The 121896-nt window shown below is 45.4% G+C and overlaps 1 protein-coding gene across 1 annotated transcript; it reads left to right on the forward strand.

Moving 5' to 3' along the window:
* Positions 1–54573: 54573 nt before the first annotated feature.
* MAP2 (microtubule associated protein 2) lies at positions 54574–121683 on the forward strand (the record flags this gene model as incomplete). The annotated part of the gene is made up of 12 exons (XM_080632070.1): positions 54574–54835; positions 73880–73993; positions 76236–76313; positions 88216–91983; positions 92228–92434; positions 92844–92978; positions 96952–97013; positions 102060–102210; positions 104431–104774; positions 120078–120159; positions 120681–120793; positions 121468–121683. The coding sequence occupies 12 exons, from the start codon at positions 54574–54576 to the stop codon at positions 121681–121683; spliced, it is 5532 nt and encodes a 1843-aa protein (XP_080488196.1).
* Between the last annotated feature and the right edge of the window lie 213 nt (positions 121684–121896).

Below are 121896 nucleotides of genomic sequence, written 5' to 3' on the forward strand. Positions count from 1 at the left end.
ACATCCTCTCCGAGTGTCAGGAAGACTGGTAGGGTTTTATTGGCATTTCGGTGCTGAGAATTTCCAGGCTAAGACGTCAATAGAATTGAAGTGTCACAGGGTTGGAAGCCTCTCTTGCCACCGTAGACTTCTCCAAATTCCCCTGCTGTTTTTCTAACCATTTGTGACTGAGATACTGTGGAGAAAGGGCAGGAGTGGAAAACGTGGGGTTGTAAGGGTCTGGAGATGGATCAAGTTCTGCCTTTGGGCACTAGCACTGGAAACCAGGCTGCCCTGTCCAGGACTCACCACTGCTGAGTCTTTGGTCCCTGAGCACACACAGGAATCTCTCACTGACAGCTCCAGTTTGCTTTTGTTTCTATCTGGAAGCAAAGGCATCAAAATGCTGTCTGCAGTCACAGCCCACCTGAAGTGGTCAGAGAAGGAACAAACCCAGTAACATTTAATGATTTAGGGCAGAACTACCTTCTTTAGGATTTCTATAGTCTCAGCAGTTTAACTGAAATCTGTGGTAAGGGTGGATTTGCTTTGTATACATCTAAACCCCTTCGCAGCACTTCTTCCTGTGGTTGTGGTGGCCTGGCTGATGGTTAGCATTAGGGTCCTCCATAACGACTTAATGCAGTATAAACCATGTTTATAATGATTCGGGATGGCTGATACCTGCATTGAGAACTTGATGTTAAGTCAGGGCTTTGTTACTGCTGCAGTTTCACTGTGTGCCAGCAAGTCTGTGTTGCAAGGTCTCATCTGATGCTACAGCAGGGTGTAATCCTGGCCAGCCATGGAGGTGTTCTGCCTGCTCCTGACCAAGCTGGGTGTAGTCTGACTGCAGACCCACGTGTCTCCCTAAAGTTCATAGGACATTTGAAACACACGTGCTTCATTTATAAGTGAAACAAAGTGCAGCTGAATGTGCTGTGCAGTGAGCTCCTCACTCATGTGCTCTGCTAGAGCCAGCGTGTGGCTCCTACACTGTATGCTCCGAATCTCTAAAGGACAAGACAACAGCTGAGCAATATTTTCTTGGGTTTAGCAACATGATGATAAAGCTCAAGGAACATTAGGTGCCAAAGGATGAGTCAGGATTGCACTGGTAATTGTTTCTTTTTCAGTCATGGTAAGATAGAAGCTCAAGCAACAAATTGGGATGCTCAGTAATGTGCTGAGTGCCCACAGGGAAGACAAAAATCAGGGATATAAAACTCTGTGATTTGCCCCTCACCCTGTAATCATATATATATATGATGTACATATATATATACACATATATATACATATATATATGTATATACATATATATATGTATATACACATATATATATATATATACACACACACACACATACCAAAGGGGCCTCTGCCTCTTTTCAAAACCCACTGGCATCCTCAGAGGCTTGTGCTCTCAGCTCCTGGTGCTGTGGGCTTGCTGTACTCAGAGCTGTGGTTAACATCCCCCTGAGCTTGGCTTCTCCTTGGATGGATGTGCAGTACCTAGGAGAATTGAATCTTCCTTGGAAAGTTGCCACTGGAGTACAACTCAGTATATTAATAATCATCAGAATAAGTATTGGGGCTATTTGTAGTGGTGGTATGTAATGCTAGTAAGAACAGCAGGGTTTGTAATGGCAGCCCTGAGACATGGACAGAATTGCTCACTGCAGCAACCTTTCTTGCTGGATACGCAAAATGCCCTTGAGTATTGCAGTGAATGTGATTATTCTTAGGTTTGTTGTATTTAGTGCCCATTAGTGAAAATGTCTTTCAGCAAACACTTGTGGAAGTAATTATGAACAGGTAAATTGAAGACAGATGTATACAACTACTAAAAGTACTTTTTCGATTGTCGAACTAGCCAGCGTATGTGAAAACTTTAAATACCAACGTGTGTGTTACTCAGAAGCAGGAAACCTCAGCACTTAAGTGATTAACTACAGAACAGAAGGGATGGAAACCATGCTCCATCATACAAGTAATGCATTCATGTGACTTATGGTTTGCAAACCAAGAATAATTCCCTGAAAGAGCTCACTAAAGAACAATGGAATTAAAATAGCCTCCAAACTCTGTAGCTTTATCATAGACAAAAGGAAACTAAGAGACTGCCGTTGTGAACTGTTGTACTACTCAGCTGGTCCTCGTTCTGTCTGCTGTGTGCCCTTCGTGTTGTGTTTGCTGAGGAGGGCGTAAGGGCAGGGTAGTCAGAGATGACCCAGCTTGGAGCACTGTGTACAGTTCTGCTGTGCCCCACATAAGAAACACATGGAGCTGTTGGAGCAAGCCCAGAGGAGGCCACGAGGATGATCAGGGGCTGGAGCACCTCCTGTATGAAGACAGGCTGAGAAAGTTGGGGCTGTTCAGCCTGGAGAAGAGAAGCTGCGTGGAGATCTCAGAGCAGCCTTCCAGTATCTGAAGGGGGCCTACAAGGATGCTGGGGAGGGACTCTTCATCAGGGACTGTAGTGACAGGACAAGGGGTAACGGGTTCAAACTGAAACAGGGGAAGTTTAGATTGGATCTAAGCAAGAAATTCTTTACTGAGAGGGTGCTGAGGCACTGGAATGGGTTGCCCAGAGAAGCTGTGGCTGCCCCATCCCTGGCAGTGTTCAAGGCCAGGTTGGACACAGGGGCTTGGAGCAAGCTGCTCTAGTGGAAGGTGTCCCTGCCCGTGGCAGGGGTTGGAGCTGGATGAGCTTTAAGGTCCCTTGCACCACAGGCGAGTCTGGGATCCTTTCTTGCAGTATCCAAATGGGCAGGAGAGATAACAAAATAAATGTTTCTTCCTAATATCAATGAAGAAGTGCTGGAGTTAAAAGTATTTTGGGGAGGTCTGTTGGAATAAAGTACTGTGGACAAAGAAATTACTGGAACAGATCAGCTTCTCTCTGTAACCAGATATGAATTTGGCTTTTGTATATATATATGTGTGTGTAATCATAATAGAATGCAAAAATGTAGACTTTAAGTCCATAATATTGGGGGGGAGTGGGGAAGGATTCACTCAGCCAGAATTTCACTCAGTTTATGAAGAAACAGTGGGGTTTTCTTTTAGCTTTCTACCTCTTGCCAAAGGGGAGGTACTTATTTCTGTCTTGTCTGGCAAAAAAGATTATTTGAGTGTTTTTAAATACTGTTACTGAATTAAAATTGATAAAAAATCATTTTAAAAAGTACCTTTACTGGGCCTATCTAACATCTATGGAGTTGACTGTTGACTTGAAAAGCCTTAGCCTAGGCTCATAGTGAAGGGTAGTCCCAGATGTGAGCATCTCCTTTCCACCTGCATTCTGTTTGTATGGTTCACTAGTGTGATAAGGGGCCCAAACTGCTCATAAGCATCCTGCCAAAAAGATGTTATCACCTTTGGATTCAATTTGTGTTACAGTGCTAATACACCTCCTTGCCATTATGTACCCTTTCTTTTAAGACCGGGGGAAGAAAGAGTTGTATAATAAACAGTGTCATGGGAAAGAAAGTCATATGTTATGATAGAGCTTAAAAAGGCTTTTGAGGATTTACAGCTGGGAGTGTTTATGAGAACTGAACCCAGAGCATTTTCATTTCCCAGCAATGCTGCTCGCAGAGATCATCGGAAGATGGACCTATGCAAAGATGAAGTAGTGCAGGATGTCAGTCAAGTGGCAAGCAGGGCACTCGGCCCCCCCTGCAAGAAGCCATAGCTGCTCTGGCCATGCTTGAAACACTGACTGGCCAGGCTGGGGCAGCAGGCAGACAGTGGCACTCTGTCTTGTGCAGGTTGGCTGTAGGAAGGTTAAGCCTATGGATGGAGGTAATCCTTACAATCTTAGCAGCCCCAGTTGTGCAGTGTCTGGGGGGGAAGGGCCCATCTGACTTGACAGAAACTGGCTCAGATGGTCTTTCTCACCAGCTGCCTGATGCCTCTCCTGTGGCTTTTCCACTTGTCTTTAGCAGCTGGTTTCTCAGGCTCATCAGCACCTTTGCTTCTGCTAAAATGCTCCCTATAGCAGAAACCGGCCCTGGATCTGAGGCCCTTGGCTCTTAGTGCCATTAAATCATTCACTGATCCACGCCATTCAAAATTCACTGCAGCCTGCCCAACCTGGCCACCCTGGCTGACACTGTCAGCTTTCTGTTCCCTTTTCTCTGCCTGTCACTGATTCTGTCACTGAACATCGGACTGGGCATGGCCTGCACCTCTGAAGTGGTACGGGCATCACTTTTGCAGCCCTCTGCCATCCATGGCAGCTTGTCTCTGCTGAGGCTCAGAAACCTCATGAAACACTGGGCTTGCCCGGCTGAGCGCTGCATTCCCAATGCAGTGCTGCTGTGCCGCTTTGTCCTGGGCTCTGGAGCAAGGCACAGAGGCGTAGCTTATCGCTGTTGGGCAGGAGCATCTGTCCTGGGCTCTGCTTTTTTTGTGCTCGATGGAGAGAATGGGCAGATTTGTAAATGAGAGCGTGGAAGGAAAAACCGTGACCCCTGTGCCTGTTTGAGGTTAGAAGGCTCCATGCGATCAAAGCCCATCTTTGAATTAGCACATGTGGAGAGCTGGGGTGGGCGTAGGGAGGCTACTTATCTGTTTAAATAGACTTGATGGCTATTGTGTGCCTGCCATCTGTCCTCTTTCACACAGGATAACTTGGCTTGATTATTGTCTTTAAGCATATCACGCTAGGTCTCTAAACTGCTGGTCAGTCTGCATTCAGTGTTGGATAAAGGAGCTGCCACTTTGCTTAACAGAGAATAATCTTACTACAATAGTGGTAAATGAGCCTTTCTCCTCCTTTTTTAGCACGAGTACCTTTCTGCGCAAGAAATGTGATTGATAACAGGGGCCTTTCTACAGCATTTATCATCTTGATCAGTCCCTGCTTTAAACAGAAGACAGTAGCCATATAAACACTGGCTGGAGTATTAAGCATTGAAAGCCAAAATACATTTTATGATTTAATACATTAGGAGGGAAATAAATGCAAGTCTTAGAGAAGAACAAGCGTTGGACATGGAAGATGCTTCAGGGAACTCTGTGAAGATCTTGCTAGGAAGAGCTGAAATGTTTGGAGTTTTAACGTGGGCTAACATTAATAAAAACATCATGGCAAATGTGTAACGTGTTGCAGACCCTGTTTGCTGTGCCAGTTCATGCCCAAATTAGTCTGCTCACCTGCTGTCAGGAGGTGGTACCGATGCATCCGCCAGTGGTGGTTCTGCTGCCTGTGCAGCAAGGTTGAGCAGACTGAAGGTCTTTGCATCTCTGGACCGAGTCCAAACCCGGTTATGTGCAGCATCTGCAGAAGGTCTGCAGCACTGCATGCGACTGGGAATAGGAATCAGTCTGCAGTTCATGTTTTATTGATCTGTTCTACCCAGGTGTTCTCGGTATCAGCAATGAAGACCTCTTCAAAGGGCTGCAAGCATTGACATGCCCAAGTGAAGTTCTTCCCTTTGACAAACTGTCCACGTCCTGAGGCTTTTAGGAAGAGCAAGAAAGCAGGAGTATTCTGGAAGATATCTGAAGGTGTTTATGATCCTGGCCCCTGAGCTGCAGGGTAGCCCCATGGTTTTACAGAGGCTGAGGACTATTGAGCTGTCGTTGGGTGCTTAACAAAGCCTGTTGCTTGGCAGTACACGTCCTTGAATGAAAAATTAGCTCACTCCATAGCAAAATCATGTACAGCTTCCCGTGCTGACAGGCTTTTGGGAAGGGGTGACTCCTCCAGCATGTGAAATGCAACGACACTCTCAAGACCTTCCTTCCTTTGCCGGATGTGAAAGTTGGGAAGTGGTTGATGCGTGACTGGGTTAATAAACAGCTAAATTTTGAGGTCTTTGCTGTTATGTGTTGGTCCTTTTTTGGCAGTTTTCAGTCCTTGGCTCATAGATACCTGTTGAACTTCTACAGAAGGCTTGAAGCACCCCAGTAAGCGCCACATAAATCCGTTCTTAATCCATCCTAAAGGGTATGTTGTTACAGAGTGCTGTGCCTGTGCTGTTGAGTCAGAACAAGTTGAATAGGGTGGCCAGGAAATGATTTCCTTCTGATTCTCCTGATCATAGCTACAGCGTGTCAGGGGTCCCTTGCAAGAATGGGACTGCTGAAGGGTTGCTTGCCAAGGTTGGGCCTAGATCTTGCAGAAGGCTTGCAGTCCTCCCAGGAGGTTTGCGGGTTGAAGGCATTGCTGTGAGAATGTGGTTGATGTGTGTTGATGGGGGGAGTGCAAAGCGCTAAGTGACAGCGCCTTGATTTTTGCAGCAAGCAAGCACTGCAGTCTGTAGCATGGGAGGGCAGTAGCCCAGCAATCGCTTGTATAAGCACAAATGGCAAATGCTTTTCCTGTGATCTTTAAAAAACCAGAAATGAACATTTTGACTGCCTAAAAACCACTGTATGTAAAGGTTGCTATTAGGGCCAAAGGTGTATTGCGCAGCGTATGTTATATGAAACTCCTGTAGGCACTCTGGGTCTTGAAACTGCCCGGAGAACTACTTCAAGCGTGAATCCTATTGGATTGTGTCAAGGCAGAGCTCTCAAAGAGCCTGCGTTTAGTTGTTTCCTGGCCTAAGAAAAACGCAGTTGTTGATACTGAAGGCCAGAAACAAGATAAATGCTCGTGGACTCAAAGCAAAGAACTCCATACTGTGTTTTTCTGCACTCCCTCGGAGAGTTGGGATCTGACATTAGCAGTTTAACATGCAGGTTCACCTTCCTGGTGATCGTCCTCTTTCTTGAATCATCTCACTGTGCCATGGCATGGGGTGAGTTTGTGTGTGTGTGCAGTCAGTTCTTGTAGGCTTATCTGCATGCAAAACCTCTACTGTTTGAGCCAGACATGCATTAAGGGGCTATGGGTAATTAAAGAAACGTGCATTTTCTTTGCTTCTAGGGTCCAAGAAACTCTGAAGTTTCTTTCATCGTGGGGCCATGTCCCTCGTCTTCTTTTCAGTCCATCTGGATCTTAGATCTGGAGAGATTCTGATGTTCTGTGAGATGTTGTTTTGGGGTTGTGTCACTGGGGTACAATGGTCTGTGTGGTTTCAGCCTTGATATGCGAGTTCCCATTTGGGAGAGAGCTCTGTCCCTGGGAGAGGGTTAGGGACTGGAGGTGATGTCTACAGGGGCAAATACTCAGCTCCTGTAAATAGTCTCTCTGCATATCTACATCCAAGAGGGAAGCACATTTGCTTCCTCCGAGGACATAACCCACATGGGTCTCTTCAGCTGGTAGCTGTCAGCGCACTGCGCACCACGGCTATGAAATCAGCTCGTGATGGATTCCCGAAATCATCTCTTAGGACCTAAGTACTGCGGGTGTAACAGAATGATCCTTTTGACCACTCTTTCCTGAAGGTCAGGAGAACACAGGATTAGGTTAAAACAGATTCTCTCCCTCTTCTCCTTATGTATCTTGTGCGAAGGGTATGATGGTATCAACAGAACTTGGTTCAGAGCCTACTGAAACCCAGGTAAAAACTGATCAGCTTCAGTGGGTTTTGGATTTGGCCCCTAAGGAGCTGCTTTCATCAGTGAAGAGAGCACACTCGGCCAGTTTAGATAATGGCATGAGGAGGGCTGCTCTTGCTAGTGGGGGCTTTTTTTGGTGAGGTCCATAGGATGAAATTAGTGGTTCTTTGGGTTGCATTCTGCTGCCAAGGGAAGTAGAGTCATCTCAGCCCAGCAGCTGGGCAGGAAGGCATGTCAGATGATGGCTTGCACAACGTGCAGAGTGTTGTACAAACTGGAGTTGAGGAGATGTGACCTATGTGACTTAGAAGAGCACTTCCACTGCAGTCAGCCTTGTTCTGAGAGAAGATGGAGTGAACATGCATTTTTTAACAGGTGACCTGTGAGATAAAGATGAGGAAAGTTAATTGGAATTGTCACCGCAGAGCCTCTTGCCAGAGGCTGTCATTATGCTGAAAAGTGACGTTAGTGATGTCGGCAGGGTGGGACAATTTATTATTTCCTATTAACTACTAAAACTCACCTTCGAGTTATTCACTCATGTTGAAGTGGTTGAGCTTTGGCTTCCTTTGGTTCCCGGATTGCCATTTCCTTGAAAATGCTCATGGCACACTTGTAATACAACTCTTCCATCTAAAAAACTCCAAACATCTGCTTTTTGCTGGTGGTGTCTATTTCGTGGTTGAACATCTTCAGTAAAGTGGTGTAATGACAGACACCCCATACATTGCTGGTGAAGGTGTAGTTGTGGTGGTGTAAATGCGGGGGTGTTCAGGTATATGCTATGCTATGCTTACACAGGCGAAGATGTTTTAATTCACGTATCTATATAGTTACAATGAACACCTAGGCAGCAATTGTTGTGGGCTTAGCTGAATGTTTACAGGTCAGAATGATGGGGGGAAATACCAAAAAGGTTGCTTAGAATAAGCTCTATATCTTCCAAGTGGTTTAATAGCAACACACGTATCTGTGTGGGCTCAACCTTAAAACTGAAACTTGCATTGAAATGCTTTGATTCCCATATTCAAGCAGATTAGTGTGGTTTTATTGATAGGTTGCAAACAGTACATTAAAGCATATGCTGTCAAAATTAGGGCACTGTTTCCTGCAGTGTAGTTCCTTTCTGTGTATTATTTACTCTTTCCATCTACAGAAATCCCCATGGCAGAAGTCCCTGCATATGTTCTCCATAAACCCACCAAGGACGTGTGTGTGTGTGTGTTACAAAGAATGGGGCTCATTAACAGTGTGAAGATAGTGCCGACTTTTGAGGTGGCTTTTAGCTTTCTTGTACATGTTTCCGGGTTTCAGAACATGTTAGAAATGACTGGTTTCCATTTGAGCACCTTCTTAGCTGTTGGAGATCACTGAAAGTTGGACGTGAGCTTTGAACTCATGGCATTCATAGGGCAGGCCACAGTGAATATATCCCCCCTTTTGCTCCCTTGTGACTTCCTTTGACTGTTGCCAGTTGATGCTGGCTTCCTGTTAAACTACCTCACTCCTGGAAGGTTTTTTCCATCAGTTGGCTCTGTTAATCAGTAGTAAACAGCAATATTATGGAAGGAACTCCTAGCAGGATGTCCTTTTGGCTCAGTTATACTCAATAAGTTCTTTGCAACTGGTGTGACACTGTTGCATGTGTATTGTGCTTGTATTGCAAGCAGCTTGGGAGGCACGTGGAGGTGCATCTTTGTGCTGGTGTGCTTTCACCTGTGGGTAGCAGGAGGGGAATGGGGACTTCCCTGTCCTCTGATACGTGTGTAGGGAGGCAGGTCTGATTCTCAGAGGGGTCCATGAAGCCATAGTTACCCTCTATGAAGGCAGTCGTGTGTAGAACAAAAGAAGCCTTTTATGCCCTTGTGGCTCTCAGTTTCTTATACCTGGAAACAAGTCACTCACTAGTCCTCACCATGCAAGGGATTGCTTCATGGCCAGTGTAGTTCAGTCATTATTTCCTATGATAAAATACCTTTTGCAAGATTTTTTCTGCGGGCAGTAAGATTGAGGTAAATCGTTTGTTTCTTTTAACAAGTTAATTTATTTTTCTTGGGAATAATACGGTTGGAACAAGTAATTCACAGCATGAAATGTATCCAGAGAATAAGTCCCTCTTCCAACCTCTTGAGGCGTATAAGCACCTGTTAGACTGTTAGCATTAAACCAGCCAGGTGGACATGGAGTAGCGTTAGGCTGGTTCTTCATTGATTGTTAATCAACAGTGGAAAATCACTGAAGCAAACTGATTACAAGTGCACACATAAATACGGGAAATAGTTTTGCAGGAGTGTTTTCTTGCTTTAAACAGTTACCTTCGTACCAAGCGAATGCTCCTCGTTGTTTCAGCGTTTCTTTGTTTTGCTTTCCTTGGAGTTTGTGCTGGTTGATTAAATCCTCTTCACCTGTTCAAGCTGTTACTTGTGAAGCTGGGACTAAGGGATGCTCTTTCCTATAGCCATTGAATTGAAAATACCATGGCTAACTTTGCTGAGTGAGCCACTGAGGTGTGAGAATACAGAAGAATGATTTTATCCAGTAATCACTGATTAGGAGGTGGTTGGGTTTCTGTAGCTGTGCAGTTGCCAAGTAGAGGTTGGTGACAGCAGGAGGATGTAGCTTGATTAAGGCAAATTGATTTATCTTGTGACAGTGAGCACGTGTACTGGGTTACAGAAGATTCATTCTGTCTTCTGCTTCCCAGACTTCGTGATCCCACTGTCACACATGTTCAAGATGAGTTGTGTCTGTATTTACTTCTGGTGGAGCCTGTTACTGGGACACACTGTATGTCTCTGGAGTTCAGACATGCATTCTTGGCACTGTTATTTTGGTGGCAGCTTCTCCTGCCTCATGCCCTTGCTTTTCCTGAGTGAAGAGCACCATGTTGTAGTTCTGCCTTTGTAAGTCAGACTGGACTTAGTTGTTGGCAGGAGGCCTTTGAACTTCCTTGTCTCAGCTTTAAGAATTAAGGTCTCCACTATCCTCATCATCAAGCCGCCATGCAGCCCAGCCTGCAGCACTCACCTATGGGCTCTTTTGCCACAGGAGGGAAGACTGTAGTTACCTTCAGGTAATTTGGGGCTAATGCCCCCACGACTGGCATATAGCAAGGGCATGAAAGACCATGACAGTCAGTAAGGAAAGCAAGCTACATCTTCTTGAAAATATGCTTAGCCAAATGGCAATTCATTTTGAAAACCATTTTAATTGGTTTGGAGTAATTTGGGGTGAGCTACTTCCCATGGCATATGTTTTCAGGGAAATGGGCCAGCTCTGTAATAAGCCACCAGAAAACTGGCACTAGATACGTGGATGCAAGGGGCTCGGAGGATGAAGCCTTAATAAAGGCTGATACTACCTGAATAACCTCACAGAGGCTCAGTGTGGGTGCCTTGTAGTTTCCAGGAGTGCTGGCAGTTCTGCTGCCATGACCAGGTATTGTACTGGTGAACAAACTTAGAGGTCCACCGAAACTAGCTTCTGCTCTGAGGCTGGTACAACCTAGAGTTGTGCCATTTAGGTCACTGTGGCTGGTTTGACTCGGGTCAGGTAACAGTATACCTCTTGAGGCAGAGATATAGTTCTGGCCAGGTAGGCATTGAGAAGTATAGATGTGATTAAGTTAGATGCAATTGTATTGCTAAGGTGCAGTTGGATATCTGATCATGTGGGGCCAGACAAAGCTCCCTGCTCATTTCCTGCTCTCATGTATTCCCCCAATTCCTGCAAAACCCAGCGAAGACTGTTTCTTAATGCTTGAGAACAAGCAGCAGTAAAGCAGTGGGATTTTGAAGGTGGCATTCAAAATGCCATGCCTTCTAATCATCTCAGAGCAACAGACATGAAAGCTCCTTGCAGAGGGATGTCACAAAAGGTCACACATTTTCCTTTGAATAATGAGCAGTGCTTTGAAAGGAGCTTAAGATAAACTTCAGGCCTGTAGCTCATATGATCAGTTTACTGCAGCCCTTAGCTAAGCAGAAGCAGTGATTCTGTTGTTACAGCCCAGATTGAAACTGAGACAATCTTGTGTGCACTTCCCTGTTGTGCTGTAGAGCCTGTGCGTGTTTCCAGGCAAGGCATTTTATCTTCCTTGGCCTCAATTCATAGCTTAGAAATAAAAATGACTATAATTATAATAACAATAATAATGTAACACAGTTCTTAAAACTGTTTTCCTTCAAAATGAATCCAACGATAATCCTCAAAAATCAGAGGTAATAGAGCAACAGCTGGGGAATAGGGGACAGGTTATGGAAGATCAACTCACCTTGCGTATGCTTTACTAGTGCAGAAGCTTGCCCTCAGTAGGACTCATAGGCTGGGAGGTGCTCAACCAAGAGCAATCCCTGAACTTTGGACCAAGGACTGCCAGTGTCACTACGTCCTCTTGCATGTGATGGGGTGGGCAGAACATGATTCTGGAGTTGAAAGCAAGGCCTTTGCTTGTGGCATCATGTTATATCCCTAAGCAGTGCGGTTCATCCTCTTCTTTTAAGGAGATTCAGAATCTCTTCACATTTATGGAAATAGTTTCTGAGCTAGAGGGTGGTTTTAAAAATTGTAATATCCCCCAAATAGAAAGCATGAATTCTGTTAGCAAATGCATCAGTGCAGAAATTGAGGTTCTCCTTATTGCTCGTTGCTCTCCGCGAGTGTTTTCAAACAGCTTCCCGTTGCTCCGTAATGTTGTCTCCAGATCTGTGAATCCGTATTCAAACGTGTGAATTGAAAGCGGATTGGGAACGTAAAGAAAAGTGTCTGTTGGGGGGCAGAAGTGCTGGTCTCTGCGTAATTGAATTTTCTTTAGGACTTCCCATACTGTGTGTGACTCATTTGGCGTGAGGTCTAAATTGTGCTGAAGTACCTGAAAGCCTCTGTTCTAGAAGCCCCTGTGGTCAGATGGGTCAGTAACCTTTGGGTTTCAGTCACCTTAAAGGTATTTACGTTACACAGCATAGTGTTGTAAGGAAGCTATTGTGCACTTCTGAGTCATGAGCTGCTGTTTTGAAAGTCGCCCAAGTTTCACATGCGAGCTCTACAAAAGAAGCGAGTTTGCTGGGTAAATTAGGTAATAAAATAGCTGGTTTTAAAATTGTTCCAACAGAAGTTTAGCGTTAATGGCTTTGCTATGACTCATAAAGTCCATAAGCGTAAGGTCAAAACGCTATTTTTGTCTTCATGAAAGTATGGCAATCAGTGTTGTCTTTTGTTGGAGAAGGCACGGTGCTGTGAAGAACCGGGGCAGCCTGGCACTTAGGTAGTCTCCAGCAAGTGAAGTACAGCTTTCAGCCTGTAAATCATTTCCTGAGATTGGTCAGCTTAGGAACAGCATTATTCCTTGACTGCATTTTGATACATTCAGGAGCAGGTGGTGCTGAGAGAGAATAATAGTTTTCTTTACAGGGATTTAGTTTCAAGAGGGTAGAAATCTGTATTCGCCCTGCTTTTCTAGTTGGCTTGCCACTTGCTAAGTGTTTTCAGATGCGCCATACAGTTCTTTTTGAGGGGACAAATAAGCCACCTAATGCTTTCTACTGTGTTGCGCCCTGGTTTCTCATCTCCTTGGCACTGCTTGCTTGCTTAATCATAAGCCAATTAAAGTGTAATAACGGAACACTCTTTCGAACCCCTCATAAATAAAGGGAATTAATTATCAGAGGAAGGAGGAACTGTGGGCATTGTGGCCAGCGGTATAATCTGTGCCTCCTGCAGCGGTAGTAACGTTCTTGGTGGGTTTGTCTCATTTTGTGTGGTCACCCACACCGGGAGGGAAAGGCATGGATACACCGGGACCCTTTGAACTTCCTCCAGTTTGTGTTTCACTGCTCTGTTTTGCACTAGTCGCATATCACAATGTTGTTAGCTGTCAATCAGTTGTTGGGAAACATCCCTATCAAACAGGATCTGAGACCCCTGCCTGCCCTGTGGCAGCGAGTGAAGCCTATGGTGAGGTGCAGGGCATCACCCTGGAAGCAGTGAAGCCTCCATGGATGAATGCTGACCAGCCCATCCCAAACTGGCTGCTGGAACCAAGGCCTTTCCTGTTAACCTGATCTCAGCTGATGCTCAGAACCTCCGTAATTTGCAGCTAAGGGCAGTCACAACCTCAGGCTCATGTTAGCAGAGCAGATGTCTGTAACAGAGGAGGCAGTACTGATGTCTGTAGGATTTCTAGCCCATCCATGGGAAGTCTCCCCAAAGTTCAGGAGCCTCCACACAGCTTCTGACTTCTAACAAAAGGTTTTAGCATTATTGCTTAATTATGTGGACAGAAAGGTGCAGCAGTTCCTTGTGAGCAGGCAGTACAGTGGCCTCCCGCCGCCGGCAGCTTCTATTAGGTTAGATGCTGTGAATGCTGTGGGGTATTTTATTGAAGGAAACAAAGTTATCTGAGATGAGTGCTCTAAAAGGAAAACACTCCTGGGTTTATGAAGCCCCTCGACGTTAATAAGGACACACAAGTGTGTATTCTTTATAGGCTTGCTGGCCTCAGGGTGACCTCAGCTAACCATCTGGATCCCTATTTCTTAATAACATATCGCCTGCTGAATTTGGCTTTTATGACTTATAGCTTAAGCTATTAAATACAGAACATTTGGTTTCACAGGAACTACATGGTTTTCAAATAAACAAGTGCTTGGAAGATCTATGTTACAGGAAAGAGTCCTCATAGCCAACTCCTCTCCCAGATGAGAGCAGGTCTGGTTTCCCCGTCTTATCTTTGGGGAAAGTAACGGAGGGCTCGTTTCCCACAGTTAGGTTTGGAGCTGATGTTGAAGGTAGCAGCGAGTTGAGCTCAAGGGATTTTTTTCTAATCAAATCCCATTTTTTAATCAGAAAAAAGCTGTTCATAAAATGAAAACGGTTCTTGGGAAAGGATTAGTTTCAAAAACTTCCCATTCCTGAGAAAGATTCCTCCCCCTTAATTCTGATTTTAGAATGCCTTTTTTAGGCATGCTGAAAATGGGAGAAAAAGGTCATTCTGTTTGGAATAGCTCAAATTTCTGAGGGAAAACTTTAAAACCAAGTGAAACCCAGCTGAAACATTTGAGTTGACCAAGTCGGAAATATGCAGTGATGGGGGCCTTTTAGTATCTTGAGCTTGGATTGAGAAGACATTTCAAGATCTCTGTCAGCTCTGGCCATTGATGGTCAGTGCAGCACCGCACCAAGCACTGCTGATCTACCCCCAGGAATTCCCACCTGGTTCAGTGCAGCTCGGTAAGGAAACACTCACTCCCACTTCAAAGCATGGCGGCTTTGCCCAGCGCCTCAGCCCAGCTGGGAATGTTCCTGTTTGAGCAAGGCTCATTGGCTCAGGGCACTGGGTACTGAATCAGCCCAAGGGTACGTGGAGTGTGAGGGGACCACTCCAATAGCTGCCCATTTGCCAGATGTGGGGAATGCCAGGCAGTGGTTTCTTTCAAAGCTAAAGAATCAGCAAATTGAAATTAGAATAGAAGGAAAATGAAAGGGAAAGGAAAGGTAAAAAGGAAAGGGAAGAAAAGGAAAAGTAAAAGGGAAGGGAAAAGTAAAAGGGAAAGGAAAAGGGAAAGGGAAGAAAAGGAAAAGGGAAAGGGAAGAAAAGGAAAAGGGAAAGGGAAGAAAAGGAAAAGTAAAAGGGAAGGGAAAAGTAAAAGGGAAAGGAAAAGGGAAAGGGAAGAAAAGGAAAAGGGAAAGGGAAGAAAAGGAAAAGGGAAAGGGAAGAAAAGGAAAGGAAAAGTAAAAGGGAAAGGGAAGAAAAGGGAAAGGAAAGGAAAAGGGAAAGGAAAAGGGAAAGGGAAGAAAAGGGAAAGGGAAGAAAAGGAAAAGCGAAAGGAAAGGAAAAGGGAGAGGGAGGAAAAGGGAAAGGGAAGAAAAGGAAAAGGGAAAGGGAAGAAAATGGAAAGGGAAGAAAAGGAAAGGGAAAGGGAAGAAAAGGAAAAAGAAAGGAAAAGTAAAAGGGAAAGGGAAGGAAAGGGAAAATAAAAGAAGGAAAAGGAAAGGGAAAATGTATTGGTCAAATGGGTAGCAGCAAGACTTTTGTCACTAGCTTTGTGTGTGGGCACATTATTTCATTCCAGACCTGCTGTCTGTGTCCTGAGCAGAAAGAGCCCTGAAAATGAAGTGGGATTTCTCTCCAGAGCAGACAGGCAGAGTGGATTAATGACAGGATGCAAGTGCTCAGGAACCCAAACACAGCTGGGGATTGCGATGGCTGCTCCCCGCTGAGGCTGGCCCTTTGTGCCTGCTTGTTGTGATGCTGCTGAGCACTGAGCCTGGCTGGGGCTGCAGTGTGGGACTGCATCCCCTAGAGCCTGTGCAGGGTCAATGAGCTGGGCAGTGGGTGTCTGGGCCCCAGGGGAATGGGCTCAGAGGTTTCTGCTGCGAGTGGGGCTCCGGAGGATTTATGGAGTGTGTAGATGGAAGGTGACACACTGGCTGGGTGAAATGATATGAATTCTGCGGCTGGAAATGGTTTACACATCTGTTCTGGAGGGAAGATTGGAGCCTGATCCTGGCAGCCTCTCGGGAAGCACCCACCGGCTGTTCTGGAACCTCTGCTCCAGCTTGAAATTCTGCTTTATGACAGCTCTCTGCCCAGTCTCAAAACTGTGTTTACAGGTTTTACCTGCATAGAATCATAGAATAGTCAGGGTTGGAAAGGACCTTGAGATCATCCAGTTCCAACCCCCCTGCCATGGGCAGGGACACCTCACACTAGACCATGTCACCCAAGGCCTCATCCAACCTGGCAATGAACACCACCAGGGATGGAGCATTCACAACCTCCCTGGGCAACCCATTCCAGTGCCTCACCACCCTCTCAGTAAAGAATTTCTTCCTTAGATCCAATCTAAACTTCCCCTGTTTAAGTTTGAACCCGTTACCCCTTGTCCTATCACTACAGTCCCTAAGGAATAGTCCCTCCCCAGCATCCTTATAAGCCTCCTTCATGCACTGAGACAACTCCGTGTCTGGATTCTTATCACTGAACTGGCCTGTGCTCCACTGCAAACAGTCAAAGGCTTTCATGTATCCAGGAGAACTGAAGAGGCTTTGTCATTGATTTTAAGATTTCTTTATTAGAGACAAAAGGAGCAGCTTTTGGGTTTATGGAATCCAGGGACTGAGGCTTTTAAGGACTAGAGAACTATTGTGCTTCAGTCTCTTCAGACAACTTTCCTACTGTGGTACCTCTGAGGACCAAGCGACTGTGGCGCTTGTGGGACCCATGTCCCATATGCATCACTGATCTTTTCATGGAATTGGCTTTTCTTACCAAATGCCTGATGTTTGGAAAACCTCATTTGAGTTTGCTGCTCTGAAGAGTTTAACAAAGAGGAGGGAAAAGATAGGTGGACAGCGGAACGACAGGAAAACAGGGGGCAAGGCTGGATATGGGTGTGCTGGTGCCAGCCAGCCTGTGTTCTGGGGCTGAAAATGCGACTGCTGGCGAGTCCTGTTTCACAGTGGAAAACATATTTTCCTGGCTGGGTCTGGTATCAGAGTCTCTCTGGCATGGAGCACTGCTCATTTACTTTATTCATCACCAGGTTGCTGCTTCTTCCCCAAAGCAGGAAGCAAATGCATGCTAAGAGGAATTTTATGGCACGTGTGGTTGCTTCAGCAGTCCCCAGCCTAGGAGAGACAGTCCACTTCAGGAGCATTGACATTGGCCAAGCAGAGAACGAAGTGATGCAGCTGTATTTCAGGTTTGGGGATAGATGTAGTTGAAGTGAGAAGCTGAGATTTTTAAAAGATGAATTACAGCAAGGCATGCACATATGCAAGTTTCTGTCTGCTGCCACTGTAAGTGGCATCATGGAGTGTGCACTCCCTGGTGGTTACGTCTGGCTGTTTGTGCAGTGCTTCTCCCATGCCCAGTCTTCATCCCCAATAGATAAAACCCGTTAGCAGTCACTGTCATGAGTTTAGATGTTCCTCACACGATGTCTTCACCCGTTTCTCTGTGGTGGTCGCCCCCTTGAAAGGGCAGTGAGACAGACAATGTCACAGGGCTGCAGAGGACTCAGGTCACAGCTCAGCGTGTGAAGTGACCCAGTGACATGGTGAGGGTGAGCTGAGATTCAAGAGGAATGACAAAGTTGACCAGCCAAGGCATGTGCAGCTATTTCCCCCATCACTCTGGCTACCAGGCAGGGCACCTCCTGCACCAGTCAAGGACTTGCCCTGGGACAACTGTATCTTAACCATAGATAAGATGCTATCTATCTTTCCTTGGTGAGACTGTGTCTATCCAGAGCTTGGGGGCGGTGCTGATCCTGTCCTCAAGGGCTGCTCTCATGCCCTGTCCCCTTCTAAGCCATCTCTCGCTTTGGGTTCTTGCTGCAGGCCCTTGTGAGGTCTTGGCTGTGGTCTTTGGCAAGCTCTACCTGGCATAGAAGACAGGCTGATGCTTGCCAGGGAAGAAGTCCACTCTGTAGGTATCTTTTGGTGAAAGCACCTGAGAGGCTTCCCCAGAACCTCTGCAGCTGCACAAGGGAGGTGTTTTGTGGGCTGTGTGCTGTGGTCTCATTCGGCTGAGAACACTTTGTAGATACTGTTCCTGGGGTGCCTGGCTGGGGTGTGCAGGGGGTGTGATGGAGGGCCTTTCCCAGGGCTCCAGAGGGGCAGATGTGGAGGCAATGGCAGCAGCAGTGGGTGTCTGGAAAATCCCCAGCAAAGCAAGCAAAAAGCTTCAATTTGTGAACTACTGAAGGACTTTGGTTTACTTAATTCCCCTTCAGCCTGTGGCAGGTGACTTGTGCATTCCAGATTGCTAATGGAGATAAGCAGTTTAGAGGTGGTTTAAAAGATAAAAGGTTTAAAGCCTCTGGAGCTTTTGCTCTGCAGTTGTGTTGTGCATGGGAAGTGCATGTGTTACTGGAGCGTGTGTGAAACGGGTCTGTAGTGTGATCATGAGCACAGCAATGTGGCTTGTACCAAAACAGTGCCAGTAAAACTTCCATAAGGCGCCGTGGGATGTGGTCAGTCCCCCCCCCTCCACTGCTTGGCTGGGATGCTGTACACTAGGGAGAAGAAAGGAGCAGAAACGCAAAGTATGGTACTAATATCTCTGCAGAAATAGGCTGGGAATGCCTGCTGACCTATGCTGCATCCCCTGCCACGTTTGGTCCCAGGTCTTCAGGCAATGGTTTTATGCCATTTGTATTTGTCTTGAGCATCTCTGGTAGCACGTATGCCGCAATATCGGAGCTGTGCCTTGGAAGATGTGATCTAGCCAATGTCTTCTGTGCCCCTTCCTTATTTAATCCAGTGCTTTAAGCCTTATTATCTCAAATATATCCATCTCAGTATAAAACTGCAGCTTAAACTGTTACTATGGGTACCACACAACTGCTCTCTGCTCCTCAAAGTTAGCTTTGGAGCCTTTAGAATTAGAGCTAATGTACAGCCAGCTGGTCACAGAAACCTGTGCACTAGTTGTAGGCTAACGTGCCTTCCCCATGCAATCCCAGAGCAGCCTTGAATCCTGAACTGTTGCTCTTCTCCTGGCATCGTGTAATTTGTGTTAGAAGGCACGTTGGGAAGAGGCTGCACTTGGTTACTGCGGGGTTGTGGAGTTACACATGGTGTTGAATCAGAGGCAATGCTGGGAATACATGTTTGACCTTATTACTAGAGGCAAGAGCTGGTTTTCTGCCTATCTCGGGCAGTAACCCACTCTTACCCACAGTAAGTTTCAGTCTACAAACCTGTAAAATGGGATTTTATTACTTTTTCATCAGAATCATCTAAAGTTTGACACTTACAATAATATCACACTGACAAAAAACCCAACAAAAACCCCCAAACAACCCAAGCAAAATAAGTGACGTTTTAATTGTGTCGTGCTTGCGTTTCCATCACACCTGAAATACCAAATTGGCTCTTGGGTATAGGAGGTACTGAGGGAATTTTCTGTCTGCCTAGTACATCACAGGAGAATCTGCAGGATCAGGAGAACTGGTGTGTTAGAAAAGGATCTTAGAATCACAGAATGGTGCGGGTTGGAAGGGACCTTAGAGATGATCTAGTTCAAACCCCATCCAAGCAAGATCCTCAGGCAGGAGGATGGAGCCAAGCCAACGCAGCGGCTCATGCTTTTTAACCCCTTCTCTTACATCCTTAATTTCTCTGCTGCAGAAAGCCCCCTTCCTGCCCCTTAAGACCACCAGTAATGGTGAAAGACTCCTGTGCTGTCCTGTGGAAGGCAGTTGTTGCAGCTGCCTTGTGTGTCCGCCTCCGTCCACCCCACACATGGGCTATACCTGTTTTACAGCCCTGGATGATGCAGGGAAAAGAACCCCACCTTTAACTTCACATAAGAGAGCATAGAGCTTAGCATGGAGTGATGTGCTGCTGCTTTCCCTCTGGGGTGAACCTTCTGCCAGGACAGGACTCAACACCAGCAGCTGAGAAGATGCCCTCATTGCTGCGGGGTTGGAGTGGCCCCTGGAGCAGCAGTGGCGACAGTGTGGACCCATGGCTGGTCTGTGCTGTGTGCTCACGCCAGGCTCATCCAGATGTGCAGGCTCCTGTCTGGGTAGTGCATCTCCAGCTTCCCTAAATCCATGCTTAGCAAAGCTGAAATGGCTCTGCCCAGCCGTGACTCTTTGTCCCAGTGCTTTGTCCCAGCTCCTCAGGCCCTTTTCTTCCTTCCTGCCTTCCTCTCCTTTTCCTCCCTCCAAATTAACGTGCTGTCTAAGGGAAAGACTCCTATGCTGCCAGTGTGCAGCAGCTTGGCTCTCAAGGCTTTTGTACAGAGATGAAAGGCAATGGCTGATTTTCTCTGTTGATGGTGTCTGCCGTTCATGACTGAGACAGAAAGCCCTCTGCAGTCTTGGCACATCATGGCTTTATTTGCTTGGGAACAGTCTCGTTTCAACACACGCTTTTGGTTTTGCATCCATGAGCTTACTGAAGGCTGTGGCTTGTTTTAGAAAGTATTGTTAGTCCAAAACCAGATTAAATGCAGTGTTTAATGCGATGCATGTAGTACAGTACCCTTATTCTGAAGCAGGGTTGGGTTCCCCCCCCCCGCCCCCCCGTTCATTTAGTGTTTGGCAAGGTCTTGGCTCTGAGAGGTAGCGGGAACGCAAAGTAATGTCCCACATGGATAAGTCTCCAGCTCCCTATGGGAGCTCTGTGTGTGTGGTGCTAGACTGAAGTGCGGAAACATGTCTTGTGCTGTGTGATACTGAGATGAGGACAGCGTGCCCCTCATCGGTGGAAGATTTCACAGTCCCAGGTCTTAACTAAGGACTTTCTCCTGGCTACCAATGGGCTGGGTTGCTGGTTTCTCTTTCGCTGAATGACTGTAGCACACAGTCCTTGTCCAGAAAGGACTCTTGAGTGAGCTTTTCCTCTTCAGCATGTGAAGATACAGCTTGTGCCCGTATAGCGGTTTGATGGGTATCTGAAAGAGATGAGACCTAAAGCAATGGCAAAAGCTATCATTGCTATGGCAGCAGTGAGAGCCTTACAATGACCCTTCTCCTGGAGGCCAGATTCTTCTGTGGATGAAGCCAGCCAGAGCTGCAGCCAAAGGGGATGTCTGGAGGAGCTCAAAGTGACCTGAGCCGGTCCTGCTTTGCTGATGAACTGAGAAACAACTAGGCCAGCAATTCATTTTGCAAGTCTCATAAGCTATCATAAGGATTTATAGGCACTCATTATACAATAAATTATAGATATAAAATAGCAGGTGGCGCGTCTTTCAAGCAGCATGCATTAAAATTCATCTTGACAAGACCAGGGAAACAGCCCCCAGACCTATCTTCCCTGAGCAACTACAAAGGAAATAAGTTGTGAAGAGAAATGGAGTGTTAATGACAGGACTGCGCCAGTAGTCGCGGCAAAATGCCCCGGCAGTAATTGTCATCAGAGCCATTTCTTTCCCTGCTATTTATAAAATCAGATACACTATTAGAGACACCATTTGTAAAGCCCAGACACCATGTATTTTCATCAAACGTACCAATTGTCTCCATCTCTGGGGTTCCTGAAACAAACCCCTTAGGGTCCTAGCTGGGCTGCTCTATGCAAGCTGTGAAAATGTTGATGTGCTCATTTTATCCTTTGCTTTCCTCCTCCTTTTCTGTTTCCTTTCTTTATTCCTTACTTACTGGCAGCCACTAATGTAGCCAAGTTACTTCTGTGTCAAGACAGTGAGGAAACTGTTTCCTCCCAAGCCAACTATGCTGACACTGCTTACCTCGGCTTCCATAAATGATTGAGCAGTGTCTCCTGTCTGCAGAGTATTTCAGGCTCCAGTTACCAAGTTTCTTGGATGCTGAGAGAGCTTTTCATCTTCCCCGTCTCCTCCTCAGGGTCATACCCAGCCTGCCTCTTGTCTCCTCTGCCTTCATGGCTGTGAGCTGCTCAGACTAGCAGTTAGCATCCCCAAGATGCTTTTCCCCATGAATAGATTTTCTCAACTTGTGGAGCTTTCTTTTAAACTCCTGAAACCTTTGAAGTGGATATGACAGTGAGAGGAGATTGCTGTAGTCACTGAATGAGCAGTGGGAATGCTCATCCAGTGAGCTGGCATCAATGCTGAGAGTGGCACTGGACTCTTGATTCTCAAGTTAAGGCAGCATCCTCCTGCAGTCCTTCCTCAGTTTCTGGGCCGTGTCTGCAGACAGGGTAAGGTGCTGACTTCTGCTCCTGGTCAGCAATTTACACCAACAGAACCTGGCCTCTGGATCACCTCCTTTAGCTGCAGTGCTTGGAAGAGATTTGCTCTCCACATCACCACCAGCTGGGAAAGCATGGCGGGGGCATAGAAAGTAGGAAGGAGGAGGAGAGTGTACTCTAAAAGGAAAAGCTGTGTGGAAAGCTTTGGTGCTAATGGATCAGATCCATTTGCAGCCTTAGTGTTTGCAGACTAATGTGTGTAAAATACATTGTTGAGCAAAACACTAAATGCTTAAAAGTAATTTGTGGCAATTTAGGTTTTTACTGTTGCTTCCGCACTGCTCTGAGGGAATATGTAGCAAAAAACAGGCTCCCACATGGAAGAGTTTCTACTCTCAACTGTGCAGTTGGGCAGGAGCTTGGTGAAGCCAATGGAACAGTACAAGGCAGGGTCAGGGCCTCAGGTGGATGGGCTGGCCCCTCAGGATAACAGCACAGCTCTTTCCTGAGGGGAAGAAGTGGAACAGCTTAGGAAGAGTATGGACTTGGTCCTTACTATTTTCATCACAGGTAACTGTGCAGAATGGGTGTGTTGCTGGATGGGTGATCCAGGAGTGTTTGAAGAAGTCCCCCAAAAGGAAAGAAAGGGAAACAGCTCCTGTAAAATACAGATATATTCTTTTAATTGAATGAAATGTATACATCTATCAAGCCAGGGTGGTTTTTAAAGTTTAGTAAGAGGAGAAGCAGGAGTAGGTGTATGTTAGTGAAGAATAGTTACAAATACCGTGTGCATAAAAGCAAGACTTAGTCCTCTGTTGTGTGTGTATGTATATGCACTTTGGGGTTTTTTTCCTATCGGTTTTTATAGGTAGATGTCAAAGTGTTTAACAAAAAGAAGGAAATGTAATCCCTAATATACACAACAGGGGAAGTAGGATGCAGTCAGTGACATACTCTGTCTACCCACAGGGTGAATGGAAGGGGCCGAGTAAACAGGTACCTGTATCCATTTGATGCTAGGTCACAGTGCATCCAGCCTACAGCTGTGTAGACCTGCATAAGTCTGCATCAGCAGAAACCTGTACATGTTCTTCAGTGGAAGGAAATGCATGCTGAGTGCACTTAGCATTCTGAGTCTGTGAGTGAGACTTCAGCAAGGTTTCTGCATTGTGATAAGCTTGCATGGTCTTGAGAAAGGTTTCCATATCCAAGATTGAAGAGTCTCCTGATGGCAGCTTCCCATTAGGAGTGACCATCAGCTTGTGTGTGCCCTGTTCCTGGGAAGGGCAACACTTAGAGCAACCCAGCCGCTGTCCTGGCTCCGGCACATCAGCAAACCAGCATTTTCCTTCATCAAAGCATGAAGCTTTTATAAGGACTGTGCCACTTTCAGTGACTTTTTTACTGGGATAGGTTCTTCGGGGGGTTCTGTCTGAAGCAAGAGGGTTGGGGACTAAAACAGACAAAAAGAAACCCTTCCTAACACGTTCTGTACTGTGGTTATTAGAAGATGCTCATAGGAAGTCAAAAACCCCATTCATGCCTGTGGTGCCAGGTTCTGACCAGGCGCTTGAATGTTAACTTCTTGCTTCCTAGACAACTGCCCCAAGCACGGAGCTGTTGGCTCCTCTCTAATCTGTTTGCTAGGGGAGGAATCTTTGAACCATCTCATTTTCTTCCCGATCAGCAAGAGGTGGAAATGCTGATTACAGCCTGTCCCCAGCAAATTCCTGGGGCAGCAGAGCTGCCTCCTGCTTCTGGCATCTCTATTTTGATTGTCTGGGATTTTTGGTATTCTGTTGCTGGCTAAAGTCACATTTATTGCAGTAGACCTTTAGCAGAGGGAGTATTAGAGTGCATGTTTGAGGTCCTTTCCAACACAAACCATTCTATGGTTCTATGTTCAATGGTGGTAGACAGCGCAAAAGCGCAAAGCAGGATTTTTGATGTCGAAATGCCCTCTGCTCATCGGGCACACCTGCTGCAGGTGCGTCTATCTTTCTGTTAATGTTCCTGTCTCCTGCTATTACCTCTGCCAAGAGGCAAGCATCCGCCTCCCCTGCTTCTGGCTCCATGGCATTGCTTTGCACCAGTGACACATCAGAGGGCTGTTGGGATGCCGAGTGCTCAGCGCTCAGCTGTTGAGAACATTGATCTTTTTGCTGAGCCACAGCAAATTTAATTAGCTTATTTTAGCATTCCTCTTCCTCCTGCGGGGGGTAGGATTGATGCTGGCTGGAGCCTCATCTCCGCATAGCTCACTTAGTGTAACTAATTATTGCCTGTATGTGAACGGTGCACTCTGATGACAGCCTCTGCAGTAAGGTGGAGCAGCCACTGCCCGTTTATTTGCTGTCAGAACCATCTGAAACCTTCCTCCTTCAAGGTAACAAAATCTTTCCATTCCTGCTGGTTGTTAACTGGGCAAACTGGTGGAAAGCTGTAGTTAGCACAGCCCCGTGCCAGTGACATGGTGTAGGCCAGGAGAGTAACTCAGTGTTGAAGGATGAGAGTCCAAGCTTGGAAATCGGAAAGGCGTGAACTCCAGCTTAAGGTTGCTCCCCTTTGTGTATATGCATTATGATTCTCTTTAATTCTATACTTGTATCTTATTCTTCCTCACTGCCTTAATCCTATCCTTGTTTTTAACTTGGTTTTAGTCATGTATTCCTCACCAATCTGGTTCTTGGAAATGCCTGGCTTGTTCTTGCTGAACCTTTAAAGAAACTACTCCCAAAGAGAAGCATTAGCTTGAGTCAGGTATCATATACGGGGGATTAAGTTCTGCACAGTTAAAAGCTGCACAGTTACAAGCGTCTGAGAGGGTACTTAGGGGATACTCAAAGACACATATGGTAAAAAGGCCCTCTGCTATACAAGCGAGGCAAGAGAAACAGGTTTAAGAAGGAAATGGAGGCATTCCCTGCATTGATATTTTTGGGTGCTGGGAAGTCAGTGGGGGGCTCCTGATCTTCTTCCATTACTTTCTGGGCATCTTGGCAGGCACTTTCCTCGTTGCTGCCTGAGATGCTCCTGCAGCAGAAGCTGTGCATGCAGCAGCCTGCCAGGTCTCCCAGTGGAGGGAGGCTGGCTTGGGGGTGCTCCATTCGCCTTCCCTGAATCCAGGGAAGGTGGCGTTTTGAAGCCGTTGCCAGCTTTTCTTCGGGCAAGCCTAAGGATTTAGCAGCTCCTTGGTGGTCCCGAAGCGGGCTGGACATAACAGGGATCTGAATTAATGCGTCTCTAGTGAGCCTTGGGAAACAAAGCTGAGAGGAAAAGGCTGGACCGTAAGTGTACACATTTACAGCATCTTGTAGTCCTCGTAGTGTTGAGTTTGTGCGAAATTCACTGAACAGAGACTAAATAGAGCATGTTTTTCTCTATTTCTTTATAGGAACAGAGAGTTTCCCTTGTTTAAGAACCATACACAGCATCCTATCATCTGCTTAACCAGGTATGACCTTTTCACTTTAAGGAGGCTGCTTCAACAGACCAAGGAGGCTTGAGAAAAGAGCAAAAAGAAAACTCCTCTGGCTCCTGGAGCACTTTATTCTTCTGGGGTTGGTTCCTGCTTTTGTAGCCACTGTACCCATTGTCAAAGCAGCTGTCTTCTTGCTTTTGGCCTAGCAAGAGCTTGCTTACAGCTCTGGGTGGAAAAGGGCCTAAGATGGTGTTGACGCAAAGACAGAGCAGCTGAGATTGGTGACGATGTCGCTGCACACTGCTGTGGTGTGTCTTGTCCTGCCACTGCAGTGAGTTGCACCATAGAAAAGATAAGAACAGTGGCAGAGTAAAGGCAAGCACAACACTGCCTCAGCTCCAGAATTGGAATTGGTTGGATTAGATCAAAGAAATGCGCTTTTTCTTTGCTCTGGAAGAGAGAAAACTTTCAGGATACCCGTGTCTCAGCAGGCTGAAAACAAGTGTTAGAGAGCACATGTGCTGCCTGTGTCATTTGTTTTGCCAGTGTTTCTGTATGCACGTGTGTTCATTTCAGTTTGATTTACAAGTGAACGTAGCTTCTGTTCTCACAAGCATGAGTTCGAAATGCTAAAGGCAGAATACTGAACTTCAGCAAATGGGAATGGAGTCTTATTGGCAGACAATATGTGAAGCGTAAGGAAGAAATGCAGGAGGGCAGTGTAAGTAAGGTGGCAAAGTGCCCGAGTTTCTGCTGTTGTAACTTTGCTTGGGCAGGGTAGGGTGAAATACTGCCCTTCTTTTGGGGTGAAATGTGTTTGCTCTGGCCTTACAACACAGTGAGCTCAGGAGATGCCTGTAGAAGCTCATGGAGAGTGACATGTAGGGCATAATGGGATGGTGGTCCCCTTCCCAGGATCTCCTCTCAGCTCAGCAAGCTAGAGGAGGTTCAGACCCTTCATGAACACCATGAACACTCACACAATTAATTATTCAAGTAGTCTGTGCCATGCTTCTGAGGCTGCTGGGATGCTTCATGAGGAAGGAATGGAAAGATGAAGCACAGCCATAAAGGAAGGCAAGGTGGTACTGCAGAATGAAACCAACATAATAGTGTGTGATCTGGGATCTGTGTGTACATGCGTGGATGCCCTCGTGTGTGTCTGTATTGGGTACAAGGCTGGTTTTGTACTTCCTGAGCTTTTATAAGCCCATAAATCTGTTTCCTGACCAGCTCCTAGTTTACTTCTGCGCGCGGTCTCTCCTGGCTCTGTGAATCTGAAGGAAATGGAGATCAAGAATCAGATTTGGCCCTCTAAGTTTTTAGGCTGTATAAAGCACACACACAAGTACACTTTTCACCTGTGAACTCTCTCTCACAAGCCATGGCCTGCCATGGCTGTGGAGTCGGATGAACGCTGTGTGTGCAAGCCTGCCCCGTCCCTGAGACACGTGCTGCTGGCACTCCTGAGGTTTAAGGTGCCTTTTGTTGTGGCAGAGTTTCAGTGCTGCTCCTTCTCTTTGGGAAGCATAGCACAAGCAGCCCAGAAGTGTGGGAAGGAGCATAGGAGGGCAGGAGCTGCCCTAGAGGCAGCCGTCCCATTGAGCACCATCGCAGTGTGCCCACAGGCTGGCTCCCTGCAGTGATCCTGCACACTTCAGGATTTTTGCCATGGCCCCAGAAAACCCTTGTACTAAATGGAGGATTAAATTAGCCTGTAAGACTGCAAGTAACGGGCAGTTTTATTGCAGTCCCCTCTTCTCCACTGATAATATTCCACTGGCAATAAAGGAAATTCTCAGGCATCCACTGTGCAAAGCTTAAATTGTCTCTGCAGGTCCCATCTTTAACTGACATTGCTCTTGAAATAAAAGAGTTTATCTGTGGAGTGCCCCGTAAGCACTTGGTGCTGCTGGGATGCCACAGGCAGTTAAAGTGGCAAGTCTGAAATGAAAACAGCCAGCATGGCTTCACTAAGGGGAGATCCTGCCTGACCAATTTGGTGGCCTTCTATGATGGGGCTGCAGAACTGACAGACAGGGGTAGAGCAGTTGATGTCATCTACCTGGAGTTGTGCAAAGCGTTCGACACTGTCCCACACGACATCCTTGTCTCTAAACTGGAGAGACATCAATTTGATGGGTGGACCACTCGGTGGATAAAGAACTGGCTGGATGGCCGCATGCAAAGAGTTGTGGTCAATGGCTCGATGTCTGGCTGGAGACCGGTAACGAGTGGTGTCCCTCAGGGATCGGTGCTGGGACCGGTCTTGTTCAACATCTTTGTCGGTGACATGGACAGTGGGATTGAGTGCGCCCTCAGCAAGTTTGCCGATGACACCAATCTGTGTGGTTCGGTTGATACGCCAGAGGGAAGGGATGCCATCCAGAGGGACCTCGACACGCTTGTGAGGTGGGCTGATGCCAACCTGATGAAGTTTAACCATGACAAGTGCAAGGTTCTACACCTGGGTCAGAGCAATCCCAGGCACAGCTACAGGTTGGGCAGAGAAGAGATTCAGAGCAGCCCTGCAGGGAAGGACTTGGGGGTGTTGGTCGATGAGAAAATGAACATGAGCCGGCTGCAGTGTGCGCTCGCAGCCCAGAAAGCCAACCGTATCCTGGGCTGCATCAAGAGGAGCGTGACCAGCAGGTCGAAGGAGGTGATCCTGCCCCTCTGCTCTGCTCTCGTGAGACCTCACTTGGAGCATTGTGTGCAGTTCTGGTGTCCTCAACATAAAAAGGACATGGAACTGTTGGAACAAGTCCAGAGGAGGCCATGAGGATGATCAGGGACTGGAGCACCTCCTGTATGGAGATAGGCTGAGAAAGTTGGGGCTGTTCAGCCTGGAGAAGAGAAGGCTGCGTGGAGACCTCATAGCAGCCTTCCAGTATCTGAAGGGGGCCTACAAGGATGCTGGGGATGGACTCTTCATTAGGGACTGTAGTGACAGGACAAGGGGTAACGGGTTCAAACTGAAACAGGGGAAGTTTAGATTGGATCTAAGGAAGAAATTCTTTACTGTGAGGGTGCTGAGGCACTGGAATGGGTTGCCCAGGGAGGTTGTGAATGCTCCATCCTTGGTGGTGTTCAATGCCAGGTTGGATGAGGCCTTGGGTGGCATGGTTTAGTGTGAGGTGTCCCTGCCCATGGCAGGGGGGTTGGAACCAGATGATCTTAAGGTCCTTTCCAACCCTGACTATTCTATGATTCTATGAAAATAGGGAAACCATAAATCAGAACTGGCATTTTCTACACAGTCGCTTCATCAGTGGCTAGGAGATAAAACAGGTTACAATATCTCATGAGCATTGCTGTCTGTTCCGTGTCCCATTGTCTCTGTAGTGACTAAAAGTAACAGTGGAAACTAGCAGTGGAAATAACGCACTGCAGGTGAGCGATGGGAAAGTTGTAATAAATGAGGTAGGGACTCAGGAAAAGGAGGATGTCATGTTGCGTTGCCTCCTGTGTAGGAGCATCCCCCAAGGCTGGGCTGTTGCATGTGGAGGAGGAGTACCAGAACCAGCAAGGTGGCACAGAGGGCTCCCATCCCTTTGCACTGGGGTGCTAGTACAGCCTGTTTGGAGCTGAGGGCTCGGCTTTGGAAGTGTTATGGCGTTCTCTGATGGTGTGGTTTTAGTTCCAGTGCTTCTGGAGCTGATGCAGTGACTCTTCATGCTGGTCACTGAGCCCCGTGATTCCCTGCACACTGTGAACAAAAGCACTATCTCCTTCTGACACGACCTTTTCCCTGGGCTGGTTTTATTAAGGCCCTCCACAAAGGGAAGGTACCAAGGCAGTTTGCTCACCTGGGCACTGCCTAGGCCTAGCGTGAGCTGTTTTCTGCACAGCAGGGGGACTTGCCCTCTGAAAGCTCTGTCACATTGAGATTCCTAATAATGTTGAGTAACACATAAGCATTACGCTGCTTTTTCTACTGTCAACCTAGGGATGCTCAAGAGGAGAGCACCTAGATGGGGTTGGTGCTTGGCAGCAGCCATCCTGAGCACAGGCTTGAGGACAGCACGAAGCCAAGGAGGACATGCAGTGTACTCAGGGAGAACATGGGTGCATCAGTATTTCATTCAGTTAGGTTGGAACCTCTTCACTAGAAGCACATCTTGTATGAGTTCTGAGGAGAGGTGAGTGTACTTTAAGTGACTACAGTTTAAATACACTTTAGCTTGTATTTCAGACTTAAGAGATTTCCCTCACCGTTGGTTGGAAGTTAACATTGTACAGAAAGGTGTCAGTGAGCAATGGTTAGAACAGTTTTTAGGAGAAGGGATGTGAATTCATACTTGCTAGAAGGATTTCTTGCAGTACCTGCAGGTGAAATGTTGCCTTGATTTCTGGAGAGTCAAAAGCTCATTGATTTATAATCAACCTGTCTCTTTACTCCTTTCTTGTGATTATCTTAATAGCCATTATCTGCACCTTCTTCCGTTTGAAAACACCTGTTTTGAACGTAAGCTGTAAAGGCAAAGCACTGTGTTACTTGTTTTTATCAACCATCAAAGGTAGTATTTACTGCATGTTGAAAGGACTCAGGCAGGGTTGTCAAGCAGTGGAAAGGAAGGAGAATGTCCTGTCACTAGTAAATCATGATGATGGTAGTGGTGGTGTTACTAATAAGCCTACCTAGCAGGCTGAGTCACTAGTAGATGCTTGACACTTGTTTACAGCCAAGAAGGAAGACTGTTCAGGCAGGAATTGACAGGCAGATGGTATATGACATGCTGCAGCTTTTAAGTAAGCATCTCTCCAACCCCTTGGGCGCAAGAGGTGGGCTAGAGGGAAATGTCATCCTTCCTGTCCCTTCTGCAGTAATGAGCAAAGGAGCTTAGGTTTTGAGGAAGAGATTGGTAAGTAAGGGGAACCAGACTGTTCTGTGTGTTGCAGGTAGTGCTTGATGCCTTTGTCAGGCTCAACAGCCAACCCCAATGCTGAGCTTTTCCATTCCTGGGTGGTGTTTAAGTGTCTTTATAGAAGGACAAAATTAAGCAAGATGAAGGTGAACCTGCTCAAAAAGCCTCCTCCGGTGACCTGCCCTGCCAGGCACCCCATTTATCTCCACAGCAAGCCCTGCTGCTGCCTGAAGCCACCTTTGTCTTTCTACTACTGAGTTCTGCTGAACTTCCCTTGGAAACGTGGTTCTGGCTGGTGTCAGGACTCGGATGCAGCACACAAGGATGTGCTGTCCTGTCAGCACTGAGAGTGCTGCATGGCAAAGCCCTTGTGAATAAAAGGAACCCGTTCTCGCTTGATGACTGTAAATGGCTTTGTAGTGCAAGTCACCAAATGCCTAAGCATGTGCTAGGAGACTGAGGCTCAGACTTCAGCCTGAGTTCTGTGTGCTTAAGCAGTTGTGTTAGCAAACAGGCTTTTGAAAGAGATAGTGGGAGTAATGGGAGTGCTCTGAGCATCCTCCAAGGGGGGGAGTTTGGGAGAGGCGCACATTCGTTTGTCTTGAGGAGTGAGGCTTATGGGAAGAACAGATGTTTGAATCATAATGTTCTTTCCAGCATAGTTGATGAAAGAAAACTCTTCATAATCGTGACCAGAAAGTACTCCAGTTGTCATCCTTAAAATGAGTCATTTTTTCCCCTCATTTCTAAACCCGCTGAGACTTCGGCCCCTTCCGAAGCAGGAAGTTATAATTCAGCCTGCTCTCTGGCCATGACACATTGGCAGCTGCAGTAATTTTGCAGGGAGAGGGATATCATGGGCTGTGCAATTCACGTACAGGTGAGGTCTTCACATGAGAAGGGAGATCCTGATGTTACAACTTGTTCTCCATTGTTCTCCAAATCATCCTCGAGTTCTAAATCAAGAGGTTTCAGGGTGTTTTTGTAGTAAAATGGTAAGATTGCCTGTTGTTCTGGCTGTTGCCATGTCTGTGTGCGATATCTGGGGTAGGTTGCAAGGCGCTGGTCCTTTCCCAGCAATTAATTCATGATGTTACCTGTACCTAAATTCATTAATGTTACCTGTACCTACAGCTGTAAGATTTTTCTACAGCATGCTCTTAATAACAGCTCCCTGGTACCCTTATTTTAGTTACAACTTCTTTTGTGCAAAACCATTTCATTTGCTTGCTTTCACAATTATTCTTCCTTCAGTGTTGCTGCTAAAATTCCTAAGAACACAGGCGAATTCTATTTCGTTCTATGAGTTTAATGAAAACAGAATTAGACACAAGAGGGTCAAGTCTGGGGTTAATGGCAGCATGCCTGGCAACTACTACTGTCTGCAACAGCTTTTGCTGTGATTCTTGCTAATGCTCCGTGATTCATTGCTGTAGCTACCATAATAGTAGTAACTAGGTGTCCAAGTCTGGGTTAGATCACTGTTGTGTTAGATTTTACATGCTGAAACAGCAGGGTTGTTCCAGACCCCTAGGATCTTACAGTTGAGTCTACAAAGAGGCATGGAGGTGTAAGCAGCCACCATGCTGGTGAGATGCTCTTTGTCAGTGTAATTAGTAGCTTAGAGACTGTGTAGTTCATGCTGGGAAATTGTAGATGGAAAACCATACTCACGTGATGCAGTTCACCTGGGACACATCAGCGTGGAAGCACATTCATTATGCAGCTAACAAGGGATCTAATCCTATTTTACTGGGGGTTTTTTTTGGACTGAAGATCCAATGTACTGTGAGTTGTAAAATACACGAGGCCAGCTTCATCTCTAGTCTGTCTCTGTTGTTCTAGAATGCTTCCATTGGGAATATTTTTCTCCCTAATACAGCGTAAGTGTAGTTACTAACGCAGCTCAGTATTTCTGCTTGTTGGCCAATGTACCAAGTAACAGAAATGGACAAAATAGTTCAGCTCCATTAAAAACTAATCTAAACCTTGGCCTTAAAATGGAATTAGATCTGCCCTGCCTCTTTTTCCCCCCAGGTTCTGAGTGTTTAGATATCTGGCTTCAGCTAGCAATAGAACTGCCAAATTAAGATAAGAAAAGCTATTCTTTTCTGGTCCGAGTAAGATCTTATAAAGTCACAAAATGCCTTGTCTCCCTATCTGAAATGTATCTTCCAGTGCAGACCTGTACTTTGAGATGCCTGGATCAGGTCTTCCTCTTGGTTTGAGTTCAGCTCCCTGCCGGTGATGGTTGTGCCAATTAAACTGCCTTATAAATGAAAACACTTGGTGCTATTTGCCAGTGTGCAGTGGTAGCCAGTGTCAGGGCTCTACTCACAGCTTGTGACCTGCTTCACCACTACCTGCAGCCTACCCCCACCCTCCAGCCCCTGTATTCCCTTCCTGTGGTACCAGGTACCACAAGTTTTCTCCTCCCCCTTGGTTCCCTATGAAGGATTCACACTCTCTCCTGTGATCCATCAGACCCACAGCACTTGGTTCTTCCCTGCATCCCCTGCTCTCTTCCCCCATGTTTTTGCTGATTCCTCACCAGATTATCTCCACTTACTCCTTTGGGGGTCTCCTGCCTTCATTTGAGTTCCACGTAGCAACTTTCAATGTCTTCTCTGCAGTGACTTCCAACTGTAGGTTAAGCAGCATCTGTTTCATCCTCTACCTGTCTTTGCTTAGACAGGTCATTGGGCCAGAAAGAGCATATGCTATGGCCGCATGTGAGCTCCACATCTCCTGGTTAGACCACCAGGACAGTGTCAAGCAGAAGGAATAAGGGCTGAGCTCTTCTCCTTGTATTTCCCTTCACAGAGGCATTAATATTTTCTCACTGCTGTGAGAATCCCACGTGTGGATTTCCTAAGGTGGTAGGTAGGAGCTTAGCATCTTCTGTCAAACGTGACAAGGATGGCCAGTGTGATTCACAGTTGTGGATATGGATAGACACAGCAGACAGGCAGAGACAGGAAGCCTGGGCACAAGCATAATGAGAGAATTAGGGAGCAAGTGGTTTTGGATTGCTTGTACATTTAGGTATCTTGAGCTGACTTAACCAGCAGAATCGGGCAGGGGATTGGCAGCACTGGTTTCATGTCAGAGAGGAATTTTAAGGACCTGGTATGTGGTTGTGGAGGCAGGTTGGTGTCAGGGACGTGATGCGTACCTTGTGATCTGTGTTTTCTGAAACGGGTTCTGGCACTAGGTTGTGTCACATCTTAATTGCTACCAAAGGCAGTTCTTTGTAGAAGTATTTTTAGAAGTGAGTATCCATCAGAAGAGGAAATGTAGAAAGCTTTATATAGATCCCTGGAGGAAAGAGTGGGGAAGTGTTGTGGAGATGCTGTGAAAGGATGAAGTCATTCGGAGACACCCCAGTTGGTCAGGCCAGCAGTTGGAATAAGAATCTGCATTTTTGTTTCTTTTCACGCTAACACCAGCAGCAGGGGCTCCTCAACGTGGGCTGCAGGCTGCAACCTCCCTCGGGGACTTCACATGCATGTTTTAAACTGTGGCTATTCTTGATGCTCCTGCCTGGTTGTCAAGAGGTGTAAGAGATCGGGTTCCTATTCAGCAGTGCTGGCGACCGGAACTGAGCTCCTGGCTCCCACAGGCTGGAGCTGTGAGACAGCCAAAGCCCAGGGCTGCCTCTGTCCCCAGCGCTGCCAAGCAGGGACACAGAGTCCCAGATCCCTCTGCTTCCCCAACATAGAATCATAGAATAGTCAGGGTTGGAAAGGACCTGAAGACCATCCAGTTCCAACCCCCCTGCCATGGGCAGGGACACCTCACACTAAACCATGGCACCCAAGGCTTGCTCAAGGAGCAGCTCAGGCTCTGCTGTCAGTCCCAGTGTTGCAGTCCTGTCCTTTTGGGTCTCCTTTTTGTGGCTGCAACTTTGATTTGCTGCCTTCAGGCAGATGCTGTGTCTGATAAATGCTGCGTCTGGAGCAAAACTTTCTGGGGTCTGGATCCAAAGGTTTTGGTTGGGAGCCAGAACATCCTCACACATATGGGAAGAGACAGCCCTTGCCCTGAAGGGTTTGCAGCGTAAATAGGCAAGTTACAGACAGCATGAATGTTATAATCCATGTTTTACAGCTGGGAGAACTGAGGCACAGGCTTATTTATTCATAAGTTCAAGGTCATGGAGCAGGTGAACGGCAGAGCCCTGGACTGAACTCTGAGCTTGTATCTTGGTGCCTTGACCATAAGCTGTTCTGCCTTGTGAAAGATCCTGCGATACTCTTTTAGGAGTATCTGTATTACACCAGAGTGGAAGGAGGAAGAAAACCTGTATTTGAGCGAGATAATCCTGAAGGCATTTAAATAGTGCATGGATTTCTTCATCCTCTAGCAAATTCTATGCAGCTAATGCCTAATGGAAAAAGATAAATTGCCAGCAAATAATGAATTAACAATAATCCAAAGAAGAGGTGAGACAATCATAGTCTCAGCAGTCTATAGATAATAAAAGGGCAATCTCTTTATTTAAAGTACCTTATAATTGCTGATGTTATTAATCTCCTGGAAAATCCATTTCTATGAAAAATAACAAGCTTTTCCTTGAACACAAAGGAGAGAAGTTTTGTTTTTCATCACTGGGAGGTTTGGATGATTGTAGCATTCTTCTTTGTGCCATGTTCCACCCTCAGGTATGATACGCCCATTGTCTTCTGTGTATATAAGGTCAAGCTTTGCTCGTGTTTTGCCTGCATGGTGTTGAGGCCCTCAGTGACATGGTTTAGTCTCGGCAGTCCTGAGGAATGATTGGACTTCATCTTGAAGGTCTTTTCCAACCCGGTTGATTCTATGATTCTATATCCCATGGAAGTCGGTGGGAGTCAGTCCTGTAAGTGTATGGGAGCAGGAAGGGGTTGAGGTGGGAGCTCCAGGCAGTCAGTGGGTGCCAGATTTCGAGCTGCGGTAAGTCAGGGTAGTTCTCTTGACTTCACTGAAGTCACCGGTGATCAGTGCCATGTGCAGTTCTTCCCAAAAATACTGATTGGCAGTGCTTAAAACCATCTCCTTTAGGATCTCGCCTAGAGGGGGGGTATGACGCACACCCTGCCTGACCTTCTGAGTGCCAGCAAGTACACTTGTATTCTACTTCACAGCTGAGAGCCCCCCGTGTCACTGCTGTTTGTGCCACCCCCAGCCTGGGTGGTTCAATCACCCTGTGCAGCCTGAGCAGTTCAGGTGGGACATCACCATCTTTTAGGGCATCCCCTGCTGCCGGTTCTTGGATCCATTACCCCCACTGGGGAAGAACACTTGATCATTGGTGATGCTTAATTCATAGCAGGTCAAAGGATAGCTGCAAATATCAAAACCTGTAGACCTGCTCCTAATGTTGTCTGCAGATGCACGTGGAGAACTGGGAGAGCTGCCTGCTCCACTGAACTTACATCAAAGGTCTATTTTTCCCCTTCTTTCAACTCGCTTTACACTTCCCTCATGAGAAGATGGCAGCCAGGGTTTCTGGCATGATGTATGCTATCTCTCTGAGTCTGATAGATTGTTCCCCTTGGAGCTGATTTGTTTGAAGTCTGAAGGATGCCTAACGCTCTGGCAGGGACAGTGTCCTTGAGAGGGCGATTGATCTTCCATGGGGGAGCTCATTGTGTTCTCACCTTAAATGGGATACAGTCTGGCCACTCTCTTCATTACAATAGGGGTAGTTTTCCTCCTGTGGGTGAGCAGATATGTCTCCTTTTTAAGAGAGAGCTGTGTGATGACTCCTTGAGTAAGTTATTCTGATCAGAGGTGTGAAACCCTTCTCTCTTCCTACCCCTCACTGGCTACATGCTGTTCCTATAGCCTGCATCAGCTGTGGCATTTAACACGTATACTGCTGAACAAGCTACTTTAAGTGATTTCTTGCTGGCTCTTGATTCAACCGCAGTCCTAGTTATCTGCTTTGAAGGGCCTGCAGGTTTGGGGTGCCTGTTCTGCCAACTCTGGCTCCAAGTCAGGCTGCAGTGATGCAGTGCCCACAGCCATTCATCCAGAAGTGTAAATTAAGCAGAAAGAAAAAAGCCTGGATGATACGGCGCTATCACTTGTATTTCCAGATATATGTGTACATCAAAATCAGCCTGAATTTATACAGCTAGCACATGGGTAAGGTGGAGGGAAAACCAGAGCTTTGATTTATCTCGGATGAGATAAACTTCTGTCCTGAGCGGCTGTCAGAGTTGCCCCCACCTAGCACATGCATGTAAGTGTTTAGTGTCCAAATCAAGCCTTGTGACAGGGTGCGGAACATGTATGTATGTGTGCTTTATCTCCCTTGAATGGAACATTGTGTAACAGCGCTGGATGACAACTGTCAGGATAAAGTATTTTTCTCCCAGGATAAAGTATTCGGCCAACCAGATCTGTCTGAGCATCTCTGCTGCCTCTTCCTGCAGAGTGTTGTGGAGCTGAGGAAAATGCTGCAATGCAGCAAGTGTACTACCACCGATTAAAAGTACATTTTTGTTGTTGTTGTTGTTGTTTCCCCCCCACACACCCTTCTGCAAGCTTGTGGGTGGCATTTTAATCAAGTTCTCATGGTAACAAACATCATTTAAAAGCACTGAAGCCTACAACATTAAGGCTTTTTTCTGGATGTGCTTAAGGTGGGTGTTAAGTCATTACAACTGCAGTGATGCTGGGCTGGTTATTTCAGTGTTTCTGGTGCAGAGATGACAAGGGAAGTAAAATGGAAGGGGGTGTTGCTCAATGCAGAAAATCTTCGTCATCTTCTTACCCGGTTCTATTGTTATCTTTCCTGTGAAGAGGGTGCAACTGAAGTGATGTGTAATGTACTGCTTACGTTGCTTTGTCACTGTTTCAGGCATAGTCTGGCGTCACAGTTATGTCATGTTTGTAATTCCTGAGAGAGGCAGCTTTCCTGACACATGTTCCGATTCACTGTTGTGAACATGAGTGCCCATCTCTCTTTTGATGCCCATAAGAAGCTGCGGAACGCTGTATGGAGTCATCATTTATTTCCCTTCGTATGAATAGATGCAGAGAAAAAGAGCAAGAAGGGGTTAAAATGAAATTGGGGAGGATCTAAACTGAGTGCTTCACTTCCTGTTAATGAATTGGTCTTGAAAGCACCACATGGCTAAAACATGGAAACTCATGGAAGTCAGGCAGTCGTGTCTCATCGTCAGATGGCCTGCTGCTTTGCCATGTGCAGTGTAAAGGTGTTCAATTTGATCCTGTCTGTGCTGCACTTAATGAATTTCTACTGCAGTGTATTTGCAGTCCTGCAGATGTGCAGCTTTCAAGGGAATACAAGTCAATAATCCTGTCCTAAAATGCAAGATACAGCTCGCTCGTAGCTGCTGAGAAAGCAGTTTGTTTACAATGAGAAAATGTGCTGGCTTTGCCCTGCTCTTTAATACATTCCTGCTTACCTGCAGAACTACAGCCTTGTCCCTGGAGCCGTGTGTCAGGGCTGGTTAATGCACATTGGGGATCTCCCAGCATAGACATGCCTGGCTCTGTCAGTGAGACCAAGCCCACAGCTTCGGAAAGTATTGAATGTTGGAATTTCAGGAATACCAGGATTGCCGGTAAGACAGAGTGCTGCAGTTAGCGGTCGGAAAGGGCAGAAACATCCCCGCTATGGGGAAGAAAGCTCTCCTTGTCTCCCTGGTCTTCCACACAGGTATTGATCTGCTTTGCAGCAAGGTCGGGCTGTTCTCCTCATCCTCCTCCTCAAGAGCACATTGGATGCTTAGACTTTTTGCTGCAAAGGGGCTGGTTCCTTATTTTAGTGTATGAAAGTCCAGTTGTGCCCTTTCCTGTCTCATTTGGCCTTGCATAAACGCTTCACAATGATTTGCAGAGGTGGGACAGCCCAGGGACCTTAATGTGTTTTCTAGCATGGCGACGACACTGGGTTTTGCTGCTGCCCCCAGTTTTTAGATCTTTTAACTTCTTCATTCAGCAATTGCTGAAATAGGAAAATGAATGTTAGGAATGAAGTCACAATGAATTTTTAATCTAGATTTTGAAGAGTTATCTTAATGCCCAGGCTTCAGGGTGTTTTTCCTGACCGTTTTCCATACGACTGGCAGAGAGTTGGGCTGGGAATTTAGCTAGCAGATTGTGAATGCTGTACTGATCCTTCCGAACATGAACTACTTCTGCGCCCTTCGTGCTGTTCTGGCACGGTTAGGAGAACACTGCACAATGTTCATACACCTCACCGTTGATTTTGGGAATCTTTCCTGTTAAGACCTGGGATTCTGAACAGGTAAACCAGTAAGAAGGCAATAAAGGGTCAAAAGCCAAAGAAAATAGAGCCACATTGGGTTTTATACTAGGAAACAAAGAGAGCAATGTAATATTAAACTATATGGAGAGAACGGATTATACAGTAACATCCCGCCACCTTTGTGTTCCCTTAGTATTGATAGAAAGAAGCCTTCTCGTTTAAAACCTGTTGTCTCAGTAGTCATTTCTTGCTGTGGAAAAAGGAAGCATACCATCCCTCATTTCAGAAGCCGCACATGGTTATGAGCAACGCTCTTTGGAAGCAGTACAACAAAGCAAAGCGCAATGTAGTCTTCAAAGCAGCGTATCACTTGAAGGGTTGGTGTTTGAAATACCAACTGTGTCTTTTAAATGGTAATTTTTTGCACTTGATCATGGGCTTGATGTCAAATATGATGATGCGGATGCAGAAGTCTTTATTAGCCTGATGTTAACAATTCCCACATCACCAAGACCCTCTGAAACATTCAGGAATTTAAAGGACATTGGGATGTGTTGAGGGCTGCGGTTTTGGAGTATCCTCCCACTCCAAATCCTTCTGGATCAAGTAAGGCGCCTCTTTGAAGGACAAGTAAAAATTTGCTTCAGGAAAAAGCTCCTGATTTTTTGTCACATTCCCTAGGAACACCGACAGAGCACCGGAGGAAACCTCTGCTGAAAATCCCTGCTGACTGGCATGCGCACAGGAGGGTGGGATCCTGGCACTGCTTCAGGGAAGGGAGCTTGAGGGGTTTATTCTTCTGGTCCGTGCTGCAGCCTCAGTCATGTGAAGTGTTTTAAAGTGGTCACAGTTTAAAAGGGCAGCAGCAGAGCCCTTCTTTTAAGAACATTTAAGTACCGTGTTTAAAAAATGGCGGTTTTCATCAGTTCTTTGTTCTTGACAGAGCACGTGTACGGTACCCAGTGATGCTGGAAAACACCTCAGTACTGTACCCTGGAGAAACACCCCAAATACCAGCTCAGGCTGATACAGTGCAGAAATCAGGTGTGGGGTGGACAAGACTTCCATGATCTGTAATTGATCCGGATCTCAACACCTGAACCAGTGTATTCATCTGTGAGGATTTAGTGCTGGCCATAGGCTGGCATGAGGCTAGACATGGGCTGTACCCTGAGGCACGTCTTCTTCTGTGCCAGAGGAGAGGTAGGAGGGGAATAGACTGACAAGGGACACCCTGGTGCTGGTGCTGGCACAGTTAGTTTGTATCTGACTGAATTTAGTGCCTGTTTCTTCATGGGTACATGTTTCATGGTTCTGTAGGGATGCTCAGCATCTGATGTGGGGGCTCTTTTGTTTCCGCATGGTGTAAGTCTCAATGCAGAGAAGCTGATGGTTATCGCTTCAGAACATTTAGGTAAAGAGGTGTCTGGGTGTCAGAACAAGGTGCTCTGCTGCTCTGTATGTGCCTGTCCTGCAGACTGCAAGGAACCCAAGTATAACTTTTTTAGCCTGCAGCCTGGGTTGTGGCCATGGCAAACCTCAGTTCAGGGCCCAGGCTGAGTAAATTGGGGTCCTCTTGCACCTTCGAGACAGGAACTGGGACAAGTATCTTGCTGCCTGTTCCTCAGCACTAACTTGCTGGAAGAAGAGATTAGTGGGAGGCCTCAACATGGTCTGCCCCTTTGGGTGGGCACCACACACGTAGTGGTGGCCGCACCAGAGAAAAGGACCAATTATGGGAACCACAACAGGAGATATGAATGCTGCATTGCAGTCAGCAAGAGGGGTCCAGAGAGTCCAAAGCCTTTGCAGTCCCATCATCCAAGCTGGCTCTTCCCCAGAGCCACTCCAGCAGCAGCAGGAGTTTGGTCAGGAACAGACCCAGATTTAAATGGCCACCATCTCTCTCCCAGTGAAGAGGGTATAGCAAAGCCTTTGAGATGCTTTTGTTGGGAGCTGTTACACTTTCCGCTGATGGAACCTATACTTTCTTCCAGGGGATACGAAGAAGGGTTGTCTGCCTCTCTGGAAAAGTCTTTCCAGGTCTTTTTACACCCTGTGCTTCAAATCAGACTGTCAGACTCTATCCTGCAGTACTGCTAGCGTATCACTTGCCGTCACTATGGATACGGCAATCTTATGCTCAGACATGCGCTAGTAGATAACATATACATCCCTTCACACACGGTCCGTTTGCTGATTGTGATGTTACAAGTGAGCCTGCCAGCTAAGGTGCCTTGCTGCTTTCCATTATAAGACCCTGTTTCTATCACCACTTTGCCAAACTCTTTGTGTTTTAGGCTCCAGTTTTCCTCTTGGGCAGCCAGGCTCACTTTGCTCTCTTACCCACGTGTTTTGGCTCAAGCTGCCCTTTCCTGGAGCCAGGCTGCCTTTCTGGGCTGGATTGCCTCAAGTTTGCTATTTCAACCCAGCATCTTGCCTGTGAAGTTCTTTAGCATCTTCCTTGTTGAGGAGGGGACAGCTTGCTGACTGTTAGGAGAGACTTGCTAGAGCCTCTGCTACTTCCAGCCTCCCTGAGCCCAACCTGCCCAGTTTATGTCATGTCATAGAGTATCCCCGTGAGTGGAAATAAGAAACCAATCTGCCTCACCTTTGCTTGTAGTCTCTGGGAGAGGAGAAAGTCCACAGTTTCAAATGCAGAGGCAACCAATGTTAGAAAACATGGCCAAGGACTTGTGGAAGTAAGGAGAAGAGACAGCTCTGATAGAGGGTGCATGGGGAAAGGTGAGGACGAGTAAGCAGTGAGATGGAGGCAAGTTGTAAGGACTGGGAGGAAAGGAAGGAAAACTGCAAGTTAATAAAGAAATGGGAATGAGGAGACTGCTGCTTGGGATGAAACTTGCAGGAGGGAATACGGAAGTGAGCCTTGGTATGGTATGAAGAGGGTAAAGATTTTGGAGTTTGCAGTGGTGAAAGCCGTAGTCTGGACAGCAAAGATGGACGGGCCCTGGGTGAGGAACTGGAGGCCAGAAGGGCAATGCCTGATCTGGGATGGGAAGCTGATGCAGTGGAGACTGGGATAATCTAGGCAGACAGAATGGGAAGAATAAAATATGTTTATCGATCGAGGCAATAGCTTAGTGCATGTGCAGACAGGGACCCAGTTACAATTAGGCAATCGTCTCCCATTTCTTTCACAGCCAAACTCTTGAGGTGTAACCTTGCAACCTTAATGTCATTTCAGACAGCTTTGTTAGCGTGATACGTGTTGATACCCCTCTAGACAAAATCCGCTTTGTGACAGTCCCTTCTTTCTGCTGCGTTTTTGGTAGTCGTTAATACGCTCTGTCAACGAAGGCAGAACAAACCTTTCCATCCCTGAACAAATAAAGTTCAGCGCTATCCAGATGCGTATATTTAAGTGGCTGCTGCGGCTGGATTTTGTTGCTGGCAGACAGACAGTGATTTGTTCTGTAAGGTTTGTGCCCTGAGCTTTCAGAAGCACACTTCTTTTCATCCTGAAGCCCTGCAGAAGTCTAGCAATAATAATTAGCAAGCCATAAAAATCGACCTGATTTGTGGGAATCACTGAAGGATGCAAAGAGACATTTCTGTTCAAGGAGCTAGGAACAAAAGCGTGTGGTTACTGACCCACTCATGTCAGACCTAAATTTTGAGGGAATCCCAAGTGATAGGCGTTGTGCAGTCTGAATACTGCCTATTCATTCAGCCCTTCTAGCAGAGTGAATGAATCATCTTTTCAAGCAGACAGCCCCTCTGGGTCAGCGTTGAGGTCAGTGGTGGGGCATGTGTTTCATACTGCTTGTCCTAAATGGAAAAGAAAACATACAAGGCCTTGCTTACGCTGTTGCAGCTTTGAGCATCTCATCTATAAAACATTTACATACCGTATCTCATGAGACCTCTTACAAGTAGCAGCTCTGGAGACATAACCAGGCCCTTCTGGAAGGGCCATCTGTCTTCCTAGCTGCTCATGTGCTTTTTCTCTTCAGCATCACCCCTGCTCCAGAACTCTTCTCAGCTGATCTTCCTGTTGATGTCCCCAACCTAGTTACTAGATCAGTGTCACTGTGTGCTGTCTGTAGGTTTTTAGCATGAGGTGGTCAGGTTGGTTCTCTGGAACAGGTTTAAAATGAGCACCTCCTTTCTTCATCTGGGGAACCAGCCCCACACGAATGGCAAGGGGAAGTGTGCAGAGCCTGTTTGTTTTCTCTATCAGCAGAGGGATATGCAAGAACACAAGTCTGGGATGTAACGTCATGTTTCAGTTACAAACTCATCAGACAAAGCTGTTCATTTGCTAGAGCCTGGCAGTGCAGTAAGTGCTTTTCATTTGCAGTGCAACACAGTCGATGTCATCTGCAGTGTATTTTCCTTTTGAGTTTGTTAAACACTGTGATGCTCAGCGAGGGGCTGCAACATTCTATCGCACTCGATGGGGAAGGGATGCCTTTAAAAATCAATCCTGGGAAACCACACAATTATTTAAAGTCGATATTAAAATGGCAAATAAAGCCCCTAGATCTAGATATTATTCACATGTAAAAACATTCACTTCCCAGAAGAGGCTGTCCAATTGAGAAACCATGGGCAAATTAATGGAAGAAAAATTCAGCAGTTGTATAACTATATCTACTTTTATTATGTACCACCTCCCGCACAGTATAATTCCCTACAGTGGGAAGAATCACCATTCACTTGCAGGGAGCTTGCCACCAGCGAGTTCTGTTTGATGCCCCACAGCTCTCTTTGAAGAGACCGATGGATTCTTTTCTCTTCTCCGCTTATCTTCTCTGTGCTGCACGTGTTGTTATAAACATCTGTCCCATTCCCCTCTTTCCCAGGATGAAGGGTCACAGTCTGTCTAGTCATTCCTTGCACTGAAGCTTCTCCAGATCTTTTGTCATCTTCGTTGAGTTCTGTACCTTTTCCAGGCCTACTTTATTTCATTTGTGATTAATACTTAATGCTTTCAGGCCTCCTAAACCAACATCAGCATTACTGCTGCTGAAAGACTTTGCAGAAGCAAACATACAGAGCAATTCAAGATGAATCATATGTTGGATCCTGGGTACCAGTCAAAAAAGGCATCAGAAGCACCTGAACGCATGTGTGAATTTTCTGTCTCCATCAATGCTCTGCATGTCCTAGATCCCATTGTGCTTTTTGTATCTCGTTGCCTTCTTAATGGAAATCTCTGATGGCAGTTGATGGGAGGACACGGGTTTGTCCTGGACGTCACCGTGAGGGTATCTTCTATGTACATTGCTTGTATTGGAAAGGTCATGGTGATCATAGGCATGTAGGCGCCTGGCTGTGATGGGTATCAGCAGGTCTGTGTCACTGCCTGGAATCTGTGCGTTGAGAACATGCTGGTGTGTGACTGAAGCTCTGTGGAGCTTCTTATCTCTTCATGTGGAGCATCTCGTGCTGGCCACTGCTTGAGGCGTGAGTCTAGGCTGGATGGGTTGATTGGACATGGCAAATCCTAGCTTCCCTCTGTCCTCCTGGCTGTCTCTTTATATTAAAACAACACCCATTCACCCCTGTGGCTTGGGTTTTTCCAGACTTTTTCCTCACTTACTGAATTTGTTCATCAGTCACTTCTTATCATTCTTGACATGCGCTTGCTTCATCCAACACAACTTTCTTACCCTTCCCTACTCCTTGGCCCTGGGCTTGTTCCTCTCCTCCCACAAAACTCATTTATTCTTCATCTTAGCCCAGGAGAGTGCCGCTGACTTCATAGACATACGTCAGCCCCTTGGCACAGGGTGGGAAGAGCAGAACAAGGCTGAACCCAACCAGTGGCAAGAATCGGGTGAGCCTGGGGAGGAAGCGGACCCCTAAAGCGGGTATTTGCTGTGACAGCAAGTCCTGCAGTTCAGACGTTGGGCTGAGTGACTCAGTGAGTTGGTTCCTCCTCACGCTTCAGGTACCTTCATTTTATTAGCTCAAAAAGCTCTGAATGCAAGGGCTGCAATATAACTACTGTGGCTTCAGGTTCCATCACTGATGTCTCAGTCCTCCGTGCCCTTCTCCCCCTGTGCCAAAAGAGGCTGGAGGAGTGGCTGTTGCTTTCTTTCCTTCTGAAGGCAGCAGGCTTGGTTGAGTAAAGATTTGGCAGAGCAAAGCTACCACATGATAAAATTATATCCCAAATATTGTGATTTTGCTGTCTAGAGCGTTTAAGAGCACAAAAGATTTCTGGGTATTCTCATTTCCAGGTAGGGAGAGATTATATTATTTGCCTGGGTGCAACAGGCATGGGTCACAGGAGTGGGTGGCTGAATGTGGGTGGACAGCGTATTTCTAAGTCATGCAAGCATAAGGGTATATTTAAGTTAAAAGAAGTCCTTTGTTTGTAACATTGTTGGTTAGAAAATAATACGAAGGGATGAAAGAATCCTGCCACTTCTGTAGGACCAAGGGTTTGCAGCACAACAGTCACTGCTCTGACACTTCCTGGGAGAGAAAATTCTAGCACTCGCTAATCCATGCCAAGTTTGCTGTAAATATAGAGGCAAGCAGACTTTGCAGATAACCTCTTTCACAACCAGTTTTCCAACCCTTTGTCTCTTTATTTCTATTTGTTTGTTTGCAGTTAGACGTTTTGTGCTACAGCTAAAAGCATTGGCTTCTCTTGGCTGTAATGGGTTCCTGGGTCCCTGCCTCTAAGGTTTTCTGACTGCGAAACTGGGAGTCAAAGCTGCTTAAGTGAGTCTGGATGGAGTGACCTCGGAACAAGCTTTCTTCTATCTTAATGCTCTTTTTCAGCATGAATAGGCAATGCCTCTGTTAGACAATAAGATGCTTCTGTTTCCACTGTGTGCATGCCATGATTGCCTGGCATGTCTGAAGATGATGCAGTGAAGCTAAAAGCACTCTCAGCAAAGGAATAATCTGCTGCCCTTGACCTGGGGAGGAAACTTTTCATGTGAGCAACAAATTTTACCCAAACAAACTGGAGCAGCACATGGCCTTGAACATCCGCTCCTGTCATCACCTCCATCCTTTTCACAGCAGCATCTTTGTGTTGCTTGTGGAATAACTGACTGTGTCCCTTCGCTTTAGCATATGGAAGGACAGAATTAAGCTGGGGTGGCAGCTGCAGCAGGGAGTCTACCCCTGGAGTTACTGAACCACCTCTTTTCTGAGGATTCATGGCCCTGGAAAGGCTGCAGAGAGCTGGAGTGTGGTGCAGATGCTGCATCCCAGATTTCTGCTGTAAGCTGGTTCCCCCCATGTATTTTATGGGAAAGAATCTTCCAGAAATTAGCCCGGGACATACTTTTTACCATTTGTAGTAGCTGACGTGATGATGTTCCCAAAGATAGTGTCTGGGTGTTGTAGCAGGGGTGGAATTAGTTTGAAAAGTTAGGTAAAGCCTTTGAAAAGGCACAAAATGCTGACACGTTTGTAGAGGCAGAGTTTATCATTGCTTTCTAATTCAAAGCTCAGTGAGTAAAGTTAAGATTGTGTGAAATTGTGTCATGTTTGATGAGATCTCAGTGAAACTGGAAGCAAGAAGGGATGTGAAAGCGATTCAAGTGTGCAGAGAAGGAAAAGACGCCCCAGTGTAGTTAAAGTGCTTACGCTGGACACGTGAGATCTTCTTGCGGGAGTTCTTGCTTAGCAGTGGAGTTGGTAATGTCTCTCTGCTAAATGGTCCGGTTTGTCTCACCTGCATGCAGAGCAGCTCCACTGAAACTTGGCAAGAGCATAGCCCTGTCCTACGTGGAGAATCTCTGCATGTAACACATTAGCATAGTTAGTTAATTCCTCACTCTCTAATCCGAGCAGTCATCCATCGTGGAGTCTGTGGAGGGAAGGAGTGCAAAGATCGTGGAGTGGGTAGAGTCATAGAATCACAGAATGGTTGGCGTTGGAAGGGACCTTCAAATGTCATCCAGTTCAAACCCCTTCAATGAGCAGAGTCCTGCGTGCTGCCCTCACCTTCTGTTCCCATGAGCAAAATAAGCAGAAGATGGCTTTGTTTCAGCCATTTATAAGCACTGAACATTAAAATGGAGGTGGCGATGGGGAGGGAAGCCCTTGTTTTCTATAGTGCATCCTCCAGCTTGGCTGCGTTGTTGGGATGGGTCTTCAGCTGTTTTCTTACTAAGGTTTGAAGTGACGACTGTGGTAAGAAGGAAATATGAAACACAGAAAAGCTGTTTCTTCTGTTGGAGATGTGTTTCCAGTTAGATTACTGCAGTACTTTGAAAAGCAAGGAGCTTATGAAAGAGAAGCTGTGCCCACCAGTGTTTCAATGGGGAAAGACCACTGCAGTGTGCCCACCCTGAGCAGTCCTGTGTTGTAAACTGGTGCATTGAATCCCCCTCTGGTAAAGCCGCAGGAAGGGCAGGTTGTGCAGCTGCTTCTTGGGACATTTCCCTGCCTGATCACTCCCCACATCACTTCGTCTGCACCCAGCCCTCCGAGCTCGTGCTGGTTATTTGTGGTGGTTCTCCTGTGCCTCCTGCACCGAGGGTGAAAAAGCCAATGTGGCCACAAGCGTTGGGTTGTGTTCTCTGCCAGGGTTGTAAGTCAGGGCCTTGGCACGGGTTGCTGAGGTGGCTGCTGGCTAAGGGCTGTGGAGCCTCATGTTCCAGACAAGCCTGCCAACCGCAGTGCCTTCTCTAGAGTACACGGTGAGGGCTCACGGTGCCCGCTTCAAATGGTGCTTGCTGGAAAAATCAATGCAGCGTGTCTGGCTGAGGTGCTGCCCTGGGAGCAATCCCGTCCTTTTTCAGGGCTCTTTCAACGAGTCTCCTGGAAACAAAAGACTCCACTGAGAAAGCTGGGAGTCCTGTGGCTGCCAGCAAACATCCCGGCTTCCCGGCAGCGCTCCTTCCATCCTGCAGCTCCTCCGGCTCCCCAAGGCAGGAGAGATCTCAGGTAGGATTGAGCAGGGACCACCTTCTCTTTACTGATCAAGAGAAGACAAGGCTGTCATGATGCCTCATCCTAAAATTCGCAGGGGAGTTGCATGCAGTTTAATCCAGAGGCTTGTGTCTCTTCGTGTTGGCACCTTTGCTGACTGATACTGCCTATTTCGTGCCTTTGCCATCCTTATCATGGGCAAAATTTATTGGCAATAAGTTTTTTTTGCCTTAATTCTTGTTTCAGATACCGCAGTTGTCATGGTGCTGTTGTTATGGTTACCATCTCCTTCACCAGTTAAAATGCCTTTCTTCTCTCCTGCAGGAAACAATTATCATTAGTGATAGATGGGGGGTGTGTGAGGGTGTTTGAATGGTAAATGGTGTAAAAATGCAGCATCGTGGATAGAAATGGGTTGTCAGGAAGGGCTGGCGTTGGAGCAGGGAGGGGTGTACGGGGATTCTTCTGGCTTTTTAGCTAGAAGCGAGCTCTGTGGTGGCCGTTTCTTTTTCTGCAGGCTGAAGCTGCTAGTACCATGGTTTCACAATTGCAATAGAGAAGGGCACCTGGTTTTAGGTCCCTGGAGCATGAGCAAGTTGATGAGTCCCTTGGTGTGGGAGCGAGGGCAGCCCTGCGTGTGCTTGCAGAGGGGAGCACCCAACAGCTCTGCTGTACAGCAGAAACGAATGCCTGCCCCAGGGAGGAAGAGCTCTGTGGGTCAGGAGTGGCAGCTCAAAGTTCGTTCTCATGCAGTGACCTGCGCGTGTGTTCTGCAGCAGGACAGACCTGCTTGCTGCCGATGGAAATGCAGCCGGTGCTGCATCCCAGCCCAGGGCGAGCCTCCGGGCCGAGCAGGGTTTGTGACCTGGAGCGGAGCAGGGGAGCTTTGCCAGGTTCATGTTTCTCGAGGTGACAGCATTTCCCTTCCATCAGGAGCGGGGTGAGGCACCCTCCCCACCTGCCTGCTGGTGCTCAGCCCAACGGCGGGAGACGGGAGAGGGCTCGGAGCAGCGGGAATGCGATGTGAGCAGCCGCTCCTCCGGCTCTCGGCTCGCTCCCTGCTGTGCAGCGCTGCAGGTCTGACTGAGTGCTTCAGAGGCTCCAGCCGTCCCTCCTCCTCCTCAGCTCCGGTAAGGATGCAGATTGCGGTGAATTTTGCTTCCCCAGTGAGCCTCCTTTGTTCAGCCCCTGGTGCAGGCGCCTCCCGTTGTTTTTCTCCCTTTCTGTAATCCAAGGTACAATCAAAAGGATTTTCTGCAGCGAATAAGTGACTATTGATTGACTGTTTGCAGTGTAGGGATGGAAAAGCCTTTAAAAACCACCAAACGCTAATACAAGTGTGGGGGAATGAACAGTGCCTGCATTTTAACCGATGCAAGGTGGTGTTTGAGAGGACTGTCTTGCTTGTGTTGCCTAGAAAGAGGGATCTAGCTGCAAGCTAGTAACTCAAACAGTGGGCAAGGAATAAACTAGACTTGTTACAATTAGTAGAGAAACTTGTCCAGTCTTTATTAGGCTTGAGAGGTAGAGTGGTTTCAATTGCTAGAATGTATAATTCTGTCTAATAATATACCGTATTACTGGAATGACAGCACTTAGACCTTTAACATCTACTGGTGACTTCTGTTAATTGTTTTGTGGCTTCTGGACCATGACTGAGCATTTTAAGTAAGGGGGAAGCTGACATGGTCCCTGTCAGATGCCATGAGACCTCCTCCCCATCCCTGCTGTTTGCTGTGATTCTTTTTGATCAGTGTGAAGCACGCTGCTCACATCTGTAAATAGTCACGTTAATTTGAGAGAAGGTGCATGTTAGCTAAAATGAAGGAGTGAAATGCAGGTGCAAAGCTCTCCATGTGTTGATGGCATCCAAAATTAGCCCTCCTTTTCTGTAAATAGGCGAAGGGTCCATGAAGGCAATAGCACCAACAGGGTTTGGGTACCACATACCACAGGCTGAGCTTTTTGATGGTGGCAGGAAGTGATTGGAATTTGTTTGTCCAGATTCTCTCCTTTCTGTTCCTTGTTGTTTCTGTTCCGGCGTCCTGATCCCTGCTTTCCTTGGCTCTTCTAGACAGAAGCTATTGGTAAGTTCAGTTTCCTGGCAAATTCCCTTGGGACCTTTTAATCCGCATTGCCTGGTATTTAATATTCAGACACATCAGCCCAGTTGGCCGGTTGATACGTGCACATGAATTAAAGGTTTTCTTGGTTGTGTTATTCACCTATGTAAGTTAGGTTGCAGCCTGTACATGGTTTGAGGCTTTTACATTAAGGAAGGCATTCTTTTAATGTGTGTTTTTTGGTTGGTTGGTTTCGTTGTATTGTCTTTGGTTTTGCTATAACTGATTTGAAGGCATCTTAACTGCATTCTCCTCTAGTTCTTGGTGCTCTCTTCAAATATGTATGAACACCTCGTCTCATAAATTCATTCTTCCCTGAAAGACACTGAGTTTCTTAAGTTTCATTTAAAATATCTCTTTTAGGCTTAAGTTTCCTTCAGGAGTTCTGGCAGCCCTGAGTACCTGAGGCCATGCTGCCCATGCCCCAGCCTGCCTTCATGGAGCAGGGTAGCTTGAGCCAGTGCTATTGGGACCTCTGAGCTGGATAGTCCCCTGGGAAGCAGAATTTGGCCCTGGGGCCATACAGTGAGCACATCCATTCCCATTCCCCCTCCCTCCCACCGAGCTCAGGATTTGGCCATGACCCTGTCAGGGGTTGTTTTTCTTTCTGGAGGAGTGTGTTGTCTCTCCTTTCAGGAACTCCAGTGTTGTTTTTACTGCCCTGAACTGTAATTGTAGCTCTTCATCCATGTATCCAGGTGGCTGTTTCTCTTAACTAATGAATTAGCTTCTCTGAAACCAAATAGCCCCATCGCACTGTGAAGGGACAATAGACACAGGAGTAGGTAAAAGCATGGCTTGAAGCAGGGTATTTGCAAAATCCTTCAGGGCTGGTTTAATTCTGTTCTCTTAAAAAGTACTCCTAAAAAGTAGAATTTGTAGAAAATTCATGTGCTTACCTGCAAAGGCAATGTTAATACAGTGCTAAGGTGATTCTGCAGGATGTACCTGGGTAATGCATCCAAGGATAGCTAAAATGACAGGATGCTTAAATCAGCATTATCTTGGGGTTTGCATATCATGGTCTTGTGGTGTATTACTGTGAGTGATTTGTTGTTTGTGGAGTTCAAAGCACTCAGGCTTGGTTCAACCCAGCCATGGCAGCAGGAGCCGGTGTCACATGAAAGAGCATATGGGTTAGGATACATTTACAGTGCCTGTGAAGAGAGGAGGTAACGGCAAAGGCGTTCCACATGTTCCCATGAGGTTTGTCCTTCTGTGTTAATTCAAAGTTGCTGAAGTATTTTCTGTCTCTACACAGTTCCCAAATGGCTGGAAAGAATGGAAGAATTTGTTTTTACCATCATTTGTGCTACAGGTTATTAGTTTAGAAGGCAGGATGTCCAGTTCAGATCCATAATGCTGTCCCTAGGGCACTGCCTGAGTTACAAGGATACAAATTCAAGGTCTGTGAAGTGTCTCTTCACTGCTGCTTTGCTACTGCCGGCGGCTGCCTATGGAGCATGATCTCTCTGACAGAGTCTCGGTAGCATCCTCCATGTCATTGTGGACAAGGAAGACCATTTAGGGAGGGCTGTGCATGGCCCAGAGATGTAGGTCAGTACCACTGAGGTGGTTTCTGTGGTGCACGACAGGGCTCATTTCCACCCCACTCCCACGCCCTGTTTCGCATGGCTGGCTTTGATCAGGCTTCAAGGTGAGGAACACACTGGTGGAGAAGTGTTTCTATGATCCCATGTCATGTAGCGAACACAGCCTGCACTGAGGCTCGTACTTGTGCCCATGGGATGTTGGCATGGTGTCACCAGTGTGGCTTTGGTGTGCCGGGTGTTGATGCAGCTGAGGCTGGTACGGGGTTCCACTGCTCTCCTTGCCACAGTCCAGTGCCTGCCTTGGTCACCTCTCACCACCACTAACGTCAGCTGGTGGAGGAGAAGAGAGAGAACATCCCAGTAAGATCAGTGCTGCGTGTTCCCTGGTAATGAGGTTCTGCTGTCATGGATAAGGAGGCTCAAATACCCAAATTAACCAAGGCAACATGACATTTCAGAGGACTGGCTGTGCTGCTTTTCAGATGTCTTTTGGAAGCCTTCATTGCCTTTTATACAAAGAATAAGACAATCATGGTGCAAAGAGGAACTTTTCTCTTCTCAGACCCTGTGTTTCCTTAGATTATCCAAACTCTTCCAAGTGTCTTCTTTCTATATACCTAACACTATGGAAGTTCTGCCATAATATTTGTCCACTCTTGGTATTTCTGTGTCAATATTTCAATTACCTGATTAATTGAATTCCATGGTATGTATTGAAATGGCAGAAAAACAACTAACCTGATGGTGAAAAGCACACCTGTGGAGTCTGGATGTGAACCTGAGCTGCGGATGAATCACGCCACCCAGCAGAGAGTCAGTGCTAAAGTGCTGAGTATAAAGATGCATTGTGTGACTCACTCGCTGTGTTTCTACTACCATTATAAACTCCGAGAGTACTTGATGAATAACAGAGTCAAGAATGAATTCATCCATGTTTCACTCTGTAACCATCTATTATAAATACTGAGCCAAATTCTGCCTCCAGATACACACAGCCCTCATTGGAGCCTGCCCGCTGTATTTATTTTTAAAGATAAAAGCACTTCTGTTACTTTCACAGGGGACTCTGACACAGTCCATTGTAAGGATGTGAATACCCTTCCTCAGGAGCTTCAAGTGAAGCAGGGAGTGTCTGCCTGGAGCCAGGAAGGGCACTTGAGGGATAATAGCCTCCAGACTGCGGCGGTAGGATGTAACAGTTACATTTGTAGCTGAGCATTCTCATCTCGGAGATGAGAATGTGCCCTTTTTTTTCCTGGAACAGGCTCTGTTCTGTGCTTGGACCCCAAACACTGGTGGCTTTGGCTGTGTGCTTCTCACTCGTGCAGAGAGGGAGGCATTTGTGCCGTGGCCTCGTGTTTTGGAAAGGCTCTCATCATAAATCGTTGTGTCGTGTCACGCAGCAAACAGACCCGGAGGTAGAAGGCTGTCTCTTGGCTACGCAGAGGATGCTCTTTGCTCTCTCCTTCGTTATTACTGCATCTGCAAACCCTGGTAGGGTTTGAGGTGGCTGCATTGAGGCTCTTGTGGCGTATGCAGAATGGCTCACTGATGACTGTCCCATCAGGGTAAAGGAGGTGGTGAAGGCAGAGGGCTGTGGATCGTGTTTACTGTTTCTGTGCTTGACCAAGGCAAGTCTCGTTGCCACTGAGCTCTGGGAGCCTGCTCAGCCACCGTTTTCATTGCAGCTCAGAGGAAATGCTGTGCTTGAAGTTTTACCTGCTTCTGGAGTCTTCATGCAGTTCGTCATCCCCAGGGAATGGTGCTGGCTTGGGGGCGAGAGCAGAGCTGCACAAAAGTGACGAGTCCTTTTTGGGGTGGAAGCACACTTTGAGTCACTTATTTATCGTGAATGAGATCTGCTTGTCATGATTCACCATTATTTTTTTTAACTTGAGGTAGCGCTGAAAGCCATTATTATTCAGTGATGATATCCAATGAGAAAGGGGTTGAGTTACCAATTGGGAATGATTATCTGACAAATAACCACAGCTTTTCCCAATGTTTAGAGGTTTTCTGTGAGCTAACGACTTTGTGGGAACTGGAGGTTTTGCTGGTTTAGTGGGTTGATTTTGTTAAATGCCTGCAGAATATATAGAATCCCAGATTGGTTTGGATTGGAAGGGACTGTAAAGCTCACCCAGTTCCAACCCCTGCCACGGGCAGGGACACCTTCCACTAGAGCAGGTTGCTTCAAACCTTGTCCAACCTGGCCTTGAACACTGCCAGGGATGGGGCAGCCACAGCTTCTCTGAGCACCTCAGCAGCCTCACAGTGAAGAACCTCTTCCTTAGGTCTAACCTGACTGTTTCAGTTTGAACCCATCACCCCTTGTCCTATCGCTGCAGTCCCTGATGAATAATATGCACCATCCAGTTTTGTGCTGCATTCCCTGGGCTGCTCAGCCTCTGTGGTACGTGGCTGAGTGCCTGCGTGCTGCTGATTTATGTGTTAGTTTCTCCTCCCAGGAGAAATAAATGTGGTCAGTGCTGTTGGGAAGGGCCTGCTGGCTTCCGCTTTGAAGCAGCTAGCTCAGGTCAAGCCTTGCTCTCCTCCCCAGGGTTACCTGCTCATGGAAACGTAGTTACGATATGTTGTCTTCCTAGGTTTGCTAGTGAGGAACTGCTACTACAACGTTTTTCTGCCAGGAGTAGCCAAAGCTTGTGACTTGTGCAATTCCTTCTATTCCTGGCTTGGACTAATGAGAGCTGATTAGCGGGAGTGAAATAAGTATGAATTTCAAATAGTGATTAGTTTTGTTTATGTATAAATACACAAGAGAATCATAAGAGAATGCAACTGCTTGTGTGGGAAACAACTGTTCCCCACGGGCTGTTCTGGACAAAAGGGAATGAGTGTGAATGTTCACAAAACAGCAAGCGTGAGGGGATATAAACAGGGTCAGATAGCACATATGTTCAGGAGCCCATCAGTGAATGTTCTCAGACGTGGCTAGCAGCAGATTGCTCGTGATGCAGGGGACCCATCCATCGCCTTGTGGTTCTGTGCCTGAAGAGCACCTGCTCTTTGCAACTGCACTGAAAATAGCAGCAGCAGCAGCTTCACCTCTTTCAGCAGTCATGGCATGCTGACGACTGATTCATTTCTCATTAAGTGGGTCGACATTTAACTGTAATTAATTAGTTAAAATCAGATTAACAAAAGGGCAGCTCTCAAGAAACTCCTGCTAATAATTGCAAGGCAATACGAGAGTTAGGGAGGACTTGACCCATCATTTTTACTGCTCGTGGTTTGGTTTAGTTTTAAAGCAGTTCCCAGAACAGACGAGCAGAGACACTTCTGCGTGTAAACCCTCTCTCATCTGCTGGACCTGAGTTTCTCTGGCAGCACTGACCCATGGTGAGGGGCACAGTCACCTGCTTGGAGCTGACCTTTCCTACTCATGTCGTTACAGGCCAAGCGGTGAAGGCACGAGGCCATGGCGGAGGATAGGAAGGACGAAGCCAAGGCACCGCACTGGACTGCAGGTCAGCTAACAGAGGCCTCTGCACACCCACATTCACCTGAACTTAAGGAACAGGGTGGCGCGGGTGCCGGACTGGTCAGAAGTGCCAATGGATTTCCCTACCGAGAGGATGAGGAGCCAGGGCTGGGCAGCCACGAGCAGCCAGGGACGTACGCTCGGACCAAAGAAAATGGGATCAACGGGGAGCTGTCAGCGGGAGACAGGGAGACTGCAGGTAACGCACCTCCATACCCCACCATGGAACTCTGCAGACCACTGGATAATGGTCCTCCATGGGAAAACATTAGGTGGAACCAAGAGTGCCCTGTGGAGCTAACATGAGGGAGTAGTGCTTTGGAAGGGCACTAGCTCTCCACAGCAAGGGCTGCATCTTCATCCACGTTTGGACGGCTTGCATCCTTACCCAGAATCCTGGGCAGTGCCCTGGGAAGCCTTCAGGAAAGGCATGACGGTGCATTGGTGCCTCTTCATGGCTGGGACAGGGTCATCTCCCTGGGGGCAAGAGGACAGGCTGGTGCAGAGCTACTGCTCAGCTCCTCTGGGCTAGGGTAGGAAACCACCCTGCTGCTGTGCATGGATGGCTCACGTTGCTCTTGTGTGCATTTCTGTGTGTGTGAAGGATGGATTCTCCTGTTGTGGCTTGCGAGAAACACCACCTTGAAACCACCAACTATGTGCATAGTAATGTGTTGCTCAGTCTGACCGGGAATACCACAGTTCGGTGTCAGCATCTATTCCCCCTTGCCCAGGCATATTTCCCTGGATGCTCACTGAGTCTATTTGTAAACTGTGTCAGGATTTTAGGATTCAGCTTGTTATTTGGGAAACACACACACAAAAAGTGTGACTGTGTCAAAATGCAGTATGCAAAGCAGGCTTCCTGGTTTAGAAGTAAATGCTAATTCTCTCTGTGCAGAGTTCCCACTTTAAATCCCAAATGCACAGTGCAAGAGGAATTTCTCTTGTACAGACACAACTGCCCTTGATGCATTCATCCATGCATGCTAAAGAGATCTTTCTAGCAATGTCTGTTGGCTGTTGACACCATTCAGAGATGCTATCCATAATTTCTCAGCAGCTGAAGAATTTTAAGGCTCTTGGACCCTACAGCCATTTCATAAGCAATCGTGCTGGAAATGGATCTCTCTGCTAAAAGTAAATGGATTTAGATTTGAAGAGTCTCCTCTTGGGGATAGCCAAAATTTAAAAGCCAAAGGTGAAAGAAATCCTGTGTAAGCATTCAGGTGACCACGCTGCTGATGATTGTTTAGGGGGGATGATGACAAGGTCATGTCTCTTTGCTGTAACCCAACTTAGTGCTATGCTTAGCCAGCAAATAAGCAGGAACAGGCATGCAGGAATCACAGAGCTAAGATACTGCAGTTCTTAGGGGCCGACACGGGCTATGGGGAGACTGAGTGTGTTTCTCATCTTTGCTACACGTTTTGCACACAGGCTTTGACCAGTCTCACCCATACACGTGCAAAAGTGGGAATAACTCTCCTTAGAATGGGGGGAGAGAAATGCTTTTCGGGGCTCTGTCAAGCTCAGGTTCTGACTGGTGCCCCCCATAGCATTTAATTGAGGAGTTTGCAGCTCATGGTGAGAGGAGGCAGGAACCCACTGCTGCCCGTCCATGGGCATTATAGTAGTGTATTTTCATGTTGCTTTTTGAGGGAAGGGGTTAAACAGCGGAACAAGAGCAAATGAGGCAGCGGGACTGGGGACACGCACGTGCCAAGGGAGCAAGACTACTCTTGTTGTGACATTCGCTTCCATCACCACTTTGTGGCCTCATTTCCTCCTCCCCTGCTTTTTTCTCACTGCTGAGATTGCAGAATCTCTGGTGTGGGGACTTACTGTTGATCCATACAGTTTCTGTTTGGGAGTCTTAATATAGCTTATCTCGTGGCATCTTTGTCCTTGAGCACCACAAAAGTCCCTAAAACTGCTGCCTTCATGCATGAATTCCTCGCTGTCTGTAAACTCATGCCCTGCAGACACTGGCTAATCCCGTATTTGATTAATGCAGTGTAAGTCATCTTAGGATACTTAAGATATGTTTTTAATAATTTTTCACTTCTTAAAGGAGAAACCTTCAAAAACTTCTTGTAGAGGTGGAAGAGGACCCTGGAGTCTGTTGCCATTTTACACTAGGATCTACTAGCTGGATGTGCTGAACGTGTTGTGAAGCAGGAAATTTAGAGTTGGAGCTTGGTGTTTGATTCAGAGTTTGATCTTGAAGTCAGGATTGCCATGCACCACTAAACTCAATCATCTTTGCTGTGTTAGTCTGCAAATGTCAACTGCCGTGATGTGTTGTGTCAGGTAGGGTTTAAATGCCACTCTGATACACGTGATTGTCAATAATGGGAATTGTTTAATTCACTGACTCCAAACAGCTGAGGAGAAGTGCACAGGAAGCCAACATCGACTGGGATAATCAAGCCAAACTGTGGGTTTGAGGGAATTTGCAGGGATTTTGTTTTCCCTGGTGCAAGTCCAGAACCGTAACCTGGGGAAATCTCTTGCTTCTCAGCCTTTGTATTGGGGTCTGTAGATCTGCAGCAACTGCAACAAGAAGCTCGTGTTCAGCAGAGCACTCATACAACCAGGACATTCCCCAGCCCCTGCTGATGGGAGCTCAGTTACAATTTGAGGCATTTCACCTAAGGATGCTCTCCAGCAGCTGACTGACCCAGGGGCTGGGGTTTAGTCAGGAAATGGGCCTCTCCTAGGGCGAGGTGTTCTGCAGCAGTGCAAGAGTCCCTTTGGGGCACAGCAGAGCAGCAGGGCACCCATCTGCAGGGCTTGTGATGTAAAATCTGTGGGCTGTGTGTTAAGGGGAAGGTTAGTGTCAGGCCACCAGGACAAAGGCACCTTATGGAACACTGGTGCAGAGGCGAGGGGTGGTGATGGGGGAGGAAATAACAGTTCTTGCCAAAATGCATTCAATCCATCACTGCAGGTGACATTTTTAGGTTTGCACAGTTAAAATTTGCCTTCCTGTATATATGTGTGTGTGTCTCTCTCTTGGCGTCTGTCTAAGAGTTATTGAGCCTGACCTCAATTTTGGAATCCTCTGAATCTGGCTGTTGTGTTGCCTTTGATTGATCTGTCTCGGGATCGTGCTGGTAATGGCTGCATTATGGAGACACATCAATGCCCTTCTTTCAAATGGACTGATGGGAACGTGGGAGAGTGCACAGGCTGTGGACAGGGCAGCCTCAGGGCCTGATCTGGCATCCACTGAAGTCAAAGGCAAACACGTGTGAGAGAATAGGCTGTTTTTTTGGCAGAAGGCAAAAAAACTTGCTCTGGATGTGATATAAGTAAGGGCGGTAAAGCAGCTATTTCTTTTTCGTATGTATTTGTGTATGTATTTTTGTATATACTTGGGTTTAGGCCCTCTCCATCCTCAGCCCAGTGCCAGCCACAAGTCCCACACTGCTTCTGAGGAGCTCATGCAGTCTCCTTGCCTTTGGCACAGTCTGCAGCATCCCACAGCCTGAGATCCACTGAGCTTCTTGATCTGTGCCTGTCCATGCCCTTTCTCACTTGCACACACGCACTGCATCCTCGGTGAGGATTTTGGAAGCGTTAGAAGTGGAGGATGAGATCTGTAGCTCTTGTCAAACCAAACATTTTTACGTCATGTGAGACACTTGCTGCAAAGTAGGCGTGATAGAGTAACCTTCAGAAACTCGCTCTGAAGCAGGCTGATGTGGGAAGCTTCCCATTGGAGCCTGTGGTAGGGCTCAGGATGTGTTTGATGAAGGACGTGTTGTAATGAAGGATGAGAGTGGCAGAATGAAGCTTACTGAAAAGCCATGGTCAGCTCGCTGGGAGCAGGGAGGAAGCGCTGAGGAGCGGTACAGATGTGCTGCAGTGTTCTCTGGGAACCAGCAGTTCAGCACAGTCCAGCCTGTTTGACTTGCAGGGAACATCAAGCTGCAAAGGCTTGGGGTTTTTACACTTAAAATTCATCTATTTTTTTCCTTTAATTTTTTCCTATAATGACTAACCTGTCAAATTTATATGAACAGGGTAAAGGTGGTTAGATGCACTGTGAAGCATCTTCTGTACTATGTTGTTATGTACAGTGACTCAACTGATTGAGTGCTTTCTTCATTATATGCCAAATTCAGGTTTGTAATCAGAGGGGGCTTGGATTACCCACATAGTTACTTGATGAATTATTTTTGTGACAGACAAAGGGAAAGCATTTCCTGAAATCCTATTAGTAGAGCCTCAGGACAGCGACTGTCCTGGTGTCACTCAGTGTTAAGGACAGTAACATGTCCTGCCAGTGACACGCAGAGCCCTTCATTAACTGGCAGGGTCCCCAAACCATGTGGGATGCAAAGAGGCTGCCAGAGAATCATAGCAGACTTCCTGACACCGCACGCTGAACCGGCTGCAGGCTGAGTGCTCCTGCCGTGCTTTCAGAGCTCTTCAGGCACAGGAAAGGTGAGTGAGGAGGGGGGCCTGTGGCAGCTGAATGAGAATGGCAGTATTAAGCTGAAGGAGGAGTAACGGGCTGAGGGAATGGTGGGGGAACAGATCCAGCAGTGGGAGAGCTTGGAGAGGCAAAGGGCCAAGAGCTGGTGAGATGAAAACGGTGAGGGAGCAAAGATGGGCCAGCAAGTGAGAGGGAAAAAAAGGAGAAATTGAAGGACAATAGAAAGAGGTTCAGTTTTATCTGTTCATCCAGAGGTTCTCAGCTTTTGCATTATGGCAGATATTACCTCAGAGAGGAGGGGATTCAGACAGTAGGAATAGCACAGTCTGCAGGAAACAGCCAAAGAGAAAAGTGGGAAGGGGCAAATCATGTTTCAGCCTTGAAAGTGGTTTATCCTGATTCGGCCATTTGTTTTAGGCTTTGTTCAGTGGACATATGCATGGGAATCTGCATCATAGCTATTCCTGTGACCAAGTACTCTTTAAATAAGTGCATTTCAATGAGCTGCGGGGAATGTCAGCCTGAAAGACTGCCCTGGCGTAGCCAGTAGTACTTGAGCAGAGGTGGAGAGTCCCTTTAGGTTGGCAAAAACAAAGCCAAATGTGGAACACAGGGATTGTGCTTGTTTTAACTGCTTGGCAGTGTGTCAAGGAAGCAGTCTGTATCCCATTACCTTCCATAGCCTTGCCTTGTAGTAACCAGTCTCCGAGTGAAGAGGACCTTGTTCACGGCCCTCACTACCTTTGCACTGTTGGCAAGTCACTGTAGCACTCAGTTCTGCCGGCTCAGGGCTCTTAGGCCATGAGGGGTAGGGCTGGAGCCGCGATGGTAGGTTGTGCTGGGACAGGGTTGCAGCCTCTTCAGGCTGAAACTGTATTGAGTCATTGCCTGGGCACACATCTCATTTGATCTTTTCCTTTTTTCCCCTTTCTTGCTATACAAGTGATAATACCCCAATGCCCCAATGCCAGTAAACATACAAACAGGCCTTCTTTGTACAGAGCCCTTTTTAGTCTTTCTTTCCAACAAGACTGCTTTGTCAGAGCTTTCCTTTTTGTTTGGCTGTTTGCACTGGCTGTCCTGCTGCTGCCCAAGCCCTCCTGGAGTTACCAAAATACCCCCCAAACTCTCCGAACGCCCCTTTGCTAAAGGAGCCTCCCAGCCTTGTTCTCCAAGGTGCGTTTCCAACTAGCTGCATGTTTCGAGCACCACCACCAAAGTGCACAGAAGGATGCAAACTCGATGACAATCAAAGGCGAATTTGATCACTGGGTTTGCCCTGATTCAGTTGTTTTGTTTTACAAAGCTGGAAGAATGCATCTTACCATGTCATTGACGGCTCCCATGGGAAAGAAGCTGTTAATTGGGCATTTTGATCTCCCTGCCTTTGCCCAGGAAATGTGACAGTAATTACTGCGCGCTTTCCTTCTCCGTGTTAAGAGTAATACAAGTGTCATTTCTGGGACACATAATTGGGATATTTTAGACATGTTCAAATTACGTTGCTGACAACAGCACTTGTAGAAAATGTCTTTTTTTACCATTCTCTGCTAGGCTTGCTGTAGGGGTCCTTCTCATTGCAGAGGACCAGGCGTGAAGCCACAGAAATCCCATCTTTCTCATATGTCCCTAACCCTCAGCTGCCCTCTTTCTGACTCAATATTCAGTAACTGCTGTAGAGATCAGGCTCTGCAGGTTTTTCTGTGGCTGGCACTGTGGGTCACTAAATCCAGTAACACATCCTGTTTTGTCTGACTGTAACCTCTGTAAGGGGCTGGCTCTGCTGTCCCACCTCCTCTTGGGACTTCAGAAATCAGTTTGTGATTGACATGTGTTGGTAGGAGCTCGAGGGTTTGACACGGTTTTGGACAGTGCCTGAAAAGTTATTGCCTGAAAGGGAGTGGGGTGAGATAACCCAGTGTGCAGGTGCTAACTGCTGTGGCTCGGAGCCAGATACCCAGAGAAGCTCAGCCATCAGTCTCTTTTATCCCTAAAGCTCCTCTGAAAATGTCAGTGTGTGGCTCAGATTTGCTTTTGAAAGTGGTATCTCAAACCAGGTGCAGTAACACCATTAGAGTCAACTGTTGCATCGTGCCGCATCAGCATTGAATCTGGCCAAGACAAAGCATCAACCAGCCATTTCCTTTGGGCTCCCCGTTGGTGTTTTGATTCAATTTGGTGATTTTTTCTTACAGTATGAGCATCGTAAGAGGGAATTGCATAAGCAGCTGTGCTTCCTTAACGAGTAAGAGCAAAACACCTTATGAGTGTGTTGGCCTGGCAACCAGCGCTCACTTGGTGCCGTCAGCATTCCCAGAAAACATAATCAATCACAGCCTCAGAGATGCAACAAGGAGCAATAAGGCCAGGAGATGGAGGAAATATCTTTCATAACATGTTGTTCCAGTCACACTGGTACTTCAGAGTGTACGCCATGGACGTTGCCTTTTGAAAACATCTGCAGTCTTTTCTGGGGGACTGCTGTTGCTGTAGCTGTTGCTGCTGAAGGATGAATATCCTGTCCAATACAGAACGCATCCTGGCAGTTAAAGTTTTGCTTTTTGGCTCCCCTTTATGTGGAGAAAAATTTGCTCTTTGTCTGTTCACCTCTGCCCATCCTCCTCATCACCTGTGTCTGGCTGCCTGCTCTGATGGGGTCTATCAGTGCAGGCTGCTGTTTCCATGGGCCAGATCTTGACCCTCCAGCAGTGGCATTAGCTCAGTGACTGGTGGGGCAGTTGTGTTCAGAGGCCGTGTTCTAAATTGTGGCCTGTTTTGCTGGAGTCCTCTCCGGCGTATGGTAGGGGACAACTTGTACATTTATGAATTACAGAAAGTATAGGAGGCTTTTAAAAGCCAGAAGGGATGTGTGTGGTTCCTGACCTGTGCACAGTTGCGTGCAGCCTCTCTGCAGGCTCCTGCCCTCTAGGCTTGGCTCAGCTTTGCCCTGTGCTGAGAGGTGGAGATGGAGGGCTTCAGCAGCTCTTCCGTCTTATGTCTGAAGGGATGCCATCATGGTCTCCATCCTCAGGATGGCAGCATGAAGGACATGCAGAAGCACTGGGCAGTATTTGGCAACAGGAAGAGGTCTTTGTGATTGCAGCTGGAAGGTGGTACTACTGAGGACCGTGCCAGCATATAATCTTCAATTTCAGTTTTGATCCGAGGGCAGGAACGTTTGGAGGAAGGTTTGTTACCAAACAACAGAGCCTTGTTTTGCAAACACACAGCTGCTCTTGTTTGAGGCAGAGCTGAAATGTCAACTTCTCCTCCAAAGTCACCTTGAGAGGGAAGCAGCAAGTTCTTAGGTGGCAGCCCGGGATGTGCTGGTGGGCATGGCTTGCCTCATGTCCTGGCCCCTCGCCCTGTGCATGGGCAATTGTCAGCTCCCAGGGATGGAGCTGACACACTGTGGAGCAGAGGAGCATGGAGGTGCGGTCATTCACCCGCTCACCCTTGTGCTTCACAGATCCCTTCCTGCCCTTTTCCATGCAGAAGTCCACATGTGTGGCTTGGTGCGCTAACCAGTCAGCCCAGCACAGCTCTCTGCTGCTGTCCCCTAGGGTGTCCAGCTGGACATGTGCCCTCCCACACACCACCGGGTGCGGGTTAACCTGTGGTGGAGAGGAGAAGGGTACCATCAGATCACTTACAAAACCCGTCTGCTGTTCCTGCGAGGGGTGCCAGGCGCTGCTGACTCCTTTTTCCCTGTTGCCATGCCAACACATCCCTGCACGGAGCAAGATCTCTTCATAAGCTCTGCTGAGAGAACGTGTGTAGCCTGCGAGCTTAGTTAGCATTCAGAGTGCACAGCCTCTCTGGAGTGGTCCTGCGCCGCAGACAGCCTGTCTGACAAAAGAAAGGAGGAATTCATTTTTCTTCCTCCTTTTCCTCTAGCATTTGTTTCTCAAGGTTAAGGGAGGCAGGGTAGGTGGGGAGAGAGACTAGGAGCGCTTTGCTGTCCTCACCAGGGCACAACGTTAATGGAAATGAAAAGGAAATACTACTTTGGGGTGTATTTATGGTGCACAGTACATGCGTATTACATATATATGCAAATTTCTTGGTTCAGCTAACCCTGATGAGCTACTCTGTATTAAAATTGGAAAGCAAAGGCAATCTGGGTTTCAGTTTGAGTGAGGAACTCCAAGAAAAGATTAGAAGCCACGGACAAACCCCTGTCTTTGTCTTTCCTGCTGGTTTAGTCTCTGAGGACACACTATAGGGCAAGAAAACGTCTCTTCTGGTGCTATATTCATATCCTGAATAAAGACAGCAAAACATGGTCTTTTGGTTTGGGTTTTTCTGTTTTGTTGAGTTGCTAGTGGTAGATTAACTGCTCACTTGAAGTGAAATCCTCATAATGATAATTAATACAGGGTTGCTTGCCTTTGCCAGCTGAAGGATGGAAATCAGCATAAAGCAACTGGCATTAGCTGGCAGATGAGCACTGATGATCCAGTGCCTGTCCGTACCCACTGTGAGAAGGCTGATCTGGAAATTCACAGGCAAGGCTCAAAAGTGAGGGGGTTGCCTGCTGGTGTGGACTCCGCCATTCATTCCTTGGGAGGTGCTGAGCAAAACACCCCTCTTTTCTGTGCTGTTTCACAGAGCAACTGGCAAACAGAGGCAGTGGTGCTTGGAACACCCATTCTGAGGTGATGGTTTAGAAATGCAGTCTTGCTTGGGTTTGGGGGGGATTGTTTTTACTGGGCATTCTTCATGACATACAGAGAGTGCAGGAAACACAAGGCCCCCCCAGCTGCGTACATTAGATCATGCGAGTGAGCCTTTGCCCTACGTGTGGAAAATACCTGGTCAAAGCTTTAGTACTTGAATTTTAGTTTGCGAGCAGTATATGGGAAAGAACTGTGAGATATCATCAACTCCAAGGCAGGAAAACCTGTTAGCTGCTTCCCAGAGAGTCATTTTCACTCCGGACTGAGTCGATTGAATACTTTATGGAAATCAGCTTCAGTTGGAGGCACTGTATATTTTGAGAGGGGAAAATGAACCTCAGGTATTTCACTTTTTTTATTCCTATTTCTTTCCTTGAGATTAATTTATAGTGATTTATGGTCAGTTTGGTACAGCTCTCAGCAACTCATATAGATTGTGGCAGTTATGATAAAATAAGGTACAGTCTGGTTGTCCATCCATAAAGCCTGTGCTTCTGGCGAGACAGATACTTCTGCTCTTCTTTATTAATGTATGAGCTGCCAGTGCTGCATAGATGTGGCAGTCTTGCTGACATACCCAAACTGTTTTCATCCATAGCCTTATACCACATATGAGAGAAGGAAAAGGCTTCAGCTGTGACTGTTGCTTTTTACCTCAGATTTAGGGTATGTGCCAAATCCAGGGTAATACAGCCTGTACAGGTTGTTGGTGAGCTGTAAAAGGAACTAATCCTTAGCTGTTAATGTCCATGAGTTCCTTTCTCTTTCCTTTTGCTGTCATCTTTTCTCTCTGTTTAAGAATATAGTATCACAGACTGGCTTGGGTTGGAAGAGACCTTAAAGCTCATCCAGTTCCAAACCCTGCCACAGGCAGGGACACCTTCCACAAGACCAGGTTGCTCAAAGCCCTGTCTAACCTTGAGCACTTCCAGGGATGAAGCATATATTATGCTTCTCAACAATTGCTCCGTCAGCTCTTCCTTCTTTTCCTCTTTTCTCACTTAGGTTGCTTTTAGCTCCCCCACCCTCCTTCTTCTCTCTGTGTACTCCCAGCTTTATCCCAGCCATCCAGTGTACCTCCTCTGTGACCCTGCTGCTTCTCACTTCCAGTATGCTTGAGAGCTCTCCCTCTGGATGCAGATGCAGACCTCTCCCAGTGGCTGCACTGACCGAAGCCCTGGTCTCGGCCCTCCCCACAGCACCCAGATGTCCCCAGCACTGTGGCTGCAGAAGCTTGTAGGTGTTTAAGCACCGGGAGAAGACAGCTCTGTCAGAGGTAGTTCAGAAGATGTACTGAGGGCTTTGATGTCCGTCTCTCACATCTCCCTTTCCTAATCACTTTGCACACTTGGAAGCGTGAGCCTGTAGTCTCCAAGGGTGGGCAGTCCATGGACGGGAGCAGGGAGTGCCGGAAGAGGGGGAGAGGTGGCAGAACTGCTGAGCAGGGCTGAGGACTGCTCTGGAAATCCATCCCCACCACCACCTCTGCGGAACTTGGTTTGTATGTGACACTTGTCTGTGGGAACACTTGCACACCCGCATCAGTGAGTACACAACAATGTTCCTCAAAGTCAACAGAAGGACATCTGTCTTGGTACAGGTGTGGGGCTAGGCTGGGAAGCAGAGGGAGGGTGAGAAGAGCCCTGCAGCTCTTGCTGCATTGCAGAGCTTGCTGGGGAAGCAGTTTTGGACTGGCAGTGTGAGCCCGGAGATGAACAGGGCACGGTACTGCTGCATTTTAGGTGTTACTGTATCCCCTGATGGGATAAACCAACATTGTGTTGCGTTGACAGAATGATCTTCAGTCCTTCTGACCAGGCACGACTAGAAATGCCCCACGATGCGTGCACAGGTTAATTTTAAACTCACATTCAGCAGTTTGTATAGCATACTTTGAATTCTTTTTTTAAAAGATCACAGAAAACACTGTAAAAGGTGTTCAGTATCAGCTCAAAAGGAGCTAAAAGTGAAGTTTAAGGAGTATGTCACCTCCTGCTGTAGGTGGCTGAAGCTCCATGGACTTCTATGTGTGTTCTTAAAAGTCTGTTGGCTTAAAATTCTAACTTGTACTGAAGTTCAAAACAAATATTGATTTAAAAGTGAGTTACCTGTTACATATATTTACTCACACTTAAAGGATTAAATAGCCAGTTCTTTGCTTTGAAGCTGAAGTGGTTTCTTCTGCATGAGTACTGAGCTGTTCATGTTTTAGTAAAAGATAGAGCTGCTTCGTATGCGCAAGTGATGTTTTTAACTGATCTGGCTGAGGGTCTCATGGTGTCTGCTTCAGTGCTGCATGTTAGCTGTAAATTGTGCTGCCAATGCATCAGACTGAACTGATTAGCTTTTCCCACCTCTGACTTGGCTGGGAAATGCTGATGGCAGTAAATATTTTGTTCCAGGCAGTAGACTTAAGAAGATGCGACTCAGGGGACGCACAGGGAGCAAGTATTTGCAGTAATGAGGACTCATTTTTAAAGCATTGCTTTATTGTACTGACATTTGTATGACTCCTTTTGAAGAGACTTTCGTATTTCAAGGGTGGGGACTGATCTTTGGTGGTTTGTTTTACAGCAGCCAGGCAGCGTGGCCCAGGCCTCTGCCTGATGAACAGCTGGGAGCTGGAGCAAGGGGCTTACTCCAGCTTCCAGAATTGCACCTGGCTCCTAGCATGAACCCGCCTTGTATGCCTGGGAGATTTGGACTTGGCTGTTCAGTTCTCTCGCTGAAGAAGCTGATCAGGAAAATGCAGGCAGGGCAGTGAAGCTGAAGTACAGGCAGAGCAGAAACACGTGGAGGCTGTTCAAGGACAGGCAGCCAGAGCTGCTGCTCCCCTGAGTGCTGCAGAGAAGCAGGGAAAGGCACCTACCAGCCTCTGCTTTGTACTAAGGCACAGCCGGTGAGACAGCTCAGCTGCAGCCAGGACACCAGTTGTGTGCCAGATTTACACTGCTGTAAAGCAGATATGTTAAGGGGCTGGATAATGGTGATCCAGAGTTTAAGGAGAAGGTAGGAGGGGCTGTTGAGTACCTGAAGTACCCCAAAACACGGAGGTGTAAGCTGTCTGCTGGGGGCTCACCAGAGTGTGAAGCTTCTGTCAGGTATCCAGGTGTAGCTCCCCTGTATATGCTCTTCTCAGTTACTGCAATGCATCTTTCCCCACAGGTAGTCTGAATGTTCATACCTGTGGGGTTCAATGCATTGAACAATCAACGCTCTTTCCCCAAACACAAGCCTTTTCTGACCTGTACAGTTGGTTAGCTGGTAAATCCTGGCGATTAAATTAATCTGTCACTGTCCTCGTTGATGCTACAGTAGCTTAAAGTCAAGGAGTTTATTAGGGAAATGATAGTTGTCAGTTGTGTTGTGGTTTCATTTAATTTAAAAGCTGATGTTCCCATTATTTGCCTTCATACCCCCTGCCAATTACTGTTGATGTTGCCAGCATCCAGATCAAGGACCTACTTACAACAAAATATTTACACTCACGAAGCCATTTGAGAGCAAATATTTGAATTCTGTAAAGCTGTGTTACTGCTTTTCTTCAGTCGCAAGCACTAATCTGCTGGCATTATTTGGGTTTTATGTAACTTATTCATACTGCTTTGATTGCTGCTGTGCATTTCTCTTTTAATCTAAGTGCAAAAGGCAGTATTTAGTGTTGCCATGATCCCAGCGATAAAGTCCAAGATGTGTCTTTGGTTTCTCCATCAGAAATGTCACTGGGTGAAGCCCAGGTCTTTTTTCCCCAGCATTTCAGCAATCTTCACTGCAACAAGAGTCATCCACCCACTTCCAGGAGGGCTCAGCGTGACTTCAGGACCTATCCTTAGGGGTTTGGCTAATGCCTCTGAACAAATGGAATTGCTATTGGGTTTGGAGTCCTGCTGCCCTTGCAGTTGCTTGTGGGGGGAAATCTATAGGTTCTGTTTGCTTTTCAAATTGGCAAAGATCACAAGTAGCTGCTTTGTTTCTTTCCTTTGTGCAGAACTGTATTTGGGTGTGTTGCTCACTAAGCAGTGCAGGTTGCTGTGTGCTTTTGTTGTTGACTGGATTCCACTGTGCCAACAATTAGTGCTGGTTACCTTGGAAACTGCTCTGCACCCCACGGAGGACTTTGACAGGCGCATTTTGACTGAAATTACTTTGTTTTCCCAATTCTGCAAGCACACATGTAGCTAAGCCTTTTTCTGTGCTCTGCCTGTGTTTCTTCCCTACAATGCAGCAAAATCAATGAAACATATTATTTTATCCTTTCCATCTATTTGCATCTTTCTTTATCCCTGTTTTAGCCTCAGTGCTTTAAGAGCATTAATTACAGTTTGCTTTAACCAAGCTCACTGTTCGTTTTCGTGGTAGATGTCTGAGGTGACACTGTGAATGCGTGTGATGTTTTGACGGAGTTTTTAGTCTCTTCTTCTCTGTCTCTTCTTCCTATCATCCTTTTCCTTCGGTTTTCTCCTGGAGCATTTGCTATGCTGCGCACTGTAAACTTTGTTTATGCCTTAAACAAGTTTTGCTCTGCAGAGACCAGATGGCATCTTCCATGGCTGCAGCAAATGGAAGATCTGCTGCCATTGTAGTGGTACCAGATAGAGTTGTTGCTAGGAGTGAGGAACGATGCTGCCCTGGTCTGGGAAGAGTGTTCTGGTGAAATCGTGGGGATGTGAAATGCTTTTTCTTTTCAGGAGGAGCTTTCCCTGTTGCTGTGAAATGGGTTCACAAGTGGGAAGAAGCAATAGATAGGTGACGCAAGTGAACTGGCTGAATGGTAGTAACGAAACACAGGCAGCTACAGGCAGGGAAGGAGAAGAGCTGGGGACACACTCTGTCTGAGTGGGGCAACTCCAGCCTGAGCCAGGACTGACACTGTCATGCGAGGTGATGAGCCGTCTGTTCCCCAGGGCGAGCTGTACCAGCCTGTTCCTCTGGCGGCAGTGCGGGGTCACATCCCTGTCAGGCAGGGGGATGCTGTGAGTGCTGCCCACAGGATGCTTCTCCTGTCAAAAACAATCCTCAGAATAGTAATACAAGTGTTGCATAGAGGGGTGGGGAGAGAGGGAAGAAGATAAAAGGTGGCTGCTGGACAAAAGCTGTCAGAGGCAAATATCTGAGCCTGAGCAGGTTCACCTCAATGGATTGAGCCTGAGGTCATGATAGGCTGGGAGAGAAAAAGTGCCTGAGGCTGAAGGAAAACCATTTGAAAGGGTGCAGAAGAAGTAGACACCGCACATGACTGCCGAGATGTGTCACAGATCTAATTTTTGTTCTTGTCTTTATATTTGCCAATTATTTCTAACAGTTTTCTAGCAATATTGGGTGAAAGCTCGGATACCTTTTGCCACCATCTGTACATCTGTCTCTGGGGTGGGTAAACCTGTCTGTTAGAAAACTTAATGGACTGGAAAGGCTTCCTGGGAAATGAAAGTACTGTAGGTAATGGACTCAGGTGCCAGCGCAGACATCTGCAGTCCATTGAAAACTCCAGCAGCATCAATAAAAAATGAAGGAGGGCTTTGCAATGACATCTGGGCCTTGCTCAGGATCTGATCCCAGATCGTTGCCTCTGTTGTAGCCATGCTTTGGTTGAACAGTCCTCAGTTGAGTCTCTGTGGGTGAAGGGGTGATCAGGTGTCTGGATGATGCCTGCTGCAGTTCAGACCAGTGCCAGAGCTGGGCTGGGGATTGGGCAGCTGTTGTGCCGTTGGGTGTGCTTATGAGAAGGGCAGCAGCTTTGGGGGGTACAAGGCCTTCTAAACCAAACAAAGGAAAGGCTGTGGCTCCCCATACAACCAGCAGCTAGTTCAGCATCCCCTGTGCATCCCAGTGCTCTGAAAGGGTTTATGTCTCTGAGTTATCTGTGGGGCAGGGAGATTCCTGATGCCCTGATTTGATACGCTGCAGGCTGCGGTTTGTAGGAGAATTGGGCTGACTTCCAAAACGGGAAGCAGCGAGTGCTTCCTCATTGGTGTTTTAACTTTGGTTTAAATTAGCGTAGTGCCCAGGACAGGGGCCTGCCCTGAGCAGGGCACAGTCCTCTGTTTCTGCCACACAGCAGCTGTGGCACCCGTAGCAACTGGGCAGACTTGACCTGAGAGCCCTGTCAGAGCTTGGTTTGAAGAGAGAACCTTTAAGGGAGCAGCAGAATCACTGTCCCTGCATGCGAGCTCCTGGCCTCTTTGCTCAGCCTGCTTGTGGTCAGGGGCTTTTGAAAGCTCCTGCTGAGGATCTTTCACAATGTTTCTTCTCCTTATGGACATCATATTCAAGGGCCGGCTGTACTTTTGGGTACTGCATTCTCTAAAATCAAACTGGGACACTCAGTGTGTGTCCTGTATCATGAGCAGCTGTGACATCCTGGTAAAAAAGGAGCAGCATTTTACTCACTGCAAAAGGCAAAGGAAAACCACATTGCCATTCTACATTGTCTTGTGTGAAGCCAAGATCCTGGTGCCTTTAAGAAATGTGTATTTAAAGTTGTTTCTCATTTGTTACTGCCATTTTTGTGGCACAAAGTAGAGTCAGAGAATGTCTGCCTGCTTAAAGAGAGAGAAAATAGATCTCTACAAGCAAAACTATCTACTGAACCCAGAGCATTTAGGCCATGAAGAATTTGCCTGGTATCCAGGCTGGCTAACTCTGCTTTTTCTTTTTTTGTTCTTTATCATTAGGCTTCCTTGAACTTTAACTGAACCATAAGGAAACTGTGAAAAGTCTCAATAGCTGCCCTGTGAGGATTTGACTTACCCGTTGGATGTGCTATTTATAGTGTCCATTAGTACAAAAATGTCTGTCCTTCTGCAGCAGTCATGTATAGCAAAAGCACTCCTCTTCTGGCGAGCTGCCTGTGCCTCCTATGTCACCCAAAATATCCATCAAAAGAGTGTTCAGAAGTGAACCTTTCTTGATTAAGATGAAGAAAAAAAAAAAACCCAGGGAGAAAACCCAACAAACCAAAAAGACCCCAAGCCCCAGAGGCCATTTGTATTTTTATTTCCTTGTTTTGCATAGCCTGAAATGGAAATTTCCATTTTTCATAAGGCAACCGTTCACCCCCAGCCGTATCTCCCTGTGGAACATAATCTTTGTCCCAAGCAAATCATATCAGGAAGGGGGCTGAGAGGGTCTGAACAGTCTCCCAGCCTTGGAGAGCCCATTTGCACCAGGGCAGCAGGCTGGATGTACACAAGTATAAATTCTGTAACAAAGGAGGCCAGTTTTAGTAGGGAATTGTTTTACCTTGCTGGGGGAGGGAGGTGCCTTGCAGTAGCTCGGGTGATGGGGAACAGGTGACTGAGTGGGTTTCCTTTGGATATGCTCCAGGGTACTAAATCTGGTATGGATTTGCATGTTCTATATCTGAAAAGTTAATTGGAGCCTTTTCTTAAAATTCTCCTGTGAAAATAAGCTTACCAAATTGATTCTTCTGTTTTCCTAATTGAGTCTTGATCTGTTCATCTGAGCTAACAGTACAGACTGGATGATGTTCTTTTGTCAGTAGTGCTGTGATCAGTAGATTAATGGAAGTTTGGGTCCCACGTCACATCCTCCAGGCATTGAGTGTTGGTGGCAGTTGGCGAGAGGTCTGCTGGAGCCATGGTACTCTGAAGCTCTGTGCTCACCAAAGCTGTCTGGGCAATACTCATTCCTTCTGAAAGCAGAATGTGAACAGGGATATAGCAAGTATCAAAGTATGGTTTATGGAAGAGCAGTTTGTGTCCTACCCCATGTCCCACCTGTGCAAGGTGCTGCAGTGTGCCAGCTGCATGGGCTGGCGTGACAAGCCACCATCTGCCCCAGACGAGGTGCAGGCCTGTGAACGGCAGCTGGGAAGATTGATGGGCTTTGAATCAATATCCCTGTTCTCTGGTCCATACGACTAGCTACATGCATGACTTGATTTATGGGGTTATGGTGCTCAATTCGATCTACTTAAGCACAAAGTGGAGTTTCACCTCATACTAGGGGCATGTTGTTGAATAGAGGGAGAACTACAGCTGCCATTCACAGTCTCCTGCTAATACAGGTTTCTATGTCATATATGGCCCCTTTTAAATGTGTCGAGCTCCACCTCAAAACCAGTTGAGTTATTTCCTGCAATGTGGAAGACTGCCAGAACTTCACACCCCTGACAGCACGAAAGCAGCGTCTTCAGCTTTCTAGTCTGCATTTATCCTGAGCAAGTTTATACTTACAGATTCTTGGGCTAGCAGGTTTTTAAATCAGCTTTTTGTTGTTGCTGTTCCTTGGTAGTTATTCTGACATATTCATCCATCTACTCTTACTCTTGGCCACAGTCTATAACACTATTGCAGTCCCTGCCTTCCTGGTCACCAGTCAGGAGGGAAGTGAATTGTAAGATGTAAATACCAAGAGTTATGACAGTTCTTTGCCAGCAGATGAGTTTTTTAAATATCTCATTACACTGTTTGTGCAAAAGAAAGATTAACCTATCATTTTGGTTTTAGACAAACATGATTCTGAAAGTCAAATAATGCACATCTGTGCTTTTTGGGAGGAAAAAAATCAGCTTTTCTAAAGGACAAATGAAGAGAAGTAACTTTACATTAAAAGTACAAAGGAATCCTGTAGTAATTATGAGAAGAAATCATCATTACAAATCTAATAGGCAGCGTCCCCTATTAGGGTGGTTGCTGTAAGGTTACATGTAGGGCATTGATTTAAATATACTTCTCTTCCCAGCTGGTCCTTGCCTGAAGGATGCAGTAATGGGTGAGCAGAGAGCTTTTATTTGTGCCCTCGGGATGATGATTGATGGGGGCTTGGTGAGTGTCTCCTGGCAGGAGCAGGGAGTGTTGCTGTCTGCCATTAGAACCCTCTGCCTCCATATGAGGGGTGCAGCAGTGCTCCAGTCTTTGCTCTGTTCTGAGGTGGGTGGCCAGCCGGGCAGCCTGTTGCCTTCCCCAGGGCTCAGCACTGTGCCAGCTCCCAGCACCCTGCACTTGAAACAACTGTCAGCTAACACCCAGAAATAGCTGGAGTATGAAGCGGGTTATTTCCACTGAATTTGGCTATGAGAGGGAGGAATATGTTGATTAATGAGTAAGGGAGAGTGGGCTAACGCACAGATAAGAAAACAAAACCCTTTTTCTCTGAATTCTTTTGTAGATGGTTCTGTTGGACCAACCCTTAAGTCCCTGATTTGCTAGATCAAAGGTGCCTGAACTGAAACCTCCAGTGACTTCCAGATACGGCAGTGTACCTGATGACATTTCACTGCACCTTTGAGTGGCTGAGATACCATTTCTCGGTTTGGAAGTATTAACTCCAGAGTGGTCCCATCGCCATCCTCTGCCCACCAGAGCAGAGTGTCTGGTTACTCAGCCCCTGTGGGGCATGCCACACGTTGAGGGCAGTGGGGAAGAGCAAATCACAAGTCAGTCCTGTGACACCCAGGTCAAGCATGCAGAGACTAGGGCCTGAGTGCCCATCCCACCAAACTGGTGTTATCCCTGCAATCCTCCCATGAGACCTACTTGCTTTGTGTTGCAGTCTTAAAAGGGATGAGGAGGACAAAGTACACATTTGAATCATACAGGAATGTTATTCGACCTTTTTTTTTCCCCAAGTACCTCATCTGCATAGATAGCTGTTGGGGAAGTGCCTTCAATTCATACTAACTGTGTACTGATGGGGAGAAAATACCATCTGAAGTACATGTAAGAATGCAGCTAACTCCATGTATTAAATGTCAAGAAATCCCATTCCTCAGCTGGCCATTTCACCCTCGTTTGCAAAACAGTACCTGCAAAAACAATTCTAGACATTTAATAATGATCATCTTAAAACTTTGCAGTTGCTGCACATTGTCCCTAACAGAAAGAACTTTTAATAATGATGCTCTGTGCATGTTACTGTAAAGGCTGAAGTCCTGGTTTTTTACAAATACTCAGCGTTTTCCACTAAGGTCTTTGGAATACCTGGTCCTTCTGTTTCATTTTTAATGATTTGCTTATGTGTCAGGGAAAAAGATTACCTTTTAAAAATGGCTTAAGTCAGTCTCCATTTTTTGTTTAAGCTAATCTTTATGATTTTAAAACATTGCTCTCATGTCAATATTTTCCTTTGTTTTTTTCTGACTTTGCTGCTGCCACAGAGGAAGTGTCTGCGAGAATAGTACAAGTAGTAACAGCTGAAGCTGTAGCAGTCCTGAAAGGAGAACAGGAAAAAGAAGCCCAGCACAAAGACCAGCCTGGACCACTACCTTTAGGTAAAAGGAGACAAAGGATGTTCAAAGTATCCTCGTGTCTGCAAATGTTCTACGTATGTATATTAAACAAAGAGTTACAGAACCTACACGTAGGTTATGGTCATGGGTAAACTGCGGCACTGCTGGATAATTGCTGGAACCACATAATGATAGCAGTATCCTTGTTGCCTCAATTCTTCACGCCCTTGTGACTGTCCGTTCACTCTGTGCTCTAACAGCAGTTCTCCACCTGGTTTCTGACTCCTGAGTGGCAGAGCCGTGAAAGGAACTGATGGTAGTGGTTTGGTCATCGTGTTTGGTGGGACCCAGCAGCACTTGGAGCTGGGCAGGGTGAAGGGAGATTGTGGGGGAGGGAATTATATATGGTAGAAGCAAATGCCAGTGATTCAGGCTGGGAATGGTACCATTGCACTGGTCCATGGTGTGCTCCCATCCTTCTGCTGGCTCCTTTGTGAAATGTCTTTCTGAAATATAAGGACAGATGGATGGATAGATAGATATGAAAAAGTAAGTATACTGCCATTTGTACTTACAGTGCTTCTTCCCTGCCAGAAAACTTCCACAGTAGATCAAAACATGTACACCAAAGGCCAGAGAAAGGCCATGCTCCATCCTGAGGTAGGTCAGGTCTTGGCAAGTCTTGCAAGCCTGCCCCAGAATAAGTTCTGCTGAGTGCACGTATGTTGTGATTGAATCAAAATAATGCCTTGTGGTATTTTCTCCACAGGCAGTCTGTTTGGTACAGTGGCTGGACCCTGCCTGGGAGTGAATTAAAGTCAATGAGTAATCTAGAATAGTCATTGGACATTTGGTTCCCAGGGTCTCGTACTTCACTGAACTAGTTCTGAACTGCAGCAGGGAGGTGTGTTGCTTGGTAATTCCAGTCTTTACAGAGACACAGTTTTACTTGAAAGACTCCAATTCCGCAGAGCACTTCATACACATCTAAGCAGAGATTGCTTGGCTGGGGCCTGAGTGAGATACGATGGATATTCAGTTCCATCTGGTTAGATTTAAAAATACTGTGAAAAGCATGTCTTCAGTTAGCAACTGTTGGCGTTCCTGCGGTCAGTGACTCTTAAAAAGCACAGGTAGAATTGCATTGTGATGAAGATACAAATACTCTGTCCCTGGACGGCACATCTTAAGGGCAAGTCACGTAAGGGTCACTTCCAAACCACACTGAAATCAATAGAAGGAGGCCTGGCAAATTCTGCTGGGGCTTTGAAACTGGTCTTTCTACATTTGGGAAGAAGTCCTCAATCTCAGACTGAGTGAGATCTGCCTGTTGAGAGATGCTGTTTATGAGACAGATCTGTTAAAACAGATAGTTTTAGTTGTTTTAAGTTATTTTAAGTTTTTAGTTATTTTAAGTTGCTTTAAGTTTGTTTTTTTAACTAAAAGTCACTTTTAGTTGTTTGGTTTGGTTTTTTGTTTAAAAAGCATTGATTAAGCCCCAGTAGTGGATCTGGTTTCAAACAGAAACAAATCCTCAATGCGGTTGGTGTGAAATCAGATGCAGAGGCTATGCTGAGTTCACTTGAGAAGCAACTTATAGAGGATTTAATTGTACTTGAATTGAAACAAATGAAAAAACATCATTTGTTTTCAGCATCTGGTCTGATGATGGGGAATGAGTCTAAAACCCAATCTGAGTACATTTAAGATTTCACTGTGCCTTGCTCAGCTGAATTACTATTATGTCATGCCTGACACAAGTTCCATATGCTGATGTCTCTTGTCTATAGACAAGCAGTCTTTGCATGTATTCTGTGATTAACATTGAACTCAGCAGAAGGAAAAGAGAAAAAAAAAAGGCTTGCAGAATGTTTTTGTCCATGTACTGCAGGTAAACTGAAGAGATGGGATGCCAGGTTCTGATAGTCAGCCGGTGTTTATAAAATCTCTTATGCTCAGATGCTTTATTGTTGTTGCCTTGGGTTACTGAAGGTTTTCTAAATGGCAGTACTAATTTAAAGGATTATTTTGTACTTGATTTTCGTATTGTACTCTGTGGCCATAATTTTGAAAAGCATTCATACCATTTGAAAAAAAAAAAAATATAATCCTTTCATTATAACTTTAATAATCCATGTGTTCTGAAAGGGTCTATTTGAAAATCCACTAGGCACAAGTCCCCATTGAGTAATTCTCTCAGCTGGGCAGAACAGGCCGGCTTGTGTCAAACATCAGTCTCCCTGGAATTAATTGTTTTATCTCATTGTCACTGTTTGGTTTCCAGCAGTCGAGGAGTCAGCCAACCTGCCTCCTTCCCCACCTCCATCGCCAGCTTCCGAAAAGACTGGAGCTCTGGAGGAAGGTAAGGGTCTCCTGGACATTGCAGTGCACAGCTATCAGCAGAGGGATGAGACATGAATCTAAAGGATGGGGGAATCAAAAAATGGAGATACTTTCAGCACCTTCATGTGAAAAGATAAGGCATTCTCCAGCAGTAACTCCCCATCTGCAAACCAACTGCCATGCATGGATGAGGTAGACACATAGGCACAGAGGTAACTGACAGGATGTGTTAAGCCCATCCATATTAAAGAAAAAAAGGTGATGATGCTCACCTTTTTATCTGCTATATCAATATGAGTCAAGATGTGTGCTGTCCCAGTGTGGTCACCAGAAAGGTGATTCGGTGTGGGTCACCCTTCTTTTCTTAGGATTTGTTTGGTTTCTTTTTTATAGCTTTGTTTTTGCAATCTTAACTGCATGGAAAGCAAGGAGATTCAGAGTTGGATCATGTCTTTGGTCTTCAATCTGTAATTCGTGCTTCCATGCCTATGTGTATTGGGGGTTCTGTACACAGAGTGCAGGAGTCAAATTGTAGTTTCACAAAACATTTTTCTACTCAGCTCTGCACAACAAAGGTTCAGTTTCAGTAGCCCATGGTCACTGAATCTCCTCCTGCTAAAAGCCCCTCTAGCAAAGAACTTAAGCATTGGCTTAATCTTAAACGGAGGCCTAAATCCCAGTGAACTTGTCACGGTGGTCAGCATGTGTGTGCGTGCTTTGTTCAGGAGCAGATTGCTGCATCAAGGCCATCGGGGCAAGGAGACAGCAATATGTTAAAGCTGAGCTGTATCGTGTGGGTAAGAGGGAAGGATTTGGGTTCAGAATCTCCAGGGGGCCGTCAGATGAACTCTGCCATGTCAATAGCAGTTTTATGTGTCCGTTTATTTCCTTCTCTGATTTTTTTTTTAGCATTTTTTTTCCGTTTTGTTTGTTACATAAGTGCATGAAAATAATTTCTTATCATCTGCTTGCACAAACTTTGTTGGTATTTTAACCCAGAGCCTCTATACATGTTGCAAGTGGATGGTTGCTGTTTCATGTGCTAACAGAGTCTGACTCAGTTTGTCAGGACACTGCAATTAGGCAGGTTCCATCCTGCAGTCATTTGTGAGCTAATGCAATTACAGGCTGTGTTAACAACATTTGTCAGTCCACTGTACTGGAAATCTGGAATTCCCTACTGGATGTGGTTAGTAACCAATCTAAAGACTTTATTCAGTATAATCAATATTGGTTTGGTTGGTTGGGGGTTTTTTTTGCAAAGCCTATCTGCCCATTGTGTGTTTAAAAAAACAGTACAAGACATCCTGGACTCATCACCCCAAGGTACTGGCAATCAAAACTACTAACTGAAAAGGAAGCAAGTGGGGCATTAGCAAAGGCTTTTAAACTGTTACCAGAGTTTTACCACTGTTTTTAAATATATAATTCACTTGACTAGTTCAGTGCGTGCTGTTTGATTTTTCAGATCACAATATAGGACTTGTTCTTCTGCTTCAGGCCAGTGTCAAGGTTCTTCCATTACCTGTAGCTGAGGATGAGCTTTGCAGACTCTTTCTGTTCGCAATGTTATTTGCATGTATTTCAGGATTTTATAAAGTACTCATATTGATTAATTGACTGGAGGTTGTAGATTGCCCCCTGAACAACTAGAAACCATTTTGCTAGTTGTATTAACACTAGAAGGTGGCAAGGCAGTGTACAGCTCGAGGTTATCATGAACTACTGGACTGTGCGGTTCCCAGCTGTGCATATGACTCAGCAAGTCACTTAGCATCGTTGATCCTGTCTTTCCTTGCATGTAGAATTGAGTTAATATAATAGCACTTCCTTAGCTACTCCACAGTGCAAGGGCTGAAAGGTCAGCGTTTGGGAGATGATTTACCCAATACCACAGTATTTAAAAACGTTCACATAATTTCCTTTACTGTTAGTCAAAAGAGACTTTTCCATGACTGTATTTTGATTCAGCTCTTCAGTTTGCAGAGTGGCTTGCCTTTATAAATCCTAAAAGGGTAGGTTTGTAAGGGGAATATGGTTAGAAATGAGGTGCTGAGTCATTAATGCACTGTGCTGGAAGCTTTTTGTTTATGTCCAGCTGAAAGTGGAACTCACAGTAGAGTTGGTTGATGAACAGAAGGAACTTATAGAAGTAATTTCACCACAAGTTTTTATGTTGCTTTTTTCCCAAAATATCAATATTGTCAGTTCAGTGTAGTTAATGGTAAAGAAATCTTGTGTTCTGCTCTGTGCTAGAAGATGTAGTCCTTATTTTCTGTGGGCAAGTTGATCTTTTGCTGACTCGAGTGAGCCAGACCTGTCATTTTTATTCAGGCAAAGCTCCCAGTCAGAAGGGTTTGCCTCAGTAGGGTTTGACCCATTTTTACTGTACTTGTTTAAACCTTCACTTCCCTATACCATCTGGCTCTCCATCCTCATGCACCTTTACATTGTCTGTCTGTCTTTCTGTCTGGTAGAATACAATTTATTAATTTAACCCAATTCTAGAGTTGTTGAACAAAAAAAGGTGAGCACTTGGTGTGTGTATCTACCTCAGAGCTCCTTTTCCCCCCTTCTCGTAGAACATTTTCCTAATGCACTTGTCAGTGTGTGTTGCATTGCTTTGAATATGAAAGAGACTTCCTTCAGTCAGGGTAGGAAGGAAATCACTGTTGTAGACATGACAAAGGTGGATGTGGCCAGCCATGCAGCAAACACAAATTAAAAGGGAAAAAAAAAGAGTAGCAAAGACAGGGAGGTTTGTGGGTCAAGTCAAGTGTATTTCAGGAGAGAAAGGAGTCGGTGGATGTAGGTTTCTTTCCTTTGGCTGCAAAAAAACGTTCAGATGAGCCTGTCCCTTTTGCCTGCTGCAGAAGGTAAGATAACTAATTTGTCTTATTGAACTGATTCCATTTATTTCAGCGACAGGACCATAATTGTGCTCGGGAAATGCAGTTTTCCCTGGCACCTTCTAATCCTTGTAACAGTTGTATCTGGTCACGAAGGGCTGATGTGATATTCTCTTGCCATCTTGGCATTTCTTTTGTGCTTTGCGCCTTTCGACAGTGGTCAACACCATCTTCACATAAGAATGTTTCTTAATGTTGCAAGCTAGAAGGATGCCTTTGATGGACTGTCTTCCATTTTGAAATGGGCATTTCAGATTAGGCTTTATATACCAAGTTAGAATATTTTGCAAACTGAAAGGAATGAAGTGTCCTATAAAAATGGATCTATTTACAGTGGATATTATTTCTTAAAAGCCATTTTCAAAAGATACCTGGAAGCTAAAGCAGAATCAGCCTTTGTGAGAAGTGATTTTAATCTTGAACTTCAGAATACAGTGGGGATTTTTCCCATGCTTCAGGATGAAAAGGAACTATTAGGAGGGACTAAAATAACAAAGAAAGGATTTTTCTTGTTGCTGAAATAAAAGCATATCCTCATTTTAAGACATCATTATCCTGTTAATGAAATGATCTGCAGTGATTTTAAAAATATCTTTACTAAAAGTGATGAAAGACCAACGTAAATGTGTAATAGCCACAGACATAACAGCCCCAAGCAATACTAGACTTTGCACTCCTAATGATTTTTGGATCATCACAACAATATGTATAAGCATTTTTACTGTTGTCAGTTCCTGTCGTTTTCAGGAGCAGGGGCAGGGCCTGTATTTTCCTGCCTACAAACCATTCAGAGCCTATAAAGATGGAATTTTCAGCCTTGTTTGTATCAGTATAGAGAAGTCATGGGGTTTCATCTTCACTCTTGTTGTTGCATTTTACTTCTGAATGGCACCTGGATAAGTATGACCCACAGCTGGAAGGAGAACCTCCCCTTTTGCACATCCTGGTTCTCCGTGTTCTGCTTCTGACCCTATCAATCTGCTGTTCTTTTCTCCACAACATGCCAGTTCCAGCAGAAGGGGTGGCAAGTGCTTTCCACTCTTGCCCACAGTAACACATAGACTAGAATGAGAGCACCCTGCAAAGAAGCAGGAGTTGTTTTGAATCTTCTCAGGTTTAGGAGAGAGTTGATCCCTGGTCTCTCACACCGGCATGTGTCCTCACTCCCTGTGACTAGCCTTTTGCAAACTGCAAGCCTCTCAAATCTGTCACTGAATTTTGCAGAAGCTTCTGTGGAGGAGAAATCCACAGGTTCTGCATTGCAAGTGGGTCAAGATGCTTCCCTGTATCCTTGCTGCTGGCTCTTAAGCACTAGGGAAATGTGAGAAAGTCAGGTACAGACCTGTGTTCAGCATTTCCTGCTGCAGTGCTCTGCAGAGCTTCCTGCTTGGCAGTAGCAGGTTGCTGGCTTCTCTTTCCACACCCACCTCTTTTAAGCATGCATAAACCCCTCAATCTGAGGTTTGGATTCCACTGCAAGCACAAAGCAACTAAACTATCAGTGCTTCAGGCATTTTTTGTGCCCTGAAAGAAATAGTGAGGACGATTCTCTTAAGCTAAATTTCATGGGTGGTATTTGTGTCTGTGCATGGGTGCACATAGCATACCTTCAGTCCTGGCCAGCTGGAATCTTAAACATGGATAATCTTTCTTTTACAGCACTGTGATACGTATTTGAGCTACTGATATTGCCATCAACTGATAATTTTCCTTCCTTTTTTAGATGGTGATCAAGCCTGGATGGGTTGATACCATAGCATTCTTTTCCCAGGCAGAAGAAATACATGTTGTTACATTACAGGACATTTGTTGCCCTATTGCTGTAGAAGAGGGTGCTTTTTTTTAAAGACACAGATACCTTGTCATGGTGTGTGTCATGGTTTAAGCGTGTGCTATAGAAAGAAACTTAAAACTTATTGTTATTTGCCAGGAAGAACCTTAGAGCTCTTATAGATTGAATTGGTTTGGGTAAAAGTTGTTTTCTAAGACTTGGGTAATGGTAGTTACAGCAGCATTCATGAGCCAACGTGTTTTCACACAGAGAGATCTGGTTAATATCTGTTAGCTGCCTGTGTTAAAGCCTTGCTTCCTGACTCAGTGTTTTGGATCTGAGAGGAAAGTTTTGGACACTGGAGAAAATTTAAGTTGTTATTGCCTGGAGAAAAGCCACAGACACTGGGCATAGACTTGTTCTTGAAGCTAGTAGGAAATCCAAAGGGATAGCTGCAGCTGCTAAAGGCACCCTATGAAAGTAAGCGTTCATCAAACTGCTAGTTGTCATACACACAGAATGGGCTTCAGTGTATTTTCTTTAGCACTAGATGTTTAGCTTTTCATTGCTTTATACATGGTGAGAGGGCTCTTCAGGTCTGGATGGATCAGGTAACAGGCTAACCATGTTTATTGGGCATTATTATTTTCCTTTGTCTAGCAAAAACCTGCCCAAGCTCCCCCTCCCTGCAGCTGTCAGTAGCTGGTGTGGTCCTGAGATGCTTATGTGATTATCTGCAATGCTGCAGCGATGGGTGAATAAAGCTGTCGTTCCAAAGCATTGGCAAGCACTGAGGTGGGAGCTAGTCACCCACAGAAACAGGACATGACAGCGTAAAATATAGGACTAACAGAGATTGTTGTGAGCAGCTTTATGTGGTCTTCATTGGGAAAAAAGGTAGCTAGCTATATGGGGAAGGGGTTTTTAGTTGTTTAAATGTTACTAATTTATAGGGAAAAGAAGAAAGTGATGAATTTTGAACTAGATGCAATGAGAAACAAAACCACCATTCAGCAAAGTGGAAGGTAGTTTGTGTTTTCATTAAGGGACTTTTTAACATTTACACTTTCAAGTACTTTTACCTGATGACTATGAAGGGTACAACTGTATTGGGGTAGAATCATAGAATCCCAGACTGGTTTGGGTTGGAAGGGAACTTAAAGCTCATCCAGTTCCAACCCGCTGCTATGGGCAAGGACACCTTCCACTAGAGCAGGGTGCTCCAAGCCCCTGTGTCCAACCTGGCCTTGAACACTGCCAGGGATGGGGCAGCCACAGCTTCTCTGGGCACCCTGGGCCAGCGCCTCAGCACCCTCACAGGGAAGAGCTTCTGCCTAAGAGCTCATCTCAGTCTCCCCTGTTCTGGCAGGTTAAAGCCATTCCCCCTTGTGCTGTCCCTACAGGCCCTTGTATACTTCAGAGGTTTTTAATACAGTCAGTTAAGTGTATAGTAGCTGTGAGTGGCAGTGTAAGTTGTAAGATGTGGTTTGCGTACAGAATGTGTTCCTCTAAACAATGAGTATATGATTTTGAAATTCACTTGTTCTGAGAGTTGGTTTCCCACATCCACAAGCACTATAGGAAAGACTCCTGTGTATACATGGCCCCTGCATTAAAATGCACAGCAGCCTCATTCCTCAGTCCTGCCTTAACCTGTAGCCTGGCTGATTTCATCCACCTGACAGGATGACATAGTGGCTGGTGTTGCTAGTTCATGTGTCCATCCTGTCTTGTCTTTTCTTTGTCTGTCCTGCAGTCTTTGTCTGTGTGTCTGTTTATAGATGAAGGGGCAGAGGATAAGGTGGGACTGCTGCACCACTGCCCAGGCTGCGGGCCTGCTGCCAGCAGGGAGTGGGGTAAACGTCTGGCCCCCTCCATTTCAGTGTCTCCACCCGATGATGAGCCCTGCAATTCAGATGAGGAGTACTATGAACACTCTTTGTTCAGCTCAGAGTGGACTGGCTTTAGTACACGTCCCAGTGCCACAGTGAAGAGCACAGAGGTCTTGTTGGGTCATGATGAAGGTGAACTGAGCATGGTCCCATTTTGTTCCTCTCCCCCTCTACCCGCCTGCCATCCATCCCATTATATATGTGCTTGTGATTGCTGCGTTCTGGGGAGGGAAACCTGGCTGTGCCTTCTCCTCACATGGAAGTGATGCTCCTCCAGAGTCTCTCCATGTCAAAGTGAAGCTGAAGTGTGATCAATGAAAGGAGCAGCTAAATAAAAGAAGTGTAAGCTAATGTGTTCTTTGTGCCAGAGAATTACTGCAAAATAAGCAAAAGATGGTTACTGAAGGTGAGTCGGTTGTTAACACTGGGGGAAAAGCCCCATATCTACACCAAAGATAGCAGTGGAAGGTCTTTACTTCTCCAGTAGGCAAAAAGTGAAATGGCTTTTGAGGAATCAAGGGAGAATGTATTTTGGTGACTTATAGGAATGCTGACTTCTTCAAGGCAAAATAGATCACATTTCGTCTTGCAGCATTTGGCTAACTCAATTTTGAAGTTAAAACCAATCCTGAATCCTTAAGAGGTTTGCGTCTTAGGAAAGTGGAGATGTATACCTGAAGTTGCTCACTGGGTCATTTCATCAGAACCAGATTTATTCAGAGTTAACAGGATAATATAGCTTAATACTGCAACAGAGCCAGAAAGAGATCAATGCTAATGATTGAAGATTGTTAATGTCAGCATGTCTGCCAGAAGCTAGGGGAGGCAGCAAAAAGTGCCTGGGTTCCTATAGCTGTACTTGGAGCGCTCCTGGATTGGTTAGTTCTTGGTCAGCTTCCTTTTCAGTCATATGCATCTATCTCTGGTGAAAGTGGAAAATCTCAGAACACCTATGAGGAACAGAGAGAAAAAACTAGGAAATAAGCTGGATCATCAGTGAAAAGATGGGCATTATGAAACAGCCTTCCTCACATGCTGCCTGTAAGCTAGCAGCCTGTTTGGCATTAAAGAGTCTGCTGTACAAAGTCAGTCTCTAGGATTCCTTTGTTAAGACAGGGATAACTTTCTACTGTGGTGAATAATTAGTTTTAATCATGGCACATTGTGTGAAGTGTCTCAGGAAATGGAAGTGTACAGATTAAATTGCTCAGAGTAAAATGAGAGGCTTTCCTTAAGATTGTTTAACTGAAAGGGATGCACATACAAAACTTGATAAAATCAGAAAAAGAAAAATAAAGCAAGTTATTCAAGTCAGGGCCTCTTGTAGTTGGACATCTCCTGTTCTGCCAGGCTGCCTCTGTAATCTGCCCATGCATCAATATCCCTGTAACAGTCAGTCCAGTTCTGATTCTGAATCGTCTGTTCATTTAAGATATAGCATCTAACCTTAATTACATTTTTATATGTTCTTAATAATGTGTTGTACTTTACATAGCAATACCTTCTCAGCCTCAGTGTTTATGTTCCCTAAATCAGTTTTTAAAGGCCATAACTGAAGTGGATGGTTGATGGTGTGTTTTTTTGCCAGGCCAGTCTCAGGAGAAAAATCAAGCCCTGGTAAAGAGGTTTTACTTCAATGCCAAGAGGCTGGATACAGCCACTTCCAGCTTTGAAGCCACTTTGGTTTAAATCTGATTCAATAAAGTCCTTAATTGTAAGACACACATTAAACCCAGAGAGGTCATCAGGTTGACTGCAGCATGGCTGCTGATCAGCTGCTTAAGTATGTTGCTGAATCAAAGTTTCCACACTTAATCCTGAGTTATTACTGGAAGGGACACTTATAGATCACAGTAGTATTCTGTCTGAGAAGCAATGGCAGGAGTACAGTCCGGAATGGAGACTTTTCTCCTCATTCTTCTGACATGGCATGAGTAAAGACTGGTGTTGATACTACCATAAATTCAGATGAACAAGTAGCTATATTGCATTCATGGGTTTCTTTGATTTAATTGGTGACAAGGAGCCTAGGGGCTGGTGGGGAAACAGGAAGGGAAATGAAGAGTCCTGGTGTTAAAACTGATTTTTCATACACAGAGCTCAGATGTCAGGCAGCCTAGGGGTGTAATTGTTTATAAACCTGCTCAGTGTAGGACTCCAAGCTGAATTCTTGTGAAACCATTAGCTATCAGCTATGCACAGGGCTTATTAAGCCTATGGAAGTGGCTTAATGTTTTACCAAATCCAGGATTCATGTGGTGGATTGACTAGCTGGCATTTAGCAGTCTGTATTGCCAAGGTCAGTTGAAAGAAATTAATGCCTCATACCTTCCTCCACCTCAATTGAATGTCTTGTACTGGATTGAACAGAGCATTTAGCAAAAAAAATGCCAGCGTACTTTGAGATCATTGATGCGTTGGTGTTCTCAGAGCCATCCATCATTCAATACCATCTCCATTTGCAATGACTATTTGACCCACAGTCATCTCTGGGAGAGGTATACCTCTAAAACACTTTCAGCTCTCATGTTACAGCATAATCATGTTTCTGTGAAGGAGACAGGTTTCTGGTTTGGCTTTTACCTTAAGGAAAATTCAGTTCCACGATGACTAAAATGGCTGGATACTAGCTTTCTTTGACACACTTGCATCCAAAATATTCAGAGCTGAAAGTGTTACGTAAAAGCAGTCCTGTTGAGCTGTGTGCTTGGTGTTCACTGTTGGTGTTGATGTCGCCTCCTTTTTCCATCCCCAAGAAGAAGAACCAGTAAAGAGTCTGATGGCTGTGGAAGTGAAACCTGCTGCTCTTCCAGGGAAGCAACTGGGGAAAGAGCACGGGCCCACTGAGCCTTCGGACCAGACAAAGGGCCTCTGTGAGGGTCAGTCGGATTCTGGTTTGGAGGCCAAAGTGTGTCATGAAGACAAAGTGCCAAGTGTGGCATCCAGCAGGGAGAGTGTAACCGTTGTGGCGGAAACACCCCTGAAAGACACATCCCCTTCCTCGGCTGAGGAAGGTGTGTCCTCTTTAGGTTTGCATGTGTTTGCTGCCGGTGAATCCTTCAGCTTTCTCCAGTGCTTTCCAAGGCTGCTTCATTTCCTGTTCTTCCCATTTATGACTGCTCTTGTTATTATGCTTGAAGAGTGTGTTTATGATTGCATAGGTGGTGTATGACAACATGGTTTCCCACCACTGCGGCTGATTCCTGATTTTTTACTTTGCCATGACAAAATGTGCTTTGCAGCTAAGCTGATTCCTCTGCCTAAGCCTTTTTCCCCATCTCAGATGTGTTTGCCAGTCACATTGCTAATCTATGTATATTTTTTTCTTTTTGGTGCAGAGATTCATCTGCTTTTCTTTCAAAAAGTAGATTTATTGACTTTGATTATGACATAAAGAGGCTTAAACTCTAGAAATGTTTTCATTTGCAGTGTGCAGGTTTTTTGCTTGGTTTTGGGTTTTGGTGTGTGTGCTTCAGTGCGTTCTGGTTTAGCTTCCCTAAAGCTATTGCTTTTTATGTCATATCCTTGCCATTCATCGCAGCCTCCCCGTCCTCTCCTCAGTCATTGCCAGAACTCTGATTTTTTGTGTCTTACCTTATCACAAATTTTGAACCCTGCTGGAATGACCTTCTTTGGCAAAACCTCCATCACTTCCACTGGGATGTTTGCCTTCATAGTGAAGCAATTCAGTAGACTGGGGTCAGAGGGTGAAGTTCTGATCTGCTCACTCAGCAAAATATTTACCAAAGTCATATTTCAGTACGTAAGAACTAGGCTACTTTTTAATGGTATTTCTCTGCAGCCAGCGCAACAGAGTATAAAGACACACTGTGTGGAGTAGTAATGTACCCATTCACTACCTGGCTAAGAAATGCTGCATTTGGGAGGCTGGTGTTCTGGCTGGCCCAGCTAAAGAATATTAAATTCCCTTGGCAGTGAGACTACGTTTTGATGCCATTGGTATTGTTCGTTTGCACTACAGTAAGAGGCACAGTAGGATACGTAAAGAAAGTCAGGATCTAGCTATTTAATTCCTGTGAAACAAGACTGACATGGGCTCACCGGCCATGTTTTTATACTTCATAGGGCTGTGAAATGTACCAAATGTAAAAACATAAAGGAGCAAAATTACTGTAGTTGCAGATCTCTGGTTTTTCTACCTGTAGAGCTCTGAATGGTAGTTGCCATTTTGGCTAAATGTTAATGTATGGAAACATTTAAAGAATGACCAATGCTTTGGTATTAATTGATCTAAAAAATTCGGATTCATCAAAGCAAAAAGGTGGCTCTGCAGACTTGAAATCAGAGACGAGGAGATTCAGAGTCAGCCCAACGCTTGCTGTAACAGGCTTTGGAAAACCACTCATAAAACTTTTTTTACAGATCACTGCAGAAAGTTCTGCCACATTTTGCAGTGTCTCGCTTCATATTTTCCATGATAGGAAGATTTCTGTAGCGTGGAAGTCATTACTTTCCATAAGACATTAAAAAAGAACAAGCTATTAATGATAACAGAGTGCGTATAAAAACCCCCCAACAACTAGGTGTTATTCCCTAAAAATATAGTGGCAGACGATAAGGGTAGCATTTTTTGTTTCAAATTAATTTAATTAGGGCCTGATGTACAGCCATTGAAACAAGCCATGTATTCTTTGACTTCAGCTAGAGCTGAAAATGGCTGTCCATTTTGAAGACCAGACCTCCAAGATCTGGGACTATTAATAGCTCTATTGCTGATTTACACATACAGGTTTCATGACAGCAGTGAGGTTTTTGTCATTTGAGTGAATGTCAAAATCAGTAGGATTAAATCCCCAGCCTCTTCTGACACTTGTAAACCCTTTTGTATGCAATATTTCCTTAGCTTAGGCTGCATGTAAAAGAAAATTGTAAAAAGGATATAGAAATGTATAACTGTGTATGTTTTAAATGTCAGCACCATACAAAGATACCATTGATTGGACTTAATCTTGCAGACTTGACTATCGCAAATCTAACATAAGCTACAGAGTCCATCAAAGCATACCAAGGAAGTGAGGATTACTTGTGGTTTTGCTGTTGTGTACAAACCATGAAATGAAGAAATCACATGAAATCATCTCATTTCAGTGGTCACATATTTCTATGTGTTCAACTCACATTTTCACTATAAAACCTCATATTGAAAGGAAACTAGGATTTTACACTTTAAAACAGATTTCTAAGTGGATGGCCTTGTTGCATGTTTGCATCTTTCTCCCTTTCCTTTCCATCGTTCATACCAAGATGTTGTTTGTTGTAAGCCACATGACTGCCTGCCTGTAAGTGCTTTAAATAATCTTGTTATAAAACCCAAACAAACTACTTCAGATTTACTTGCAGCCACGAAGATGGAATTCCGTGTCCAGGAGGGCGCACGCCCTTTCGCAGCAGAACCATTAGACACAAAGCAACATGAATCTGGGAAAGACAGTAAGACTGGTGAGCAACCTAAATACGATGCCTTAGTTCCACAGCCAGCAAAAACAGAGGCTATAGATAAAAAGGATTCACAGAGCAAAGACACCGAAAAAATGCCTTCACCTCTATCAGAACAGATCTTGGAAACCGATTCACAAAAGAAAGGGGAAGCCAGTTTTGCAGAACCTGGTGCCAAGCCTCCTGCTTCTCGAGAACAAAAGGACTTGTCATTTGAACTGCCTAAAGGGAGCAAAACAGAAGAAAGGACTGCAGATGTGCCCTCACCATCCAACCAAGCTATGTCTATGACATTTAAAGACGATCTTAAAGATGTCCGAGATCTTGCCATCAGCCATGGTGAAAGTTCTCTATTGCTATCAGAATTCAAGGCAGAGGGAGTCAAAGGTGAACTTCCTTCAGGCCCATCTCCTGCTGTCCCCCAGGAGCTTCCACTTGAAGACAGTTCCAAAACAAAACTAGAACCCACAGACCAACTGTTTGCCAAAGATCTCGCTAAAGACAGGACACTAGCTCTGCAGGAAGTCTCAGCAGTAACTGTAGATGGCCTGAAAACGCCAAGCACCCAGAAAATCCCTGCATGGGGGGAGGAAAAGGACATGACCAAGGATGAGAGTGATGAGGAAGAAAGGTATGACTTCTATGATAAAGGGGATGCTAGAGCATTAGATGGTGGTAAATTGACCACAGAAGCTGAAGTTAAGGCACTTTCCCTAGACAAAGCAGACTTTCAAAAGGCTAGTGAAGCCAAAAAGTCACCTGATATTCTCACAGCAGAAAAAGAAATGGACCAAAGTGGACTCCTAGAAACAGTAGACATGAAAAAGGAGGTGCAGCCAAGCACACAGGTACCCCCAGCCAAGTTAGGCCATGAACTGACCCTTGAGAAAGCAGTAGAGCACCCTGATACCACTCGGCTATCTAGAATAACAGAGAGAGCCCCTGAGGCACCAAGTTTAACCACTGACAAGACTCTTACTATGGAAGCTTCTCAAGAGAAAGATGTTAAAAAAGATAAGACAAGTGTTTCAGCTCCTCAAACCAAAGAAGAGGAGGATCGATCAGGAATGTCGAAGTACTTTGAAACCTCTGCTCTGAAAGAGGAAGCCTTCAAAGCAGATGCTCTGAAACAAGGCAGTGATTACTATGAGCTAAGTGACACTAAAGAGAGTGTCTATGAGCCTTATCAGACAGATCATCTGATACCTGAAGACAAAGAAGAAGAGGAGGAAGAATTGCAGACAGAATTGGATCAGCAGCAGAGTGTGCCTGCTCATGAAATAGGGTACAGTACCCTGGCTCAGAGCTTTACACCAGACAAGTCAGAAGAACCAAGTTCCCCAACAGAACGAATGTTCACAATTGACCCCAAAGTCTATGGGGATAAGAGAGAACTCCACAGTAAAAATAAAGATGACCTAACTCTGAGTAGAAGCCTGGGACTTGGGGGCAGATCCGCAATTGAACAGAGAAGTATGTCTATTAACTTGCCCATGTCCTGCCTGGATTCAATAGCTTTAGGATTTAGCTTTGGTCGTGCACATGATCTTTCTCCCCTTGCTTCAGATATTCTAACTAACACTAGTGGCAGTATGGACGAAGGTGATGACTACTTGCCAGCAACCACACCAGCATTGGAGAAGGCTCCCTGCTTCCCTATTGATAGTAGAGAGGAAGATGAGCATATTGAAGAGGAAAAAGCAATGGCAGAAGAAAAAGTCCAGCCTGAGACCGTGGCTGAATCACCTTTCCTGGCCAAAGATTATTACAAAAATGGGGCTGTCCTGGCTCCTGACCTGCCCGAAATGTTAGATTTAGCAGGGACAAGATCTAGATTAGCCTCTGTGAGTGCAGATGCTGAGGTGGCACAGAAGAAATCAGTTTCTTCTGACACTATTGTAGAAGACAGCAGCACAGCCCTGCCGCCTGTGACAGACGAAAACCACGTGACTCTCAAAGCTGAAAGTCAGCTAGAAGACTTGGGCTACTGTGTTTTCAATAAGTACACAGTCCCACTCCCTTCTCCAGTTCAGGACAGTGAGAATTTGGCGAGTGAAACCTGTCCCTTTTATGAAGGCACAGATGAGAAACTGAGACGCGGCTTAGCTCCCGACCTGTCTTTGATAGAAGTGAAGCTGGCAGCAGCTGAAAAATCCAAAGAATTCCTCAGTGAAAAAGACTTAGGTCAGCATGCCACTGGTGAGTCTGTTCTGGCAAGGGACTTTGAGCAGGAGAAGAGAGAGAAGCTGGATACTGTGCTAGAAAAAAATGAAGATCATCTTGACTCTAAAGAGGTCTGTCCCATTAAGGGTGCAGAGCCAGAGAAGACAAGACCTGAGGCAATCTTAGAAATGAAAGAGGAAAGGGTGGCTGATAAAGTTCATGTAACTGGTGATACCATGTATGACAGAATATTAGCTTTCGAGACAGCAGTAGAAAAAGGTGCTGTTTCTTTGTCAATAGAGAAGGAGGAGAAGACTCTTAGTGTTGTTCCTGAGTTAGCTGAGGTAGAAGCTCCAATTAAACCAGATTACAATGCTATAAAGCATGATATGGAAGTGGCTGCAATGAGAGCTGACCAAGAGTATCAGAGTCAGTTAGAAGCTAAGATTAGTGAGGTTGCTTCTCTCCCTTCAGGGAAGGACAAAGCCTCTGTTAAAAGAGCAGAGCCTGAACCCAAAGATACTCAACAGAAAGATCAGACCATCTTGTCCAGAGAAGCAAAGGATGCAGATGTACTTTCCAAGATCGAGCCTAGTTACGTGAAGGACAGCAGCAAACTGTCAGAAACAGAAATTAAAGAAAAAGTAACTAAGCCCGATCTGGTACATCAAGAGGCAGTTGATAAAGAAGAATCTTATGAATCTAGTGGAGAGCATGACCAAGGCCAAGAAAGTTTGAATGGAGAATCCTTGAAACCAGAGGATATCAAAGCAGAGCCTGCAAAACGTCCTGTGTCTGGTGAAGAGCTGCCTGCCCAGTTACCAGCAAAAGAGCCTTCTATGGAGCTCCTCCTTCCAAAAGCTGAGCCTCTCCAGGAAGAGCCTGCTGAGATTCAGATGGAGAGCATACCACAGCCTGCAGAAGGAACTGAAAAGACTCCCGATACAGCTGTGAAACCTATGGAAGTCCAAAATCTGCTGCCATGTGAAGTGACAGCTGGGGCCTCAAAAGAGGAAGAAGAAGTAGGGCTAGAAGAAATCAAAGAAGATAAACAGCATCTCATATCAGAAATGCCCCCAGAAATAGACTTAGGGAAACCTACTACTGAAGAAATGCTAGCCAAGGGTAGCCCAGAAGCACTGCCTGAACTGAAAGGCATTATTGAATCAGTGGTGACAGTAGAGGATGACTTTATCACAGTGGTCCAGACAACAGTTGATGAGGGTGAATCTGCTTCTCACAGTGTGCGCTTTGCTGCTACTCAGCAGGAAGACATTGAAACAGGGGACTCCCAGGCTGAAGAGGAGCTGGAGGTTGAGGAAGTGGCAGACATTCAGGTTGAGCCCAAGGAGGGCTCCCCAGAAGCTCCTGCTTCACCCCAGAGAGAAGAAATCCTGCTCACTGACTACAAGACAGAGACGTGTGATGATTACAAAGATGAAACAACAATCGATGACTCCGTCATGGACACAGACAGTCTCTGGGCAGATACTCAAGGTGTGCATTATCCTTTCTGTTTTGTCTGTTAAATACTTTTGCTTTCAAATCATAATGATCAAAAAGCAAGATTATTATAGTTATAATAGTAATCTCAGCATGTTTCAGAAAAATGGTAAAATAGTCTGCCTTTTTCTATTAATGTCTGCTCTGTCTTCAACTATTTTTCCCTGCTCCACCTCAGTATTGTTAACATTTGTTACTAATCTTTTGTTTGTTGTTATAATTTCCTCTGATCCTACAGATGATGATAGGAGCATCATGACTGAACAGTTAGAGACTGCTCCTAAAGAGGAGAAGGCAGAGAGAGAATTGCGAAGATCATCTCTCGATAAGCATAAAAAAGAGAAACCTTTTAAAACTGGGAGAGGCAGGATTTCTACTCCTGAAAGGAAAATAGCTAAAAAGGAACCTAGCACACTCTCCAGAGATGAAGTGAGAAGGAAAAAAGGTTCATTTAACACTCCCTATTACAATATATATATTTTTATTTATTTACTTTTTTACTGTTGTGCAGTACTATCCGGTTACTCTCTTGTAGATGATGTGCACCGTAACCGTGTTAGCGGTGGTGCTTTCTCATGAGATAGTGTACAACTCTATGAAAAGCCATGTGCAAGGCTCACTGCTCCACCGGCCCCATTTCACTGTAGGCATCCCCACTGACCACTGGGTGACGCACCTGAGGTTAATGCACCAGTGGTCCCCCTCTTCCTGCTTAGGCTTTGTTCACCCTAGTAGAAGTGACGCGTTGGGTTGGAGTGGTGGAGCAGTGGGCCTGCCACTTGATGTATTGTCATATGAAACTGTTTGCTGGGTTCTTTTCCTGATTCTATGTTTTTGTGTTTTTTTGTCCATAGCAGTGTATAAGAAAGCTGAACTTGCTAAAAAAACTGAAGTTCAGACCCACTCTCCTTCCAGGAAAATCATTTTAAAACCTGCTATCAAATATACTAGACCAACTCATCTCTCCTGTGTTAAACGGAAGCAGACAGGTGACTGCGTTCTGTTCAGTTATGCAATGTGGCTGGCAAACATAGACATTTTTGTTTTTGTGACTCTCATGGCTATAGCAGCTTCTCTATTTTTTATTTCTTCCTCCAAGAATATCAATCTTCACAAATAGTATTGCTCTTTTTTTTGTGGTTTGTATCATTTTTCTTCTTTCTTTCCTGGTTTTGGTTTATTTCCTTCCTGGAGGCCATGATCATGTATGCTTGTCATTGCTTGGACCTCCAAGTGCTGTGGTTGTAACTTGGCATTGTGCTTATATTGTGGTGTTGTAGGAATCCCTACTCATCATTTTGGTTTTTTTTTTTGTTCTTTTTTTAATTATGCTTTTTTTTTTTCTGGTGGGAAAATGTTGACAGCTTCAACCATGGGATGCATTTCCATTACTTTGCTTTTTTACTCTCATGCATAATAAGAAGTGTTTCAGACTTATATTTTGTTGATTGATGATATCTATATTGACACTTCCCAATCTGTCACTGATGTTTCTGCTGTACAGTCAAAATCCACAGGGAGAATCCAGCCACACGCAGCGTGAAGCTGAGAGAGAAGAAATCTGGGCTCACACTACGAATGCATTCCAAGCACAAATCTTAATATTTGGTGTAGAGGAAGATGAAAGATGAAACAAATGATTCCTGTTCCAGCTTGATAGGTGTATCATTATTCAGCAAACCAAAAAGAATACTTTCAGCACTTTCATCATATTATTCATTGTTACTGTGAGTTCAGGGTGGAAAGATGAACATCTTGACTTTTTTGGTGATCTTAAAACAAAGAAATTGTTAAAAGAGGCCAGGTTTTCTGTCATGTAACACAGCCGCATGCTGCAGTGCAGTTGTTCAAGAGTGTAACCAGGGCTACTAAGAGAAGAACCATGCACAGCAATGTAGAACTACATGAGCCTCTTCTCATAGCTTAGAAATGAAGAACAGGATTACTCACCCTATAGTTACACAGTGCAGTACCAAAAGTGTTCTTCCTAAGAAGTCACTCCCATTCAGTTTTGTACCAGTGAGCCTCTTCTGTTCCAAATTCAGATCAGTCTCAAGATATTTATGCAAGGGCACCTTTAATGTCGTGCCTCAACTGTAGGAAGTTTGTACTGTCTCCTGGTTGTATTCCATTAGGAAAACAGAACTAAATATTCAGTCCCGTTGCCTTGCTCCTTTGGGGGAATCTGGTCCTTTTACTTCCTCCTGCTTCCCCCATGAGAAACGAAGCCAGGAAAGGAAAGGCTGATCCAGGCCCCTCTGTGCTGCTGTGATGACACCCTCCTCAGTTTGCAGTCTTTAGGCTGTCCTAACTTGCACCTGGACCAGAAGTACCGAGGAGAGAGGAATCTTTAAAAACCATTAGAACAACTCCTGTAGCTCCCTTTTACAGTTTGCTGAAGGCCAGCTTGATCAGCTCGGAAGTTATGACCTATAATTCACGTATTCTTTCAAAAGACCCAAGGGGTTCAGTAAGCCGTGGAAATGGTGGAAGGGGGGAAGCGTTGGCTCTGTAGCGTTCTCAGCTTTGCCTACCTTTCTGCAGCCATGTGGTTGGTGCTGTCTTGCCTTCACTCTACCAAGAACTCCTCTGAACTCTTCTGGCCCATAGTGTCCTGCAGAGGCCTGAGTCACACCAATAGACTTGCATAAGGAATCTGCCTGGTGCCTTAAACGTGTGCTGCCTGGCAACTGTCAGAGCTGCTTTTCTCTCGCTCCCATACATAGCGCAGCAGATATTTTAGTCAAAATGAAGAATGTAATAGAAAAATGAACTCCTGGTACATTTAAATACTGAGGGTAGAGAGCAACCAACAAGTGAAGGACCCAGATTGATCATAAAATCTTCAGTAATGAGGGTTGAACTTTGAGGCTTGGGCTCTAAAGCAGAAGAGCTTGAACCTCACCACAATGTGAACAATGTGAAAAATATCTCATGTTTCACCAGCTCTTTCCAGGATCTGTAATTTTGAGGGACATTGTCTCTCTCCCACTATTATGTAAAATATAGCACTGTTTCTTGAAGCCATTTTTAACTGTCACTGTGTCCTATTTGGAATAGTCTTGTCAGCTTTAGTGATACCTGGCCAATGGACCCCCACCGAAAGTCCCTGAGCAGTGTAGTCTGTATAACTCTTGAGTTTATTGCAGTCAGTTAAAACCTCAATGTTTCATTTACTGTGACTTTAAATTAGAACATATAAGTGCCTACAAAAAATAGTTGCTCCTATTTTCTACAAAGTGGCCAGGGAAGTGACATCTTTCCCATTTCCACTCAACACCAGAAAAAAATTCCCATGTCACTGGTGAGCACTGGCAAATACTGGTAACTTACAGGGCCATATCCACAAGGGAAGAACTGCTTTTTAAGAGACTCACCTGGGCCATTTGGAAAAGAAACTGCATGGCTACCTCTGAGGAAAGGCTTGTAAAGTCTGTGCCTTGGCTGGTGTATGTTCATGAATGAAACCTCAATCTGACTGGTGTTTTGTTAGTGGCTGTAAGATGCCACTGCAGTTGTGCCATCAGAGCAGAGTTTGTGGTGGCAAGACCCAGACCGTTACCTGGCTATGAGCAGGAGTCACTATGTGATACGCTTCTGTTCCTTGTCTTCAATTCTGGGGTCACCCCCTGAGGTAAAACACGTTTGTTGTGTATTTAAACTGACAGCAGTGCCTTTAGAGATGTTTTGTTCAGATGGAGACGTTGTGGTGCTTTCAGGTAAGTCCACACAAGCAGCACAGCTAGTCATCCCACTTCATAGTGGTGGCTGGTTAGGGCTCCATGCCAAGGGAAGGAAGAAGGATGCTATTTGTGATTATTTAGAAGAGATGCAAACCAGAACAAACCCAGCAGTAACAGATGCGGTAAAATGTGGTGCAGGAGGACTGTGCTGTACTCATCCCTCTTACGAATCCGGAACTGAAGTACACAGTTACATTCTTTTCCTCCTCACAAGCTTTCTCCCCTACTCCTTCAATTTATTAAATAAGTATTTTATTAAGAGGGCAGAACTAGAGCGGGAAGTGTGGCAGAAAACCTAGAGTCTCCTCACCATGCCTGGGAACAGCACAGGGAAAGGAGAAAATGAATTGGCTCTGTCCTGTATGATGCATTAGGGTTGGGTTACAGTTGGAAGACAGTTGGGTTTACTGTCAGAAGGTTGTCACCTGTGATGACTGTCCTGCCTTTACGTTTACTAAGGACATCCTGGCACAGATGCCGAAAGATTTCACCTCTAGTTTTTTGTGTGGCAGATCACTTCCTGAGCAGCAGTGTGGGGGTGAAACTAATAACCTGCTTTCCAAAAAGCTGCTTCATTCCAAAACTTTTCATAAGGAGGGAATCCAAGTCAGCGAGCACAGTCTGACCTCAAACCATGTTCTGTCAAATAAATGAAATACTAAATCAACATACTTGAAATCACAGATAGAATTTGAATTGCTGAAGTCTGAGGCCTTAGTTGACCCACGGCACATGGACCTCGTTGACGCAACTAGGATGATAATTCAGCAGTGCAGCTCTCTCTTTCCATGAGGAGTTTTACCTAGCATTTTGAAAACTGGTGATTTTAGGGTCTCTCAACATTTTCATTTGTGGATTTCTTAAAAGGAGCCTGATTTTTAGAGGATAGTCCTGAAAATCAGGTTGCAAAGGCATCTGTTTGCCTTCATAACCAGAGCTTCTTATACTTGTCAGTTATTTCTTGAACATTTTACTGTAGTTTCTAGACTTCAAGAAACATGGATACAAAACTTTGAAATGTGCAGAATACCATTTTATCTCAAGTATGATGAGTACAGGACATGTTTAAGGCAGGGACATTTCTGCATACAGTTCACTGGAAGTAATTCACAAAGTACTTGCTTTGCACAGTATTTCCAAGGCATTTAATTGTTCTAACAAGTGTATTAAGCTTATTATTATTGTTTTTAACTCTCAAGTCTTTCTTTGGGTCTCTCAGCAGCAGGTGGTGAAACAAACCAGGCTCCTGGTGTATTTAAACAAGCAAAGGAAAAACTCTCAGTGAGTAAAATCATCTTATCATTCATCTTTATAATCTCCCTTGTCCTTATTTCAGATCTTTTTGTGTTAATTCAGTAATTGTGTGTTCCATTTAAAACTTGTGTTCCAGTTAGAATTTGTTTGCCATATTCATTATTCATTTAAAAGAGTAATTAAAACCACCTTTCCTGAATAACCTGAATTACAGTCCTGAGTGGTAGGTGATGACGGTTTGCAGATTCATAGGGGCACACAGGTTGCACACAGTTGTCATCCTGGGATGAACTGTGTACCTTGGCCCTTTCTGCAGCATCCAATTTATACAGCCACCTTGCTCAGTTGCTACATAGGCAGAAACCCTCCCCCAGGATTCACTGGGTGTATGATGCACTGTTCCATAGCCAGGCATTCTGCAGAGCTCTTACCTGTACTGGCCAGTAGCATTTTATATGCAATTAAGTGCTTTTTGAATGGCCGTCTCCTGGACCGCTGGTTTCTGCCCATGATTCAACCTAACAGTTACGTGTCCTGCCTTAAGCTGCTCTTCAGCCTGTTCTGCTCCCTCTGTCTGGCTTTCTTCTGCTGTTTCCTTCAGCAAATTCTGCAGTGTTCAAACTCTGTTCCCACGCTGAACCTACACTCCTCCTGTCCCATCACTCCAAAATCCCCAAGAAACCAACCTCCTTTCACTATGCCCTATGCAACTGGTTTTTACATGGCACTGACACATGCTAATACACATCTATAGCACTGACAGCACTGTGCCATTGTTAGCCAGCATTAACAATGAAAGAGTTCCTTAGGATCCCTCTGAATTTCCTCATGTATTCCATGGCTGATTTATTTCAACCAGATAGTCAATTCTTTGAGGAACAAAAAGATCAGCCTTATAAAGTGCTCCACATAGTTTATGACTCATAAGAAATTTTTAATGATGGTAGCAGCATAACTGATTGGAGGCTTTGGAGGAGGCTGTGAAATTTAGACCTGGATTCAGCCATGGATTCTGGGATTTCATGTGGGTTTTCAGGTCTGACTCATTTCAGCTCATAAATGGGAAAACTGCTAGAGGTTCTTTACTAGTACAGTAAGAAATACCTAGACAGGTTTCTGGTCTGAGTCAACAGTATGGTTTATTACTGTCTTTTCTTAAGGGATGATCAATTCATAAGAGAAGTCAATACTAGCCCATTTTCAGAGTCATCTGTGTTCATGGAGTACTCCAAGGATAAGCTGCAAGATCGTTCTCTGAAATTACTTGCTTGCCACAGATTATCTGCTGTCCCCTTAACTTATAGCAAAGATCAGAAGTCTGTCCCCTGCTTAATTTCTCTCCCTCTTGCTTCACTTCTCTGATTGCTACGCTTCTGCAGCCCTTAGACATTTTCCGTTCTGTGCCTTGGCTTCACCTCTGCTTTTATAAAGACCTCTCTTTTTGTTGTATTTCTTCCTGATTTTCAGCTTTTATGTTCTTAAATGCAGCTTTTTCCTCTCCACTGGTTAAGGCCAGATCATCGAACCCAGTCAGTTTTGTTACCTATCTTCAGACTACAAGTTTACATATTGCTTTGCAGAACAAGTTCAGAAAGGCTGAGCAGTTCCATCTGCTGGAAGGAGCTGTGTACCTGCGGTAGCGAGATGTTGAGAACATCAGTCATGTTAGGAACACCTCAGAAATAAAGTGAGGTTTCTGCATCCCAACTTCAGCAATTCCTGAGTCTTAGAGTTATATAGATGTGTCCTGTGGACAGCTAGCACTTCCAGCAACATGAATTGTAGCAAAGATCAAAGGTAGTGTATTGCTAACAGAGAGTAAGAATAGTTTTGTGGGTAAAGGACAGGAAGGGATTGAGGCATTTGGTTTCTTTGCTTGTTCTACCAGCGTTGAGCATGTCACTGAAATCCGGTTGGGCAAGATTCTGCTTCTGTTGCTGATGCTAGGAAGTGACTTGCTCCCTAAATAACACTGAGGGGATCTAGACTGTGATAAGCTTCGAGCAGTGTGTTAGCTCAAGATCATGCCTTTTCCCCAGCTGTTCCATTGAAAGATCTCAGTCTCGTATATCTTTAGCATCCACCTTAGATGCACATATTCATGGAGGTCACTGTGTGCAGTTTGAGTGAAGAGAACAAGGTCTCTGCATCATGCGTAGGATATTAATCTGTAAAAGCTTTCCAGTCTCGTTAGGGGAAACATTTGCATGACCCACAAGTTGAAAAAGGCAAAAACCACTGAGTGAGCATTTGGGCCTAAAACTGTGTGTGCTTCATTATAGCTCGAGTTCAGAAAATCAGGAGAAAGGTGTTTGCAGAATGTCTGCTTCCTGAGGCCACCCAACATGGATACTCTGCTTCCAGAAATTCAGCATCAGTAACCACCCTAGTGGGTTTGTAAATATGGCCCAAAGTTTCACAAGTGGTTCAGACCCATAAATTGAGCTGTGACAAATCAAAGTCTGGAGAAGCCTTTGATGTCACAGAAACACACATTATGCAGTTTCTGTGTAAAATAATTATGACTTTATTCTGTTTATTCCCACACAGTGAAACGAGTATTAACAGAAAGAGGCATAAATATGTTGCAACAGTCATTCTAGGAATATATTCTTGCTAGTGAAGCACTTCCATCCTTTGAACTAATTTCTTGCCTTGCTACTTGGTATGGATGATGATAACCAACAGAAGTCATCTCAGCTGTTGTAGGACAGGAATGGTTTATTACACAGTTCTGCAACTTTTAATTATATTGATGATATCATGGATGACATTGAGCACACCAGCCTCAGATTTCTGTGGGCTGGGTATGCAGCCTAAGCCAGATGCCTGTCAGGGCTGGATAACCCATTCTTTTCTCATTTTCTAATAAAGACAACTTGAGGAGTAACTCATACACCTTTTCTGAGCATTGAGAAAGTCTAGGGGACTGCCTTTGATCAAATGCCAGATTTTTCATGGCTAAAGCTCTGTACCAAATCCTGTAATTACAGACCTGTTGGGATCCCTCCTCTTTGTATCTTCATGCTAGTGTGAATACAGATTGAATCAGGACTACATTGCCAAGGGGTGCATTAGGGATTTTGTGTGTACACACAAGAAGCAGTGCTGTCATGTCCTTCTGCCAGTGTGGGAATACTGCTGTAACTTTGCTTTTAAGATTCCCATGATTTTATTCTTGACTGTAGCCTGGAGGGATATATTTCAAAAGTACAACTGGGTTTTAAAGGACTAGGGTCTCTTGGTGCTCCTGTAGTTTTGCACTTGTTTCTAATGCAGACAACCAGCAGCTGTACCAGTGAAATGCCGTATATGGCACCAGTTTTGTCCTAGGAAGACAAGACAAATACAGCATCTGCAGAAAAAAGTACTTCCTAGAATCAGTCCAGCCCCTGATGATTTAAGTCCAACACCACAGGACTGACAGTTGCATGCATGTCAGAACTGCATAGACACCATTACCAGACACAAGGAAAGTATTCATTCATAGCTTGGGCTGTGGTGGTGGTTTGTTTTTCTTTTTTTGCTCCATGTTGCATGCATTTTCTTTTTGTCCAGCTTCATGTTGTGTTTTCTTTTGTTTGTTTTCTCATGACTAGACTGCCTCTTTGTCAAAGATTCCTGCCTCAAAGTCTAGAGCAAAGTCATTGCTCCCGCCAAGACCCAGCTCAGCTTGCTCCTTAACTACTAAAAGGGCCACTTTTCTTGATACAGACAGTTGTTATGTACGGCCTTCCTCAGCAGGCCCAAGAGACTGCTTGCCCTACTCAAAATCAGATACTAAGGTAAGGTAGCAGAGTTGGTAGAGAGAGTTAGCTTGGAGATGTATAGGTGAACCCCATGGATCACATTCTCTACCCACTGAATCTGAGTAATTCTCTGTGAAGCTTAGTGGGATTACTTACATCCAGTGGCACGAGAATTGATTATTAGGCTACAAGATTTGTGCTACAAAATGGATAAAACCGAAGGAGATTCTCCAGAGGAAACATAAGTGAAATAAATTACAACTAGAAGAAAATGCCTTCTTTCTTTTCCATTTCTGTATGGATCTGCTTCTGCTAAGAAGTTGCACCCATTTGCATGTGAGTAAGTGGCAAAGAACAGCAGTATTAAAGTGCCCTCCAAGTTTAAAACAATTTAACTTTCAATCAGTTAATATTCTCTGAAAACAAATTCAGTGCCCAGTGTAGGAGGGTACAGTTCTAATTACCAGCAGTAAGGGCAGAAGCCAAGTGCTCTAGAATCCAAGTCTGGTCTATGTACGGGACCATGCTGAAGAAGTTGCAGTTGAAAGAGATGTTTGGCAGTCCGTCCTAGCTTCTCCATGTTTACATTTCACTTGTGTTTCACATCTGCTTGATGCTGAATTGATGACTATCCCCACTGAAAAACTGTTTTCACTCTTCATTTCCATTTTTCTGTGCTAACACTATGCTTGGTGTGTCTTTTACTGTTCGGGACCATCATCATATTTGTCTACCTGCTTATGCAAGACTGTCTTTGGCCGTGTGTCCCATAGATTCAAAAATATTCTAACATACATGTCCATTGCTCTAACCATAGTAAAAAGAAGTATGGAAGGAAACAAGACACCGAGATTAATAATCCTGAATTGAAAAAATAAGCTGTAGCTAAAATTTGTTCTCCAAAAGAAAAGTGCAAGGTACAGTTGAAGAATGCAAAAAATCACACCTCACCTAATAGTGTACTGTGGGGTATGTTCTGGGCACCAGTACTGCAGTTACTTTGCAGGTAAATTCATGTAAGAATTCCACACCTGAGCTCCAGAGAGTAAATTCTTTAACTTCAACTTGCAGTAAAATAATCCCTTGTTTCTGACTTAAGACACAAATGTGGAATCCATTGATTTAGATCTAAGAGTGTCTGTGTTAAGTAGATGAGATTACTAGTGTTTTGATGCAGTAAACAAGCACTAGAGAGCTAAGCAAGAGTGGTAAGTTGGGCCCATAGGGTGAGGTTTCCCCTTCTGTATAGTTTAAGAGAAATCACAGCCTATTGATCTTTGAGTTTTGAAAACTAAACCTTCCTCTTTTATGTTGCTACTACTAGGATGGAGTAAGCAAGAGTCCTGAAAAGCGTTCCTCTCTACCAAGACCTTCCTCTATCCTTCCTGCTCGAAGAGGTGTATCAGGAGACCGAGACAGAGAAGAGAATTCTCTCTCCCTCACAGCTTCTCTATCTTCAGTACGACGGACCACCCGTATGTTTTTTGCATATTAACCCTCTCCTACTGCTGTGGGTGTCTCCCCTCCTTGTTAGATGTGTCACATTGCCATAGCATCATGTGTCCTTGCCTTTTACACAGAGGGGCAGGTGTGGGGTATGCTCTTGGAAATCGAGCCCCACAGATTGATTTTGTCCAGATACCAAGTGCTGAGCAGCACGGGCTTGAAAACAGGGACAGGATGCACCCTTTCCGTCCTCTGCAATGACCTAGGGCTGCTGTTCAGACTGATCGCTGATACCTGAAAGTGCCCTTGCGGGGAGTTCAGAGCTGGGCAAGTGGCTTAAACCACAACAGCAAGATACTTAACACAGGGCATTTACAAAGTAAATTACAAGTGAAAAAATGAGACAAACTTGAAGTAAGCAACATAAAATATTCTGATGGATCTTGGAAAAGGCAACCTGGTAGTTATAGTCTTTAATTTGCTGTTTCACAGTATCTCCTGTGCCATAATACTAGGGTAAACTCTGCTGGGAATTGAGATGCTGGCTAGTGGAGTGACTCATGGGAGGAGGTTAGGATAGTAAACCAGCAAGGTCTTTTTACGAGAACTAATCTTATCAAATCACAGAACAAACAGAATTTTATCAAATACCCCCAGAACTTTTAGTTAGATTTGTGTTCAACACAGGCCTGAGAACCTGGATGTAGCTCCCTGCTTTCCAATAGGAATGCCTCTGGTTTCTCTCTTTAGACACCAATCTTTTTTAAGACAGCTACAGGGAAATAGATGATTAAATTCTACAGAAAAAGTGCTTTGAAATTCTTGTGTGATTCTCCAAGGGTAAAACAGAGACCCTTTGTAAGCAGAGTGACCCCCAGCTGGCACAGCAGCCCATTCTGCTGATGAGGAGTGAGAGGCCATTGAGCATTTGCCAATGTGGTGAAGGGCTGAGGAATGAAAAATAAATATATCAAAGCTGCAGGGAGCTGAGGAACAAAATACTCCCTTTCTGTCTAAGTTGGTATGGTGAGAAGGTTCTGGTTTAGGGTTGGTTTGGAAATAAAGAAACCCTTCAGGGAAACTGGAGGTGAAAGGAGTATGCTCTATCTATCTAATGAGTCATGTAAAGCAAAGAGTTTCTTCTGGACCCCAGGGGCAGCAGTGCCTTGGGTTTAGTCCCTCACTGTTACTTAAACAGAATGATTGACAGATACTTCAGATAAGTTTTTTATTAGCCCCACGGGATGCTCTAGAGAGGCCCATTGGATTTATAACTCCTGAACATTTCAAAGGTGAAAATGTACAAACAGCCACCCAGCATTGGGGTTTCCAGGCTTTGAGGGTTGGTTTGGTCTTCCTCTCCCAGAGTATTCTCAGTGGAGCTTTACTTAAAGCAGCATATGGAGGTACCTCAGCTTGTTTATTTGTGTTTGAGAGTTATGAGCAGAGCTGGCTGCAGAAAGCACAGTGCCACTACTAAACTGTTCTTGTGCTCAGTGAGAACGACTGGCAGTGCCACAAGCACTGAGTGGAGCTGCTATAAAACATGACAATATTTATTTATTTCTAACTCACATGCAGATGTAACTAGAATGTGACTTTTCATCTAGGTTGACTTCTGTAATTGCTTTCTTTCACTGCACTAGTGAAAAATAGCAATTGAATGTGAGGGACATCTGCCTATCCACACAACAGAGCTATGACTTGTTCATTAGCTGAATGCTGACCCAGGGTTCAGCTGTAGACACTGGATAACCAGCAGTGGTATATGACTAGCACTCAGAGCCTTTAGTTTCAGTTATTACGATCAGAATTTTTCCCACTCTCTCGTTTAATGCTCAAATCCATTGAAATTGGTGACAGCATTCTTACTGGCTAGTCAGGTTGTCAGATTGAGTCTCTCAATGTCAGGTTAGATTCCAAGGGTGCTTCTCGTCCTTTACCCAAAATGAAAATCAGTGTGGTATTGTGCCTCATTTTGCGAGCTTTGCGGGAAGCATGGCTGTTACAGAACAGGGAACTCAGTCACCATATGGGCAGTTTACCAGCTCAACCATACATGACAAGGTAACTCCTGACAGGTTGATGAGCAAAGTAAGACATAGACATCCAGTGTGCCGTTCTACCACTAGCACAGCCATCTTAGAACCGTATCTCTCCTGGCACCCAGGGATGCAGCACTGGGAGGAGCAGAGGGAAGAAGGGCTGTATTTCTGTGGGTCTAATGCTAGTTTTTATCCTGCATGTAGGATCAGAGCCAATTCGCAGCAGAACAGGAAAAAGCGGAACTTCGACTCCCACTACTCCAGGCTCCACTGCCATCACTCCAGGGACACCACCAAGCTACGCCTCCCGTACCCCAGGCACTCCAGGGACACCCAGCTACTCCAGAACCCCACACACTCCTGGCACCCCCAAATCTGCCATACTGGTACCTACTGAGAAAAAGGTTGCCATAATTCGCACTCCTCCTAAATCTCCAGCCACTCCAAAGCAGCTACGGGTTATTAATCAGCCTCTACCTGACCTCAAGAACGTCAGGTCCAAAATTGGATCAACAGATAATATCAAATACCAGCCTAAAGGGGGGCAGGTAAGGATTCCACTTTTCATGTTGGGATGGGTGTGGGATGGGAGCCATTTGAGTTGCCTTGCAAACGCCGCTTCTGTTGTCCATATGCATTGGTTGTTTCAGTAACGATAAAAGGCAGGGGCCAGGACAATCTTGAGAAAGTATTTTGTCCCCTGAAAACTAACGGTGCCTCACTGAGAGCAATTGGAAAACTTCAAAGGAAGAGTTTGCACTCCATGCCATAGATAACTTCCAGCCTGAGTCTCATCAGTTGCTGCTTATCTACTCTTTATCGGTACCAACAAATGGAAGAGGTTTGTTTTAATTCGTGCAAGTTCAAATTCAACCTAGATAGATGTTAGTAGGATTGCACACTACCATGACCTTTTCTTGTGTCATTCCACATTGCATGTGCATTGTGTTGGGTGATGTTAATGGGGGTTGCAGCCTCCAACCTGGCAAACCCACCCCAAGTTAAAGATGATGGGAGGGGACAGATATTAGACTGAACTGTTTTTCTTGCTGCAGGGTTTGAATAAGCAGGAACAGGGCTGAAATTGTATAAACTGGAGAATGAATGTAATATAAGGAAAGATGAATGTGTAATAAGGTAGATCATGATTTTCTCTTCTCACTGTCTGAAAGAACAAGAATTCAGGGACACGATGCAATTAAAAAGACGTAGTTTCATACCTTGCAGAGTTATGCAGTGAAGCGCATTGTCGTGAGTATCACTTTTGGCTGAAGACTTAACATGTGTTAAGCAAAGTCATAAAATCAGAGAATGGTTTGGCTTGGAAGGGACCTTTAAAGCTCCTCCAGTTCCAACCCCTGCCACGGGCAGGGGCACCTTCCACTAGAGCAGCTTGCTCCAAGCCCCTGTGTCCAACCTGGCCTTGAACACTGCCAGGGATGGGGCAGCCACAGCTTCTCTGGGCACCCTGGGCCAGCGCCTCAGCACCCTCACAGGGAAGAGCTTCTGCCTAAGAGCTCATCTCAATCTCCCCTGTTCTGGCAGGTTAAAGCCATTCCCCTTGGCCTGTCCCTACAGGCCCTTGTCCCAAGCCCCTCTCCAGGTTTCCTGCAGCCCCTTTAGGCACTGGAGCTGCTCTAAGGTCTCCCCTTCAGGAGCCTTCTCTTCTCCAGGCTGAACCAGCCCAGCTCTCTCAGCCTGGCTCCAGAGCAGAGCTGCTCCAGCCCTCACAGCATCTCCATGGCCTCCTCCGGACTTGCTCCGGCAGCTCCACGTCCCTCTTGTGCTGTTGCCCCAGAGCTGGATCAGGGCTGCAGGGGGGATCTCCCCAGAGTGCAGCAGAGGGGGAGAATCCCCTCCATCGAGCTGCTGCTCACGCTCTGGGGGTGCAGCCCAGCACACATTCCAGGAAGCTGAGTTGCACAGTGCTTGCAGGTTAGATACTTTTATATATATGTGAGATTTTGAATTCATAGTGGAATATACACAGCAGTGAGGTTTGCCTAATGGTGTCTCAGAAAAAAATGTTAAATTGGATCAAAACTTAACATTGCAACCTCCTGCAGGTGTTGCAGGGAAAAAACCCAGGCTCATATTGTAAACAATAAGGTATCTCTTAGAAGCTGATCCTGTTTTCATGGTAAATTAACACATCCATTGCTTTCCAGGCTTTGGACAGTAGCCAGTTACTCAGATAAAGTCAAGATAATGCCTCAGCAAAGGTTCTTCTGCCTTTCGTTTGACAAGTATCTGTGTAATTATTTTGTGGGGGAGTTCAACACCCATTTGACATATTGCATGGCAGATGGTAACAATGCGCAGGGGCTCCAGGAGGCTCGGAACACAAATTCAGCCTGTGCATCTGGATTAGCATTCCTCATAACAAGCCCAGCTGCTGGACCTGCGGCTCAAAACCAGCACCATGTTAGCCAGCCCTCCTCTTCTCTGGTATTCTCTGTGGACTGTTAACAGCCATACAAGGCCCGGGAGGGAGCGCAGCAATTGTATTTCTTTATGAATGGCATGCCTAGACAGCTACACTTCATAGAGTTGCAGTCTTTGCAGGGTAGTGAAGGATGGCACAGCAATTAGCATTTCACTGTTGCAGGGATCACAGGGGAAATCTGCTGGGTGGACATAATGTCACTGAGGTTAAAGCATTTTTTAATTCCCAGTGATATGTGGCCACTGAGCTCTGCGTTGAGCAGAGAGAGACTCACTGAAGTTTTCCTTTATGTCTCCTTTATGCCATAGTTGCTTAGTCTAGACAAGAGGTTTTAGGCTTAAGTCTTTCCCAGTTTCTGCAGTTTAATTTCATAGGGTCTGTGAGAGGAACACATGAAAGCTAATTTTGTTTCCTTGCGTCTGCTCACTTCTTTAATGTCTAGTGGCAAATACTGTGCCGGCTGAAATGAGCTGTTATCTACTATCTGCTTTTAGTGATGATACATGAAACAAGCCGAAAGCTGCTTGAGTTTTATAACCTGAGCTGGAAGTGCTGATAGCAATAACCATAGGAAAAATAAGCAGACAAAAAGCCAGGCATATATCTGTGCAAGTTAAGTACATACACGACATGCAAATCACTAAAGGAATACAGATATGCAGCCCAAAAGTGTCATTTGGAGACAGGCTATTCTTTTACCAGAGGCATATCTGAACCTAGCAGAAGGTCTTCTTTTAGCTTACAGCTGTCCTAGTGAAAGCAGCCCCACTCTGAAACCGCCAGAGGCTGAGGTGCAGAACTGAAGAAGCAGGGGATGTTTGAATGCTAAATAAATCAAGAAATACAGTGCTTGAGCCTTGAATTTCATCAAAAGCTCATTGGACAGCAGACTGATTTTACTTCAGCTCTGGCTTGCAGCCTCAGAAACACAGAAGAGAAATAGCTTCACCTGATAGGAAGGAGAAAAAAAAAAGGAGCATGCTTCTAGGGGGAGAAGCAAATTAACTTTGCGCTTCGTTAAGGTCCTACTAGGAATAGATGGCTTGAAATGTGTTTAATTGGTATTCTGCAGGCTGGAGAAATAAGGGCTTCTCAGCTCTGTGCTGCAGCCAGTAGGTGGTTGTCTGGTTTTCTCTTTATAGTAGAGTATGGTGAAATGTATCATTCTTGGCAAAGCTCAGAGGCGACTCGCTCATGGGTATGTCTGCTGGGCTTCAGATGGATTTTCACACTGCATCAGCTGTGGAGGAAATGCTGTGCTTTCAAATGTAACCCATTTGCATCTGTTATTTCTCAGACAGCCCAAGGGAAGCATGGAGGAACTGGGGGAAGGGGTTGGAAATCTGTTTCAGATGCCAAGACTAGGGTTTTTCTTTTCTCCTCAGATTTTTGATCTTCTTGAAATTCTGTCTATGAATGGAGTTTGTACCATATCGGAGTGCAAAAGTGCACTAATTGAGTCTTGCCATTATTGACCATGCAGACTATTCATAAAGCATCATAGGCCAGCAACCAAGGGTAAAGCCAACCTAGATTTGTTTCAATTTAATCTGAAAATATATACCTAAACCCTGAGCCATGGGCAAGAACTTAAGTGGATGTGAATCAGCAGAGCTTCGTCAAAGTGAATAGAGCTGTATAGACTGGAATGCCATACACAAGGTTTAAATATCACTACAGTAAGAGCCAGGCATCTTGTAAGAAGTAAGATGACATGTAGAAAAACTCAACCCCTGAGTTTTTGTTGAAGAACAAATGTTGAAGAACAAAGTGTTCCTTAAAGGTTTTTAGGAAGATTAAGGAAGAACTTCACCATTGTCACTAAGCAGTAGAAAACAAAGTGCAGTTACTCATGGGTCAGAATGTCTGAATAAATTGATGACAACACTATTCAGCAGAGCCTGTCCAGAAACCACAAGAATGCTGGCAAGGAGAATAGGCATCTGCACTAGATAATAAAATAGACCAGCACAGGGAAGTATAAGACATCTCAGAGCTACACAGAGGAGGAGGTTTGTGTGAATATCTGTCATCTTTTTGTTAGCTTCAAAATCAGTTTGGTTGGCAGGAGAGATGACAACATACCTCACGCCCCTCCATCATCACAATTTACAACCCCACCTGCAGAGAGCAGTAGGCTCCTGAAGTGTTCCCTGCCTCAGCTATAGGCTGCCAGGATGCAGAGAGAGAGCCAGACAGATCCGGCAGCACACCAGAGCTGAGCACCTCCTGGGAGAACTACAGGTCAAAAGGGCATTCAGTAAGTTCCCCTTGGGATGGCATCTTATAACTCTTCTTCCTGTTTCACGTGTCTGTGCACCATGTTATGACCACTGATGACTGCCCCAAAATTAATCTGAAGATCTAGATTATATGCTATTGGTGCACTGGTTGATGGAAAGTGTTCTAAAAGGTAGTGAAGAATATAGGCCTCATTAAAGTGCCGACTGAGCTGTTGCTGGGTCCCATTCTGTCTCTCCTTCTGGCACATCATGCCCTGTTTCTCCAATACATTGTGATCTAAAAGCACTTTCATAGAATCATAGAATCCCAGCCTGGTTTGGGTTGGAAGGGACCTTAAAGCTCATCCAGTTCCAACCCCTGCCACGGGCAGGGACACCTTCCACTAGAGCAGCTTGCTCCAAGCCCCTGTGTCCAACCTGGCCTTGAACACTGCCAGGGATGGGGCAGCCACAGCTTCTCTGGGCACCCTGTGCCAGCGCCTCAGCACCCTCACAGGGAAGAGCTTCTGCCTAAGAGCTCATCTCAGTCTCCCCTCTGGCAGGTTAAAGCCTTTCCCCCTTGTCCTGTCACTTTGGCCCAAGTTAAGAGAATGTCCCTGCTCAGGACAGTGAAGAACATAAATGATCTTATAAGGTTTGATGCTTCCCCAGCCAGAGCCACAGGAGGCAGCTGTATAGGGAGATGTGGACTGACAATGTGACACGGCGGCAGCGAAAGTACTTAGCTAATGAGAGGCTGGGAGGCAGTCGTTTCCACACTGGTAGCTGCATTCATTGGAACAAGTTTGTGCATTTACCAAGTCACCAGTTCACAACTATGAGATAAATTCATCTGTGTCAGTCTGGTTTGGTTTTCTTTATAGATTCCCAGATTTGTGTATTTGCAAGACATTTGAAGGGATTTGTTCTGGACTGAAAATTAGAAATGAATTCAGCCCTTGTTAATTGAGGATGGAATGCAAAGAGCCATGGGGAGTTTCAGGCACACCTTCAAAACTCTCACAGCTCAAACCCATAATTTTTAAGGTTTTGAAATTCAGAATTTTGGCTGATCATTACAGATTGTACAGAAATAACATCTTGCAGCTCCCGTGTTCAGACTGCACTCATTTAATGGAAGGCTTGCCCAAGAACAGTCTGTACAGTTAAGCCCTGAATTATTCTGGATAAAAAGGAAGATCTTCCTGACTCATATTTTAGAAAAATGAAGCAATCAGTGCCAAGCTTTAGCAAGTTTTAGAAAGTTTCTTTGAGGAAAGGTGTTTGGTTGGTAGAAATGAGCCAGGAATTGGAACTTCCTGGCCCGATCTGACATTCTCTTTTATGTTTATGATACTAGTCAAAGTGGTATTCTGTACCACAGCACATCATGCCCAATATAGAAACTGGGGGAAGTTGGATGGAGGGGACTCATCACTGCTCAGGTTAGGCTGGGTATCAGTCAGCGGGTGGTGAGCAGCTGTATTGTGCATCACTTCTATGGGTTTTTTTGTTCATTTTATTCCTCTTTTGCTCTCTCTTTATGTCCTATTATTATTATTAACATTAACACCCATGGGGTTTTTTACCTTTCTTTCAGTTCTCTCCCCCATCCCACCGGGGTAGGTGGCAGTGCGCTGGCAGCAGGATGGTACTTGGTTGCCAGTCATGGTTGAACCACGACAGTCACAAGCTGTCTGATAGGGCTCTAGCCACTAACAAAACCTCCACTGACTACAGTAGCCATAAGCTGATGTTTCTCCTTCTTTCGAAGGCCATTAGCAGCAGTGCACTGATTTTTGCCAGTCAGATCTGGTATATTCAGTCTGTCTAGTTAGAGTTGAAGGTATCACTTTCTGGAGGATCTTTCCAGTGTTTACACTGGCAGCTTAAGTGACCAGTTCCAAGTTTTAGGTAGCTAATGACAAGAGGAGACAAATTCTGGCCATGAGGAACCATACGCTACTGGTCTCTTGGTAATAGTGAGGGGAGAAGCTGTGATTTCTTTCTTTTTCTAGAGTAGATTGAAATTCCCAGGACATAAATTCTGTGCAAGTCTGAGATGCCAGCAGCAGGTTCAGCAGAGGAGGTATTTCCAGCTAAGCAAGAACTAGTCTAGATTTTGAGAAATAAAATAGGGAAGGTTGTTCTTTTGGGAAAAAATGTTCAGGCAATACATAATCTGCATCAGAGCTGTTCGGTCAGATAATAGTGTTCTGTCTTGCACAGGAAGATGAGAAAAAGAGTTTATTTTGCTCAGTGGGAAAGGGCAGGAAAGAAAAGGATAAAACGCGTAGGTTTTATCTTGGAAATTTGGATATGAATAAAAAGAGATGCTAAGGGACATGTCTGCTGAGCTCTGGGAAAGCCAGCCTGCATGAAGAGCGAAACACGAGAGTTTTTTGAACTTGAACTGAGCAATTGAATTTTCTCCACTATGGTGCAGTAAAGATAATCCAGACACAATGACTCAAAACTCACCCCTTCTTAAAGATAAGGAACATGATTGGAAAACTGTGATACTTGATGCTCAACACTTGACATTTGAAGCTGTTAGTACTCTTGCCACATGTAGGGACTGTTGCCTCTAAAATTTAAGTATCAAACTCTATAGTTTAGTAAAATCTGTTTTGTTTAAGGGAGGACTAGAGCAAGGATTCTGTGGTTTAGCTGAATTAATGGCACTCATAGGGTCTTTTTTATTTGGCATGCATGAATCTCTTTCAGTTTCTTTTGCCATTCTTTGGATCAGCTCCCCAGATTTAGTGAGCAGTATGATTCCAGAACACGTCTTACACTTCATCTGACGTGGATCTTGCACTTCCTTGAGTTGTCTGTTAAATTCAGCTGGTGTCTCTTGACTGTAAACTCTTTGGCATGGCAAGTGGTCATTTCACTTTGTACTTCCTTGCACCATTATGCTAAATCTGTCACCATTTCTCTATAGGCCTTTTCTGCCTTTATTGGTGGTGTCCTGGGTTCAGCAGGAGCAGTCATTTTTTCCCTTCTTAGTAGCTGGTGCAGCGCTGTGGTTTTGATCTATCAGCAGCTATTTCTTGTCTTAATTTCTGAATTGGTGGCGTACCTAGTTCAGTGTGGTCACCTTAATAATTACAGTGATTTGTAAATAGGTAGAAAGCAGCTTGTAAATCAGCTATTGTTGTCCTATGCAAGTATTGAAAAGGTTGAAAGCGGCTTTGAGCAACCTGGTCTAGTGGACTGTGTCCCTGCCCATGGCAGGGGGGTTGGAACTAGATGATCTTGAAGGCCCCTTCTAACTCAAACCTTCTATGATTCTATGTGGCTGATTGCAAGACATCTGTTCATTTTACTGATACTTCCCTTTGGAAGTACCTATTTTCAATTGGGTTGGTTTTGGTTTTTTTTCACAATTTAACTGTTCAGGCTGAAATATTACATGCTGAGCATCCGCTCTGTACTTAGAGAAATGTCAGAAATGAACCTGTCTTGTTCACCCTTTAGGAAAAGCAGGGCGAGGATGGAATGTTATTTTGCCTATGATATGTCCAGTACAGCCTTTTCTTTTGAATCTCACTAGCTTGTAGGCTGGCAGCTTCCCTAGTGTGTGTATCCAGTAATTTCAGGAGTGCAAAGGCTGAACATGATCACAAGCTCTGTTTGTAGATGTGGGAAGTCTGAGGAATGGTCTTTCTCTTCAAGAACTTTGCTAGGCCAAATAAACACCCTTTCCTCTCCCTTTACCTGTAACCTCTGCCAGAAGCATGAAAACTGTAGTATCATCTGTCCTTGGCAACATGTAGATTTGGAAGCACTGAGAACTGCCTCTTGATGCTAATCAGATTTTAACCTTAACCTTGGTTCCTATGCAAGACCAATTCTTATCTCACTCAATCGCTGTGTTAACCAGGAGACCAAACACTGAATAAAGTCTAGTTCTGTCAAATTACTGTGATGCTGTGGTAAGTAGGAGGAACCTGGCCCTTTCTGATAAGTTGTTAGGAGTCTGAGAGCTTTTCCCAATATCACAGCCTGACAACATGTTCATACAGCAAGTGGAGCTTTTGTAAATGCTTTAGGCACAGTGTTTGTGGTAGAGCTTCTCAGAGGCCATAACTGCAAGGCAGGGAAAACATAAATGCATCTCTTGAGGGCCCATGGACTTGTGGATGTCAAGTTTGTCTAAATCATTTCTAACCCAATCCTCCTCAATCAAGGGAAAGACTTCCTTTCTCCAGGCCTTCTCCCTGGTCTCCTGGATCAGGGGTTCCTGAGGGCTGGCATTGGCATTGAAGACTGAAGCTAAGAAGGCATTCAGTTTCTCTGCCTTCTCTGCATCCTCTGTCACCATGGTCCCATCTCCCTTCAGTAGTGGGCTCACATTTTCCCTAGTTTTCCTATTATTAATGTATTTGAAGAAGCCTTTCTTGTTGTCTTTGATATCCTTAGCCAGATATAATTGCAAATAGGCCTTGGCTATCCTAGTTGCATTTGTGTCTACTCTGACAACACCCCTATATTCCAAAGCTGCCTGTCCTGCCTCCACCTCCTGTCTTCTGCTTGTCTCTGAGTTTTCACAGAAGTTCCATGTTATCCATGCAGGTCTCCTGTTCCCTTTGCTTAATTTCTTGCTTGTGGGGATGCACTGTTCTTGAGCCTGGAGGAAGTGATCCTTGAATATTAACCAGCTCTCAAGGACCCTTCTTCCTTTTAGGGCCCATTCCCGTGGGATTCTCTCAAGAAGGCGCTGAAGAGGCCAAAGTTAGCTCTTTTGAAGTCCAGGGTTGTGATCTTATTGCCCTGCTTCGTCCTCGCATGATACTGAACTTCACAATTTCATGGTCACTGGTCACTGTAGCCCAGGTTGCCCCAACTTTCACGTCACTGTCCGGTCCTTCCTTGTTTATTAGTGTAAGGTTCAGCAGCACACCTTTCCTTGCTGGTTCCTGCATCACCTGTATCAGAAAGTTATCAATGCTTTCCAGGAATTTCCCACATTGTTTGTTCCTCCAGCAGATGTCTGCCTCCAGCAGGTGTCAGGGTGATTGAAGTCTCCCGTGAGAACCAGAGCCTGTGATTGTGAGGCTACTTCTTAACTCACTCATCATCCACCCTGAGACAAAGTTCCAGACATTCCAGGTGTTCTCTCACATAAATGACAACTCCACCACCTTGCCTTCCTGGCCTGTCTTTCCTAAAACACATGTAGTTGTTCACGACGACAGTCCAGTCACGCCAGCTATGCCACCATGCCTCTGGAATTGCAGCCAGATCAAAGCCCAGCGGCTGCACATGGATTTCTAATTCTTCCTGTCCATTTCCCATACTATGTGCATTGGTATACACTTGGTTTCCTACCCATGCCCTGCATCTCCCAGTACTTTGATAGATAGCATTCAAACAGCACGGAAGGTGCTGGAGCACAGTGTCTGATTCCTGCTGGGGACTCCTAGAAGTAGTGTGAGTTACTGAGGCTATGCTATGTGCACATCGGCACACAGTCTGCCCTAGGCTTCAGTTCTGGACCATTGCTTAGGAGTCATCAGAGGACAGAGTCGGGGGGAAAGTCTGTCAGACTTTCAGAGCTTCAGACAGAAGCTAATTTTTCCCTGGGCAGTGTGGTTTTGTGGTATAAATCCAGCATTGTCTGTAAGGCTTAATTTTTCCACTGTGGTTTAACTTTACATGGATATGACAAAGGCTGAGGAACCTCAGCTTGGTCCAGATCAAAATCCTGACTTCCGGGCCCTGTCCAGCATACCTGGGCAAACCAGCATCACATCAGAAGAGAATGTACCCATTTCAGACTGGCAGGTCAGTGCAAGAGCTGTGAGGGACCCTGTCAGGACATTATCTTGTTGGAATGTTTAGTGAGCATGAATAGAAAGCAGTCCTGTTTCTGCCACAGACTACGATGTTCCCTTTCCTGAATGAGAGCATGAGCAGGCTTCATCTTTCTTTTAATGTGCAGCATAATTGAGGTGCATGTATGTACGTCCCTACCACACCTCCACCCCCACAGAAGACGTACATACACATTCAGGAGCACAGAGACCTCCCTGGTGAGTCATGGTGTTCATGCTGCCTCTGTCACAGACAGCTGCATAATCTAATTCCTTTCATCAAGTGACATCATAAAAGTTTATCATGTTATTGTCATAGGTCTGGTCCTTTAGGAGGCAGTTCCAGAGCTTCCCTTCTCTGACAGTTACAAATTTCCCTCTAGATTCCAGCTTCAAATAATTCACAGTCACTTTATATTCTTTGTTTGCAAGCCAAAATTTCTCTTTAACCTAAATAGTTCCTGTCCCTCTCTGGTACTTTCCCTCTCATGTTTACAGTCTGATTTCTCAAAGGAAACAAAGCTTGTGCAGTCATGCTGTCTGGCTGGCAATCTCAGCCATCCTCAAATCATTTGTAAGCTGTTGGCCAGTTTCAACCAGTGCTGGCAAGGCAGCAGTGGTTAGAAACACAGGCAATCCCTCCAAGTTGGGTGATAGTTGTTGACTGGGTACAAAACAGAGATTCAGCATAATGCAGTCATTGGGGTAAAGGCAGTGATAACTCAGCCCTTCTCCTTAATTAGAGACAACAAAAGCTAGCTGGTTGTGTGCTGGTTTCTGTTTGCCCTGTCTACCAAACCTGAGAAAAAATTTGGGAGATACTGTTGGCAAGAGGGAATAGGGCTTACTGAAGAATATAGGATGGAGGAATTAAGCAGTTTAAAGCCGTAGTCTACAGTAAACAAGGTTCCAGTAGTTGTGGAATTCTTTAGTTATAGAAGGTAGTAATGATTTAAATATGTGCAGGGATATTGATATAATCCAGGAAAGGGAGAAACAGATCATCAGAGAAAACCTTGGATCAGTGCAGTTCTTCCCTGTGCCAGAGGACCAGTGCAGCACATCCACATCACTCAGCTCACTTCAGCCCTCAGAACAGGACATAAATGATACATAGGTCTCCTGCTGGCCCTTCTACACAGGGGCACATTTCACCCAGTGAGACAGAGAGGATAATTGAGATGATTGGTCCTTTACAGATCTGCTAGCCAGGTCCATGGGCCAGGAAACTCATAAACTGCCAGACTTCTGGGTGCAAATCAGCCTTTAGGCACTTGATCAAAGGCACCATCTCAACTTATCACCTTGCTTTGGGTCCATTTCAAGCTACAGGCCTGTGAGCTGAGGCAGCACTAAGGTCTTGTCATGTCCTCTACGTCAGCAGTTTCAGAGCAAATGCACCCCTGTGGCCATTGCAAAGAGGTGCTGCTGATCCACTGCTGAGAGATGTGCTCAGAAAGTGCTAGGAAGGCTTTCTGTTTTGCCCAGTTGTGTCTGGCCTGAAGCTCCCTGGGAGCCAGATCTGACTCCACATCAGACATGTGTTTCTGTAACTGATGTGACACCTGTCTTGTATAGTACTGTGGTACATTTTTAAACAAATAGGCTATTGAGAGAAAGCACAAGAATAAAACTCCAAAGGCATTTGCTTTCATGTTTCAGCATACATTGGTTTACTTGGATGGATTAAGCAGATAGGAGGGAGGAAGACAGAAATCTGTTTGCCTACTGAAGATGCCCGTCTGAAGGTGACCTACCAGTTGTGTTTTCTGGTGCTGTCATCACCCTTATTGCCAAGCGTGCCATCACCACAGATCTCTGCCAGTTAAAGCCAGAGAACACTTAACATCCTAATAGTTTGTCTGATTCAGTGGTTATATATAATGAGGGGGACCCATGAAAACAGCTTGCGGTGAAGAAATTCTTCACATCAGCTGCAAAGTGTGACCCTCTGAAGATTTCTTCTTTTTTTACTGGGCTTAATTGCTTAATGCCAGAAGGATTCGACTCATTATCAAAATGTGATGTCCCCACTGCAAGAGCTGGGAGCTGCAAAATCTGATATCCCTGTAAGGGGGTAAATAGTCTTGTCCTAGTATGGAGACGTGAGGCATAGAGGGAGTGATTTGTTTCAGATTTATCAGGGAGCGTGGAGCAGCTTGGGCACCTGAAGCCAGGCAGCAGAAACTGCACAGGGTTCTTCTCCAACTGGCCGCTTTAGCTCCTTTTCAGCTGCTTTGTGTTTCTGGAGTGGAAAGAAGCCACAATAAGGTACCCCCATGTATCCTTCCCTTTCTCTTTACCTCAATATCAGTCACTTTAAGTTTACCTGCAATAGCAGCCAACAGGACTGTGCTAAGCAGTATGCCAGTGAAGGCTCTACAAGTGCCATTTAGCAAAATGAAGAGACACCCCCCAAAATTCTGTGGCTTTCTGTACAGTAAAGAGTGTAAATTCATACTGTATATTAATAACATAGAGATAAATAAAATCCAACCTAACACTTGAATAAAGACTTCATATTTAACCCAGAGAAAAAATAAGCTGCATGGGTGGCACTCTTTGAGTAATTAAAACCTCCTGGTACAATGAAAGCAGGTGCAGCCTTGGCCAGAAACACTTTCTCACACACCTGAAAAGCTTAATACTGGTGAGCACAATCCCGTGCCCCTGCTCAGGAAGAAGTCTGGAAGTGGTGTCACTTATGTGTGCACCCTCACCCAGCTGTCCCTGCCTACTCATAACTGCTTGCCAACAGTTATGATATATATATATGATATATATATATATCATATAATAGCAGCATATCATTCCTGGGGAGGACAGTCATTGGTGGCACCTGAGTTCTGCCAGGTGGAGGAACTGCTTTGACGTGAAGGTCAAGATGAAGTTCAAGATGGGGGTAACACTCAGGACAGCATGGCCAGCCCTTTGTGGAGTTCACCTCCAGGCACTTTTATATGCCTGTGGTGCAGCTAAGGTGACACAAAAAAAATGCAGGCTCCTAGTGTCTGTAAAGGAGGCTAGCACCATCAAGGGACAGCAAGGTACTTGTTCTGGCAGAAACAGAGAACACAGGGGAGAAGTAGCAGAAATCAGAAAGCAGTGACTGCAGCTGTAGGTTTCCAGATGTTGTTTTCTGCATTGCCCTTTAGCAGATGACAGTAAAGAGAGAGAGCAGTAGAGAGCTCTGACTTTAGTTTAATTAATTTTGTCAGTCCCCTTTCACAGGACACTCTGTGATCTGTTCTGTGAGCTGCAGTTATGACTGTATGACAGGAGGGGCAAAATACCTCAGGATTTCGCCCTGTGCCTGAGCTGGCTGGATCTGGGGTTTCTGCATGAAATCCTAGAGTACTGAGCTGTGGGAAGGAGGGTTTCCATCTTTTCCTTGTGGCTGGTCCAGCAGAAATACGGACATCACTCAAACCAGCCTAGGACAGGCTGTCCAAGGACTGTCCTGGCAAGCAAGGGGTTCTTCAAGGTTTTCAGGCAAAAGCCATCTCTCTTATCTCCAGGTATAAAAACTTTCCCCTTTGTATTTTACCACCACTTTGTAAAGTAGAAAGAGAGCAGCATAGTCTATTTACATATGCTGTGTTAGCATACTAAGCATAGAGATTGGCATGGTTTGCTTTCTTACATTTCAATACAAGTGGGAAGGAGTCACAACAGGAGGCAAAATTACTCTGGCTCCCTTGTCCTGCACCCTGATGGAGTGTGTGTATGGTATATAGTAAGTTACCTCCGATTCCTTTTAGGTTAGGATTTTAAACAAGAAGATCGATTTTAGCGATATTCAATCCCGCTGTGGTTCCAGAGATAACATCAAACATTCTGCAGGGGGAGGAAATGTAAGTAGTATGGACACCCTGTGAACAGGCATCTCCACTGTGGTGACCTGCCTGGTGCAGCCAGACCCCTCTGTCTCCCTTCCTCTGAGCACTACTTTCCTTCTTGCTACTGTTTCACATGTGAGTCTGGTCTGGTAGTCCTGTGAGCCCTGTGTATGCAATGGTAGCCTCCTGATCTTTCTGCACAGAGCACAACACATTTCCAGAACTCGTATGGGCAAAGGAAATGAGAATAGAAGAATGATCTCTGAACGCCCAAGCGTGCTGTGGGGTAAAAGTCCAGTGTGAGCTGAAATGATTCAGTGCCTTTCATGGGAGTGGCCCAAGAAAGTAATTTCCAAACAGAGACTACAGCTCACAGTGAGACTGCAGCCTCACAGCTGGGCATCTTCCTGTGCTAACCTTTCAGTTATGTGCATTCATCAGAGAGAAGGAAGAAAAATAAAACATAAGAACAAAGAAAGCTTAGAGAGAGTGCGATGGGCCAGAATGCTGAGTGCTAATGCCACAGCATTATTCCAGTGTGACAAATTGAGGTTGCTCAGGGTTTGACCAGACAGCTCTCAGTTCACTGGAACAGCTTAAGGAAGAGCTTAAGGCAGCTATGACCCTCCTGATGGAAATGCTCTCCTCTGAGATGGAAGAGCTGATGGTGTGGGTATGTCTGATCCAAACAGATTCAGTACAGCCACCAGTGCTGGCTTAACTCATTGCTGGTGATGTGAGCAAACCAATGGCATTGTAGTTATCCTGGAGCTCCTATCTGGCCTGGAGGGGCTGCCACCTGCTACCACAGTCACTGTGATTGTGGGCTGTATCTGCAAGGTGTTTGGGAGTGTAGCAAGGCAGCAGTGTGGCTCTGTGGCTGTTCCTGAGCTGGGCTCAGCACAATCATGGCAATGCGGCCAACAGTAGGGCAGGGAGCAGCAGGGGGAAGGAGGGTGCCTGTGCTGCTGCCGGACTGAGTGTAGCAGTGCTGCTGTTCTTGGGTGAGCACCACCAAGCCAGCTGGCTGAACACCAACCAGCTCAGGTACAGCTGCAGGAGTCACGCGTGACCCTCCATAGTGGACAGGCATGAAATACATACCGTATATGAATGCAGAAAAGTACAAAACAGATCGTAGAGAGGAAAAAAAGTTGCCACAATGCACATTCAAGAGCAGAAGCAAACGGATGGGTCCTGCTGCATGCAGGGCTTTGCAGCATCCACCCCAAGAGGAGGCTCAGAAACATTTTAGAAAGAACTCACAAGCTGATCTGCTTTGTCCTTCTCTTTGTTCTGCTGATAGTAAAGCTTACCCACCTCTGTCATTCCCTACATGGGAAGGAAGCTTGCTGTATTAATCCAGGTGTTTCCTCCTTTGTGGCATGGTCTGTTTTCTACTAACCATCTCTCTTTTTCCAGTGGTTTGTAGAGGCTTGGGCTCTTCCTCTGCAGGGCTTGGATTTTAATTTATTTGACTCTCTTCATGCCTGTAATTTGTGTATGTGTGTGCTTTTGACAGGTACAAATTGTGACCAAGAAGATTGACTTGAGTCATGTGACTTCCAAGTGTGGCTCGCTCAAGAATATCCACCACAAGCCAGGTATTGTAGGAATTTCTGGGATGTGGGACAAAGCAAAGACCTAATCCCGTTATATGAAAGAGAAATCATGGATGGTACCATTCTCTTTTATAGTCTAAGAGAAAGTAAATACACTTTGCAAAAAAAATAAGAGTCTTACCTCTACTTGACTAGATATATAAAGGCATAAAGGTATGGAGCCGCCTGCTTTAGAGAGGAGATAAAAAAAAAATGCAGAAAGATGCTACTGTGGCATAACGTTAGTCTGATACGATACTGAAATGCAGACTGAAGTCAGCAAAATACTTAAGCATGTGCTTAAATCCCATGAAAATCAGTAGGGCTACAGCACATGCTTACAGTTTGAATATGTGTTGAAGATTTTATGTATTACTGAACATGCAGCATTGTATTCTGTGCTTCTCTAAAACCATTAGATCTCAGCTTAAAGGGAAGTAATTTGAGAGCATCCGTGTGCATGAAGTCAGACTTTCTCCTGAGACATTCCAGCCTCTTACTCGGTATTTCCTTTTCCTGCGCAGGAGGCGGGCGAGTGAAAATCGAGAGCGTGAAACTGGATTTCAAAGAAAAAGCTCAGGCTAAAGTTGGTTCACTGGAAAATGCCCACCACGTACCTGGCGGTGGTAACGTCAAGGTAAGGGGACAGCCATCAGAGAAAAGGCCACCACTGTGCCCCTCACCCAGTGAAATGATCTGAGCTGTGAATTCAGTGACGGCTCTGAATTGAGTAGGAAACATCTGTTTGTTCTCCTTCAAGCACATTCACATGCTGTTTGTTCCTTTTGGAATTTGGAATGATCAATCTCACATCCACATCTAAGCTGAATCTTGAAGTGCAACATCCTGTAGCTTGTGCACTGGCTTTCCCCATAAAGATGAACCTTGTTTGGGACTGTTGTACAGCGTGATCTAATCAGTTTGTAGTATGTATCAGAACTGCTTTGCGAAACAGGAGGAAAACACCTTGAAAGTAAGATTACTCCCACAGACATTTGAAAATACAGATTTCAGAAACAAATCACAATGCCCATAAAATGTATACTAAATTCATAGAACTAGGGACAATGGTACTGCTCATTAAAGCATCCATCCATCATAGACAGAAATAGTAAAAGAATATAACATAGTAAACTAGTATATATTAAACAAGGTGAAAAAATCTTCAGTTTCAATTATTCTAAGGAGTGAAGAAGCTTCAATCATTGTAAGAGTTCTTAAAAGTAAACAAAATGAGACCCAAATGATGATCTATAACAGGATAACTTGGTGAATATATAATGTGTTAAATTCTTTGCTTTCCTGGAGCAGATTGACAGCCAGAAGCTAAACTTCAGAGAGCATGCTAAAGCCCGTGTCGATCATGGGGCTGAGATCATCACACAGTCACCAGGCAGGTCCAGCGTGGCTTCACCACGCAGACTCAGCAACGTCTCATCCTCTGGAAGCATCAACCTGCTTGAGTCGCCCCAGCTTGCTACCCTCGCTGAAGATGTCACGGCAGCCCTTGCTAAGCAGGGCTTATGAATCTGCTCATTTTGCGTTGTATGAAGTAATAATATCTAGGCATGAGCTCTTGGCAGGAATGGGCTCAGAGCAGGTGTTACATTCATTCTTTACCATGTCTAAAACAAAGTCACATCCCAAGACTTGTAGTTACCATACAGTTAAAAAACCAGAAAAAAATATAATTAAATAGATGCAGAAATTGGCCTGATCTCCATTTACAACAGGAAGACA

Source organism: Psittacula echo (genome assembly GCF_963264785.1).
Source record: "Psittacula echo genome assembly, chromosome: 20".
NCBI lineage: Eukaryota > Metazoa > Chordata > Aves > Psittaciformes > Psittacidae > Psittacula > Psittacula echo.